We start from the raw sequence: 115,133 nt of genomic DNA on the forward strand, positions 1-115,133 counted from the left end.
AAGATCTAATCCATGGGCATCTAAAGTACTTACTACTTATGGCTATTACAAGACCTGGACTTCACCATGTTTAGAAATACTTAAATTCATTGGATTGAATGCAGAGATCAACGGAAGAGGTGAATGCAAAGACATATGATGCAATACCCCTTAATGATAATGCTAAAAGCTCCCGTAGATCACTTGTTATCTGTAAAGTGCCATTAACTATCTTTCGCAGTAGTGGGTGAAGCATACTTCAGCACTGGCACTTAAAGCTGTTCTCAGCTTAGATTTAAAAGTTACCTTGACAGTTAGAAGAGAGATGAACTGGCTCGTGAAAAAAAGTAAAAGACCATTAATCACAGAGCAAACACTCTGTGTCTAAGACAATGAAAATGTAGGCTACTACTCTCACAGAAGTATTTCATTTGACAAAAAGGCACCATAAAAGTTTGTTTAGCACACAAGTTGTAATGCCTCTATATTGCCCAAGTTGCATCGACTACGTTTATAGTGCTTTTTTGGAACTTGACACTGCTGGACGAGATATACACTGCAAAGTGGTGCTGCTCACAGTGAATCCCATAAAAAATTTGAAATGATACATTATAAATTGCTTTAAAGCGGTTAATATTATGCAATATTTATATATTTGTATTTAAAAAGACTTCTAAGCAATATTTTAAGTCTTTAAAATGGCTCCGGTACAACAAATAATGGCTGACTAGGAAACAGTGATTCTGGCAAATGTTGCACAAGAAAGCTGATCATTTTTATCTACTGTATCACAGGACAGACTCTTCTGTAGACATGCTCTGTAGCGATTTACTCCAAGGATTGCATGGGCTTGCAGAGGCTTTTGGCAGCGCTACGTCTACACTGTCAGAAAGTGCAATGTGCTCTTTGGGAGCTGAGGGATACCTTGCTGGATTCGCTTCTCTGCTGCTGGCCACTCAGTCTCTTCCACTCAGATCGATTTACTGTTGAAGCACAGGCCTTAAATCACAGTGCCATGGCTGTGCTGACTCCACTGCACTTCGCTCCTTGACCTGGGGCGGAAAAAACTCAGCAAGAAACGAATGGCTGTCACAACATCATCTATCACCACTGCCCCCTCCATCTCAGGACACAGTCTACCCATGCAACCCCCCCAGGACTTGGGCACTGTGCTTCAGCTGCATTATATCCAAGTGCTCTCCACAGGCTTCAATAGAGCATTACATCATGAAGAGACCATGCAAGCACAAAGAAATGATTTGCAACATGTTATTAGAGCTGACATGGAGTAATGCAGTGGTGTGGAAGTCTTATCTGAAAGACAAGAGTAAGAGGTAGGCTGTTGTTGTTTGATTCATCTAAAAGGCCACAATCTTTTTCTCACTATGTTATTCAGCCTTACATGGATTGAGGGTGAGTAAATGTTAACATTATTTTTGGGGCAAATTATACTTTTAAGGCATTTTCACTCCTGTAGATCATTTGCTTTGTTCTGAAACGGGACTTGAAATGTTACAATTTAGCATTTTCTCCTTAGTTCGATTTGCTTTCACAAGGCAACATTTCAGAGTGTACCAAAATGTGTTTATGCAAATCAAATGTGAATAAAATGGTCATCTGTGCATTTGTTTATGTTCCGGGATTCATGGCATCACGGGAATCATCCATTAAGATGGACTGACAAGTAACCCACACATATATACTGTAAACGAATGCATCAAAGTCTTGATTTCCTAACTTATATATACAATTTATCAATTAGAGCGAGAATCAAGGATAGCATTCTTGCAATGCACCTGTTTCAGAGAAAAGCAATGACTTGATGAAGAGGTGCTCTTTTATTTTAAACTGCAATCCTACAACTCAACTGCTGTTAAGGTGAAGCAACAGTTTGAAATTGCTGATCAAATTAGTTAGTCAATATGCTTATAGCAAGTTACCTAAATAATAACATATCCGGTTTAAGTCAGAGTGTAGAGGAAGTTTCAGCCGACTTGATTTCAGTAAATTGTGACATATTTCCGAGTGAAACAGAATATCAAATTAGAAATCAGTGGGCAGGGCTGAATTTTAGCATATGTCCTTGTCATATTCAATATAATATGCATAATATGCAAGTCTGGTCAATGTCTAAAAACTTTTTATTGAGTTCAATGTTAGAATTGAGTATGATTAGAGGACAACGTCATGTGGCTTATCATCAATAGTGTTTTCAAGCACACTTTTGAATGACTTAATTCCTCAGTCATAAAAATATATGTAGTATTTCCACATGAGTGACCGATTCAATTTAGAAATGAAGATAATTGCAAATGCGCTTATTATGAATGACATGCAAGATGGTCCTCATTTTAATTACTTTTCAGAAAATGGATGAAGCCACATTATTTCTTAAAACTTAACATGAACATTTTGTCCTCGACAACAAATCTGTCAAATCTGGCTGTCCCAAACGGATAAAAAATTATTAGTTTATTGACTGAGAGACATTGTACTCAAAAGCAATATCTGGCTACATTAAAAATAGTAAAAGCACTAATTAGACTAACTCAAATTAATTGCATTGAGCCATAGATTATCTTATCGTGACAGCATATTCATTAATGAATATTTGTCAGAAACATTAGCAGATAAATGATTTAACATGGCAAAACAACCAGTTTATGCAGTGAGTGACCAAAATACTAATTTCAGATTGTTCTCTCAGGATCAATGAAATTTAAATATATCAGATCAACACAGATATAATTGTCTCTTGTGGTGCCTTTTGTCTTCATGCAGTCAAGGTACCAAAAATAGGCTGAAGACTGAGTGAGTGCTTAAGTATTTTGTTTATGATCATTTTAGATTGTGTTATGCTATCATCTTTCTTGAGTACACCTATAAAATTTCCTAAATACAAATTCCCAGAGGTCTTTTTGATCTTTTTTATAACAACACCATTGACGCATTGTCTACTGAGAGCACTCTGATGGCCTGCAAAACTACTTTATTGCCATGACGCTGGTGCCAACTTGAGACAGAACCATGGGGTTGTTAAGGTCCAAGGTTCCCTCAAACCATATTGAATCTGCCAAGTGAATACCCACTACAGCCAGTTTGATTCACAATTCAATTTAATCTTCAGCAGAAAAAAGCCCAGAATAGACTGAGGGTTTCTTTAGGTGAGGAAGAACAAAACAAGAATTCAAGACCGGGAGATAAGGGACAGAAATCGAAAAGACAGAGAGGAAGGAAAATAATCAGCGTGAGCTGATCTTGATTGAACACAGGGCTAATGGCCTGTACTCAATTGAATGAAAAATCGGACAGATCTATCTCAATGTACAAAGAGCCATCAATCTCTTTTTTAACTAGATTACAGCACCTTTTAGGGTTGTCAGCAGGCAGCGGAGAGGGCCGCTGCAGACCAAGCAGGACTTCCTGGCATCAAGCTGTGGGATCAGCTATTGTCTGAATACATCCCTCCCTGTTCTGCGACCCCTATTCCTACTAATCTACTCTTCAGGAGGCCATGTCTCAACTAATGAAATGGCATTAACTTGGACTAGAGCCTATCACTAAAACCAAGCACTCACATTGATTCCTATCGACTACGTTTGTCCAGTACTTAGGAGAGCGCATATGGTGCCTGCATTTCTAATAGCATCGCACTGGTTTTCTGATTCTTTTATGAGAAGTATACCCAGGCAGGAAGATTTTTAAATGAAATATAGACTAAATAATACTGTAAATTACTGTAATTACTTTCAGATCATTAGTTAAAGGTGGGTTTAAACTGCACTAAATAATCCTGGTGGTGTTTACCAAGTGAATAAATCGAAATATCAGCCAGTTCATTTTTAAGAGCCAATGAATGATCGCTGTGATTAAACAGAAGCAACACATTGGAGACACGGTGTCTGAGGTGCTGGCAGACTCTGACTCAGTCCATAAAACAAGACCTATAAATTAAGATTCAATTTATTCTGGGTAGAATTTATTGCTTTGGTGATTTACTGGAGCAACCTCATTTAGGATGATCACATCAGAGGGCTCCTCAGTCTAATTAAATCCGATGAAGGAGGGGTTTAGTGCAAAAGTGTAAGCTGTCACCACACACTGCAGTTTGGTAGAAGAAGAGGTGGGAGAATTAATTAATTAACAAAAAAGATCCTCCCAATAATTTGTCAATAACTACAAAGATATATAAACAAAATTATTGGTCATTTTTTCTTTATGTTTTTTCAATTCAATTTACGGTAAATCCTTATTAGGCATATAGACAGGTAGACAATATACTGTTATATAGTCAAACCAAAATGTATTCAGATACCAGATATCATTTTTGATATTTTTAACAAGTGGGTGCAGGACACTTTAGTTCATTTATGTAAGTGAGGATAGCAAAATAAAGTAAACTGTGACATATCATACACAAAACTTCTTCATACAGTGGACTACCAGTAAGATTTATTAAAATTTGGGACCTAAAATTATTCATACACTATGACCTGACCATGTTTTTTAAAAAAATTCTTTAATTGTTTATGCGACCTTTTTACACCACAGACTGAACTAAATTTTGAATTGCTTGGTGCTTGACCTAAATTGGTATTATCTAATTGTGTACTTAAATTTAACAGCTGACATCTTTTCAACCTAATTCATTTGTCAGACAGTCTAACAGAAGGATGGCCAAAACCAGTGAAATATCAACTGATTTGATTACTCTGAGTTCTTGTCATATTTTATTACCATTTTCTAAACTATAGCGAATAAACTGTGATAATGTGAGAAATGTTGAAGTTGTCTGAATAAATTTTGGTTTGACTGTATGTATATATATATATATATATATATATATATATATATATATATAATATACTGTTATGTATAGCTTATACAAACATCTTTGAATTTTTTTTAAAGATTGTATTGTATTGGAAAGATTGAAAGTATTATTGATGTTGTGCAAGCTAAATGATTGACATCCAGATACAAAACAGTACAGCCACTAAACAGACTGTATGCTGTACCTCTGTACATTTATATTTAAGGTTGCCATTTCTGGTACAAAGTTATACATTAACAGAAAATATACATAAATGAAAATGTTCATATAAATGAACAGAATGTAATATCAATGTTCAAATAGTATGCTGTGTTGCCTCCATGACCAAATAACCCAAAGATATAAACTTATGTAATATCACAAAGCACACATGTTTTGCACTGGTCTAACTAGTTTTAGCACCAATGCATTATGTAAATTAGATTGTATCATACAGTAGCCTAATTAGAAAGGACCAATGCGTTTGTTCCATCAACCAAAAATCATGATTCAGACACAAGCCTAATTGAACTAGAAGTGTTTATTTAGACTACTAAAACCTGCACCTCCTGTTCGTGACTTTACTACTTTGCTCCAATACTTTGCCACTTTTACTGCCATTTACGATTTATTTATTTTGGCTTTCATGTCATTTTTAATTTATTGAAGTCTTTTAATTAGAACTTTGTTTCTGCTGTTAATCAAATCCCATTTGGATGGTAGCCTAATACATAGTATGGACACACACACACACACACACACACACACACACACTAGCTACGTCATTTAATTTACCACGCAAGCCAAGCTAAAATTAAAATTCTGCCACCTAAACAAAAGCTTTGGATGGCAAACTGCCCCCCTCCCCCTCGGCTTTCTCCCTTACTGCCTCATGTGCTCTGTGTCTGTCTACTCTGCAGAGAGTACATTCAACTCGCCCCGAATACATGCTCACTGTCTAACGCCGTGACCTAACCAAACGTAACCCTTAGGGTCCTCGTTAAATAAATCTCTTTCGCTCAATCCAGAAGCGATAGAAAACGTGTGATTTCGTCGCTAATGTAAATGGCTATCACATTAACAATAGTGCGTTATCTTGGCGCGCGTCTCTCACTGGACGCCTTCACGTCAGCTGGTGCTATAGAAGTAATGAAGAGGTGAATCCACAGTCTAGGGACCTATTTGAGCACCGGCGTCCGCGCGATTCACCGAGTCAACGTGTGTTCTCCGTGCTGTTTTGAGTGTCCTTAACTTCTGTGCCGTGTACTGACATCATTTCATCATGCCTGGCAAGAAATGAATCCTGATTCAACGCTCGACTCACATAGAATCGCGCGCGGAGAGAACTTTGCTTCGCAACTCTTGTGTGGATACGGCACGCGCCACGGCAGCGCGCGGAGGATCAACAACTTTCCTCAGAAACAGCGCTAGCGTCCTTCCTATGTCGCTTCAAACCCTTCCATGTCACCAATTATTGTCGCTCTAATTGGACGAGCATGTTTCAGACACCATATCTGCTCAAACTCGGGGAAAATATCGTTGGTAAGCCTTGAGAAGCGGATAATAAATGACTTTTATGCGCCTCAGACTCGCGTCCTCACCAGGTGGACTGTGAAGAGACAGAAGAGGAATGTTTATCCGAAATTCATTGCCGCTTAGTTTGGGTTTTTTGCCGCTTTTGTCCAGTCACTGTTTTCTCTCAGTATTTCTTCCGTTATTGCAGGTAAGTTGGAATTAGCAGTTCAATCGTTGATGATAATTCATAGTGAACCGTCGCGAAAATGCACGTGCATAACGGTCACAGTTTTGGATTATCTTACGTTACTGCGCTGAGATTGATCAGATTTATGAGTATATGTATATAGCTATTATAAATTTACATTTAAATATATATATATATTACATTTATATTATATAGCCTAGTTAAAGTCATTAGCCTACGACAGTATGCTAAGGTTTGGGGAATAGTGTTTGAAGATTTCACTTGAATGCTCTTGTAATATTTTGATTTTACTCATCTAATAGTTGTGTTTACTACTAGAATACTTTTTATTCTACTCTCCTCTCAGTTCCAGCACTGGTTAAAGCCATTGAAATTGAACTGTTTTCTGGAGACTTGGCTTTTGGTCCTTTACTACTGTCCCCTGTGACAACAGTGCTCACAAGACTAGCAAAAGTGTTTCCAGGATGGCCTATTAGGGGGAGGCAGTGTCAGGGTTCACCCCTCAATACTCCCACTCCTCTGGGGGTCCGAGGCTCTGCGGTGTGGGTGGGTGCTCTCTTTGAGAGACCTCAGCCTCCACACACCCTTCATTCTCCACTTTAGTGGGAGGGAGCTCCCATACGCCAGCGTGCCGAGAGAAAAAAGAGAGTGCTTGTGGTGTTCTCTTCATTGTAAATTCTAAGTACTATTGCGAAAAATCTCTTTTTACTATGCAAGTTTTTGCTGCACTATACATGGCATGGTGAGGAAAGTGACAAAAACACTAATCTAATTTGTGCTGTTTTCTTCACCCTAGTTTGCAAGAGGGGAGCTCCAGAAGTCATGCTCTCGAACCACAGTGGCACTGCTGGAAGGAAGCTGCCAGTTGCCATGCCAGTGTAGGCCCTACCCACCGTTACCGCCTCCACCCCCTCCTCCACCACCCCCAAGGCTCCTGGCACCAACTGGTGAGTAGCTCTGCCCTGTAATTATGTCTCTGCAGTCCTGATTCATAGTTTTCAGTCACGTGAGACCTGGAGGGCTAAACATCCATAGAACTGCTGCTCAGGCCGGTTAATTCTACATATGTTTCAAGCCATGAATATTTAGATAACCTCTCTAAAGAAGGAAAATAAAGATATGTGAACAAACTGCAAGTTTTGTCCACATACAGTACCTGCCGCAGTATTTCAATCACTAAAAACAGCGCAAAGTTCTTAAACGCTTAACGTGGCTTAATTTACTAAAGGTGCAGTCACATTTACCTTTGCCTGGTGAAATTTCACTGGTGAAATCCAGCGGGAGAGGGAATTTTGTGAACATTCATGTTCAAGTTGGTCATGAGATTTTGCTGCATGACAAATAGAAAGCTGCTTGGTTTGAAAGTGACTTCATACATCGCTATGCTATAGACAACGGACAATAGATATTTTTTGCCTGTAAAATTTTGCCTAGATAAATGGATTTAATAGGGTCCTAGTTAACCTAGGTAAATGTGCGCTATTATTTGACGCATATCCAAGTGTTTGGGGGGAGTGTTGAAGCTGAAGTATTAGCGTGCTTGCATGACATGGAGGCGCCGTGCAATCATTTGTGTACTTTTATTTGTGTAAACTCTCATCAACAACAAAACTTTGTGCTTTTTTAAAATAAAGAAAACAAACAAGATGCGCTTTCTGACGTCTCAGTCTCCGTCAACTGGAGCTCGTCACAAAAAGGAACCGCAATTCAGCGTATAGGGTACTTGCCTCACACACATGAAAATACACTTGATATCTATAGAAAGCTTGAAATGTCTACTTTTAAACGAACCAATTCGAATCAAAAACATATACTCTCTGGTTATGGAATCTGTATGAAAGTTGCATTTCCTCTATACTGAGTGTCCATTATATTGCGGAGTTGGTGAGTCAGCATTGTCAACTTTATCTTTGCAGTCGACACTGACTAAGAAAACACTAGTTTATTAATAAATAATTCAAATGTCTCCTTGCTATTTTTTTTTCAGACACATTCATAGTCATTACTTTTGGCCGTGCTTTGCGGCAACCTTTATGCGTGTGCTTGAGCGCAGAATAGGCTATTATATTACGCCTATATATAGCCTATTAAAGGCTCATGGTTTAGTATCCCAACCTCTCAGCATATGTTTAAGTTATTTAATTAATGTAAACATGCGATTAGTCGACCAATGGCTTGAATTAATGACTACTAGTCTTTGGCCAGGGGCAGCCCTAGAACACAGTTTGTAAGCTCAAACACATTTCTCTGCATCACCTCTGAAAGGTAGCTTTCTGTGTCTTTCAAATAAATCTTGCAATCTAGGATTTCCTCTAACAAGTGTGATTTTTATCTCAGTTGTCATGTTGTCAGAATCTGCAGCGAGTTCAATCCCCAAAATGAATGAATTGGCTGTGGCTGCACGCTTTGCCAGAAAGACGGGCGAGTTCATTTAATCATATTTTTTCGCCTTCCTTTTGAAGGTAGCTTATAAGCAGTTTAATAGATTGCTCTTCTTGCTGAAACAATTTTCATTTCCTGACATTTCCCGTTTTGAGAAATGGACATGGCCGGAAAGTACGTTGCTGGTCGCAATTGACACAAAGCTCAATCCGCTTTATTACAGGGGGAGGAAATTTTAGATTTGTCATCAGGGTTCCCTGTCAGGCGCTCAGGAAAGCCAGATCAATGAGGCCTTAGCATTGAAAGGGTTGTGAAATCAATCTGCCTCTAGAGTTTTAGCCTTCTTGTTTAAGCCTGAGTAATGTACTCACAACAACGGCAAGCTCTTTGGGAAAGAGAATTTTCATAAGAATTTCTGAAAAATAAATTAGTATGTGCCTTGCATCGATACCTGCCTCATGCATACATGCTTGATACATCTTCAGATCTGAAGGGAACAAAATCAATGTTTACCATGAGCAGCCTGAAAGACTTTTATGTTTTCAGTCTGTGACATGAAATGTTTGAGGGCAAATGCAACATAGCTATTAACAACCGTGCAAGGGCTGAGGATTTAACTGTAAAAGGCGGTTTTGATAAGTAACCAGTTGAAGGCTGGTGACAGGCTTTGCCTTTAGGGGCGAAATGACTTTAACATTAGCTTATTAAAATTATTCATGAGGAAGTTGCATTTAATGAGGACTCCCACACCTGTCGTTATTGAAGCAGTGATAAAAGGTTTAAACTGAGCAATGTATTATATTTGTGCAAAAGGAAAGGCAGCTTCAGAGGGCCCGATTGCAATAAGAAGTGTTACCGCCCTAAACCTAATAGTAGGATTAAATGTCAATTTGACTTTGAATGAATATTGGTGGCAATAAAATAGCAAGATGGTTTCTTTAACTCGCCATTTATCACACACCGTCTTAACCAGTTAGTCCAATAATTGTCCACAATGGATAATGCAACGCTGTATTGCTCTATATTGTATTGTCTTCATAATAATCCTTTTGGAGCAGACACATAGTACTAATTGAACCCAGAATATTGCCAAATTGTACACATTTTTATCTCAAGATTAGTCTGAATCTATTTTTAACAGAACTGCTGAGGATGTAGATGAGGGGAAGTAGATTAGATGGAATTGCTTCTGGGCTCTTGGAAAAGAACACACTCTTTTAAGCCCAAAAAAGGGCATGTGTGGCAGTCAGAAACGCATGGCAAACTCAGCTAACCTTACAGAGGTGCTCAGAGACACTAGGATTGTCGTTGTGACAAATTATAGTAGCCTAAAAGCCCGAAGAACCCGTCTTCACAGGCTTTTACCTTAAGCTGTGAAGAATTTGATATTATTTTTATGGTGCTGCTAACCTTTGTGCCAATCAAGATGTGGTTTGTAGTAGCAGTAGTGGTCGCAAAAAAGGAAGTAGTATTTCCTCTTTTTGACCTTTTCCATCATCTAACATGCACTAACTTAAGGTTAATCTTAAAAAACTTTTAATAATATAATAATAACACTTTTAAATGTTAATCTTTAGCAAATCTCAAATTGTACATTACAATGTTGTGATGTCTAAATTCACTTATAGCATTTAAAACAAGTGATTTTAGATTTTGTGTTTTTTTGTTTATTTATTAATTTCTTACAAAAAGTTGCTGCCTAAAAACAACAGGATAACACAGAGAGCTTTGAAATGGCAAGTACTTCTTTGCTCTTGTCAGCCGCTCTCCCTCCGGGCCTGTCGGCTTGACTCCCCCTCCTGACAATCAAAGTAAGGGAGAGAAAAAGCAAAGCCTATGTCTCCCTGTCCGGAGGGCTGTTTTGTCTTGCAAGTGTATCTGCCTGTTTATGCTAATTCAAAGCATGTCAACATTAGTTAAGCGTTTCAGTATCTTTGGAATTAATTAAGTGTAGCCAAATCAAAAACACATTGTGACACAAAACACAAATAAAGCGAAACAAATTCATCTGTCTATATCTTCTCATCAGGTGAAATCATGGCAGGTGACAGCACATTTCTGAGATAACCAGGCAATGTTTTTGCTTGTACAGCATGACGGATTGCAGAAAATTCTCCCGCGTATCACAATTCTGAATTATTCAAATGTGTGGAAGTAGGATAGCTTGCTATAGGGAAAATTGCTGTGTCAGAAATGTAAAATTGTTCTACACGGTGAGAAGGCAGTCAGTGGCTCTGCTTCTGTGAAGTGCTACAATACATAGCAATGTAAAAGAATAGGTGTACAGTTAAAGATTGGCATACTTAAATGGGCCTTATTATGCTTTTCGACTTTTTCAACTTAAGTTAGTTTGTATAAAAAATATCTGCAAGGTTGCAAAGCTCAAAGTCCAGTCAAAAGGGAGATATTTTATTAACAGAATCCCCTTTTCAAAAACTATGACTTGTTTGGACTACAACATTTTCCGGCTCTTATGAAGTCACAATATTCCTAATTTAAATAATCTGCCCCCACGGAATACTCAAAAAAAGGCTGTTAGGTCTGGTTGAGCTGCATTAGAGAAGACACTATTTTTTTCCACAATGTTTCCAAAACTTTTTGTTTGTCCTTTGTTTTTTTGTCCTTTCTAAGGCTAACGAACTTAGGGCCCTGTTTTTACTTTCTAAGGCTGATAAACTTAGGACCCTATTTTAACGATCTAAGCACATGGTCTAAAGCGCATGGCACAAGTGCACTTAGGGCGTGTCCAAATCCACTTATGCTAGTTTAATGACAGGAAAAATGGTCGGCCTAACCGGCACATGGTTGTCCCTATTTTCTAAATGAGTTATGGGTGTGTTTTGTGCAAAAAAACAATCAGAGTCTCATTTCCCATTCCCTTTAAAAGCCAGTTGCACTCGCGCCATGGCAGATTCGCTATTTACATGGTGGAGTTTGCAAGCGGAAAGACTGAACGCTTCTCCAGAGAGGAAACAGACCTGCTTGTGCGAGAGGAACAAGCCGAACAATCTACGGGACAAGCCAGGTTCCACCATATCTTTATGGACACAATATTAATCTTTTACATTGTAATCCTTTTATTTTTAATATTTGGCTAGTTTGTGTGCTGCTGCGTGTCCCTGTGTGTAATAAGTGGAGTGTACGCGCGTTGTGGACCCGCCTATAGGCACATATTACAAATGCGCCCTTTAAATAACAAACAAAAATGCGCCATTGATTTTAGACCAGGATTTTGTTGGTCAATGGCGCAGTCTATTTCAGTTGCCTCAAAACAGCAACGCGCCAACAATGCGCCTGAACACACCGCGTTCTCAGACCAGCACGCCCATGGGCGCAAATGCATTTTGCCATTTAAACAACGTGGCGCAGGACGTGAAAATGATAACTGCGTCAGACTGAAACTAGCAAAAAAACACTTTACAACACACTGCATTGTGCCGAGTTTATGATAGGGCCCTTAGAGTGGTTAAAATATTTTTTTAAACACTGTTCAGGAACATTTATTACCCCAACGTTTATCTGTGCACTGCAGATTTTATGGAGTGTTTTCTGTTGCTTTTGTAAGCTATCGCTTTTGTAAGATGGTTTACTGTGTTTTTAACACCACAATTAATCATGAAAACATATTCTAGTACACCCCAAAAACAAAATCAAGACTTTGTAAAAGGGCATAATAGGACCCCTTCACTCTCAGTAAACTATTTTAGTGCCATTTTTATTTCTCAGTGAATGTGTAGTACTTGCAGCTGAAAGAGTATGTGTGTGTGTGTGTGTGTGTGTGTATTTACAGTGTTTTCCAAGATGTAGAAATGGTCATGTATGTTGCCTTCATTTTACATCACTACATTTTGGCTAGCTCTGATTCCTGTTGCTGTTCTTAGTTCATAGATTAACCTTCTGTTTTTGACCAGTATACTTTCAAATAAAGCCACTTATTGTATATGTTTTACTATGTCAAAGTGTGGACTGCAATGCAGATGCTGGTAAGCCAGGCTTATTTTACACTTTTTGATTTAATTTCAATTTTGGGTTTCAGATGTTTCATTCTAGGGTTGTTCATAAATCTTTTCTAACAGAGGAAATTTCAAAGCTACCTTTCTTCATAGACACAAGATCTTGTCCGCTGTATGAGTACTGAACCATAGTGCAGGAGGATGAGGGGTGTTACTCCTACTGATTTTTTTCTCTGACTGTAAAATTGAGAAATTCACCTGGCATAGAGTAGAGTATCTGATGATTAAGGAGCCATTCACCTCTACTCACATACTCGTACATTCACCTTCCCTTCTGTCCAATGTGTTGTCAAGCTTATCTGCTAATGTTACATTGGACATTGGTAATTTGAGGAGCATTAGTAGATTGACAATCATTGGCTGAAAGCCATGCAGTTGTTGTATGCACAAGATGGAATGCTAAGCTGCAAATAAGTTCAAGACCCTCGAATAGTCTTAGCTTCGAGGCCATAAAGCTTTTTTATGTACTGCTGATGAATGCTTTCCAGTTTAGGTTAATTACATAGTAGAGAAGCTAATCACGATTCTCATGATGCAGCAGTTTGCATTTAGTTTGAGTGTTTTATTTGTAGTGTGCCTTTACCTGTACTTAAAAATGCTATTTGAGAATGTAGTATAAATCATAGTAAGGTGTTTCATCAACTTTCAGATTTTTTTCTGCAATGAAGAATCAATTTTAAGTGTCATATTTAGGGCTGCGTGTTGCCAACTATACTTCACGATACAATACAATTTATGATATAGGTGTGCAGATCCTTATAGTGTAGAGCAGGTAAAGCCCTAGGAGAAACATAATTGGATTTTAAAACCGTTGCTTTCAACAGTGCTATCTGGGATAGGCACATATCTTTGCAGATAAAACGAATTGCTCCCCTTTTTAGAATCAAGATTTAATGTTGTGAACTTTGTACATTGTGTCATGTCTTGGCTGAGTTGTTTTGCCACCTGTGTGAATCATTTAGTCTGCTTAATCTCCACCCTTTCTTACTATCGACCTTAAGCTTGCATTCAGATCTGCCTCTATGTTCCCAAAATCCAATCAACACCCGATGGATAGAAGTCCTCGCTCAACTTTTTTTTTCCGATAAGTCGTTTCACTTGGATGTACACCACAATAAAAGAAATGGAATCTATCCCCAGATAGTTTATCCGATTCATGATTTCGATTTCATGACATTTTAAATCCTTATTAATAGAAAAAGTCTGAAAAATCGCCCAGCCCTTGTGCACACACACACACACACACACACACACACACACACACACACACACACACACACACACACACACACACACACACACACACACACACACACACACACACACTGCAAACTGTGGACACCCACAGGCATTCAAAAAAGAATTCCCAAAAGAATATCAATAATCAAACCTAAAATAATAAATAAATAAAATTTGTTAGAGAACTAGAAGCATGTTGCAGCCATAATCACTAATTTTTTTAATTATGTTAAAATTATAAAAAGAGGATGTCTGATGTCTTCAGTTGGGAGTGGGATCTCTGTAGCTACTACCATAAGGCTGATTGGTCTGTTGTTTGGATGTGGGTGTTACATTTATTTATAATGTTAGTATATAATTAAGAGAAGGACTCAATTTAGACGAGAATCGTTACCTTCTACTAAAGTGGCTATTCTGAGCTGTTTCCGGGATCGGGCTTTCCTTATTGATTTAATTAGCTTTTTATGTTGGAAAGGATGCCAGCAGGCAGTTGAACGACCAACTGTTATTTCACTCAGAAACTTGGCAAAAGGTCTAAATCAATAATGAAAATGCACCAGGCAGCACAACGAGAAAATTAGCTTACGGTATTCACCAGAGGTCAAAATAAATTAGAAAAAAAATCCAGTCACAGACATTTCTATCTGGGTGGGATTAGATTTCAGTACTGTAGTCTGAGATGTTTGAAACATTTAGCAAGCAAATTATGTAAAATAATATTTAACTCAAAACTTGACAATAATTAAGTTACTGTGAGAAACATTATTTTCATTGTTTTGAAAATATTTAAAAAAAACAACCTGTAAAATTCTAGTATGTACACGTGTAAATACATGAACAGGAAACATTAAAGTCACGCAATATCTCTTTTTCGCTCTTGTTCTTCCTCTTGCACATCTAGCCCAATGCCACTGAAAATGTCAGGAGTTGTGGTGGAATGTCAGGAGTCACGGTCTGGCTCAATCACATCCCCTCAAATGAACGGACGGGACGTGCTCGCCGGTCTGGCCTTGCACCAGGCTCCTAGCTTTAATTAAAGAGTGCTTTAGGATGTGTGCCAAAGACTTTGGAGTGTCGCCTTCATCGATCACCCTCACCGTCTCATCTAGCTTTCCACACCCCCACAGCTTTTGAATCATCTTTGTACATCTTTTTTATTTTTTCATTTCTCCACTCATCGTCATTGGATGATGGAGTGATGTTTTCCCGTTGATGACTAACTAGGTAGGATGGGGGAAGCAGCAGTTGCCTGCAGGCTCTGCACTGACCTTTGCTCGGATGCACTTTGTCATGAGTGTGGATGAGCCACCCACAGGGATGGAGGCCCACGATTGCTCCTTCCCTCCGCCTGCAGACTTTCCCATTGTACAAGTAGAGCAGAGGCCCTCTCTACCTGCGCTTGTGATCAAATGCAAGAGGTCTGTGGCTCGGGTGACAGAGGATAAACGTGGGCACACTGGGGGCTCTAGTTCTGCAGAACAAAGGTCTCGGCATCTGAATATACGCCAAATCAAAGCTAGTGATATCCACTTCTTGCTTGTGGAATATCTGAGACCATTCAAGTACAAGCAGATGGTACAGCAACCAAAGAGAGAGTGAGAGTAAAAAAATGTGAGCCCATACTCTAACTGAGCGTTAAGAATTCGTCTGGAGTTGAAAATTCTTGTAAATTACTTAAAAGTCCCTGACACTGCTCCTTGTTTGGCAGTCTAACAGAAAAATGTGCAGAGCTCAACTCAGATGGAGTTATTGTTTGTTTTTATATCTGGAAGCCTGTCAGTCCTCTTATTTTAAAATCAGTTTTGCCCAGGCAATCCAGAGCCATGTAACTCCATTAAACAGGAGAGCAGGTACAAAAATAGCCTAATCTAATAGGCCTGGTTCTCTCTGTCTTCATAAGACCAACCCTCTGATATGTCTGCTGCTCCTTTATCATCGACAGGAGATGCTACTATTCACAGTGTGCACGTTGCATCAAAATTTCACATGCTTTAACATTGAATTACAAAAAAATTTTCATTGGTGGTTTTGCTTATAAGGCATTAACTTTAAGCTTTAGTGTAGCTGTTGAAACATGGATTGATCAAATAAATGCAGAATAAGAAACTTATTTCCAAAACATAAAAAAAATGTCTACCTACCTCAGACTTTTAAACGGTAGTGCATGTTTACACATATTAGTAAATATTACATTTTATGCAGTGTGAAGTACATGGAAACGGATGTCAATTGAACATGCAATCTAATTTTATAGACAATGATGCATTTGCTGGCATTTTATCGAAGTTTAAAGGGGTAGTTCACCCAAAAATGAAAACTTATCCTCATGTTGAACCAAACCAGTATGGTTTACTATAAAAAGAAGATATTTTGAGGAATATTTTTCCTTTTGTCCATATAATGGAACTGAATTGACTTTCATTGTATGAACACAGAGATATTTGGATCTTTTGGTTTGACATGAGGGCGAGTAAATGATGACAGAATATTCATTTTTGGGTGATCTGTTTAAGAGTCTAAAAGGCTCCTATTGGATCACAGTGTCCCTTTTCCCATGCGTGTCCACTACATTCCCTACAAATGCACAAGGATCCAATTACTGAGTTCATCCAAGCTAGACAGTCATTTCCACTGGAGGTCATATCTTTCGGGCAGCCATCTTTTCTCGGTAAGAACATAGTGTGTGTTGGGCCATTTGAGATTAAGGAGTCTTCGGAAGACAGGCCTTGTCTTCCAGGCAGCCACTCATTACCGAATATTAGTAATTTCACTCTTTGCTGTAAGTTTATGAGAGCATGTGCAGAAAGACACTGAGGGCCTAAAAGCAGACATCTTTCATTGAAATAAGAGGAAATAAAATCACTGCTGGAAAATGTGCTTGATCTTTGGAGTCTTAATGTATTGGCATTAAAGTTGTGTAATCAACCAGTATACATTCTTATGTAGATGTTTTAAGGTCCCCCTGTGGTGAAAATCAAGTTTTTAAAGTTGTTTATATGTCTATGTGGTGTTTTTAATATGCTTTAAGACAAACCATGTGCAAATTCATAAGTCAACACCATTGCTGAGTATTTTCTCTTTAAAACTGCAATGAACTACAGACAGTCTCAAAAACGGTTTGAAATCGCTGGTGTTTCTGACATCACAAACTACCTTGGAACCATCATGTCAACGTGCCGGCGGGCTTTAGCATGTCATCATTATGCTGAGAAGCAGTGGAGTCTCAAGAGAAGCCAGGTTATCCTGATATATTTTTCTGTTAATATGAAAAATTTTAGTTTTAGCAATATAGCGGGTGTATGATGTATATTATGATGTTATAATCAACTATATGCCTTTCTCCACTGACGTTCTGAGTTGTTCAAAGGGTTTCTGATGATTGTTGGAACGCAGCTGCCTGACTCTTGAGATATGGAATAGGAACATGGTTTGTGTAACATTAGCAACACATTATTAGCTGTTTGATAACATAGTCAAGCAAAAGGCTAATCATATTAATTGCCGTTATGTGTCCGACGTTGTAAAAGACCAACACCATTGTGCAGTGTTTACCTCAGTAAGTTGGCCAAGTGAATCTCTGAGCCGGTGTGAGTGAGTGGAGGTGGTGGGGCAAATTTTCATATTCATAGATCTGCGTATACTAAATGTAGCAAGGGTGTAGAGTTACATCCAAGCTATTTTAAGGCATGAATAATTTTTTTTCACTGGAAAAAGCATTTAAAAATGTAATTTTGGTGATCAAAGATGAGTTTTAAGGAATCCACTTTGATATTTAAATGAGGTCACTGAGGCCTTTCTTTCTGCCTTCTTTATAATGTATTTTGATTTCCGGCTGTGTCGTGGTTCATCAGTAAAGAATCTGACTTGGTGATCAATATAAGTGTTACTTTCTGCTCTGTTATTTTCACAGTTATATGTTTGCATTTTTCTGTCCGCTTGGGGTCATCGATCAGGATGATAAACCGCAAGAGAGAAGCCAATCTGAAGTTGCTGATGCATTGGTCTCGACCCAAGGGAGAATTATTCAGTGATTTATACTCCAAAGCTGCTGGCTAATACCTCACAGCCTTTTATTTAATGGGAGGTTTGAGAGAATGAGGAATAACAAAGCGATGTTTCTAGTATTTCTCCTGTGTAACAGTGTCACAGTGTACCAGTGCTCTTTTCCATTGAAATAATGCTGATTCCTGTGCTAAAGACTGTGCTCAGCTGGTAAGAACTCTAAACTAGAGATGCACCGCTACTTCTTAATCAGGAAGTTAATGAATGTCGAATTCTTCCCTCAGATATCAGACCGATTATTAATCGATACATATTAAATAATTGGCAAGAAGAGTGGAATATGTGCTAGAATAATAAGCTATATGAAACTCATCCGGAAATTACAAACAGACTTTTTATCACTCTTAAAATTAGACTTGATCAAGTGGTCTACACCAGATGTCGTATGCTTTTTTGTCTAAAGGTGAAGATCCAACTTTATGCATGTTTGTAAGATTCCCCTATCTGTTAAACATATTTTATTAGATTGTCCTGGACTTTATACAAGTAGAATGCTCTTTATGAAGTTACCTCACTTAAGGACTTAATTATTAAGATTAGGCTATGCCTGAAATGGTTTTGGATTTTTTATCATGTTCATTTAAAAAATCTTGTATAATATGACTTGCTGTTTTTGTTAGTTTGGTTTTTATTGTTTATGATATTTGTATTTTTGTAATTAAATTTTTGCCATGAAAATAGCTTTGAATGCTGACATGGCACTAAATAAATTAATCTGAATCTGCACCGATACTAACTGAAATGATTAGTCAACATTATCAACAACATTGACTTTTGATATGACCTATTTGAAGGGCCATTGACACGGATTGACCAGTGGGGCTCTGTTGCGCAAAACTGTAATGCTGCCCTCCCGGATCCAATCCAATAGAAGGCGGCGCGGTGCTTCGTAGTGAAAACGAAGTCTAACCCGTAAAATGTGGGAAAGTTTAACATAACTACAAAAAAACGCTGTCATATGCAGGGCCACCAACTCTCACTCTTTGTTCCAAACTCACTCACTGTTCTCACGCCACATGTCCCATTTTCTCACGCAGTGCAAGATGCATCGTAGAGCAAAGAGAACAGACAACTCGTTGACAGATAAGACTGAGCAGGTTACTTTTGATATAAAACAAAGTCTCAGCTTTTAAATTGTCAGTTTTACCCAAATTTAACCCCTTAAACCCTGAGCCATTTTTGGAGTTTTTTTGTCTGAGTGACACACAAAAAAGTAAAGACTCATAACTTCAAAACTATAACAAGGAGAGTCAAAAGGTAGGTATCGTTTGATAGAACTCTTTTTAAATTTTTAGAAAATATAAATTACATTACATTTGGATATTCTCCTGCCGAGAAACTGCTGATAAATACAAAAAAAAAAACATAATTTTTTTATGATTTTGCATATCTCTCTTGTTTGACATGCAATAACTCGGGGAGGAAATATGGTAGCACAAATTTTCTTTTTTGGGGAAGTACCCCTAAATGTGAGCTGCATCTGAATCAAATTTTGTGGTGATCGCATAAAGTACTCAAAAGATACAGCATTTGGAACAAAGGTAGCCTTTTTGTTTAGTCCTCACACATTTGGAAAGCAATAAAAAAAAAGAGTTTTCTGAGTGACATACACAAAACTAAAGACTCATAACTTCAAAACTATAGCAAGGAGAGTCCAAAGGTAGGTATCGTTTGAAAGAACACTTTTCACATTTTTTGAAAATATAAATTAAATTACATTTAGACATTCTTCTGCCGAGAAACTGCTGATAAAAGACAAAAAATAAATATAATTTTTATAATGATAATGCATATCTTTCTTATTTGACATGGAATAACTCAGGAAGGAAATAAGGTAGGAGGAAAATTCTTTTTTGGGGAAGTCCCTCTACATATGAGCTGCATCTGGATAAAATTTTGTGGTGATTGGATAAAGTAATCAAACGTTACAGCCTTTGGAACCAAGATAGCATTTTTGTTGAGACCTTGACGCCCCCTCATGGGCATTTTTTATAGTGTTTCACCATGAAGAATATCTTGTCATAAAAGCAATAGATAAAGTTAATTTTGGGCTCATTTTAATTGTATGAATATGCTGTAAAAAATGAAGTGCCATTTTCAACGATTTTTGAATGTTTCGTGAGATGTATGATGTTTTTGACACATTGCAGTACATAGTACAAAAAAGTATTTTATAGATTATTAATTTTTTTTTATATCTTTATCAGCAAATAACTCAGCAATACTTTGGAGTTTTTCAAATAGGCTACATTCACTGTAAAGTTCAGACTCTAAGGTTTCAAATGACACCAATTTTGTTTGAATCAAGGCAATATTTTTGAAAAATATGATAATGAATATTTTCGCAGCTAGGGGGCGCCATGGGTGGCGCACACGGGCGGTACACTCCGGTTTAGAGAGACTAGTCAGCACTCGTTCAGAGTTGATCGAAGTGGTTAGATTCTTTAAAAAGCTGAGATTCTAAGCTTTAAAATGATACATATTTTGTGTTATTCCACGTTTGAAAACGAGCGCGGACGGTTCCGGGAAAATTGGAAAACACTTTGCTCCCCAGAAGGATGAGAGACTTGTTTTTTAGCCAAGTATGCATTACTTCGTGAGGAATATCTCGTGATCAAAGCAATGGATTCTGTTGTGTGTGGGCTCTTTGTAATCGTGAGAATCTGTTGTCAATAAAGATGTTCGATTTTTCACAATCTATGCATGTTTCATTGAGTTATGAGCTGAAACGTCACATCAAAACAACATAGCATCACTGCTATTGCTACTTCATAGGTGCGCCTCTGGTATTTTTTTGTGTCAGAACGCTATAAGGAATATCTTTAGACCTGAGTGATGGATTATGGTGTGTTTGGGCTCTTTTTAATCGTAACATTCTGCTGTAAATAATGATGTGCCATTTTCCACAATTGATGCATGCTTCATTGAGTTATGAGTTAGAACGCGACATAAGTGCTACATCTATAATAAAGATCTATGTGCGCATTTGTGTTACAACTCCACGAGGCATAACTTTAGATATGAGTGATGGATTATGCTGAGTTTGGGCTCTTTTTAATCGTGAGAGTCTGCTGAAAATAATGATGTGCATTTTTCTACGATATGTGCATGCTTCGTGAAGTTATAAGTAAAGACCAAACGCGAGTGCTTCATGAGTATATATTTGGTTAGGTACGTCTTTCGTATTTTCTGTGTTAGAACGCCATGAAGAATATCTTTAGATCTGACTGATGAGTTTGGGCTCGTCTTAATCATGAGCTCCTGCTGTAAATAACGATGTGTCATTTTTCATGATCGATGTATGTTTCATGAAGATACGAGTAAAAAGGCCAAGTCTAAGCTACCTCGCTTGGCTACGTGCGTTTGTGTATTTTTTGTGAATTAGAACTCCATGAGGAATATCTTTAGTTCTGAGTGATGGATTACGTTGAATTTGGACTCATTTTAATTGTAAGCATCTGCTGTAAATAATGATGTGTCATTTTCCACAATCGGAGCATGTTTCATGAAGTTACAAGCGGAAATGTGTCTAAAATTCAGCATCCATATATGGTTTACCCATGGGTCTCTTGAGGGGCTTATTTTACAAAAACCTTGCTCAAGTTTAGTAAAAGCCTGAAACAATTATGCTTGTTGTATTCTACTCATTGAGACCTTTCAAATGACATATGACACAAGACTATCTGAGCAGTATGATGTTTTTGACACATTGCAGTACATAATAATTTCCTCTTCCTCATAAATTATGTATTAAAAAAAAATCATTTTATCAGCAAATAACTCAGCACTACTTTGGAGATAATCATAATGGCTACATTCATTGTAAAGTTTAGACTCTAAGCTTTCAAATGATGCCTATTTTGTGTTGATCAATGCAGTAGTTTTGAAAAATATGACAATTATTTTTTTCCATAGCTAGGGGGCGCCCTCCGGCGGTATAATCCGTTCTAAAGGAATAACTCAGCACCTTTTAGGAGTTGAATAAAATGTATAGGTGCATTGAAAAGCTGAGATTCTAAGCTTTAAAATGATACCTATTTTGTATCATATCATTCAGTGGTTGCTTAGTAATTTGATTATGAATTTTTTTCATGGGGTGCCGTCCCGCCGGCGGGACGCTTAGGGTTTAAGGGGTTAAACAATACATGTGGTTTTGGCGCTCTTTAATGCAGTGTGACAGATTGCTGTAGCGCCCCATGTCAAGCGGCACATGAACCTATCATCTCTTCCTCTTTTCTACTATTACATCACAAAATAAACATGAATGAACATCATTAAGTATGTTGAAAGATACAGTACAACTTACTGAAATGAATCATCTCTAATGTAATCAATTAATCAGTTTCAACCGCAGAAAGAGCTTGCAAACAATGTCACAAAACGTTACATTTACCCCAGGTATACCAATAGTTTGGTTTTCTTAAGGAAAACAAAATCTCTCCTACCTAATGCGGTAAACTATACAGGGAACCCTCTCATTTGGTAGATTACAGTAATATTATAGGTTCAATTTAACAATTTTACGTAATCAGAGAGTATATGTTTTCAATTCGAATTGGTTTGTTTAAAAGTAGACATTTCAAGTTTTTGTGACGCGCTCCAGTTCACGGAGACCGAGACAGCAGAAAACGTGTCCTGTTTGTTTTCTTTATTTTACAAAAGCACAAAAGTTTTGTTGTTATTGTGAGTTTACACAAATAAAAGTTTACAGTTTAAAATTATCTTATCTGTATGACCAAAAATGACAGAGTATTTTAAATTGTTTCCACTGTTATCAGGAAGAAATGCAAGTGATTGCGCCACGAATCCACGTCATGAGGTAAGCGCGCTAATACTTTAGCTTCCACACTCCGCACAAACACTTGGATATACGCCTTCTAATAGCACACATTTATCTAGGCTAACTTTAGAGTGAGCGGCCATTTAAAGTGGCTACTACTTTCATGTTTCAAATGATAAGCCATATTTGAGATCGATGGATGATAGACACATTTTTGGATTTCCTGGCCAACATACTGTAATTACTATATTTAAACGACTAAAAATGACTATAAATAATGACTAATAAAATTTTGGTCAACTAAGCCTCTTCTCGTCAATGTTTAGTCGACTATTAGGGGGCAGTCCTAGTTTGTAGTTACAAGCTGGTTTTGATGCAACAGGTTAAAATTTATAATACTGTATAGCATCAGTTCACATATAGCCTACACTACCATTTAAAAGTTTCAACCGGTTTCAAAGTTTATATTCATCAAAGAATCCTGAAAAAAAAAATGTGTCACAGATTCCCCAAAATCATTAACTAGCACAACTTTTTGCTGCTGAAAATTCAGCTTTGCCACCAGGAATAAATTACATTTTTAAATTATATTAAGATGTAAAACAGATATTTTAAATATTATTGTTTTTACAGTATTTTTGATCAAATAAATGGGGCCTTGGTAAGCATAATGTAATAATGCCAATGCAAAAGGGGTAAAAAGATTGGTGTTTTCATTCCAGTCGCTATCATACAGACAGTATTTGAGCTACTGAAAGCTATTGTATGAACTTACTAGTAAATTTGGTTGTCAATGCCAAACACTTTCAAAAACCTTGGTTTAAGAACAAATACATCTGAATCTGAGGCTTAATTCTCAAAAGTATTTAGACAGAAAGGCAAAGAGAGGCAGAGAGGGAGGTATACAGTGGTGGAAAGTGAAAGACGAAGAGGTAGAGGAAGGAAGAGTGCGAGAGAAGAGGCAGAAGCCCTGTGTGCTCATGAGGGCAATGAACTTGTTAATTAGCATTCTCCTGTGGATTTTTATAAGTACCATTTAAACTGCTCAGTAAAGCAGGGTGCCACTATCAGTTCTCAACCAGAGAAAACTCATCTGAACTTTAAAGTGGTGGGGAAGGTAGAGCAGCCTGAAGCACTAATATGTTTCTGGATGAAACGGCTGCGTAATGGTCCAAATAAAGCGCCTCTCGGATATGGAATGATAAATGGAGTAGAGCAGAATGCTGCAGCCTTGTGATTGGGCCATCAAGCTGTATTGGTGTGAGAGACCAGTTTGAGAGTGATAATAGTAAAAGTACTGTTCTCTACAGGGATGGGTGGGATGATCGAAAATAGCTGTGTAGGGCTGTGCACATTGACTTACTTGACAGTTGTTTAAACAAAAGTTTTATAACCCAATAAGTCTAAAAGTAAGAACCCCTCTAATAGGGCTGGGCGGTATATCGAGTTTGTACGATATATCGATTTATTTATAAGTGCTTTCCTCAGTGCTTAACTTACATTTCACAGGTATATTCTCCATCTGTAAATGTTAGAGAGTCAAACAAATATGTCCATTTCACTGTCAGGAGAGGATGAACCTTCTGCAAGTGAATTTCCGCTAAAATTAAAGCATGCGAGCCAAACAGACGGAGCACAATTGAATAGTAGCGCAATAATTCTGACTAAAATATACATATTGCTAAAATATTTGTTGTTGGGCAGAATGTGAAATAATTCTTTTTTAAATAAATACAGATTTTCTTTATCCAAATAGAAAAACGTAGAAAGTACCGAGATGTATATCGCCATTTAACCAAAAAATATAGAGATATGATTTTTTGGCCATATCGCCCAGCCCTACCCTCTAAAGACTTGTGTGTATATATGATCCATTTGAAACATTTAATCTATGAATCAATATAATATGCCACCAAAGGCAGCACACTTGGCGAATAAAGCTCATTCTGATTGAGATTCTGAAGTTCAGTTATTTTTTCTGAGTTGAAGTGAATAAGGGATGGGCATTTGCTTGCTTCGGCCTTCACATCTACGTGCATGTGCTGAATATGGTTATGCAAGACTCTAGTTGAATTATACCAGTTTGAAATGGCACAGCTTACATACATTTTTTCTGTTTTATTTCTAATTCAAAATACTCCCGCACCTTGTTTGTCTTTTGAGCGGTCATTTCTGTGCCCTCTGTGACTGACACAAAAAAAAAGGAGGGATCTGAGGTAAAATGATTAGGCCCTACATCTTAAGGTATTATTTTTCCAAGTGTTATATTTTTATGTGCTATTTAAAATGCTTTTAAATATAAATGTAACACAGTTCAAGGTGCAGGGGAGAATGGGGAACCGGTGAACTGTAAACGGAAGTTTTAAAATAAATAAAACAAAAGTAAATGGCGTGTGCTTCATAGCCGACTGCCGCCCATAGACAAAACTTAATTTAAATGTCCCAGGCCTTGTCTTCTCTCGTCTTCCACTGTCGTTACTCCTCCTCTTATCCTTCGGAGCTCCTGGGACTCCAGACTGGTGCAGTGTGCAGTGACGTTCATTAACACTCATGCCACCGGCTTCGGCTTCAATTCTTTTCTACGGTACGCACCCGGAAGTAATTTGAACGATAAAATATTGTGTATTTTTTTCTGTGTAATCACCTATTGTTTTCAGTTTTGACTAGTAGCAGCTGTACCATTTAGTTGACTAGTCAACTAATCGTGCATATCCCTAATCCAAAGCCTGAAATCTGGAACCCATGGACATCACCAAAGACTTGGTTTCCTCCTTTGCATTTGCAGCGTGTTTTGGGTCATTGTCCATCTGTACTGTGAAGCACCGTTCTTGAATCAACTTTGCTGCATTTGGCTCTGGGCAGAAAGTATACCCCTATACACTTAGGATTCATCCGGCTGCTTCTTTCTTCTGTCACAACATCAAAAAACACCAGTGGCCTCAGTGCAATTGGAATTGCCATGGTGTCACAATGCCTCCACCGTATTTACGGATGATGTTGTATGCTTTGGGTCATGAGCTGTTCCAAGCCTTCTCCATACTTTTTTCCCTTCTCCATACTCCATACCTGTCATTCTGGCACAGGTTGATCTTAGTTTCATAGTCCAAAGAATTATTTTCCAGAACTGGTCTGGCTTTTTTTAGATGTGTTTTTTACTATTCTTGAGGCTTATTAATGGTTTGCACCTTGTGGTGCACCCTCTGTATTTGCTCTTGTGAAGTCTTTTCTTGATTGTAGACTTTGACAATAACACATCGACCTCCTGGAGAGTGTTATTCACTTGTCTGGATGTTGTGAAGGTGTTTTTTTTGTTCGTTTTGTTTGGGGTTTTTTTAACCATGGAAAGGATCCTGCAATCATCTACCACACAAACTGTTGGTTTGGCCACTCTTAATGTTCCTGCTATATCTATATATTGCGATATTTATTTATTTATTTATTTATTTATTTATTTTGTTTTTGAAGCTTAATAATGGCTTGCTTGACTTGCATGGAGAGCTCTTGACAGCATGATGTACGTTCACAGCAACAGCTTTCCAATGCAAATTTTAAATGGGGCTGGGCATTGACACAAATTTCACAATTCAATTTAATTTTAATTCACAAGCTTGCAATTCGATAAGATTCAATTTAATTCAATATCGATTAGGGATGGAACGATTACCGGTTTCACGATAAACCACGATAAAATGTCCTGACGATTAGTATTATCGTTCAAAATGTAATTATCACGAAAACCGTGTTCGGTTATCGCGATTTTGAAAACAAGGTAAGTTATCAGGTAAATCCTGTCCAGGCAGCATCAGTCTGACGCAGCCACAGTGCAACATTGTTGTTTTTTTGTACGAGAAGACATGGCTGAAAGCAGTGACAGCGCTCGGGAGATTTATCACCCAAAAATCTTCCCCGCCGCGGCTGCAGCTTCTCAGTGACGTCTAACAATAACAGCGAATAGTACGTACTATTCGCTGTTATTGTTAAGCCCCACTAAAGATATCAAAAATATTGTAAAGCACCATAAAGTTTTCGTGCACTATATTCCAAGACTTCTGAAGCCGTTCAATAGCTTAATGTGAGGTACAAATGGATATTTAAGTTGCTAAAATTTAAAACTGTTGAAAGAAAAGACTTGATAAACTGTTGAATAGATATGATGCACTAAGCATTAACATCTATTCTCTTCCCCTTGTTTTCCGAACTTTTCAATGCGAACTGACTCAATGTTGCTTCAAGCGCATCATTCTGTGCACGGGATGTGCTCTGGCACTCTATTGAAGCCTTTCATATTAGGCCTATAATACTTTTGCCCAATAAAATATTAATATTATTAATGGTCTTTCTTGTTCTGTCCTATCTATCAAATGTTGTCGCCTCTTGAAAAAGCTGCGCTATACATTTAAAATACATTTCTTTTCATTTATATATAAATACATTTGTTTTTCATCAATGTATTTTATAACAATACAAAGAGCAATGTGGAACATTTTACCTTTTATTTGTTCCAAACTAAATGTTTTTTTTTCTTCTTTTTTCACTATAATAACATTTGCTGTTTAATTATCCACTAACCTCATTTATAATGGCATTTTAATGAAACGAGAGAGCACGTCTGCGGTGATAGAAGAGATGTCCACTGTTATAATGCGTTGCTATTGACGACGGTCATATAATTTAATGGGTATGCTTAAAAAAAGAGATGCATAGAGATGCTGATTTTAATTGTTGTTTGTTGATTTCCAAATATAAAACTTGTTAAAATGTTTTCATTGTGCGTATCAGTTCTTTTTGAACATTTTCATCTCATTTTAACAAAACCGTGGTGATATTGATAATCATGATAATTTTGGTCACTATAATCGTGATATGAAATTTTCATACCATTACATCCCTAATATCGATTAATTGGTGTAAATCAGGTTCAGTAGATGGCAAATTTTCTCAAGGAAAAAAAAATCTTTTAACTAAATGGTGTAAACAGGGAACCCTAGTTGGTACATCACTATAATATTAAAGGTTAAAATTAACTGATTTGTTGGCTACTTGTATTTAAATTGCACATAAGGGAGTTTTTATAATAACATTATAAAATACATTTTCTTAGTTTCTGTTTTTCTTTTTCTTTTTTTAAAATAAATATTTAAATGGTGCTGTCATAAAATCATGACGAATTTATTCAAAAATAAATATTGAAGAACAGGTTAAGTAAAAGTACAATTAATATGCAAAGTAGTGCAAATATTTAGCAAAATGCTCTAGATCATTTTACTAGCTGGCTAATGAGTTTTGAATGACTTACGTGACATTGTTTTCATGCTGTTTTATTGACGTCTTTCAACATATCTTCTGATTTTCATTCATGTTTATTTATTTTATAATTTGCTTGAACTGAGGCGTGATCTGTTATGCCATGAATTTAAAATCTGATCCTTTGTTTCATATCAGAATTGACAAAGCACAAAGCTTATTGCGATTTATTGGATGGGAGGGGAGGTACGATACAAATCTTTAATTCATCAGCTGAAAACAGCAGAGACTGAAATATTCTTGGGATTTAAGAATCAATATCGGTTCTTCAAAATGAGAATTGATTATAATCGAGAAATCAATTTTTTTTAACCCAGACCTATTTTTTAACACTTTGTCTCTCTTCTAGTGGCTCCCTCCACTGTATCCCCCATTATACCCTGGAGGAGAGAGATGGAGATCTTAGTACTGGGGACAGTAAGCTGTGCATCTGTGGTCTTTCTCCTCCTGACTGTCATTATTTGCTACAAGGCCATCAAGAGGTAAGACTCAATAGTTTTAGATATTTTATGACAAATGTGTTAATTTAGTTGATTTTACTTGTCATTGTTCTCAGAAACATGTAAAAAAATTAGTCAAATGTGATAATTGGGTCAATATAAAACATTGACTTTCATAGTGTGGACAATTACGTTTTTAAAGCCTACAGGTAAACAAAGAAGATTCCATTAACGTTTTATCTGTGTCAGCTTCATGCTTCCTTAATGTAACAAGATAACAAGGCTGAGAAGATGATATCTTCTTATCTGAAACATGAATTGTGAATGTTGTTTTAGTTGAACTGACCTGAAGCTGTCGTCTTCCTACATTAGGAAAAACAATGACAATGATTTATTCACCTCTGTCATGGTGAAGGAATTTCCCTTGCTGTGATTTTGATTTGCTCAATATTGCAATATGCGATATTATCAACATTTAAAAATATATAAAAATGTTTACTATATCAATAAGTGTTACAATGTGATCAGCATGCAGGAGGACGAATGAGATTCAAAAACAAAACAGGCTTTATTAATAATCCAAACACTCTGAATGAACCCGCAGGAGAATAACGCAAACCACACAATGCATAAACGAGAACTGACCAAGAACATCTGAAACACAGGACTATGTAAACAGGGGTTGTACAAAAGAAAGTAAACTAGACCTATAACTATAGAAACAAACGAGGATATAATCAGTAACCAATGACACTGAAACTAAACAGAGCGGCGAAACAGGAACTAATGGAAACCGAACAGAATGTCTAAATTAGGGTCCACATAACAGAACATAAACCTGACAATAAGCTTGTTGGGCTATATGTATAACAGTTCCAATCATCAACTCTGATTTCACCAGAATCAGCACTGCTTGTCTCTATGCTTTCTAGGCTGTCAGTCAGTGCAGGTTACATACTAGGTGAGTGAGTCCATTAAACCATTCATTCAACTAATACGTTCAAAAATGCTAATTCATTAATGAAACTATGTGTTGAAATTATTTTAAGGCTCAACCGACCAGCAATGCATCGCCAGATTAACGCTGAAGCTGATGCTTCAATTATTGACCAGCACTGACGCAATTCATGGGAATTGCCCAAAACTTTGACATGATGCTATGACAAAGATTTTGCTTTTTTTCACAAATATATGACTTGACCTGAAGAAGGACAGACGCAGGTAATCGCACTTGCTCAGTTGAGCTTTCTCTCTCATTCGCTGTCCGTTTAGGTTTGGTTAATGCAAATCTACGGAGCCTCTGTACAAATCACAATTATACACGTAGTGTTAAGTAAAAATGAGCCAGTTGGCAGAAAAAATACCTTCTTCACTATTGTAATCATTATTTGCTTATTTAACATTAGATACACATGCATGAAGGGTAAATCAAGAAGGGCATAGCCTTATGAAAAAAGAAAACACATGAACATTGCAGTTGCTGCAGTTGCTTGCACTCCTCTGTGGTTGGTTTCTCAGTATGGCGGTATTGCGATATTGCGGTTATCGCGACAACCCTAATGTGTTTTGCACTGATGGCGCGGTAGAAAGCATTGCGTGGTGTGTCAGACTTAAGCTGCTCTTTTGGTCTGGTACCAGTGACATGCTGTCAAGGGAAACCTGAGAGGCCTGTCAAATCAGCTGCAGACAGGGAAATGGCCTCAGACAGCCCAAATCACTCACACAGCAAAAAAGGAAAGAGGCTCCCAGACTCTCTTTGAAACACCCAGGGCAATACTACAATAAAACATAGATTTCACAGATTTATTGTTATTTTGCATTATGTATCATATCTCTTTTTCTTTTAGGCAATCATAAAAGCTGTCAGGTTGGTGTCTCAGCATTTTTTATGGGAAAAAATGGACTTTTAATATATACCACTATATCACTTTCTGCAGTAGCTTCAACACTTTTTTGTCTATTTTTTTATGAGCTGTAGTGTTAACTCAAAACAATTTTGGCTACATCAAATTGTGAAAACCTGTCAATGTAATAAAATCTCATAAGATGTCAAGCCTGGCCATAATGAGAAGTTAGACACAAGAGAGCCACTGAGCTATATCATGGAGTTTTATTTGCAGTAGTACAGCATGTCATTGGAACTTTTGACCATTTATTATTAGGATGTATCGCTACAGGTGTTACAGCAATTAGAGCTGCACGATTCTGGCTAAAATGAGAATCCCAATTTTTTTGCTTGGAATAAAGATCACGATTCTCTCACGATTCTGAAAAGCTTTATTATTTTAAAGATCTACAAATCTTGAACATTACCATCACCAAACAAGATAGAAACAAAATAAGACATAATACTCTTGCATCAGTCAAATTTAAATAAATGCAGTAAACAAAAAGAATGTAATATTTAAATAAATAAAAAATGACAATTAAACATTGACAACATTCAAAGGTATTATGCCAGGCTAGACCTATTAAAGATTCTTAGCAAGAAACACTATCAACATTTTTGGGTATGGTGTTGCGTTGAATAGCGTTGCTTTTATAGACGTTTGTTTCGTCTGGCAGCTGGTACTTTGTGATTGAGCAGTTTTGTTTTTAACCATCTCATATTGTAGTTTAAGATAAGTTTTTAGTTAAGATAAATTTATAATAACTTTGCTTTTCATTTATTACTTAAAGCTCACTTGAAGTTTTTCGATAGCTACTACATTAAAAACTACTAGCCTAAGTGATAAAGTTCACACATTATTTAAAACAAGTGAACAGTCAGTAATAAAATAAGAACAAATACACAAATTACAAGCAGAGATGAATACTAAATAACAAAGTTTACAAAGTCTATATTAAGTGTGTCACTTTAAGGCCGACTGCACGAACTGAAAAAAACTGACAAATATCCGTTTCTTTCTCAGCTGTTCACATATGACATAAACAAGAGAATACTTGTCGAGACGGTCATTTAGACTGGTATTTTGACAATTTTGTGTTTATGTATTCAAGGGCAAGGAAACGCGAAAGAGGAATCAATTCTGCATTCGAGCGCTTTCTGACACGTGCCTTGTGTAATGATGGTTAAATTTAGCAGTTAATCCGCGAATCACATGTGTGCCGAACCGAATCTAGTGCGATCCGTTCCACCCCTAGCCCGTTATCTCGTTTAATATCATTGGCAGAATCGTAGAAATGCAGGATTAGGATCGAGATAGCGATCTTTTAACGATTATTCGTGCAGCTCTAACAGCAAACAAACATTCCTCCTCCTTATATTTGTTTTAACCGTTCTAGTTTGTGGGTGCTGATTGTAAAATATACTAAGGATTAACAGCAATTTGCAAAAGTGAGTTGGCTCAGGTTTATAATAAATCGTTAGATGTTTCATCCTTGCTGACTGTTGGAGTTGATATCATCAGCATTGCTCAATGCTGCAAAAACACGTTGTAAATACAATAGAAACCTTTGACGTTCTCAAGAGCACAAACCCCAAATCTCTTTTGCCAATATGCTATTATTATGGAGAAAACTGATCTTAGACCAGTAGTTATGGAGAGATTTTGCCTCTAAATACAATCAGAAGCAGCAACAGTCAGCGGTCTGAGTGAGAAAATTCCATGCTAGCCTCAAGTCCGTGGCCAGGGGAAGGATAAAACCTTGCCCAGCCTTACACACGCTCCACCTATGGGCACACTGCTGACACAGATAACTGACCTAACACAAAATAGATTTCTTTATGTACATAATTACTGTATGCAGGAAATATTAAGCATGAACGTATATCTGGGATTATTAGCATAAATTGATTTGAATATACAATAAATATTACAATACATAAAAGGCTGATTGTTATATTTCACAAATTGCATTCAAATCCAAGGTTTACCATGCATCATCTTGATCGGAGTGACAGTGTAAATGCTTGGAAATAAAGCTTCATATCTTTAAATCCATATTCAGTTTTGTTTCTCTGAATAAGTTGTGAAGTGTGTATATTATTTCCTATTTTGTTGTTGTCCAACATCCACTTCAGACTCTTGGAGATTTTGGAATCTGTTAAAGAGCCACAGGTCAGCTCAAATCCTATGGCTTTTTATTAGCATGGCAGTTTGAATTAAGTGTATATGTGACCCTGGACCACAAAACCAGTCACAAGTAGCATGGGTATATTTGTGGCAATAGCCAACAATACATTATATGGGTCAAAATTATCGATTTTTCTTTTATGACAAAAATCATTAGGATATTAAAGCTGCCGTCGGCGACATTTTTTTGATCATATTCAGTGAAATCGACACTATAATCCGACAGAACAACATAAATAAGGTGGGGGGGGGGGCATGAGAGTTGTAAACATTCAAAATTTTGGCTAAGTCGACCCAATCTGCCAGACTTGCCGACTGCAGCTTAAAGTAAAGATCATGTTCCATGAAGATATTTTGTAAATTTCCAACGGTAAATATACACTCTAAAAAATAATTCTGTGGCTTAGTAAATATCACAGTAATATTTAACTTTATTAACTTAAAATCTCTTGATTATCATTTACTTGATTGAGTTAAACATACCAAAATAATTGACTAAAAATCCAACAGTTAATTTTATCTAAAATTTACCGTTATATTTAAAAAATGTTCACTAAAAGAGTTTAGTATTTGAATAACCAATTATTTATTTACTATACACTTAATATATTTGTGAAATTTCTATAAAAATATTTGAGAATGGAAAATTAAACTGATCTGTTTCAAGAACCACAAATATTATGTAATTCAAATCAATATTATTAATATATTTAACACACTCTTAAGAAATTGAGTAACTTTACTCAATTAAAACAATGCACCTCTCCCCTACCCTCTGACGTGACGACAACTCATTGGTTGAGTGAGCGCGGGGCCATGGGCTGTTTGAACTCTCTCCAGTCTCCAGAACAGTTCTCTCTTCTCTTCTCAGCGTTGCAGAACTGATGCATTTCCTCTGTGAAATTCAGGTGTGTGTATGTTTTATTATATTAAATTATTACTGATTTTATTTAATGCAAAACAACATACTTCGATGCAATGTGAGTCACCTAAAGTGTCTGTCTTTTCGCTGATTGAAATGCCTGATGGCTTGCATAAAACACAACTTTATTCCTAAAGATAATGAATATAACTAATTTGAATGATAAAATGTTCTCAGAACTGTGCACTGTTTCTTTATTGGCAGAATATGGAGTCGCAGCATCGTTCGGATATGAGTGAAACGCAGGACAGCGGTCTGAAGTTCGAAGTTCACCTGTAGAGCGCAAGTCCATCTCCGGCACGAGAACCAGCGCTGATCCGGTGGAAATTGGATAACAGAGCGGTTGATTACACATGAATTAGGCTACCTGAATGTTTAAATGCTTCATTTTTACTTCTAAAATGTTTGCTGCATGAGTTTAAATGTAGGCAATATTGTATATATGTTAAAACAGTGTAAAACATGCTGTATTGATGTAACGTTACTCATCGACAATAAAGGCCAGTGTCATGTATACCGGTGGTTGTAAGGAATAGTAATTTACAAAGGTTTAGAGAAAATAAAAAAGTTAATATTACTCATAAATAAAAACAGTTAATGTTACTCATAAATATATATATTTTTCTGTTTTTCCCCAATTATTTCTTCTCAGTTTTATTTGTTAATGTACCAGATGCTGTTACTCAGATTTACTTAATTTTTTTGCTTACATTTACTCAGTTCATACAGTGTATTGTAATTGATTTCACTGCTTTAAAATTTAATCAATATTTTTAATTGTAAAAATGTTTCACCAAACAAATTTAGTAAATCATTGTAAAACTTTAAAGTGTATAAAACATTTATTTTTGTGAGTGAATGCAGCATAATCGCAAACATAAATGGACAACTTTAAAGGCGATTTTGTCAATGTCTCGATTTTTTAGATAAATAGTTGTATCTCCGCCAAATATTGTCCTATCCTAACAAATCATACATCAATTGAAAGCTTATTTATTCAACTCTCAGGAGATATATAAATCTCAATTTCAAATAATTGACCCATGTGACTGGTTTTGTGGTCCAGGGTCACATATATTGATAATTTATTGACTTTTTATAATTTAACTAACGTTTAAGTCGTTATCTTTACTTTAACATTTGTTAACAAATGAGGTATCTCATCCGTCAGCTGATCTGATATCCGCTGCTATAATGAAGATTCAACTTTTAATAAGTAGGGGAAATTCCTGATTTGTAAGAATGTACAGGGAGACGTCAGATATAAAAACGCTGACTTGCTAGGTAATGTTTTCATTCAATTCAGATGGTTTCCTATTAATTACTAGGATAGAATGTGAGGAAATACTCTGGAATACCAATATGGTGCAGTGGCTTCACTTTTTATGATGTCATGAGCAATCCAGCCATTTATAAGTTTAGAGATTTTGACCCTTAACCACAACACTCTTTATTTGGTGGGTCAACACAGGAGGCAACCAACAGATATCATATATAAAACATCACAACTCATGTGAGTCTCATGCACGTGATAAACAGGTTATTCTCATGACCAAAAGGGAGAGAAATTACTGCATTAATTATTGACCATTTGGCATTCAAGGCCAGACCTGATTAGCCTGACTACGTCAGACTTCGTACTTCCGCTCAATTTCATTTCGCTTCTGTACTCAGTCTGAGACCACGTCATAGCTTTCCGTTTTCCTCCGGCCTGAAAACAGTCGGCCAATCAACGAACAGAGGGCTGGCTGAGAGCCATGACGTAGACGCTGATTGTACCGTGGATGCGTAGATTTACTTCACATAATCTGCAAAAGTCGTTCACAGCCATGTTCACTCCGGTATTTCGCTCGATGGTTTTGTTTTCGCATCATACATGTGTTTACAGTGGAAGTTAGATGCGGCTGAGCATGCGCATAACACACGCCATAACCAAACGTTATGTGATTGGCTTACGGGTAACCAATGATTTTAAGCTTCAGACTAGCGCCCCCAGGCGGTAAAGAAAACGTTTTTCTATTACGGAACTCCAGACTCTCTCTACGAAGCAAAGCGAAGTAGCAGAGTCTGGTATTACCAGGCTAAGAACTGATTGCTTCACCCCAAAAAACAACAACAACCAGAATCCATGTGGTAACTATCGCTGGACTATATTTGGCCTGGTTCATGTCATCCTGAAGCTACTCTCATTAAATTGATACTATTCAGATTTTCAAGTGAAACTAAGTGGAGGTGGAATCCAAGCTGTTAATGTTAAAACATTCCAGTCTTCTGGAAATTAATCTTTTATTTATGAAAGCTGTGGAACATCCCCTCCTGGCTATTAAATGGGGACTTGTTATGAGCTCTCTGTTTTGGAATCATTTCACTTGGTAAATTCGTTTGTTATACATTGCCTCTTTTTTGCCTGAGAACTTGGTATAAGGAAGCCAACTCCCAAAGGAAAACCCAGCTGGCAGCTATTTCTCCGCTAATGAGCTTGCCCAGTCTGCCAAAATGAGGAGAGAGAGACATGTTTAATGCCTTCCTTTATATGCATGCGAACACATCATTTAGCTATGCCCAATGACCGATGCACCGCGACTGGTGCTTCTTCAAACACTCGGTAAAATGTCCCAGTGAAGGCTCGGATTATTACCCCAATCATTGCTTTATGGCTTCTGCATGCTGAAGACCGGTGCGGCTCACTTATTGTAATGAGTTTAATGGAATTAGAGGCACTGGAGGGGAAAGCTAAAGCAGTTTTGTTGAACAGTTGCTCAGTGCATATAGTGAAGAATAGATCTTAGAGGAGAGAAATGGGGTGCTGCTTGAATTTTTGACCGCTTTAAATGAATGATAAAGCATCCCGGTCATTGGACGTTAGTGCAATTATGATAACGAAGACTCTAAACAAATGGACTTTCAGAACCCTCAGTCTGGATAGGATGTGTAAACACAACTTCAAGCTGTCTTTTTTCTTCTCTTAGCTCTGCTGAACATGCAGCACTGTTAAATGCTGTCATGCATAGTTACAGTCAATACATCCTAAAATAACTTTTTGGGTGAACTTAAGTCACATTTGAAATGCTAATTAGACTCAGGCTTGGATTTAAAGTGCTCTAAGAGACACTAGGGCTAAGAAGGCTAAAATTGCCTTTGTAATATTAACGCTCATAACAATAGTGCTGTGATAATGTGTAAAATGTATTTGCAAAATGATGTACTATCAGCCTTTGTTTTTATCTCCAGGGTAAAAATGTGCACATACACCATGGATGACTTTTCTTATTAATATTTAATATTTGAGTGTATTAGTTTAGAATGATAAACGTTTCTAGGCATTTCTAAATGTTGTACTATTGGGCAACTTCTGTTATGCAGTACCTTTTGAACTCTCTAACTTATGAAAAAAAAACTTGTGTTGTAATTTCTATAAAAGAGTGTACAAGACTTTCATAAAAATGCTTTGGTTAAGCTCAGGCACTTACATTTTACAAGAAATTACAAGAAACTTAACCAGATTCCTAACAGGATGGATATAAAGACCTAAAATAATCGCTCTGTGAGGGATTGACAGTTATTTTACATGAGGGTACCAGCTTGATGTTAATTTTGATGTATTTTTTTAACCATCTTGTGAAATTTTGATTTCTGTAATTTTATTAAAAAGTATGGAACCTTTTTAAAGATAGAGATTCCAACTAATACCACAAAACATTACAGATATTATGATCACCAATTAACAATACTGGTGAAAACATGCTTAAATGTTTAAAACATAAACAAAATATTACCACGGTTCTAATTTTTTTTAATACATTTGCCTGATTGTCATGTTAGAAGAGAAAAATGGTAACATCAGTTCAATCCAATGTTTTGTGTTTTTTTATTATTAACTTCTACATTTGCTTAACCCATGTGAGACCCACCCACCACCCCCCTTTAAGCCACAATCATGACATACCTTAACTCAAACTCAAATCTTCTCTGCTCTCTTTGGAGTATGTGCACAGTTGTTGTATGTTTTGGAGGAATTACTATATTACTGTTGCATAAGCATGTCTATCATAAAACAGAGAACGTGTACTGAAGCTAAACCCCTAGACATTTCAAAATATGTCAAATTTGTCAACATTCGTAGGTAGCATTTGTGGACAGTTGTCTAGATAGTGATTGTAAACAAAAGGTAAAGAAAATTACGTTGGGTTTATGAATGAGGATCAGTCGTGCCAACATATGAATTGTGATATTGTGATAAATTACTGATTAATATGATTAATGACATCTTGAAATAAATGGTTACATATTATGTCCACTTTATTAAGATATGATGAGGACATTACCATGTACTGCATAACAGATCATTTACAGTACATTATTCATTGAACCTACGGTCATGTGGCAACAATCTCAGCCCACTCTGTTTATTTTCAGAGGAAATGAATACATTCTGATGCATATTCCAAAGAGCAAGGTTATAAAATATTTACCTCTACCTGTAATGTTTTGTGTAGCTCTTCGCCATGTGTATACTACACGTCATGTATTATTGAGGGCCCAGTTCCACATTTGGAGGTGAGGATGTGGCTGCTTTTGGTACTGCAGCGATATTTTTGGGCATATTTTCAACAAGAAAGGACAAATTTGCACCACCGAGCATCCAACCATGTGTTCACTAATCAGGAAACCTTTGAGTGTATAATAATTTTCTTTGTATTCAAAGAAATGTTTTGATTTTTTTTGCCTACCTTGCATCCAAACCTAAAAAAAAGGAAGTTGCACAGATTTCTTCTCATTTTTATTTCACATTATAGAAATATTTACAACATCATTTGTTGACATTTTACATTTAATTTTCATCTCATCACAGCATGTCTCTAACCAAACTTTAAATTCTTCCAAATCAAATAGGAAAGGCTGAATCAATAATTACTTAATCTCTGTCACTGCAGTATAAATAATCTACAGCATCTACTGTACACAGGAAGAGAATGGCTTTATAAGATATCACTTGTTTTTCTAACTTCCACCCAGATCAGCATTTATTTCAGTCCGAGAGACATTTTCGGCCCACGTTTTCCCACAGGATTTATTTGTCGACCTCAGAGGAGAGGTCACGTAAGATCCAGGCAACCGAACAGTGTACTGAAATGTCTGGGGAATGGCCACGAGGACTTCTCAGGTGCTGCTGTTCATCAGTGAGAAAAGGTGGTAAAGAGAGCAGAAACAGAGCGAGAGAGGGTGTGCGAGTGAGTACGCTCAGTGCTGATTCAGGGGAAAGATAAAAGAGTTTCAGCTTCCCGTCCTGGCACGTTACATAAGTGGTCCACAGAGAAACTGGGCGACTGTCAGGGCATCTGCACATGGTGCAGTAGAGCAACACGACTCGAGGGACATCCACACGACTGCTGGAGTTGCCATGAGCCGTTAGCAGGTTGGAGGGGGGACAGAAACAAGCTCTCAGTGGAAAATTACTGTTGAGCTGAAAAGGCATCAACAGTAATTGTATGCAGTAGACTTCCAGACAGAGTGTATGTGAATTAAGAAGACTTGCATGATGTGATCAATCCAAAGAGTCTTTTTTACCTGTCATATGCCTTTTTGCCTGGAGATTCTTAACTGTTCATTATCGAGTCTACATTTTCCATTTACATCGAATTGTTCATCAATTGTCTAGCGGTCAAGCACCAAACAGACGAAGACCAGTCCTTAAGTGACCTCGATATGCACCCAAGGATTATGTGACTGTTTTATTTCTCCCCAAGTGTTTATCTCTGAAAGACAGAGGGAAGCAAGATCTTGTTTTCTTCCCATCTCCCTCTTCCCCACTCCACCCCTCAAAAATCAGATGAGGCAGAGTTTTTCCCATGTGTAAATCATGCAAAGCGAGAGGATGTCTTTATAGGAAAGCCCTGCAGCCTGGGGCATCTTGTGACAGATGGCCCCTGCAGAGCTACGGGATTGTCTCATCAGTCCTGCCCAAGAGACAGAGACTGTGTTTATCACAACAGATGAGCGCAAGCTACCTCTAAACATTTAATCAATCTTGGAAAGACTTGGTGGAATTCATTTGAAGGTATAGCTGTATTTGTTGCTCAAGGTTTGAAATACTACAGGGCTCCAGACTAATTTAATGATAAGGCATTTTTAATCATAAAGGTAATTTAATCATAAAATGACTATTATTTTGCACTAATAAGTGCAGTAACTAATAATATTACATGTTTATTTTTTGGAAATGCACATTTGAAAGTAAAGCACTGAGCATGAGTTGAGATGTTTATAATAGAGAATTCTCTGCCGCAATTTGAATACTTTTCACTAGATCTTGCAGCAATGTTATTAATAATTCACCTAATTCGAACACTTTTCACTGGATCTCCCAGCCAGCGCTGTGTAGTAACTGTGTCATGTGATCGAGATCCACTGGCGAGTAAACCTGTTCTGAGCTCGCGTTACGCTGTCTAATATTGGTCCGAGCTGATAAACTGTCCATGCTGCGCAGCTCAAATGAGAAGTGTGGTTTCATTCCGCTTTCGTTTTGTTTGGCGTTTGATGTTTTCATATGCAACAGAAATAGCAGCTCTGGGCAATGTGGTGGTCGCAACAGCGTAACATTTTTAAAAAATTCAGTCGCACTGGCAAGAAAAAAGGTGGTTGCAGTCTGGAGCCCTTTACTAGATCTTTGAAGAAGCTGAAGAGGATGAAACTAGGTCTATGTTCAGTCCATCAACATAGCAAATAGCCTAATTATTATTTAAAGGGATTGTTCTCACAAAAATGTATATTCTGTCATTTACTCACCCTCTTGTTGTTCCAGAGTGCATGGCTTTTTCTTCTTCTGCAGAACATAAAAGAAGATATTTTAAAAAATGTTTCAACTTTTTACCATGGGCCCTCTGGACTAGAAATGACAATTTTGGTGTTTTTGAACTATCCCTTTCAAATTTTTATACTATACATTGCCATTCAAAGGTTTTTTTATGTTTTGGAAAAGTCTATTTTGCTCACCAAGGCTACATTTATTTAATCAAAAACACAGTAATATCGTTAATTTAAAATATCTGTTTCCATATTGTAGTATGTTGAAAATTCAGCTTTACTGTCAAATTCACACGATCCCTCAAATAATTTTAATATGCTGATTTTGTGCTCGAGAAACATTTCTTATCAATGTTGAAACCAGTTGTGCCTCTTAAATGTTTTTTTTTGCAGGGTTATTTGATGCATGTTGATAAGTTTGAAAGAACAGCATTTATTTGAAACAGAAATTATAAAAGTCTTTACCGTCACTTCTGATCCATGTAATGCCCCCCTTTGCTGAATAAAATAATTTATTTCTGACCCCAAACTTTTGAACAGTAGTGCACATCCAGGGGTCCATCGGTGGATGTGGTTGCATCATTGCTTTTTTGCGTAAATCAAGTTGTCAAAATTGTCAACTCCTAATGAAAATGAACACCCCTTAGATCATAATTAATAGGTTTACAGTCATTCTGTCTCTTTGATTTAAATTTCACAGAGACAGTTCACTATGTATGTACAATATAGCTCAGGCATGGCCTTGTCATATCGATAGAACACACAATTTATCACATTCAAGGGATGGGTGTTGAAGCCGTAGCTCAGCTCCACACTCAAATGACATTTAATATGAGTCAGATGAAAAAAATGCTCTTTATCTTATTCTGTCTGCAAAAGCAGCCTGCCTTCAACAAGTTGCTATCTCATATGTGTATTTCTCTGGAAGAAACAGGTCAATTTTAATGAGCTCAAGCTCTGTTTATGAAATTAGACTTGTCCTCTAGACAGACCCCAGAGATCTGCAGACACTAGAGATGGGCTTTGTAAAGGTCAGGTTGTTTTCTTTCTCATGATCATTTTCATTTTTTCCTGACCTAATCGTTGATTTGATGTGGAATCTCTCGTATTGGTATTTCGAATTTTTGTTCATTATTGTTCAAGTTTTTGGCGAGTTTACTGTTGAACTTACTAGCCGCACACTTTTTATGGGTTTTGGCATTGTTGAGTGTAATGCATTACCAAGTCATTATTTACTGTCATTTAATTACTTTTCCTTTGAAAAAGTAAAGTAAGGGATTACTCTTAAATTTACTGTAATTTAATTACAGTATACTTCTGATGAAATTGCATTAAATACTTTATACTGAACAATTCTATATAAAACAATAGTGAATTTAACATCAATATTTAACATCTAACATTAAAATGTACTGTATGTTTTTAATTTAACCTTCTCTCTTTAAATATTTTGGTCAGTTCAAGAATAATTTATGCCATTTTATATTATTTATTTGAAAGAATTAACAGAGCAGTTTCATGTCTATCATTGTATTGTTAAACTGGTCAAGGTTGATATGGGATAGTATATAGAAAGTAATAATTAATGTAATATTTTTTAGAGAGATTTATTAGTACAGTAATCGAATTACACAGTTGAAGATGTAATTAGTAGCTAGTAATTTATTAGTTTTAGTAACTTAGTAACTTGGCCGACACTGGGTTTTGGAAGAGTTTTTATCTAATTCACATTTATTTTCTCCACAAAGTTCTAAGCCTTGAAACCCAGCCATCTCTGGTGGAAAATAAAAATTAAATTACATTTGTTTAACAACACTTTAATAAATGGGAGGATCTTTGAATACCATATGTACCGTATGTTAATAATTGTGACTTCAGATGCAATCATGCATGTCTTCCCATAGAACATTAAAAAATAATGTTTTATGTAAATACTTAGTATTTTGTCATTTACATTTCGTTCAATTTTTTTTTTTTTTTTAAGAAAGAAATTAATAAAATTTTGATTAAATTGATCAAAAGTAACAGTAAAGACAATATGTGACCCTGGACCACAAAACCAGTCACATGGGTCACAATTTTGAAATTGAGATTTATGCATCATATGAAAGCTGAATAAATAAGCTTTCCATTGATGTATGGTTTGTTAGGATAGGACAATATTTGGCATGCAAATACAACTATTTGAAAATCTGGAATCTGAGGGTGCCAAAAAATCAAAACATTCAGAAAATTGCCTTTAAAGTTGTCCATTTATGTTCGCGATTGTGCTGCATTCACTCACAAAAATAAATGTTTTATATATTTTTTTCGGGTGGAAATTTACTAAATATCTTCATGGAACATGATCTTTACTTAATTACAAATTTACAAAAAATTTGACCCATACAATGTATTGTTGGCTATTGCCACAAATATACCCATGCTACTTGTGACTGGTTCTGTGGTCCAGGGTTACATATTACAGAAGATTTCTGTTTCAAATAAATGCTGTTCTTTTGAACTTGCTAATTATACAGTTTCCACATATTAAGCAATACACAGTAGTGTATATCGTAGTATTTATTGCATTGTTGTGCTGTGTTATTTCCTAGTTAGAAGTTTGATAGAAATTTCAATAGTTTGTGAATTTAGTGAGATTCACATTGTCACTGCATTGTCAACTTTAGTGTCGTTTCCATGGTAAAAGGCTTTTTTGTGGATTTCACTTAAACTAATTCGGATTTTCTAAAAAAAGGAATCGGACTAATGGCTTCTATATAGGCACACGCTAGCACTTAACCTCTGAGTTATATTAGGGGTGTCTTGAAATATTTATTAGCTATTGTTGAAAATCATTTTCACAATGGAGATTCTGACTGGCATCTTCACTTCTAGAAGCCAGCCGTTGAGCCCTATTGTACGGACGTGTCTTTCTAGAGGTGACGTGGTTGCTTGGCATCAGTGTACTCCATTAGCTTATTGAACATTGTTGATTGCTGCATTCATGTCTGCTTTTCGTACATCTGTTCCATCAATGCATCCTGACTTTGTGAATGCTGAAGCATATGCCCGAAAAATATGTATCCCTAGCATCCATCTCTCGACATAACCAGCTTTTATCTCAGGCCCTCTCTACCAATAAGTCAATATGTAACATGATTTAACAAAATCTCAACAGATTGGATCTGCATGCTCTGCTGTTTGGGCAGCTCTGGGTTTTAATGCAGTTATGAAGGCAATTGGCTGCAGGCAGGTTGTATATTTCAAATTGTAATAAAGAATGGACAGCCCGGGTGCATACCACAGCTTTTTAAGTCTAGCAGCCATTACGGCTTGCGGGAAGTCATTTAAACTGCAGAATAACTCACTTTGATAACCTGTGCTGCTGTTTATCAACCCAGACTTTGTTAGTGTCTCAAGGAGGGTCCAAAAGTGCCACATGCACTTAGGCTTGCAGAAAAATAGAACAAATATAGTACACAGAAAACATTGTGATTCAAATTTAACCTGCTTTAGGTCAGGTAAAAATGGGGCATGATGAACCTTAATTTATTCCCTTGATCATAGATGGCACAAAATCTCATCTCAACACTTTTAAAATATAATAGTTAATGTAATTCATGGGGTTATTATTCAGTAATGGTGTATATTTCAGACATCTTTGCTTTAAAAACTATAGGCTAATTGTTCAATTTGAATTGTTGCTATCATGACAAATCTTTGTTTAAAATTGGCAATTAAATATGTAAATATTCACATGCAAATGTTGAATAAGTTTAATAATTGTATAAGTTTCATGATTTCAATTAATTAGGCATGCTTTTTAATTACTAAAATATTTATGGTGTAAAACAGGTCTGGCAGAGAGCTTTATTACTCAGCTTCTGAAGACTATGACAACACCACGTATCTGTAACACGCCAGCTCTGCGACACGAGTAGTTTCGGAGGTCCCTGAAAAAAATTGTTGGGGAAACACTGCATGCCTGTATACAGTGGGGAGAACAAGTATTTGATACACTGCCGATTTTGCAGGTTTTTCCACTTACAAAGCATGTAAAAGTCTGTGATTTTTATCATAAGTCCTCTTCAACTGTGAGTGACGGAATCTAAAACAAAAATCCAGAAAATCACATTGTATGATTTTTAAGTAATTAATTTGCATTTTATTGCATGACATAAGTATTTGATACATCAGAAAAGCAAAACTTAATATTTGGCACAGAAACCTTTGTTTGCAATTACAGAGATCATATGTTTCCTGTAGTTCTTGACCAGGTTTGCATACACTGCAGCAGGGATTTTGGCCCACTCCTCCATACAGACCTTCTCCAGATCCTTTAGGTTTCGGGGCTGTCGCTGGGCAATACAGACTTTCAGCTCCCTCCAAAGATTTTCTATTGGTTTCAGGTCTGGAGACTGGCTAGGCCACTCCAGGACCTTGAAATGCTTCTTACGGAGCCACTCCTTAGTGCTCTTACTGAGGGAAGGAGGATGTTGGTCAAGATCTCGTGATACATGGCCCCATCCATCCTCCCCTCAATACGGTGCAGTCGTCCTGTCCCCTTTGCAGAAAAGCATCCCCAAAGAATGATGTTTCCACCTCCATGCTTCACGGTTAGGATGGTGTTCTTGGGGTTGTACTCATCCTTCTTCTTCCTCTAAACACGGCGAGTGGAGTTTACACCAAAAAGCTCTATTTTTGTCTCATCAGACCACATGACCTTCTCCCATTCCTCCTCTGGATCATCCAGATGGCCATTGGCAAACTTCAGACGGGCCTGGACATGCGCTGGCTTGAGCGGGGGGACCTTGCGTGCGCTGCAGGATTTTAATCCGTGACTGCGTAGTGTGTTACTAATGGTTTTCTTTGAGACTGTGGTCCCAGCTCTCTTCAGGTCATTGACCAGGTCCTGTCGTGTAGTTCTGGGCTGATCCCTCACCTTCCTCATGATCATTGATGCCCCACGAGGTGAGATCTTGCATGGTGCCCCAGACCGAGGGAGATTGAACGTCATCTTGAACTTCTTCCATTTTCGAATAATTGCGCCAACAGTTGTTGCCTTCTCACCAATCTGCTTGCCTATTGTCCTGTAGCCCATCCCAGCCTTGTGCAGGTCTACAATTTTATCCCTGATGTCCTTACACAGCTCTCTGGTCTTGGCCATTGTGGAGAGGTTGGAGTCTGTTTGATTGAGTGTGTGGACATGTCTTATATACAGTTAACGAGTTCAAACAGGTGCAGTTAATACAGGTAATGAGTGGAGAACAGGAGGGCTTCTTAAAGAAAAACTAACAGGTCTATGAGAGCCGGAATTATTACTGGTTGGTAGGTGATCAAATACTTGTGTCATGCAATAAAATGCAAATTAATTATTTAAAAATCATACAATTTGATTTTCTGGATTTTTGTTTTAGATTCCTTCACTCACAGTTGAAGTGTACCTATGATAAAAATTACAGACCTCCACATGCTTTGTAAGTAGGAAAACCTGCAAAATCGGCAGTGTATAAAATACTTGTTCTCCCCACTGTATAAGTCAGAATACATTTTCCATTTCAGATTAACCTCTTTTATTGGGATTTTGTTTTGTTTGACATCGGTTATTCAATTATTTAACTAAATTGTCAAAACAATTTTAAATAGAATAGTTGATTTAGTATATAACATGTTCAATTACACTTTAAAATATAACGTGTATATATAAAATATAATATAAAATATAACATGTATATAACAATATAACATGTTCAATTACACTTTAAAATACATGTTAGTAAAAACAAATGCTTAATATAATTCACATTTTGTACTGTGACTACTTAGCAAATGCTTCCATTAATTTTCCTTAACTCACTGGCTGATGCATCAACCTCCTGCACTTGTAAACTTAGGTCTAAATATGAAAGTAAATGCACATTGATCTTTAGGGGGCCATCTTAACCCTACTATTTGCATTTTCTATTCCTAGTTTTCCGTTTTGCCTGTTTGCCTATGAGACATTGTATGTCATTTGACTTAGCTCAGGCCTCTACAACCGATCAATAGCATCCTCACTCTGAGCAAAAATAGTTGTTTGAAGTGTCCTCTTTTTGTTCTCTTTTCCAGGAAACCCCTCCGAAAAGAAGAGAATGGCACAAGCCGAGGGGAGTATGCCATGAGCTCACGCTGTAAACAGCAGGTAGTGGAAACCAATAACACTGGAGTATAGTGGCCATGTTACAGCAAGGCATGTACAGCTGAACATTCTGTTCGCTACAGCACCACCGTCTCTCTGTTTGGGTTTATGAGAAGGACACAAGGTATATTATGAATTTAAGAACTGTAAACCGCATGGCTGCCCTTCTTGGGACATAGAACAATGTTTAAAGAAAAGACTGTATAGGCAAGTATAAGCAGGCTTTGAGGAGACTTGGAAACTCCTAGCAATGTTGGCAGCTGCACGAGTATCACGAGACTCAACCTGATGACAATATACAACACCAACAAATAAAATAAACGCATGCACTTTCTGTTGAATGCAATGATGTTTTTAAATTCTTGTCTTCTTTTGTCTTTAACTCTGTCTCTGCAGTGTCCCTCATTGAACATTAAGGGTTCTCTCACCTCATGTAGATTGTGTAAATGTGTTGAATGGATAAATTACGCATTGGCCCCATTGTTTTAATAGAGTCTGTTAGAGCGTCCAAATGGATTGGTTCATCCTGCACTTGTGTACCAAATATACAATAGAGAACAAGAAAACATCCAGAAATGTGTTGCGGTTTGTGTTACTATGCAATTGGAAAGGATAGAGTTTTCGAGGTGCATGCTGATAATACAAAAACACAATGCTAGCGTTAGCATTGCTATTAGTTAGCTGATTGAAGTTTGATCATTCTATAGATATGTATACATTTTAAACAAGCTAAATATGGCTGATGTAGCCTACATGTGAAAAATATCAATCATGTTTCATGTTATGGCTGATAAATAGCTGATATTAAAATCTATACTTTTTTTGTCTAATTATAAAGATAAAAGACACCAAAAACTGAAATGTATAGTTTTTGTGAATGTCCAAGCAATGTCTGGCTGCTTAGACAACATTATGTACAGTATGAAATATGGATTAACTATTCATTTCGAGATGAATAATTGTTTGAGTAGTTGAGATTTTAAAGGTCACAACATAGGTGACCTCTCTAACTTTTTTAATAATATAGAAGTTTGGCTTTCTGTGTTATATATTTATGTAATGGACACAATATGTCCAGAATCAGTTTACCTTTCAGTAGCCACACATTCCCGTTCTCAAATATTTAACATTTGTATATGAAAGTGGTCCATAATTTTGCACCAATTAGATGGGAAATGGGAAGCAAGAAATAAAATGATAAAATGAAATTAAACACTTTTTAATAAATGTTCAATTTCAACTTTAAATTATTTGTTTTTTCTAGAACTTAAAGCAACGAGGAATATATACATTTTTACATTAGTCATTTCCTCTAACAGAAATCAGTGAGGTTAATATAACAGAAAACAGTGCTCTAGTGTAACTGGATTTGATAATCATGTCATCATTTGTGGCCTGTTGTCCATCTCGAGTCTTGGGAATGCTTGCAAATCATTCTAGATTCACATCAAGTCCCTTCTTGACCCCTCTGGCAACTCTTAAAATCTAGGATGGTACTTATCATACTTTTACTAAGATGGTTTATAGCTATTTTTGAAGTGGTTAATACTGTGATTTCATGTGGGTTAGTGGTTGCTTCAAAGGTGTATCAAGGTGATTCATCAAACAAGCTTAACCCTAAATTTAGCTTGTAATGTCACTCTCAATCAGACCCTCTCTATTGTTTAGTTTATTTTTATTAGAACTGTGTATCCAGTGTATCTAAATATCTGTTTTATAGACAGGAGCTTGTTGTATTTAGAAAACAGTGATACAATGTTCATGCATACAGTAACACTGAACTATGAATCATAATATAAAACCATATACAACTGAGCAATGATGTTTACATAAAATACAAGCTCATGTAAACAAACATCCCTCTTCATATCCTGTAAAACATTCTCACACTCTACTGTACAGTCATTCACCCGTTCAACAAGATATACGTACTGAAGATATATGTGTATTATACTGTACAAAGATACTCAGAATTGTATTGCATGAATGTACATATCAATATTTGCCTTCTTGACAGTCTATCGTGTGTACAGAGTAAGAGAAAATGTTTATAGGGATAAGTATAAATCGATGTGTCGTCAGAACAGAATAAGTGTTATTGTTTGTCTGGAACAAGCCATTAATGTATATTTGAGTAATCAGAGGTTGTTGCACAATGTATGCATCACATACCAAAATGTAAAACAATTATATATTGTGCATTGAACTAATTTAATTGCAACTTGCTGACTTTTTTTAGTTTTAAATAAAATTGTACTACTGAATTGCATCTTGTGCTTATTTGTCTGCAAAAATAATTTGGTCTCTAAATTGGTCTGTCTGGAAGAATAATTCCATAATTCTGTACATGTGCATCTTTCCAGTCTGAAAATAGCAGATAGGCTATAATATGTAAACAGTGTATGCTTATAAATATCTGATTTCATTACACTGTTGATGCCTGATATCTGTCAACCTTGGAACGCTTTGTGGTTTTATGTAGTGGATAATTATATTCCATTAATTGCTATCTGAGATATAATTATCTCTATATAATTATTGTCCTAAAAATATCCAATACCTAGCAACAACAAGGCCTTGTTGGACTCTTTATATAAAAGAGATTTCTCTCACGCGCATATAAAACGTTGTCTTTTATTCTTTTTCTATTTTAGTTCTTTTACGAAAATTTTCGATATACTATTTGGAAAAATTTTAATATACTATTTGGGTGTATAATATTTTTTTTTCTTCATTTTATTCAAGTTAAAGTTCAGCCAAGACAGTTAGTAAAACCAGATTGTCAGGCAAGGGTGAATCCGTTGGAGTTAAATGAGAGAAACTGTGGGGAGAAAATGTTATCGGCTCACCTCTGTCTGCCGACACACCTTGCTTGACAGGTAGTTTAGAAAAGTGGAATATCAAGATGTCTTTCCAATAAGAACCACAGTGTAAAGATATTTTCTCTGTGCTGCCAGATAAATTACCCCAGTGTGGATAAGGATGATAAATTGCTTGGAGAACCTGAAGGCCGAGTCTGCTGTCTGTCAGTCAGTTTCACGTGAAAAAGCTGATGCTTTACAATGTTTACACTGTCAATTAGTCAGGCACCAGTGCGGCTTCTCGTCAGTCAAAGTTATTTGTCCGCGGCTTCATATTATTCAGACCCAATGCTCTCATTGTACATCACAGGTCTCTGAAATGTATGTAAAACACTGAAACTTAGAAATAAACAGTTAAGATATTGTTCAGGTTATAAGCCATTTCCATATATACTACTACTGTATTCACTACTGTTCAAAAGTTGAGTAACTAAATTGATCAAAAGTGACAGTAAAAACATTTAAAATGTTAGAGAATATATATATATATATTTTTTTACTTTCTATGAATCTTGAAAAAGTAGCATGATTTTTAATTAAAATAGAAAACTGTTATTTTAAATTTTAATTATTCAAATATCTTAATTTTAATAATATTTCACAATATTACTATAATAATTTACGCTTTTTTGATCAAATACATCCAGCCTTGGTGAGCATAAAAGACTTGCATTAAAAAAAAAAATCTTACATTCTGTATACATATAAATGACTAACAATAAATAGCCTAAATAACTAAATAACAAATATTTATGAAAGTGCCTTAACAACGATACCTTATATTATTATATTATTATACATATATTATAATATATACATTATATATTATAATGTTTCAATGCAGGCATTCATGAATTCATCAACAAGTTTTCATGTGCATAGCTCCTTTTCCTCCAGGCAATCATGCATTTGCCGCTGGCAGAATGAGGAGTTGATTCTCTCACCTTTCAAAGCTTCCTCATAATCGCCCTTTATAATAGGTGACCCAGTATTAATGCAGTGCTGATCTCAAGCTGTTCCTTGAGATTGAGAGGACATATAACATAGCACAAACCCATGAGTAACCACAAATACCAAAATCTTGTCACACGAACATATACACAACTATCTAGGTGCAGTACATGTTAATAAGGGAGGCATCTCTAAATGAGAGAAGCTAGGAGAGCTGTTCTCTAACTTCTCCATCAGACGTGCCATTTGAAGATAATGCAATGAGACGGCTGGGGCCATTTGGAGCACTGATGCGTCTCTTCTCCACCGAGACTTGACTTACACGGGAACAAAGCCAACCCGACAGCCTGTAAATCGCTCTACTCAGCTCCTGCTCATGGGAAGAGAGAGAGATAGAGAGAAAGGGGTCCACTTTTAGACGATGACACAAATCTATAGATATATGACTTCATCATGACAGCCCTGTAATCGATGATTCCACCGAGAAATCATATGAAAATGATAGATTGAATTAAACTTTGCTCAGTGTGCATGCACAACATTTGTAACAAGTAAACAGAACACTAAAGAAGCTTTGCTTTTCTGTCCGTGTCATTGTAGAGAGAGCACTGACTGCGCATATTATATTGTCAGGATTTGTAGCACTGCATTCAGCCTGAGTTGGGACAATAACAAACTCAACCGTGCCTCCAAAGCTGTGGCACAGCTGAAGCTAAGGCCTTTAGGGCCATATGGATCAAATGAAATGGACTGGAGGGGATAATCCTTCTGCTGTCCCCATAAACAAAACCAATGCACCACTGCTAATGTGGCTGCACCCATTTGCATCTCATTGGTCCAAGCCTCAGAATCAACAACAACATCTGTGAAAAATGCACCTCTCTGTTGTACAGGCTGTTCTTTGAAGAGATGTTTTCAGACTTGGTTCAATGGTGAGAAACCTCAACAAGGTTACCATCAGTTATTGGTTTCAGTTCAGTCTTAATCCACCCAGATCCGGGATGTAACTATATTGTGCGTTACAGCATACATTACAGTTAGTTCTATTACACAAATTTGATTGTATAAGCTGATATAACAAGGGGACATTGTCCATTGTTTTTCTTTAGGTGTGTCCCAAATGACACACTACACTATGCACTTATACACTATATGAAGACTTCAGAAGCAAAAGCCTCTAAGTCCGTCTAAAATTTTTCTTTTATATTAACATTTTTATCAGGCTCCTAGGTTTCTACCCAAGTACCGGCATTTCTGAATGGGCTGAGGCTGGGATTTAGTAGTGAAAGTATTTGATGAACATATACGCAATATTATTATCTCAGAGGTGGCTTTTAGAGGCTTTTGCATTGGAGTTCTTCATATTCAGTACTTAACCATGTATTGTATGACTTTTATAAGGTTATTATTTTGTCATTCAACAGAGTCTGACAGCCCCTCCCTCTCCGCTACATAAATTAAAGCTGCGACAGTGCATGAAGTGTCCAACATTCCACACTTTTTTTTTTTTTTTCCTGGTTAATTAATCATCTGCGTATTTAAAGCGCTCTATTTCTTTTGGGAATTTTTAGTGTGAACACATTACTCACACTATACTACAAAACAACATAGAATAGTGCACAAGTACGCAAATTGGGACGCACCTCATGTAAACATGCACTAGGCAGACGTGTTTGAGCATTGCACTTGCGTATTGCGTTTTTTAAGTGTCGCGAGTGACACGCCTTTCAAAAATCACAACATTAAAAGACATTCGACATTTAAAAAACACATTTTTTTATTCCACTACCAGTTAAGTGGTTAAGTCAAGGAATCATCCACTTGACTGATTTGTTCAAAACGATTAATTTAAAGTCAGTGGTGAAAATCAAGCTTTTAATGTTGTTTATATGTCTATGTGGTGTTTTTAATATGCTTTAAGACAAACCATGTGCAAATTCATAAGTCAACACCATTGCTGAGTATGTCTGAGTATGACTGAGACAGTTAAAAAAAAAACGGTTTGAAATCGCTGGTGTTTCTGACATCACAAACTACCTTGGAACCAATAGAGTCAATGTGTGATCGTCAACGAGTGGATTTCTGAGCTATCGTGAGTGAGTGGAGCCGGGGCTAATTTGCATATTCATAGAACCGCTTATACTAAATGAGGCAAGGGTGTAGAGTACATTCAAGCTATTTCAGGGCATTAAAAAAATCAGGAAAAAAATTAATTGTGTCATTTTGGTGATCAAAGATGAGTGGATAGACTACAGGGGGACTTGCGAAACAAGTGAACTGTGTTTATGAGCTAATCATTAAATCATTCATTCAAACTATTCGTTCAAAATTACTGATTGAGAGGAATGAAACAACCTGAGTGAGTCAAGGAGTCCTCTTAACTGATTTTTTCAATACCACTGATTCATTTAAGAATGAAACAATTGGACTGTCTTTATAAGCAAGTCTTTGAATCATGCACTTAAACGATTCATTCAGGAATGAAAACACCTCTTGTGTTGCTCAGGAACGCATTTTGCTTCGGCTTAGCTATTTTCATTAGCGGAGCAAAAATAGAGTGGGCAAAATTTGCTACAATGTAAAATACTAAATATATCCTCTTGTTTATTGAACTGTTGAATAAAGGCAATAGCCTATCAGTCTCAATTTGGATAGACAGTTAAAATGTTCAATGAGACACTAAAAAATGACGAGAGCAGCCCTGGAAAAATGTACACTGCAAAAAATGATTGTAATTTTAACTTTAAAAGGCTGTAAAAATGCTACAGGAAAAACATGTTAATTGGTTAACAGTAAGTTCCCTTACAGATCTAACTTTACGTAATTTTACAGTAAAGCACTGTTAAATGTGTCATTTTTGGAAATAAAAAAGAACACAATCAAATAATTGTCATTCCCAGAATTCCCTGTAAGATAGCTCATATTTGATGCTTTTTAATTTGAATAATTATTAAGTATTTCTTTTTGTAAATTACAGTTTTATATTGTAAAATGTACAGGTTGTTCTGTAAATGTTTACATTTTACTGTATTTTTACAGAATTATTCTGGCAACCACAGCTCCCCTTTTTTTGGGGGGGGGGGGGGGACAACAACAAAAAACAACAGGTTTTTTTCTACAGTGTATGCTTTGAGGTAGGTTTAGCTTTCATTTCATTACCATTTGACTGCATGAAATAAAACCGCAGTCACACTCTGCAGTTTTGGATGCCTAGGGAAAAGTCAGCCCTTAAACAGCTCTAGTGTCAACCGGTGCCAGAGTGTGATGGAGAGCCCTACAACGCTCCTGCCTCTTCTGCCAGCACTTTTTGAAGATTTCTGGCCATTTAAAAGAGTTTGCACAAAACAAATGGCCACTTACCCCTCTCCCCCATGCCCCTCTGACAGCGAGGTGTGTAATCAATGTTCAGCATTGACCTTTCTAAGGCCATTCATCCACATAAATGCCGCAATGGAAAATTGATGAACAAAAACAAAGCTCAAGACCGAGTGTTGTGGTTTGGCCCATCTCACAAATTTGAATGATAGTGGGCAGTTGTGGGATAGAGTGATGACAGGTTCCTGGGCTCTGAAAGGGAGAAAAAAAGAGAGAAAATACCTATAAATCAGTGATGAAATCATATGTGCTTTGTGTTCGTTTCATATTTCTTCTAGGTTAAACTGACATATGCATTTCTATTAATATATACAAAGAAATATTACACTATGTTCAATATCTAATATATTCAAATACTACTACAAAATTATAAGCATACACAACAAATGTCTTTACTCACGCATCAGTGTCAGCAACACCAATTGTCTTATCTGGACCCTCTAGTTTTCTCAATTTATTAGCTATGGAGTTACATTGCCACCCTGTGGTTATTTTATAAAGACATTAAATAATTACTAAAAACAAAACCTGTGAATAGTGTTCACTTTGGCTTAAATATATTTCTAAAATAGACTTTTTTTTTTAATAGTCATTGAGCCTGGTCCAACATATGTGATTTAAACTAAATTATTAAGGCACAATTTCTGTCGCACATATCTTTTAATTGCAATCAAATATAATAGAACCAGTTTGTTAACAGCTGAAAACTATATTAAAAATTTTATCTAGCAATGTCAATTAAATTTTTTGTTTTGTTTTATATAATATATCTGAATTTTATGTAATATTTAATTTAATACGTAAAATTAGATTAGAAAATTAGAACCGTATATAGAAAATTAGAACCTTATATTTAAAAACCTCATACAGTATATACACAAACACAATAATAATAAATAAATAAATGAATACAAAGTAATACAATAGATAAATAAATAAATATGATACATTTAAACAATCCGAAAAGTCAGGACAGAATGTTGATGTACATTAGATACTTCAGGAGGAACTTCAAGCAGAGCATAGCATTGGCTGGAAAAGGAGTAGACATACTGGGAATCTGGGCAATGCCATCAGTTCTGCTCTCAACAAGCAGTCTGGCCATCTGGAAAGAGCCTTTTCTGGCTGACATCAAAACTGACCTGAAAAAGTTCAGGTCGGGGTAGCACCCACCTTCAAGGGCATACAGACAGCTTTTGTGTTACTATTACTGACAACATTATGTAAATTAGTAAAAAAAAAAAAAAGTATTAGTACTATTTACTATTTATCTCATATCATAGCACCCACCGGAAAAACAGTCTCAAATAATTTTAACCAATCAAAAATATTGATTGAGATTAAGGAGGCTCTGATTGGTGGATCATCTCACATCAGGTTCCGGCAGTAAATACATAAATAAATAGCAGTTTGGATGCTGGATTTCTGAAGTCACATGAAGCAATGAATGAATGAATGAATGGATGGATGAATGAATGAAAATACTGAATAATTTCCCATACGGGACGTTATATACTACTCTGAATCGTTTGAGTTTTTAACGAACAAGTTTTTTTAACGTTTTTAACTAACACGGTATCTTTTCGTCGCCATATATTAATTAACACAAATTAGTTATAAAAAAAAAAGTTACTCTATATTTAATTTATTATTAATTATATTTCGAAAAAGGTATGTAAAATGCAGGGGTATTCAATTAAGTTAAGTAGTTTGAGTAAAAGAACTGGAAGAAAAAGCTGTAGCCTTTTCTCAATTTGATGAGTAAAGGATAATATTTCTGTTCAGGTGATATCTCCCAGAAATGAAAATTTTATCATTCATTTACATGAGAACCTGTGATTTTGTGTCAATAATGTGAAAGCAGTTATGCAAACAGTAGCCTATGCTTTAACTTGTAGTTAAAGGTACACCATGTAGGCTAACTTTTTTTCTTACCCTGATTCTCTGTTGTAAGCCTATTATAAGTGTTTATAATTCAGACCTAGTGGGATGGTGTACCGTCAGATCCGTAAATAAAGAAAAGTTGCTCCGGGCCACTTGGATGTGTGTATGGTGTGGGAGTGGCATTGAAAATATGTAGCAGTATATCAACATTAAGTGGCATAGCATCTTACGCACAGAAGCCATTGGCAGATGCTGCTGTGCTTTGTGGCACGTCTGGATTTTATTGGCTTGTGCCAGTGGAACGTCAAAAGATGCGATTGTGCCACTAAATCATGTGACGTGCCAGTGGATTGCATCATGTGATACTTGTACATGTGCCAGTGGATTGTGGCATGTGCCACTAAAGCTTGTGACGTGCTGATGGATTGTGTCCTCCTCCAGTAGTGACTGACAGAAGAGTTAAGCGTCCTAAATAGCCAAATTTAGTGATTTTAAAAAAATAAAAATAAATGTACTATGTAAATATATAAACAAGCAACATATTATTAATTAAATGTCGTACTGCCGTTAAGTGCGTATGTTACACAATCTACATAATGCTCCGGCAAACAGCGGCATTATTGGGAGGTGCCATAACATATGGCGACATGCTCCGTAACGATGTCAGTGGCACGACGCAATCCATCGGCACGTCACAAGTTTTATCCACTGGCACATGCCAATGACAACCGGATGTGCCACTGGTTTCTGTGTGTAAGATGCCACTTAATTGTTAATACAGTTTCTTTGTCACATTCACAATGACAGAGAATAGCACGCTAAATATCGAACCTTCGGGGAATCACACGTTGTTGTTGTTTTTTTCAAACGCCTAATAGAGGAGAGTCTACTGGCAAAAAAAGAACGCAACAGTCACAGAGCTCGTAATAAAACAAGAATCAGCATTGGCTTGGCTTTTCGGAGATAGCGAGAACTGAGGGATTTGAAAAGGGTCACAGAGATTGGTGTTTTTTTACTCAACGGGTGAGTAAGGAATTTCATTGAACAGATAAACTGTCATAGCTCTCCATTGTTTATCCTTGATAATTTTTTCGATTATTAATAAAGCTCCACAGCTTTGAGATTATAGAAGAACCAACTTGTTTTCTCTTTGGATCTTTTAGTTGTAAAGGAATAGTTAGATATCAAATTTCTGTAATCTTTTTTTGTAAAAAGTGTTCATTGTAAAGTATTATATATTCTATTCTTGTGAAGGGTTATTTCATTATGGGTTGTGCCAGTAGTGCTGTCCTGTAATTCAGTGGTTCTCTCAACTCCAGTCCTCGGGACCCGCTGCTCTGCACATTTTGTATGTCTCTCTTATCTGACACACTCAAATCAGTTCATGGAGTCTCTCCTAAGGAGCTGATGATCTGGTTCAGGTGTGTTAAATAAGGGAGACATACAAAATGTGCAGAGCAGTGGGTCCCGAGGACTGGAGTTGAGAACCACTGCTGTAATTTATTTTCAAGGAAGTATACTGTGCCTATTAATGGGTATAGCTCAGTGGTTCTCAAACTTTTTGGCCACGCTGGTGCTCCCCACCCCACCTCTGACTACCAAATATTTTCACAAAAAATTATAAAACACCTGCAATTTCACTTTGCAATGCCATTTAAACTGTCACGACCCCTGTGTCATGGTTCCTTGTTGTGGACTCTTATTTTGAAATGCATTTTCTGCTCTACTTATATCATTACTTCCCCTTTCCTGTTTACTTCCTGTTTACCTTTGTCTTGTTTGTTACCATAGTGATTCATTCCATTGATTCAATTCCACAGTTTTAAGTGTGCCTTGTTAACCTGTTGTTATCCTGTGTATATATTCCCCAGTGTTTCAGTCTTGGTTTGTCGGTTGTTGTCTTTGCATGTTGTGTGAAGCTGTTTTCAATAAATACTGCTACAGCTGTATTCTCACCTCTCTTTGTCCCTGCTGCCTACACGTAACAGAAACATTGAAAAATATAACAGCAAGAGAAAATAATAGATCAGAACATAACTTTTAATTTAAATAAACAAAAAAAATCAATACTGCAGTGATGCTATGTATGAACAATATAATCAGTGGCTGCAATGAGATGTTTTGACGAGCTCAGCTTCTTGTACGTTCTCGCCGGAACACAATAGAAGCTAGTGAAGACCAAGAAATACTATATGTAATTTTTATACTTTGCCCAAAAAGGTAGAGAAAAATGAAACTCTATGCTATCATGAATCATATGGTTGGAAGTTGTTCAAACATATGCATTGTCACAACTAATAAAGCACTGACTGAATCAGGGAAATTTATCCCATTTAAAATGTAGGCCTTCTGTCCATAGAATTTAAAGTTTGAAGAGTGTGATGCATTACTGAGTATTGGTTCGTTTTGCAAGCAAACAAAACCTTAAAATACTAGAAAAAAATGCACACCCAACTAAGAAAACTAGTCAAAAGTAAAAATACAAAACTATACACAAACATCAAGTATATTTCTTAATACAAAGAAAATATCTCAACCAGGGGTGCATCTGGTAAACTATGGGGGCTCCAGAGGGGGAACAAAATATCAAAAAATGGTAGATGGATCCTGTTGTAAAAAAAAGAAGAAAATCCACGTCCAGGCACTCACATAGTTAGAAAGGCCTTTATTGTAAGATAGGGCTACATCTTAAAATACACCAACGCGCATCAGAGTAAGAAGTAGCTAAATACACCTGTGATCAGGGTTTGAAATTAACACCCGTGGCAAAACGAGTTGCCCAAAAATCAACTGTGGCGAGTAACGCTGTCAAATCACCAGCCAATTTTGCGTGTTACTTATTATGTTTACTTACTTTGCTGGGGAAGTTTGTGTAAGTCAAATCTGCACAGATTTAGGACAAACTTGTGAGTCATCATGATAAATACAGCGTATTACACAGGATCTGTGCATATGGCTCACTTGAACATGCATGTCACTACGCAATAACTACCGGTGCACTTGTTCATTTGCATTGAAGAAATAGCGAAGATTAAAAAGCATTTGGTTAACAGAAAAGACACTGTTATTTTCCAAAGTCCTACATTATTTGATGTTCTTTGGGATGTTCTCAAAACTCATTTTTGGTGAAAAGGATGAGGATGAAAGAGGAAGGGAGGAGATTGCTGGATGACAGGATTTTGTTTGAATAAGAAATGAATGTATGAAATCCTATTATATATGTATGAAAATATATATATATATATATACATTGCTAGAAGTTCTGAATGGCTGGTAACCTAAACAATAGCCAAATTGGCCGGTGAGTGAAAAAGTGAATTTCAAACACTGCCTGTGACTATAGATGTTCAGGATCTGACAGTTTTAACTCTCAAGAGACATCTAGTGGTCAGGTCCTGAAATGTATAGTCACAGGTGTATCTAGTGCCTGGACGTGGATTTTCTTGTTTTACAACAGGATCCACCTACCATTTTTGATATTTCTTAATACGTTCAATACATTTCTACTACATTGCAAATCTGTCATTTTTGGCACCAATAACACCCCATATAATTGTTTTTTCTAAGCATACATGTATAGACAAAGTACTATGTAACCACTACATTTATTTAATAAATGTTCCGTAAAATTCTCTTTATGTCTGATAAAAACATTTATGGCCTTTTTCCACTATTAAGCAGCACATTTGTTTGTTATAACCTACTTGTGCAAAAATGTACTCAGAATGTAAATGGCATTTATTCTATAAATTTAGCTCAGTGCAAGTTCTGTAAACAGAAGTTTATGATTTTCTAATGTCATTGTTCTCTCTGTACTCTGTGTAAGAGATAACACTCAAAAGCAGGCTTAAAATTCTCGCTCTCGTTCTTGATGATTTATGAATTTGATCAACCTTGGAGGAAGTGGAAGCTTGCAAATTTTCTTCAGTCTATTGATACCAAGCAGTTTGCGGATTTTCAGTCTGCAGAGCTGCATGAGTGGGCGTGGAGGCACTGCAATCAGAACCAGCAAATGAATACACAGGTGACTAAAATAATTTGCATATATGAATAATTTAAGCAAAAGATATGGGTGCGCATACTTGATTTCTCTTTGATGCCTTGCCACTCGTGATAACTGTCCAGATGTTCAGTGAGTCGTGCACAGAGTTTCACATGCCCAACATAGTCAAGCAGCACATCTATAATCGGTCCTGCCCAGCGGGAGTAGGTTTCGGTGGAGATCACCTCACAGAACTAGTAAAAAGTGTATAACATGTGGTACTATACACAATTCAGAATAAAGATTATACTGTATGTATTGGCTTCAGGCCACTCACCTGAACACAGGTATTTTCCGTAGTTTCATCTACATCATATCTTACGTTACGCCTAGTCTTTATAGGAGGATGAGGATTGCTGCCATAAACACAATTGAAACATGACAACGCATCACAGCCATTATCCATCAGATACTTCAGTAAGGTCAGATACTTCAAACAGAACATAACAGCAGCTGGAAAGGTAGTTGGGTGAGTTGGGATGTAGGCATTGACATTAGCACCATGTTGCACCAGCAAAGTCACTGTCTGTATGCAACCTTGCCTCAGGGCCACCAGGAGTGGGTTGAACGTGTCCAGGTTTGGGTTAGCACCAGCCTCCAGAAGCATGGTGGTAGCATCAATGTTGTTGTTCATGACGGAGAAGTAGAGAGCTGAGCTGCGTCGATCTTCATACATCATAGAATGATCCTCAGACAATGTGGCATTGACATCAAAGCCGGCCTCGATCAGTAACTCGAGGATATCATTTCTGTTGCGCTCCGCTGCTAAATGGAGAGGGCTGATACCTGTACGTCTCACTCTGGCCTTACTTGTGGCAGGGATCAGCATCGCTACAATGCTAAAAACGAGACGTTTTGTGTTCTTGAGTGTTGCCTTGCTAGTGTGCACCAAAATACAATTGAATGTCATGTTACAATTTGACAACATTAGGGTGAAATGACCATTATAAAATTGAAAAATTATTTCATAAGAAGACTATAAATACATGTAAACCTTTTTAAAAAGCTTGTATGTATAGTGATTAGCAATAATGAAAGTTTAGAGAACCAGTTCTAGGGTTGGGAACCGAGAATTTGTGTAAAAAAAAAAAATGCAGAAGTGTTTTCAAACAGTTTTTAATTCCACTGCGCTGCATTTCCATTGTTTTTTAATGTAAACATTCATGCACAAGATGGACGTGTCTGACTGTTGCGCTCCCATCTTGCATCTTTTGCAGTGTCTCGTGCGTTCTAAAAACAGTGTTCGAGTTCAAGTTTAGAAATTCAGCTTAAAGTCCCCATGAAATCAAAATGGACAATTTCTATTTATTATAAATGATTTATTCGTGCATATCTTTAATCAAAATAACTTCTGCTCCCTCTTGCAACGATGTCTCTTGTGCTTTCTGATGACGTGTCAACTGGCACGAGGATGGGACAACTCAATCAGATCATCCAAGGTAGATGCTATTTCCAGAGCATAGCTTTCATTCTGTTTACGGTCAGCCAACCCATTCAGGAACGTCCCACGGTGCCTCCTCGTTCCAGTTGCATTGAGTAGCCAGCTTGCGAAACACAGATCACAGATTGATTACCTTGTTGCAGCTCTGCCAACACCCGTACCGCTTCCAGAGACAGCACGGTCAAACACCTTCTTCAGCTCATCAAGGAACAGGTCATCCCCATTGAGCTGCTCGGCCAGTCATCAGCGTGTTCACCAAAGCCACTCTAGAGCCCTCTGATAGGAAGGCAGACGGCTGGAGAGCAAAAAACAGAGAGCACTTAGCCAGGAATGAACGACACGATTTTGGATCACCATAATAAGCAGATGATGGCGGTAGTCGAGGTTCGCTGTGACAAGCAGTAAGATCTCCGATGGGGGGAACTGACATTAGGTTAGGCGCAGTGAACGGGTTAGCTGCCTCTGTCTTCAGTTGCTGGAACTGGGCAGACAACTCTGCAACCTGTGATACCAAAGCCTGAACCGTTCAACCCGTCGCCATGATCTGATCCTCTTGGCGCTCCATACGAGCGTTGTTGCTGTCCAAAATGTCTCTCAGCTCAAAGCACTCGCTGGATCCATCTTGGTCAGATCGTTACTTCAAGGGAAATAACAACTGATTCCAGTAGCAAATGCAGTCAGTTAGGGTGTTTATTAAACATAAAATAAATACAGAAAACAGAACATAGATGGTCAGGTGTTGTAGAGCCACGATGATGAAGTAACAGGCTTTGGCAGTGCAAATCAAACTGCAATGGGATGGAGAAGCAAACTGCTGACCAGTAGAGCCAAAGAGAAATCCACGAACAGTGACGACAACAGGTAATCCAAACAAGAAACAAGAACACAAGAACAGGGAACACTAGACGGCAAAAGAAACGGCAGGACATAAGAAACAAAGATCTGACAAAGAATGACTGCAAACACAAGGGTAGATATAGGGGAGAAATGAAATGAGTAGCAGGTGTGGTTGGCCTGTCAGCTCAATGACTTGCCGGCAACGCTGTCAGCCAACCAGGCCAGAGACAGAAACACAAAAAACATGCCAAAAATTAACACACAGAAACAAGAACCGTGACAGTGAGATCACAGCAATAGCAAACCACAACGATCCAACAATTCAATCAATTCCTGATGGACAAGACCAAGTTCGAGAAGCTGTTTAACTCAGATATACATTACAATAGGGAAGAATAGATTATCGCAACTTCCGTTTCATGGCGACTTTAAAAACGCATGTCTCACACTAGACTCTGCAAAAGACACAAGACGGTCAGAGATGTCAGTCTAGCGCATGTTTACATAAAAAAACAACAGAAAAGCAGTGCAGTGGAAATGCAAGTGTAGTCCAATTTCTACACAAATGACTCTTATTGGGCAGTCTTGGCCTAATGGTTAGAGAATCAGACTGGTAACCCGAAGGTTGTGGGTTCGATTCTGAATAGTGGCAGGAAATGACTGAGGTGCCATTGAGCAACACACCTGACCCTCAATCACTCCCCGGGTGCCACAGCAAAATGACTGCCCACTGCTCAAGGTGTGTGTCCTTGGTTTACAGTGTGTGTGTTAACTACTCTCTGACTGCTCCTGATTTATGTGCCCTAACTTGGATGGGTTAAATGTAGAGGACAAAATCCAAGTATGGGTTACCATACTTGGCCTTCAGATGTCACTTTCACTTTTTTCACTTTCACTCGCAAGAATTGTTTAACATGTATTTATTGTGAAAATCATATAATCATTTGACAGTAAAATGCATTTCTTTTTTTCAAATATATATTCCTTAAAAATACTAAAATATTTGTTAATGGAGTTGTTATGGAATTTAAATTGTTAAGAGGAACCAGAACCTGTGATCATTCAATTCTTTACGATTCCCATCCCTAAACATCTCATGCTATCAGGAATTATGCTATGGGATGATTAGTTTAACTGTTAGGCGAGAAAAATACCCTACACACAATAAACTAGAAGAGTTAACAAGACATGAAGAAATTATCTTAAATGGTATTTTGCAAATAAAACCATTTACTACTTGAGTTAGCTTGAGTTTTCAGGTGATAGGTTACAGGATTAGCACCCTCTTGCCACAGCATTGCTGTAAAGAACCCTTTGAGACTTACTTAGTTTCCCTGGCATTTTTGTAGGTACACCCGACGACTTTGCTGAAAATTAATGCAAGATCATGAGATATGCTAAACCTAAACTCTTAAGAACCAATGGCCTTCGCATACAAATAAGTAGTTTAGATAAACTATGACCTGAGAACATTTCTCCCAAAGCAAATTCATTCATTCATACAAATTCCTTATTAAGTGAAATCTTAATTCATACCCATCATTGCCACGCTGGGCAGCAATATGGATTGGCATCAGTCCTGTTTTGCCCGGCTTGTTGGCGTCTGCATTTTGAGATAGAAGGAACTCTACAACGTCCTCATGACCATTCTTACAGGCCTCATACAGCGCTGTGGCTCCATCTGTGGCCTGGCTGTTGAGGTCTGCACCTGATTGAGTTGAGATGCATTACATTTGAGATGCATTACATCACAAAGCAACAATGAAATAGAAAGGAAAATGACAGTGAAGTGAAAGATGTTACCATTTTTTAAAAGCATGCGAAGTGCATCCACTTTTCCACTTTGGGCAGCAACAAAGATAGGAGTAATTCCGTACATGTTGGGCATGTTGACTTTGGCTCCAGCTTTCACTAGCATCTCACAGATTTCCACATTGTTTCTGCAAACACTCTCATGGAGAGCGGTCCAGCCTTGAATACAGTTCTTATTCACAGAGGCGCCGTAATTCAGTAACATGGCAACCATTGCTGGGTTCTCCTTCTCACAAGCTACGGACATGTATAGAAATGATACAATTTCCATCACACCACTGAAGGTCTTATTCAATGCAAAACAAAATATATTTTTGTGGATCTGGGCTGGTATGCCAGGCTTTTAAACCTAAAAAAAAATAATCAATGTAAGGACCTAGAATTAACAAGAATTCAAATAACTATTTTTAACAAAAAAGCAACATCAAGATTTAACTAAATGTTTTGGGGAGGAAAAAAAACTTGAACTTTGAAGGGTCAAAGGCCATGGATGGATGGATGGATAGATGGATTGGATACCTTTGTAAAGGGGAGTCTCCCTCTCCACATTGGCAATATCAGGATCAGCCCCATTCTCCAGAAGACTCTCCACACATGCAAGGTGGTCCATGGTCACAGCTAACATTAAAGCAGTCTTCCATTTCAAAGTGCGCTGGTTAACCATGCCAGGTTGAGCTGTGAGAATAGTGTTCATGATAAAAGCCAGAACTATCAGTTAGAGCATGACTAAAAAAAGTTAAACTGAGTAATTTTTAATGAGCACACTACCTCTCAGGAGAATTTTAATGCATTGATCTTGTCCACAATATGCCGCCTCGTGTAAAGGAATCCATCCATCTTTATTTGCTGAAAGAAGGTTGCAACTAGGTTGCTTAACCAATAGCCTCACTGTTCCTACATCACCGTCCAAAATGGCCTTAACAATAGGCTCAAGCTCCCTAGAGAAGACACCGCTTTTATTTTGATGCATGAAGTGCTGCAGGTGAGATGATATTTGTTGTGGCTCTTGCATATGTAAATATTAAAATGTATATAACATATCGACTGTTCCATGTGCAGCCTGATGTCATTAGTTATACCGTTAACAAGTTTGGAGTCAGTAAAAAAACAAACATTTTTATTCAGGAAGGATGTATTAAAATGATCACAAGTGAAAGTAATGTTTTTTAATGCTTAAAACAAAAGTTCTCTATTTCAAATAAATAATGTTCTATAGAACTTTCAATTCATTAATTTAGGTTTCCACAAAAATATTAAGCAGCACAACTGTTTTCAACTCCGATAATAATAAGAAATGTTATATGATATTAGAATGATTTCTGAAGGATGTGACTCTGAAGACTGGAGTAAAGTCTGCTGAAAATTCAGCTATGCCATCAGAGGAATAAATCACTTTTAAAATATATTAAATTTTAAATTGTAATAATATTTCACAATATTAGGGTGAATTCAGGTTGATTAGGACACTTTTTCCAAATCAACTCAATGGCAAAAAGTGTCCCACTCACCCTGAATTCGTTACTGTTTTTACTGTACGTTTGATCAAATAAATGCAGCCTCAGTGAGCATAAGAGACTTCTTTCAAAAACATTAAAAAAAATTATACTGACCAAACTTTTGAACGGTAGTGTACATTTTTGTACATTTGGATATACCATACACTGAAACATACAATTAGGACATTCTGACCACAAACGCTAAAATGTAAAACTATTAGCTCTAGAAACGTAAAATCTTTCATGAATCCTTTATATTTAATATCATAAATATTATATATAATATGTCTTCTGCTGTTGTAGCCTATCTGCTTCAAGGTACAACATATTCTGCATACCTCAGTTGTAACGAATGATTGTTTTAAAAAAATGTACTGTTGCCTTTCTATCAGGTCGAACCAGTCTGGCCATTCTCCTCTGACCTCTGGCACCAACAAGGCATTTTCGCCCACAGAACTGCCGCTCACTGGATATTTTCTCTTTTTTTCGGACCATTCTCTGTAAACCCTAGAGTAAAAATCCCAGTAGATCAGCAGTTTCTGAAATACTCAAACCAGCCCATCTGGCACCAACAACCATTCCACTTTCAAAATCACCTTTCCCAGCAAGCAATAGCCGTCTTTTCAACGTCTGGGTTAAATATAGACCCGATATAGTCCGGCTATGTGTAACCCACTTTTAGCCCAAATAACATTTAATCTGGATAAATGTATTTTTTTCCAAAATAACTTGTGAGATGTATGATATTCCATCATGTAAGCAAAGTCTACTGTGATTACAAGTTGTTTGGTTTGCTTTATTTTACATGTTATATGTGTAGGCTGTGCGTAGCCACGATTTAGCTCGTATTCAGACCCGGCTATGCGTAACCCACTTTTAGCCCAAATAACATTTAATCTGGATAAATGTATTTTTTTTCCCAAAATAACTTGATAGATGTATGATCCATCATGTAAGCAAAGTCTACCGTGATTACAAGTTGTTTGGCTTACTTTATTTTAGGCTACATGTTATAGGCTGTGCGTAGCCACGATTTAGCTCGTATTCAGACCCGGCTATGCGTAACCCACTTTTAGCCCAAATAACATTTAATCTGGATAAATGTATTTTTTTCCAAAATAACTTGTGAGATGTATGATATTCCATCATGTAAGCAAAGTCTTCTGTGATTACAAGTTGTTTGGTTTGCTTTATTTTACATGTTATATGTGTAGGCTATGCGTAGCCACGATTTAGCTCATATTCAGACCCGGCTATTGTAGCCCACTTTTAGTCAAAACTGATTAATTGTAGTTTTTTGCCAGGCAGTGCATGAAATGGTTGATATTGCATCATGTTCGCATTGGTAATGATATCTACAAGGTTCAATGTGTCATTTCAAGACATGGTCGATCTGTAATCACGATTTAGCTCTGAATTGGACGGGCTGCGGTCTGCTTTAGCCCACCTGGCGAAATGAAGGCAATCTGGTCTACGTACGGCTTGGCTATAGCCCTGATTCAGACCAGCGATATAGTATAAGAATATTAGTCTTAAAAATGTTTTCGCTCACACAGCTTAATGTTTGCTGTCACACATAAACATAACATTCATACATAATCTACGATATGGCTGTCTATCATTTCAAATTAAATCAAATGCAATTGCATTTCTCAACCGCTAGATGGCACAATCGAAACACTACTGAGACATGACTACTGGGACTACTGGCATTGCGCGACTAGATCACTTTAGCCAGATCTCGCGATACACATTTCCTCCATTTTCAATTTTATTTTACACGAGGCAGCTGTCGGAGAGCAACGGGCGAGCGACACTCTGAAAACCTTCAAATTTCTACTTCGATCTTGTAAGTATGCGTGTTATTTTTGTTATGTTTATTGTTTAAAGTAGTTAGTTTTTATAATGTGTAGACCGTGACATTTTAACATTACCAATGCAGAGTAAGCCTACTATTTTTCTCCAACAAGTTAACGTTACCTGCACGTGTTATTGCAACTGTGCCCTTAATCTAAAATGTATCTAAATTCAAGGTGGTAAGCATGAAACTATGAAACTTATTTTATTTTTAAAATGAGAAGTTTCATGAAACTGAAACTTATCATTTTATTATTAAAGATACTAATATATTTTTGTTTTTATATTAGATTAGAGTAAGTAATAATAGTTTTTGATTTAATGCAAATTTTCAAAGTACTTTACATAAAACTTAACAGCAACATATGCAACATGAAAAGAAATTATAAAAAAAATATTTGTTCCTTTCCAATTAATAAAAGGTAGTGGCAAACAGTAAAGTCTTTAAACTTGATTTAAAAGAATTCAAATATGCAGCATACATTCAGTTTTCAGTGAATTTGTTTCAGATATATGGTGCATAAAAACTGAATGCTGCTTCTCCATGTTTTCTTTTGACTTTGGGGATATAAAAGTAGCTGGCTAGTGGCTACTGTCCCAGATGACCTGAGAGGTCTGCTCTGGATGGTTCATAATGCATCAGAAGATTAGAAATTTACTTTGGCCTTAAAATGTTAATTTAATAACTAACTGTAGTATTTTGATATTAATTCTTTGACAGACAGATAGCCAGTGTAAAAACATCAGAACTGGAGTGATGTAATCCACTTTAAAGACACTATCGCAAATTATCCAGCAATCAGTCAACAAACTACAGCAATTGAATATACAGAACACTTGTCACTGACTACCATTAAATGTCTTGTTACCAACATTATTCATAATATATATTTTTTGTGTGTGTTCAACAGAAGAAAGCCATCCAGGTTTGGAACCAAGTGAAAGTGAGTAAATGATTACATGATTTTTTTTTTCTTTTTAAGTGAACTACCCCTATAAGTATCCTTTTATGTTTATTAGAGTTATATGAATAAGTGATAAAGAATGATTTATAGGGATAGTTTGCTTTGAAATTAAATTTTGGTATGTTTTAGCTTACCTTAAGGGCATCCAATATGTAGGTGTCTTTGTTTCCGCAGTAGTTTTAATTTTGATATTTTAGGGTCAAACCGTTCTTGTCAGTCAGTCATATAATGCAGGTCTATATGGTCACTACCTGAAAGAGCATGATTGTTGTCACGATTTGTTATGATTTCTCTTACATTAAGAGCAGGCTTTTTGACGTGCCTACATTTGTAATTAAAAAATTTTGGTTAGAAGGAAAAATTGTCTAATGAACAGTTCTGTTTAAAAATCCATACTGAAATCGAACCAAAAGCCTCGTACAGAATCGTTCAATACGTGTATCGTTACACCCCTAATATATATATATATATATATATATATATATATAATTAGTGCATCACCATTATGCAGGCAAAAAATTTCAATTATTGATATTAATTTATTAATAATATTGATATAAATTATATAGTCTCAATCTATATTCCGTTAACTCTATATTGGCCAGCTCTAGTGTGCAACCTAGCAAAAGTGAATGACTGTAATTAGTTAAAAATGATTGTCAACAATGCTTTTCTTGAGCAATAATATTTTTCTTTTTCTTATTTGACAGACGCAGTGATGACCAACTTTCCTTCGGCGACTGAATGGGAAATAAAAAATTAAATTTCTGGTCTTTTTAAACAAGCATCAGGGAGAGCAGGGAGTGGTGGTTATGAATATAAAGCTAACAATTAATTTGTAAAAATTTTAGTATCTTAAGTCGTTTTACAAATTTTCCACTATTTTATGTTCATTTTTATGTTTGAATGTTGTCTAAGTTGTTAATATAATTGTTCTAAATAAATCCTTTATATTCAATTAGTTTGGATGGATTTTCCTTTATGAGAACCTGTTATATTTGAGTGAAAATCCTTATGCCTCATTTTGTTGTCTATTACATGTATATGTAGTGTAATTGATGTCTATTCTTGGGCTATGGTTAGACGTCTATTAGATTTTCACTGACAGCCCAAATTCAGCCTTGGTTTAGCCTAGACCCATATTGCCTGTCTATTAGACGTATATATGTAGTCGTTTAATAGCCGTATAATTAATGACTAGTTCTTGGGCTATGGTTAGGCGTCTATTCTTGGGCTATGGTTAGACGTCTATTAGATTTTCACTGACAGCCCAAATTCAGCCTTGTTTTAGCCTAGACCCATATTGACTGTCTATTAGACGTATATATGTAGTCGTTTAATAGCCGTCTAATTAATGATTAGTTCTTGGGCTATGGTTAGACGTCTATTCTTGGGCTATGGTTAGACGTCTATTCTTGGGCTATGGTTAGACGTCTATTCTTGGGCTATGGTTAGACGTCTATTCTTGGGCTATGGTTAGACGTCTATTAGATTTTCACTGACAGCCCAAAATTAGCCTGATTTTAGCCTAGATGTCTAGGCTATGTTTAGACGTCTATTAGACGTCTATTAGACGCAAAATTGCTTGCTGGGTTCTTTCTCATTCTGATGCTCACTTTGAACTTCAGCGGATCTTCTTCTTCTCTTGATTAATGGCGGAAACTTTAAGGTGCATACCGCCACCTACTGTACAAGAGTGTGTAACATCATGCTATTTTAAGTGTTCTCATATTCTACCCATCAACCCTGTGTCTTTAAGAAATTTAACAAGTGCCATTTTGGTGATTCTTATCCCTTGTCCCTCTCCTTCTGTTCCCAGTATCCCCATCAGATTCAACTCCCGCCCTGCTTCCTGAACCTCATCTTGAAACTTTCCATCTCATATAATATACAGTGCAATTTGACATGTTCAGCATTTTCTTTAACCCCACAGTTTTCACAGTATTCACTATTCCTTTTCCCCATTAAAAACAAGGTGTCATTCAATCATGTGTGATCCACTCTCAGTCTTGTCATTATAATCTCCTCCCGCCTAGTCCTTTCCTTATAATTTTTAATACTGACAGATTTTTGTATTTTATGATATCCCATTCCTTTCGTGTCTTCTTCCCACCATTATGGAAGTAAAATAATGATTTGATGTTTTTGAAACAAAAAAAGCTTGTTGAATTGCACTAATTGAAAAAAAAAAAAATAGGCATTGCATTAACCGTGCTTGCATTTTAATGCATTGTATTTTTAGGGCTTGCATTTTTATGGGCTGAAATTCAACATGGTTGAATATTTAAGCTGTGAATATTTCAATTCAAAACATTTCACACATATTTTCATTATTAAAATTTCAATAATTTATATTCACCTTCAGATTTCACTTCCAAAACGTTCATTCTTTTTAAAATACAACCTATAATATTCGACAGGCAATTTTCAGTCCATTTTATTTCGCCTTACAAATTCGCTTCCACAAATTCAGTGGTTCAAATTCAACAGCAAATTCGACATTTGACATCTGGGAACGGCAGGAATAGCAGTAGATTACCGACTAATAATCTCCACAGTGATATAAAAGACCAAACTTGCACCTTATTGGGGATATCTACAGGCAAGCAGACTCGTACGTATGAACGTAATGTTCCCAGATGTCAAATGTCGAATTTGCTGTCGAATTTGAACCACTGAATTTGTGGAAGCGAATTTGTAAGGCGAAATAAAATGGACTGAAAATTGCCTGTCGAATATTATAGGTTGTATTTTAAACAGAATGAACGTTTTGGAAGTGAAATCTGAAAGGTGAATATGGATTATTGAATTTTTAAAAATGAAAATGTGTGAAATGTTTTGAATTGAAATATTCACAGCTTAAATATTCAACCATGTTGAATTTCAGCCCATAAAAATGCAAGCCCTAAAAATACAATGCAATAAAATGCAAGCACGGTTAATGCAATGCCTATTTTTTTTAAATTAGTGCAATTCAACAAGTTTTTTTGTTTCAAAAACATTTGCCATTATTTTACTTCCATACACCATTTATGCCATATTCTCATACCTTTCTTTCTAATCACTGCTTTTCCAGCAAATCGCCTTGACCATGTCTACATGCCTAAATGCACTGAGTTGCTGCCATGTGATTTGCTGATTAGATAGTGGCGTTAATGAGCAGTTGAACAGGTGTACCTAATAAGGTGGCCATATAGGCTATAATATATTTATCAGCTTCTATGAAAACGTACAAATAATCACTTTTCTTTACAAACGTTATAATGAGATCATACTGTCATGTGGGTAATTAGGTTATCACTCACTCTTCAGGCTCAGGTGCGACCTGCATAGTTCCATCATATCTTCGATACGCCACCATTCGCTTGCCAGAACCAGTCACAAAGTGACTCACCGAACACACACCCTGTGGTTTTATTGTTTCGCTTTTGGAGAAAAAAGAATTGCATTCAGATGGGTAAGGTTAATTTAATTAAATCTCCTTAAATCTCTACCTGTTGCACAATCACATTTTCATAATAATGTTCATCATTTCAAATTAAATTACCTTTACATGTTATCTTTGAAATTAAATCAAAATGCACAACTGGAAGCCTAGAAGTGGATCCAAACAAGTAGATTGGGGCACAGCAAAGGATAGTGTCTATTTTTATGCATGGTGGCATGTGAACTTGAACTATGCTTGCACTTTATAAAGTTTGCCTTTAAATGAAGAGGAACAGGTGTGAAGCAGTTGTGTCAGCCATTGAAGAAGCTGCAGTAGGCATCTGTAAGTGATCTTGTTACTCTCCCCATGAGCTGCATCATCAAAACATGACTAGAAATTTCATGAAGCAACATGTGTCTCTCTCTCTTTTACATTTAAATGTAGTCTAGTTGTTAAGTTAATGTATTGCATAAATCACATACTGAAATATCTAATCTACACTATATTGCCAAAAGAATTGGGACACTCTTCCAAATCATTGAATTCAGTTGTTCCAATCACTTTGATGGCCACAGTTGTATAAAATCAAGCACCTAGGCATGCAGACTGCTTCTACAAACATTTGTGAAAGAATGGGTCGTGGTACCATGATAGGTTGTCACCTGTGCAATAAGTCCATTCATGAAATTTCCTCACTACTAAATATTCCACAGTCAAATGTTAGTGGTATTATAACAAAGTGGAAGCAATTGGGAACAACAGCAACTCAGCCACGAACTGGTAGGCCATGTAAAATAACAGAGCAGTCTCAGCGCATGCTGAGGCACACAGTGCGTAGAAGTCGCCAACTTTCTGCAGAGTCAATTGCTACAGACCTCCAAACTTAGTGTGGCCTTCAGATTAGCTCAAGAACAGTGTGTAGAGAGCTTCATGGAATGGGTTTCCATGGCCGAGCAGCTGCATCCAAGCCTTACATCAAGTGCAGTGCAAAGCATCGGATGCAGCGCCGCCACTGGACTGTGAGTGACGAATCACACTTCTCTGTCTCGCAATCCGATGGATGAGTCTGGGTTAGGCGGTTGCCAGGAGAACGGTACTTGCCTGACTGCATTGTGCCAAGTGCAAAGTTTGGTGGAGGGGTGATTATGGTGTGGGGTTGTTTTTTAGGGGTTGGGCTTGACCCCTTAGTTCTGGTGAAAGGAAATCTTAATTCTTCAGCATACCAAGACATTTTGGACAATTTCATGCTGCCAACTTTGTGGGAACAGTTTGGGGATGGCCCCTTCCTGTTCCAACATGACTGCGAATCTGCACAAAGCAAGGTCCATAAAGACATGGATGAGCAAGTCTGGTGTGGAGGAACTTGACTGGCCTACACAGAGTCCTGACCTCAACCCGACAGAACACCTTTGGGATGAATTAGAGCGGAGACTGCGAGCCAGGCCTTCTCATCCAACATCAGTGCCTGACCTCACAAATGCACTTCTAGAAGAATGGTCAAAAATTCCCATAAACACACTCCTAAACCTTGTGGAAAGCCTTCCCAGAAGAGCTGAAGCTGTTATTGCTGCAAAGGGTGGGCCAACCATTTTTAACCCTACGGATCAGGGATGGGATGTCACTAAAGTTCATGTGCATGCAAAGGCAGACGCCCTAAAACATTTGGCAATATAGTGTAATATATTTATCTGATATCTAATATCTAAAGAATTTTAGCTTGAAGCCAATTTTAAAATATAGGCCACAAACTAAAGGTCAGTGTGAGTAAGATGTTCTAAGCGCTGGTTATTTTTATACTGGCAGTGAGAGTTGATTTATGATGGTACCTCATTTCAACTTGAAGCACATCACACTGTACCTGGGTGGATTGGCAGGACACGCAGTTGGTTCTAGTTGCTGCTGGGGACGACGATATGATGGTGGAGCTTGGCATGGTAATGCTGGCATGTTCAGAGCAGCAGGGTTATTATAGTTTTCTGACCCCGGCCCAGAGCTCTGGGCATCAGAAAGGCTCCGCTCGATTGCCAGCTGCATGAGCTCATTATCGGACAGGTTGCTATAGAGACTGTAGTCAGCAAATTCCAGGTTGGTTCCTGTGGTACTTGGCATAGACACATGGGCGACTGCCATGATGGACCCTAAGACAACCAAAACATTCATTATGTAATGAAACTGGACTAATGTGTATTATTGCAAATTTCATTTGCTTGATTAGGAGATACAACTAAAGGATTTAAAGCTACAATATGTAAGATTTTTGTAATAAATTATCAAAAAATCACTTGGACAGTGTGATACATTTCCTGCAGTTGTGTACTTACAACATCCCAAAAGTTCCCAAAGATTTTTAATTTCAGAGAAATTCCAATTTTAAATAATGGCTCGTCCCTGTCGCCCTGTCCCACTTGTTGCGTATTACGTATTATCTGCGTTATCCCTGGTTTCCGCTCGTACTGCCACAGTAACCATGGTGACAGACATGGAAAACTGCGTTACATCTAGCAGCACGCTCACGCTGTTGTTGTTTCGTTCAAACATTATGGACCATGGCAAGCAGACTTTGGGACAAAAGGAGAACTAAAACGAGGATCAATATCAGTGTGGCGTTTTCGAGATGCCGAGAGCTCCACGTCTGCGACAAACTTCGACTTGACAGAGACGCGCAAAGTACATAAAACTTATCTGTGTTATATAGCTCAACATGATGAAATGTACAGGGTGGGCCATTTATATGGATACACCGTAATGACATGGGAATGGTTGGTGATATTAAAGTCCTGTTTGTGGCACATTAGTATATGTGAGGGGGCAAACTCCTCAAGATGCGTGGTGACCATGACATATACTAATGTGCCACAAACAGGACTTTAATATCACCAACCATTCCCATGTTATTACGGTGTATCCATATAAATGGCCCACTTTGTATATTATTCTAATGTTGATCTAGCTTACTGCTAGTCTCATACAGATAAACTAACACATAACATTATGACTTTCAACACACTCAAATGCAGTTTAGTGTGATAGTGTAGACCAAGTGAAACAGCGCTGCGTTACCTCACAAGTTTAATTTGTCAAATAAACTGACCTGTGTGAGTAGGAATTCAGCACTTGCGGGTAGTTCGGTAGAATGAAATGTCCTTATTCCTTTATATCCGCGGGACTCACGTGTGGCGCTGATATCTGTCTCTTACTAGCAATCGTGCTATGCTTCATACCACAGTCATGTTAAAAACCATGAATGTTTTCACTCATCCATAAACATTATTAGATCCATCAGCATGATAGCAAGTCCCATCATTCCGCTTATCACTGCATCATCAACCTACGCCTTTGTTATTGTAAGAGGTTAGTGACCCCTAGCGGTGGAAAAATGACATATTGTAGCTTTAAATCTGTCAGATTTAATTCTTTTAAGTAACACTTTACAATAAGGTTTCACTTGTTAACATTACCTAACAATGAACAATACTTCTACAGCATTTATTAATTTCAGTCAATGGTAATTTCAACATTTATTAACACGTTTTTAAAATCTAAAGTTTTATTTGTTTACATTTGTTAATGCACTGTGAAATAATGAACAAAAAATGAACAAATACACAGTTCTGTAGATGGTGCAGGCTGATAGGTTCTAAAGGCCCCGATATACTTCAAGCGAAATCGAAGTACGAACTGCTATGAAGTCATTTCAAACAAAATCATGCCAAAACAAACTTTGTGTGGAGTTTGAAAAGTTTGCTATGGCTGGTAAACGCTTTGTAGTACCATTGGTCCGTGCCGTGTGCACTGATGCTCCGCCTTCTTTCACGTGTCTTTTCCATATTTTTCAGTCTTTTCCAGTTCATTTCTCCTCACGAGTCAGTTGAGATTAGATGTGACCCATGATTGAAAACATGAACACACTGGAGAGCTGCTTTATAGTAGAAAATTAAGTTGTACTTCTGTTTTCTCAATTTTGTTTGAGATTGTGTTTATTTTGTTATTGTGAGGAAAGCGTGCAGCACATATTTACATATTCATCTAACCATCGCTCTCAGCAGTGTGGGTGGCGTCAGATGTTAGATAACAGTATATTGCTGCTCATGTATTTCGAAACTACGTTTTACCCCTAAATGAAGAACGAAAAATAACTTTGCCTTGAGTATATCAGGGCCTTTAGCAATCACATCATTCTCTCTAGGGCACAGCTGATTGGTTCTTGCTGTATCAGTTGCAAATGAGCTCGCTACTCAACCTTCAAATACTTGGTTAGCATTTGCTGTAGCAGTGCAGCGCAGTGCACTTTCAAAATTCCTCTGAAATTCAACATCTAAGATAAGTGAACGGTCATTCTCATGCTATATCACTATGCAGTATTGCGTGGTCTGCCTTATTAATTCTTCATGAAGTTCAAACACAAGGTTTAAAATCATGTGTCATGTTAACAGTCCTGTTTTAATGCTTTGAGTAAATTGCTAAGCATATTAGCAGCTAGTATTTGCTATAAGGAAATCATTGCTATGAATATTTTTTTCGTTTGATCAGCAGCAGCATGTAGCCTATAGCAAATTCAGATTGCAAGCAAATATTATCAACAGCAATAGCACGCTAGCAGATGTTGTGGTGAAGTATAAAAACACTGCTGTGTCTTGCTTAATTGAGTGAGATGAGTCATGTTGGCTAACATGTTGATCATGCAATGTTAACATTTATCATTTCAATATGTGAACAAATATTCACTTTAATTACAATATGGAAGTATGCAATCAGCTGCATTTCCATCAGAATTAGATTTTGGCCATATATACAGTCTCACAACTACAGGACAAACTTGTTGAATACTTCCATCGTCAACATATTAGTAGGCTAAAGGTAAGTAGATCATCCACCCACATAGCAAACAGTCTTGGCTTGAATGCGGCCTCATGCTGGCACTGCTCCTGTTGGCAGCGGCATGTGTCCTGTCAGCCAAAGCTGGTCCAAGTATGGCAATGATGGCACAGCATGGATAACAACAAACAACATGAGGGCCGATTGTTGGTGGGAGGCAACAAAGTAGCCCAATGGCCAGTCAAAAGTATCCCAAAAATAGTCTCAGACTCAGACATCACGCCCACAGACCATTGTCTGAATGTCTGATGCATATGGCACACTTTTCTGGAAACACTTCAGGAGTTTCGAAGTCTCAATCTGATTGGTTCAATTCTACAGGATGTCCGGGAGACGTGTGTGTCGGGTTTTTTATCGGTCCGCCCGGAAACAAATGCTGTGACGCCAAAACCCCTCGTGGGAGAAGAAAGCCATTGTGTTTACAACTGTGACAATGAGCGCTTACCAGGCTCAACTAAACGCTGGATTTTCAAAGTTTGTAAAGTTTGCGGCTCCATTGTTGCAGTAAACTTGCATAACATTCTTGAATGAATAATTTATTAGATGCACATTGGTCTGTTATTGTAGGGACATCAACATTATATTGTCACACCCCTAAACATGACACGGAACAAAACAAACTGTGATTGGTTGCATGTCAGTCAAACGTCCTCTTGGGTGGTCCTTGGCCAAGAAAGCTGCGATAGAGTCCAGACCTTCTGCCGTCAGTCTGAAAGTCTGGCTACGCGAGACTACCCCAAAAATAGCCCATTGCTAATATATTTTTTTTCTCCATTGGGTGCCCGAATTCTCCATTGAATTTGTAAGTCTGGGGGGGTGTTTTGGGGGTGTTGGATTGGCGAAATCGTACCTACGGAGGTGGAAATGAACTCTTAATTAAGATTTTTATTTTTTACCCGCAGCAACAACTTAAAAGTAACCTGATACCGTGGGAAAACCGTGGACTTGGTTGAAGATGCATGTGTCACTGGTTGATTTCTTATGAGAAAGAGACAAACATACTGAGAATAATTCATAATTAAATGCATAATTGAAAAACAGAATGAATAATTGCAGTTTAAGGCAGATTACTGATTTACTTAATTTGAAATTATATAATTTCATTCAAATAACTCAGACTACACTTTAAAATCTTAAAATGAATACAATTTATGTAATCATTTAATCATTAAATGTTATACAATATTTATTTTGTGTGACATATAAGGAATTTTATGAATATGCTGTGGCCCAAAAATGACCTTAAAATACACTGCAAAATTGTATTTGTGCGCTGTAATCCAAATCTTCGGAATCAATGTAATTGCTTTGTGTGAGAAATGGACCCAAATTTATTCAACTATCTTTGTCTTCATGTTCATCTTCATTAGCGATAACAGTCAAATCCAGCACTCATTAAAAGTAAAAAATTTGTTACCTCAGGGAGCGTTTTGACAAATTAAATGCGTGCCTTCACGGGCTGTGTCTGAAATCGCCCCATATACTCTCATTCCCTATTCCCTACATTAGTCCACTAATGTAGTACACTTGAGGGAGTGAATGAAAACTAGTGAGCGGTCTATTCAGCGTAGTGAAGCCTCTCCTGTCATAAGTCACCTCAGTTTGGACTTTCCCTGCGTCTCAATGTCCATACTATCCATCCTAAACAGTATGTGAGATTAAAAGTGTGTCCCAAAGCATAGTGTGTTGAAAAGAGTATGCCAGAAGTCCCCGGATGGTCTACTATTTCCGGTGGATTTTCGTAGTGTGGATCCGTGCACACACTAAAGGCTAATACTGCCCACAACTCATAGTGCTTTGGAGGAGGAGCTACAAACGCAAATGAAAAGTGTTAAAAAACTACAAAACATGGGGGATATGCGCGACCAACGGTGAGAGGTTTAGACGAAGGTTTGGGTAACTAATCAAAGTTTAACCTGATAGAAAAATATTTATTTATTGTTATCCGTGTTACATTTCATTTGCAATAACAATGTGGACTTTTATAAAGATCCGTTTGGCCATTAACTTTTAAATGCATCATTCTGCATTAATATGAGGAGAGTATACTGCATGAAAGACTCGCGACTGCAGATCAAAGTGCTTCTGCATTTCTCTCTGATATGGAAGGAAATGAAATGTGAAGGATTTAATCTTTGACAAGATGATTGACAGGTCAGTTTGCGTGACGGGATGCATGTAATGATGTGATAGTATGTCCTAAAGCTTGTCTACTCTTCTGCTACATGCTCAAAAGTATGCACTTTTTCTTCACAAGAAGAGTACATAGGCCTACTTTTAGGGCGTAGTATAAGTAGGCGAATTGAGATGCAGCATGCGTTTTTGTTTGCACCATTTCTCCCTGCCTTGTTTGTTGTCATAGTTACAGATTTGATTTCGTCACTCAGTTCAGGTGTGCGTGTTTAATCATTATTGTTTTCAGTTGTATAAGTTCTTGTGTGTTCTCCTTTGGATTTAGTTGTGGATGTTATTAAACACTGTTTTGAACTTGAACCTTCATATGCTTGCTACTACACAACTGTGATATAAGACACGACCTAGAATTTACGTGGTTTACGTGGTGATATCTGTTTAAATAATATTTTACCCTCATCTTGTGTGTTTTTGTGATTTTTTTTTTTTTTCTCTCATCGTGGATTCTCCCTCATTTCAGTTATTGTGCCTTGAGCATGGAGATCCCTCCCTCGAGGCACATATGGAAGACTTCCTCGACCTTGCTCATCAGTTGAACTTCCCTGACAACTGCCTTTGTTCTTTCCTTTTCGTGGGACTCAACATTGTGATAAAGGCTCAGTTGTCTGGGGAGGGTCCTCGAGGGAGCTTCACTGAGAATGTGGAGTTGGTGCTGGTATCCTGTGGATTATCACTGACCATCAGACCAGCTCACGACGACGCCAGCCCCATTCCAGATCCAGTGCCCAGTCAGATACCGTCCCACTGCGAGGAGCAGCAGCACGAGCCCACCACAGACAACGAGTCCGCCTCAGCCATGATGTGTGAGCCAGCGCCAACGGAAGCGACCGAGCAGAACATCACCTTAGCTGTGTGTGTCTGACCAGGTCAGGTGTGTGACCCGACTGCACCATCCATTGCCGTGGGAGTCCTTTTGGAATACGAGTGTATGGAAGTGAGCACCCCCAACCCTTCCGCCACTGAGAGTGAGCATCTACTGGACTTAATGAACATTTGTTTAGCGTTTAAAAAAAGAGGATTCCCTACCTCCTTTGATTCTGCCTGAATCCGAATCATCTTCATCAGACCTGTTGGCCCCCCCAGCCTCCCTCTTCCACCTCCTCTCCAAACTGCTACAATGGATTTGATGTGTTCTGTCAATCCCTGTTGTCACAGTGAGGATCTGTGACTAGAGACTCTTATTTTGGAAAAGACTCTTAGTATGACACTGAACTGAGAAAATGCATACATACAGACACTTTCACACTAACATCTTAACACACTATCTGTTTTGCGCAGTTTTACACCAGTTAACGCAGATATATGTGTGTCACTGATTGTGTATTGTTTCGTGTTGTACCTGTCTTCACCATGCCTTTTTTTTTTTCATTTACTGAGTTATTAATTTCTCGTTGTTGATTTATATATTGTAAAGAACTCAAACAAGACCGGTAACCATGTTATATGTTTATTGATTTCAATTAACCTCTTACATAATAATAAATTGTCATACTTACGTATAGGAACATTTTACTTTACCAAACAGACGAAACCCGGTCACAGGAACTGCCACCATTTTGAATGTCTCTTTCCCGCCAATAGGCACAGTTAATTGTTGTCATGTGTGAGGGGGAGATTGGAGTTCTGTTTGATTCTTTGATAAACGTTGTTCAACATTAATAATTAATTGAGTTGTTTTGTTTTCAATGTTTATATATTTTTATATTATTCAAACTGTTTATCTCTTTGTTACTGTTAAATCTATTTTGATTTGTCTTCTTTAAATGTCATTTATTATCTTTAATTAACAAATGGTTTGGTCCAAGTAGAAGGGGCTTAGCCTTTTTAAGAAGGCGCCTCAGTGTGATTAGGAGGCTCGTAGAGTGAGTGTTTGGGAGTTATTGCTCTGTTTTTGGGCCGATTTACTGGTATAGCCAAATTTTGTGTGCAGATAACTTTAAACAGTTTATTTTATTTATTTTTGTTTGATTAGTTTTTTTTTTTTCTCTTCTTTGGATTTTCACTGTAAATACCAGTTGCACCTATTGGATTAAACACTGAACTTTTGACCTCATCATCACGTCACTTCATTTTTTCGCCTCCATCTGCCGGTACATACAGAGCAGTGGTGCTGCTGCTGTTGGGGCCTCTTTGTGGCACCCCTGTCTCTGTTACAGTTGGTGTCAGAAGTTTTTTGTACCGCTGAGGTGACGTGGACAATCTTGTTTTTATGCAATGCCACCAAAGACAAGGAATCAGCCTGATGAGAGCACAAGGCCGGATGTGGAACAGAGTGAAGTGGAGGAGGATCCAGATGAAGGAGTGAAGTCTACAATGGTTTCTGGGGCTGGAGCTGATACTGCTGTTACTGCTCTCGCGCAGATGTTCAAGTCCTTTATGGAATATCAAAAGGATCGAGACGATCGACAAGAAAGAGAGACAGTCCGACGAGAACAAAATTTTAAAGTGCTCAGTCACCATGTCACACAGATGCAACTTGACATGGAACGTATCAGTCATGGAGCAGTTTCCGACAAACCAGCACCAAGGGTGATAGACCAGGAGCCACGGCTTGCGAGACTGGAGGACTCCGATGATATTGAGCACTATTTGCTGACATTTGAGAGACTGGCAGAGGTGTACCAGTGGCCTAAAGAAGACTGGGCCATTCACCTTATACCGTTGCTAACTGGTAAGGCCAGAGCTGCGTTTGTTGCAATGGACCCTTCACATACACAAGACTATGATGTTGTAAAGACAGCAATACTGAAAAAGTATGAAATCAATGCTGAAACTTATAGACTGAGGTTCCGTAGCCTAAATACCCCGGTCGACGAGTCGCCACAGGAGCTTTACATCAGACTGAAGGACCTTTTTTGCAAGTGGGTGCACTATTCCAGCAGCAATAAAGAGGATATTATGGAGGCCCTTGTTCTGGAACAGTTCTTACGGGTCTTGTACCCAGACGTGAGGACTTGGGTCAAGGAGCGTGATCCAACGACTGCTGCTGAGGCTGCAAGACTAGCAGAGGCATATATCACAGCCCGTAAAGGAGCAGGAAACTTCCGCTATGCAGGGATCCTCCCTTCGGCCAGGGGTAAGTCTGAGGGGTTGGGGAGCTGTTCAAACTCTCAAGATAGAATCCTAAGACTCACACAAAGTAAAGCCACTACTCCGCATGTAACTTCACAAAGTGTAGTTAAGGAGGATGTTGTCTGTTATCATTGTGGACAGCCAGGCCATACTAGACCTCTTTGCCCCCTGAAGAAACCGAAAACGGCAAGCCTTTGTTATGTTCCTCATTCAGTTCAGTCATCCCCCATGAAATGCAACTCACAGCCAATTAGATCTGTCTTGTTAAATGGTAGACCAGTTTTAGCCTTGGTAGATACTGGTTGTACATATACGCTAGTGCAGAGCAGATTTGTGCCCAGACAAGACTGGAATGACACAGAAACAGTTACTGTTTGTTGTGTACATGGTGACAACACTCCATTGCCTACTGCAGAAGTGTATATTGAAGTCTTGAATCAGTCTTATCTGATGAAGGTTGGAATTGCTAAGACTCTGCCCTATCCCATCCTCCTTGGCACAGATATGCCAGTGTTGGCTGAATTACTGCAGGACACAGAATGGTGTGGGGTAGTGACAAGGGCTCAGTCAAAGCAGGCAGTGCAGACAACACACAACCCAGACCTAGACGATCCCTTACAAACCTTGCCTTTTTGTTCAGCTGATATTGAGACTGAGTCAGGAACAACAGAAGACAACAGGTTGCAACAGCGTAGAGATTGGGTAACAGACTTGATGGGCACCTCAGAACAGGCTAACGAGGATATTGCTGAACCTGAGTTATGTGAGTCAGACATTGTGATTCCGAATGGTCTAGCCCAGCTGCAGAGGGAAGACCCAACCCTAGCCACATGTTTTGATCAGGTTAAGAAGAAGAAAGACTCTGATGTATTACTTGAGGATGCTTTTGTGTTGAAACATGAACTCCTGTATAAGCAGACAATAAGCTGTTAGCGAAGTGGCAAGGCCCATACCAGATAAAGAAGAAGGTAGGTCCGGTGACCTATCAGATCGAAATCCCCTCAAGAAACCAGCCTCTGCAATAATTTCATGTGAACATGCTGAAAAAATGGCATACGCATCGAACTCCAGGCCAAGCAGAGGAGAGCAATGACATTACTATGCTGGTGAGAGCCATAGAGGGTGAAGAGGAAGTAGAAGAACAGTATTTACCGACCTGTCGCAGTGACAGCAAATTGAATTTGCAGCACCTGAGTGAAGAGCAAAGACATCAACTATGGGAATGTATACCTGAACATCTGTTCATGGATACCCCTGGCAGAACAGGCTTGGTCGAACATTCTATCATCCTCACGGACCCTAAACCTGTCCGTCAGTCGGTGTATCGTGTCCCAGAGAAATTACTATCTGTTAAGAAAGAGGAATTACAAACCATGAAACAACTGGGTGTTACTGAGCCATCGTCAAGTGAATGGAGCAGTCCCATAGTGCTGGTGCCGAAGAAAGATGGTACCCTGCGGTTCTGCTTAGACTTCAGGAAGCTGAACAGCGTAAGTAAATTTGATCCTTATCCAATGCCACGGGTGGATGAACTGGTGGAGAGGCTGGGAAGGGCGAAGTACCTGAGTACGCTGGATCTCTGCAAGGGATATTGGCAGGTACCGCTGAAACCAGCATGTAAGGAGCTTACTGCCTTCAGAACTCCCTTTGGCCACTTTCAGTTCCGAGTCCTTCCTTTCGGGCTCCACGGGGCCGCGGCAACATTTCAAAGGATGATGGATAAAATCCTCCATGGTACAGAGGACTATGCTGCAGCTTACCTTGACGACATCATAATCTTCAGCCAAAGCTGGGAAGAGCATCTGGAGCAACTTAGGGAGGTGTTGAATTGCATCAAAGCTGCAGGACTAACCATCCGTCCTGATAAATGTGCCCTCGCCAAACCAGAAACCCAATATCTTGGATTCGTACTGGGACACGGTGTGATCCGACCTCAGGTGGGGAAGGTGGAGGCCGTTAAAGGAGCAGGAAGGCCTGTGACAAAGAAGCAGGTTAGAGCGTTTCTTGGACTTGTTGGCTGGTATAGGAAATTTATTCCAAATTTCTCAGCCAGGGCAATAACCCTAACAAATTTGACAAAAAAGAGCCAGCCCAACAATGTAGTGTGGACGGAGGACTGTGAAAAGGCCTTTAAAGACTTAAAGGATGCATTATGTCAGGAACCAGTTCTGCAGAGTCCTGATTTTGGGAAACTCTTCACAGTGCAGACTGATGCCTCACAACGTGGCATTGGTGCTGTACTCCTTCAAGAGGAAGAAGGTCAACTCAAGCCAGTTGTGTACATTAGTAGGAAACTCCTGCCCAGAGAGGTAAACTATTCCACTGTGGAAAAGGAGTGCCTTGCTGTTAAGTGGGCCCTGGACTCTTTAAGGTACTATTTGCTTGGACGAAAATTCCGGTTGGAAACTGACCACCGAGCATTGGCCTGGTTAGGCCGCATGAGAGACACAAATGCTCGCATTACTAGGTGGTTTCTGGCCATGCAGCCATTTGACTTTGAGGTGCTGTACAGATCAGGGTCACAAAATTACACTGCAGACTTTCTCTCGAGGACACCATAGGCGGTGTCTGGAGAGGGAGGGGGAAATGTCACAGTGAGGATCTGTGACTAGAGACTCTTATTTTGGAAAAGACTCTTAGTATGACACTGAACTGAGAAAATGCATACATACAGACACTTTCACACTAACATCTTAACACACTATCTGTTTTGCGCAGTTTTACACCAGTTAACGCAGATATATGTGTGTCACTGATTGTGTATTGTTTCGTGTTGTACCTGTCTTCACCATGCCTTTTTTTTTTCATTTACTGAGTTATTAATTTCTCGTTGTTGATTTATATATTGTAAAGAACTCAAACAAGACCGGTAACCATGTTATATGTTTATTGATTTCAATTAACCTCTTACATAATAATAAATTGTCATACTTATGTATAGGAACATTTTACTTTACCAAACAGACGAAACCCGGTCACAGGAACTGCCACCATTTTGAATGTCTCTTTCCCGCCAATAGGCACAGTTAATTGTTGTCATGTGTGAGGGGGAGATTGGAGTTCTGTTTGATTCTTTGATAAACGTTGTTCAACATTAATAATTAATTGAGTTGTTTTGTTTTCAATGTTTATATATTTTTATATTATTCAAACTGTTTATCTCTTTGTTACTGTTAAATCTATTTTGATTTGTCTTCTTTAAATGTCATTTATTATCTTTAATTACCAAATGGTTTGGTCCAAGTAGAAGGGGCTTAGCCTTTTTAAGAAGGCGCCTCAGTGTGATTAGGAGGCTCGTAGAGTGAGTGTTTGGGAGTTATTGCTCTGTTTTTGGGCCGATTTACTGGTATAGCCAAATTTTGTGTGCAGATAACTTTAAACAGTTTATTTTATTTATTTTTGTTTGATTAGTTTTTTTTTTTCTCTTCTTTGGATTTTCACTGTAAATACCAGTTGCACCTATTGGATTAAACACTGAACTTTTGACCTCATCATCACGTCACTTCATTTTTAGTAATCACAAAGTGGTAGTAATCACTGTGGCTCCGTCACTGGCGCCAAGGTCTTTGGGCATCTTCGTCTGCATGGTGGACTTCTTCTCCAATGTCACAGTCACCACTGCTCGTTCCTAAGGTGGCGTCAGAACTCTCTCCACTACGGCTCCTCCCTCCAGCGACACCGCCATGGATCACAGTTCTGGCTGTGGCCTGGCTCGCCTCCCATCTGTCCCTGCTCAAGGCCATTCCCTGGATCACACCACCTGCACCACCCTGGACTTTCTGTTTGATCCTTCTCCCGGACTCTCGTCCTCCACCTGAGCCTCCTCATCCAGGCTTGATTTTATATATAAAAATAAATGTTTTTAGATTCTGTGTTTTATTGGGCTAGATAAGGCAGAGGTGTGGCTCAGTTTTGGGGTTTCTGGTTAAAGACTGTGAATCGGTACCAATATTAAAACTTGTTCTGGCCCAGTCCAGGGCTAGTTAATGCATGGCTCTTGTCTTGTATTGAGATCTGGGCCACCCAAGGACCATAATTCATTGCTGTATGTGGGCCGAGCAAAAGCTGGTTGTGTGGACAGGAGTTGGGCCAGAGAAAAATTGCTATGTGGGCACTATATCAAGAGCGGTAATTAATACTGTCAAGGCAGTTTGCCAGGTTTCCTCAAACGAAAGCAAGAGCACACTCAGTTAATACTGTAATAATATCATATTGTTGAAAAAGATTTGTAGAAAATGGTGCGTATTTGTGTTTGCACTCCAGAGAATGTCAGATTTTTCTATTTGCGGCGTGTTTTGCGAATATTTGCTAAGAAACTAAATTTATGAGACCTTTCAAATATTTAAATAGCTTAAAAAAAAAAAAAAAAAAAAAAAAAGCTTTTTGAACAGCTTTGGAGAACAGCTTTGGTTTCCCCATTCAAAGAGATAGGAGTTGTCCTTGCATAACTTCTGCCTGAGAGGCATTTCAAAGTTGGCTGTCGAGTGAAATGACTTGTCTTAAAGGGTCTTTGCTGCGCATGAGTTCAGAGTCATGCATGCATGCCCCCTGCTCCAATGGCACATTCATTACCGCTAATGTCGTAAACTAATTAGCAGAGTGTTTTTATAGCATTGAAATGAATGTAACTGTATAAAACAAGTATTAAAACCAAGCGTCGTGTTTTACAGTTTTGCATTCCATGCAGAAATAAATTATAAAGCATTTAGGCTAAACAGAAGCAGCAAGCATTTAGTTGCTGTGAGAATACAGCAACAAAGCATTGTGGACATGAAAAAACGTTTAATTTGTACACACATTCAAACTTAATAGATTTCTCAAAATATCTTTTATAGAAGAAAGAAAGTTTCATTTTTGGGTGAACTAACCATGTTAAGTCTATATATCTTAACACAATAAGATATATAACAATCCAAAGCAAACAACAAATAAAAAAGCTTACCCCCTAAAAAACGTTTTTCCCCTTCCTTAACTCGGTCAGATTTCCAAACAGAGAAGTTTTTTTGTCGTTGTTCCCCAGTGTCGCACTCGACGCTTGCACTGGGACTTGTTTAGTTCTCTGCAGAGAGGGATTTGACTGTCACCCCACACCAGACTGTTTAGAGAATGTTATGGAGAGGACACGTGACATGTATGCTAAGATTATCAACCTCTTAGCTAATACTGTTCTTGAGGAGTAGCAGACCTGCAGTAGATTACAAAAAAAAAGTTTGTGGGCTCTGCTCTGAATACAGCAGAAATGTGCTTCCAGAAATATATTATCTGAAAATACCCAGTATAATATTTCTTGATGGATTTATAAAGATAATAAAACAAATTTCTCTTAGTCATTTAAGACTGTATGATGTAGCTGTAAATAATGTTAGAACTTACCTTCATACAATGGCTTTGTCTAATGAAGCCTTTAGTGCCTGGGTTAAATTGTAAGGCTGTTTTTGCTGTGTTAGGTTACAAGTGCGTCAAGGCTACGAGACAAAAGGGACATGGGATTGCATTGTGTGAATACCTTATTCCTTATTTATAGGTAAAGCGGTTATGTTAATGTCAAGCACACATAATCAAGGTTATAATCTCACATCATACTTTTGTTTGGGCTGATGTAAAAATTTAACCCTTTTTAAGTTGCCATTTTGGATAATGGATGAATAATTTGACAAACATTATAAAAAAGCAAGACGTTTGAGTAACATCCACTACATCCACGGAAACATCCATGGTCAGTCTGCAGATTTGCACTTTTGCATTTGTGTCCCCTTGTTTTATTACAAGGCCTTTAATGGGCCAGAAATGTCTTGGTTACTATTGCAATCTCCGTTCCCTGACGGAGGGAACGAGACGTGTTGTCGAATGCTGACAATAGCGGTCACACTAAAATGAGCAGGCATCCACTCATTCAGGTTTGTGCTGAGGAGTCGAGAGTGTGTCCCGGTCCCTGTGGAAAATGGCACAATTGCTGAATTGATTTATGAGGTAACCAGATGGAAGAAAGAACAATACAGAAATCATTAAAAACTAGACTTTTATGCATAGGCTGGGAAAGGGGTTGCCAAGGCTACTTTAGGGCGTGAAAGAATATTATGTGTAATAATTACTTATTTTCATTGTTTAGACCCATGTAACATATTCTAATAAATAAGCTGCCAAAGTTTTAGATAACAGTAAAATTTCACAATTTCACAATTCTTGGTTCCAACCACAGCAAAAACTACAAGCCTAACTAATATCAATTTAAAACATTACTGTAGAAAAGTGACCCGGCAGTAATAAAATAATAAAATAATAAACAGTGCTAAGAATTAAGTGCTTGAAGTTTTTCAGGTGAAACAGTAATTCAGGTACAGAAATTGAATAATCACACATAAAATAGCATTGCATAATCTTCACTGTATAAATTAAATATAGATTAATCCTTGTTAAAGCAACAAAAGTTATTCACTCAAGATCAGTGAGTGATTTTTTTTTTCTTTTGTTCTTTGATTAACTTCAATGACACAGACAGCAGCAGGTAGGCTATATTAGGCTGCTATCACATTAAGACCAAATGCAATATATTGCATCCAATATATTGATGCAGTGACTGCGACAAATCAGACACATTATTATTTGTTACATGTAACAAATAAGCTTTAAAGCCTATTAGTAATGGACCATCACCCGAAAAGTCACCAGGGCTTCCATCAGATAAGACTGTTATTATTGCTTGAAAAAAATGTGAAAAGCAAGGAAAGACACATAGCCCTTAAACAGACTTTCCTGCATTAATTTATAGACAATTTTTCCTATAAATGAACATGCATATCCCAAGGACAGGTATCTATTATTACTGTATATTGTCTCTTGTATTGTATTTTGTTCTATGCCTGCCTTATGATAGAATTATTAAATAATATACCCTTTTCCTACTCAGTCGAAAAATCACTTGAGACATGTACATTCATGTATATGATTTCACTATATGATCATTATTTTATAGTGTTTTGCCGATGTATTAATCCCTGAATGCATAAAAGTGTCACTTGATTATTCAAGATTACATGTTTGGTATTTACGAATTTGTATTTTAAAGACCTACGTGATCGTGCATATTATATGTTGAAACCTATGCAACATTTTAGTATTCCAAGAATCTTTAATAGTTTCTTCATCTGCACCCAATCCAGTTACATATGCAAACAATCTGCTTAAGGCAAAGGACCGTAAAACGTTTCCTTCTAAAAGCTTAGGCTAACATTGGCTCACTGATCCATGGAAGTAGGACCTCCACCCAGAGTAAAAAAGCTCTGTCAGAGTGACCGCCCGCTCTCTTCCCTCTTCTCTGCATCTTCTGTGTGCTGTTCTGCGTGGCCTCTCCAGCATGCCGGCAGGCCTCAATCTACAACCAACCATGTGCATACACGGGAGAGAGAGAACGTCTCGGTTACATATGTAACCCTCGTTCCCTGAGAGAGGGAACGGAGACGTCTCGACGTGACCGACGATTTTGGGATCTCGCTCAGAGGACCAATCTACTTCGAGTGTAACTAAACGAGCCAATTTCACATTGGCATGCAATAATTGCATTCTGCCTCGTCAGCGCGGGTATAAATGAGCAGCTGGTGCATGATGCAATCAGTTTTTCACTGAGGAGTTGAGCCGAGTTGGTGACCCAGGCCCCAGCGATGGTACAGCGCCCGTGGTCGACGGGACGAGACGTCTCCGTTCCCTCTCTCAGGGAACGAGGGTTACATATGTAACCGAGAAGTTACCTATTGTTCGGTCACTCTCGACGTCTTGTCGTGACCGACGATTTTGGGATCCCTACCAAAGCGCCACGGGCGCTGCCCGCTTCTAGCGCCCTGGGCAAGCCTCCTAAACCCTCTTACCCTTCTTGGCGATGAGACAGGGCTTACCCAGAGAGTGTCCATCACTACTGTTCCGAATAACCCCTTTATAGTGACAAATATTGGATAATGCTGGGAAAGCGTGCCCCCCTTCTTTTACAAAGGAGGGAACGCTGAGGAATCCACATCCTACTAGAGGTCTAGTGGAAGATACCGTATGGACTAACCTTGTGAGGGATGTGCAATACGGAGTCCCTGAGTGGCTCTCACCATCCAGAGGATAACAACACTGGCAGGGATGGCAGGGCGGACTCTGCAAGGGGAGACACGGGTTTCATTAAGAGCTTGCCGTGGAACACGCATATGGAAACCTGCTGAAGGTCGCACATATGGCACATATACATCAGTTGTAGGCCTGGCACCGGACGCTCCGCAACGTCCGGAAGCCATAAGGATGATCGGAGGACTCACAGGGTCTACTAAGAGGACTCTCTGGAGAATTCTAGCGCACTTGTGGGCGCAGCAAGCCGACACTAACCCGGGGCCCCCTCGTGTCTCTGACCATTTGAGGTGAGAACACGGGAGGCGACCGGCTCCACACGAAGCCTATAAAACCTAGTGAACGTGTTGGGTGTCACCCAGCCCGCAGCTCTACAAGCTCTACAGCATCCACTATCCAGTGGGCCATCCTCTGCTTGGAGACAGCCTTCCCCTTCTGCTGGCCTACGAAACAGACAAAGAGCTGGTCTGAGGTCCTGAAGCTTTGTGTCCGGTCTATGTACACTCTGAGTGCTCGGACGGGACAAAGCAAAGCTTGGGCTGGGTCTGCCTCCTCCGGGGGCAGCGCTTGCAGGTTCACCACCTGGTCCCTGGAAGGAGTGGTGGGAACCTTGGGCACATATCCATATCCAGGCACGATTCGTTGACCGAAAATGCTTGCAGGTCCCCTACCCTCTTGATGGAGGCCAATGACAGCAGAAGCAAAGTCTTCATAGCTAGAAGCTTTAAGTCAACTGACTGCAAAGGCTCAAATGGAACGAGCTGAAGTGCTCTTAGTACCAGCGTAAGTTCCCAAGAGGGTATGGAGGGAGGTCGAGGAGGATTTAACCTTCTCGCCCCCCAAGGAACCTGACGACCAGGTCATGCTTCCCAACCGATTTACCCAGTATGGGGTCATGGTATGCAGATATTGCAGCAACATAAACTTTGAGGGTGGAGGGGGACAGCCTCCGCTCCAACCCTTGCTGCAGGAAGGAAAGCAAGGCTCTGATCGAACATTTCCAAGTCAAGTCAAGTCATCTTTATTTATATAGCGCTTTTAACAATGTAGATTGTTTCAAAGCAGCTTTACAGAGATAAACGTATAATTTAATGTAACAGAGATTGTTTTGGCTTTATAGCGGTTCTTTAATATAGTTATTTTCCAGCTAAAGTTAGTTTTGATTGATTCGCTTCCGTCGCAATGATCATTTGTTATTAAATTTGGGGCCGCTAAGACGACACCATTCTCTCTACACAGACTTTAAACGCGAACCTGTGAGAAACGCTGATGGCGGTCACATGCGCATTAAGAATTGGTTCTATAGTTATGTGCGTTTGAATATATGTGCGCTGGTTTGGAATTCCCGACAAACCAAGCCTAAACAAAGTACTGGCGTTTCCTTTTTTTTTATACAGAATTTTATTTTATTTTATCAATTCGGGGTAGGTACGTTAATTGAGTTTCCCGACAACTCTTTATCTGTAGAGTGGTAAAGGGATCCTCCATAGGGAGAGACTAGTTGGCACTTCAGCACTGCGTTGGATCGGGTCCAGGCGAAGGTCCTTCATCAGATCTGGATACGGCCTGGATCCGGCAGGCTGCGGGAAAACCTCAGGATAAACAAAGACACTAAAATTAGCATATATGCCATTCTTCTTATGATGTAACGAGTACATCAGGATTTATGGGAAGTGTTCCCGGTTCCAGCTGACCTAATCTATGCAGCCTAACATTGAATTATAGAAGTCTATAATGTATTATGTGAATGCTAGGTCAAAGAGATGTGCCTTTAATCTTGCTTTGAACTGACAGAGTGTGTCTGCTTCCCGGACAATGGTAGGAAGACTGTTCCAAAGTTTTGGTGCTAAATAGGAGAAGGATCTACCGCCAGCAGTCGATTTTGATATTCTAGGTATTATCAACTGGCCGGAATTTTGAGATCGCAATAGACGTGAAGGACTATAATGCGTTAAGAGCTTGCTCAAGTACTGCAGAGCTAAACCATTTAGTGCTTTGTAAGTGATCAGCAATATTTTAAAATTGATGCGATGTTTAATAGGCAGCCAGTGCAGTTTTTCCAGGGGGTCTTCTTGGTGAGAAGAACACCACTCGACGAACAGGTTCCACTTCAGTGCATAAGCTCGTCTCGTAGACGGTGCTCGGGCCGAACTGATGGTGTTAAGTACCTCTTGGGGTAAGTCACCTAGAACCTCCGTGTCCCATCCAGGGTCTGGGCGCGGGTGCCAGAGGGTGCCCCGTCTCTGAGAAAGCAGATCCTTCCTCAGAGGAATCGGCCAAGGAGGGACTGTCGCGAGGAGCATTAGTTCTGGGAACCAGGTCCTGCTGGGCCAGTATGGAGCTACTAGCAAGACCTGCTCCTCGTCCTCCCTGACCTTGCACAATGTCTGTGTGAGAAGGCTCACTGGGGGAAACACATATTTGTGCAGGCCCCGGGGCCAGCTGTGTGCCAGAGCGTCCGTGCCAAGAGTTGCCTCGGTCAGGGAACAGAACCACTGGCAGTGGGTGGTCTCTGGGGAGGCAAATAGGTCTATCTGTGCCTCTTCGAAACGACGCCAAATCACCTGAACCGCTTGGGGTTGGAGTCTCCATCCTTTTGGAAGTGCTGCACGTGATAGCTTGTCGGCTATGGTGTTGAGTGCACCAGGAATGTGAATGGCATGAAGCGACCTCAGTTGCTTCTGACTCTAGAGGAGGAGGTGGCGGGTGAGTTGCAACATGTACGCAACAGTCACAATGTTGTCTGTGCGGACCAGCACGTCTTTCCCCTGTAGGCACCGTTTGAGGCGGCTCAGAGCAAGACGTACTGTTAGCAACTCTAGGCAGTTGACATGCCAATGCAGATGGGGTCCCGTCCAAACCCCTGAGACTGCATTCCCGTTGTACTTGGCACCCCAGCCGATGGCAGAGGCATCTGTGAAAAACATTGCATGTCGGGACACTTGTTTCAGGGGGACTCCTGCCCGCAGAAACAACGGGTCCGACCACGGGCTGAAGTGTTTGCGACACTCTGGAGTAACTTGGACCCGGTAGGTGCCGCGTTGCCACGCCCACCTCGAAACTCGGCCATGGTGCCAGTGCTGAAGCGGTCTCATATGGAGAAGACCGAGCGGTACTTCTGCCGCCGTCATATGCCCCATGAGCCTATGAAAATGTGTCAGTGGAACCGCGATTCTGCCCTTGAAAGTGTTCAGGCAGTTCAGCACCGACTGGACACGCTCGTCTGTGAGACGTGCTGTCTGTTCGACCGAGTTCAACTCCATACCAAGAAAAGAGATCCTCTGCACTGGCAAAAGTTTGCTCTTTTCCCGGTTGACCTGAAGACCCAGCTGGCTGAGGTGACTGAGCACCAGGTCCCTGTGTTCGCACAACTGAGCTCGGGACTGTGCTAGTATGAGCCAGTCGTCGAGGTAGTTGAGGATGCGAATGCCCTGCTCTCTCAGAGGAACAAGGGCTGCCTCCGTGACCTTGGTGAAGACACGAGGCGACAGGGGCAGCCCGAAGGGTAGGACCTTGTACTGGTATGCACGACCCTCGAACGCGAAATGCTGAAATATTCTGTGTCGCAGGATGGAGACATGGAAGTATGCATCCTTCAGGTCTATCGCTGCAAACCAATCTTGGGGATGGATGCATTCGAAAATGCGTTTCTGCGTCAGCATTTTGAACGGTAGCTTGTGTAAGGCCCGATTCAAAACTCGCAGGTCCAAGATCGGCCGTAACCCACCGCCTTTCTTGGGTACATTGAAGTAAGGGTTGTAGAACCCTGTCTTCATATCGGCTGGAGGAACCGGCTCTATTGCATCCTTCGCCAGTAGGACCGTGATTTCCGTTATCAGGACAAGGGCATTTTCTGAGGTTACTGATGTGAACCGAATACCCCTGAACCTGGGAGGACGCCGGGTGAATTGAATCGCATAGCCGAGCCTGATGGTCCGAATGAGCCAGCGAGACGGCCTGGGGAGCGCAAGCCAGGCTTGCAGAGACCGTACAAGTGGAACCAAAGGAACCACAGGCATACCCGGGGTGGGGCAGCGGCAGAACAAAAGAAAACTGGAACAAAAGATTCTCCCGCCAGTCCTCCTCCGGGGGAGGGAGTGGTCCTGTTGCCATCTCCCAAGGAGTAATCCTCTCCACCTCTGGGTCGCCAGTCTCAGGGCCTCTTACCCTTTTTCTTCCCTCCTGGTTTGGCAGAGGCCTGGACGGGCGGGGCGCCACGGCCGCGTCCGCGTCCGGCTCCTCTGCACTGCTTTGCTGGTGGTTGCTGCGGAGGAGCGGAGGCGGACGTGGGAGGGCGCCCTCGGCGAGGAGCAGACGAGGTCGCTGGCTCCGACGGCCTCTTACTTGGGGCCAACCGCCAGGGCAGGATTTTAATGGCCTCCGTCTGCTTCTGTGCCACCGAGAACTGTTGGGCGCAGGTCTCGACAGCCTCGCTGAAGAGACCGGTCTGGCAGACAGGGGAGTTAAGGAATCTGACCTTCTCAGTCTCCCGCATATCCGGCAGGCACAGCCAGAGGTGTCGCTCCTGGACCACCAGGGTGGACATCGCTCGACCCAGTGACCGCGCGGTGACCTTTGTCGCACGTAGCGCGAGGTCTGTTGCGCCACGAAGTTCCTGGAGAACCCCTGGGTCACGACTACCCTTGTGCAGGTCCCTCAGGGCTTCAAAGGTGGCCCAGCCCGTTCCTCCAACGGCCCAGCTGGTTGCGGAACAGGGGAGTGAGGGGGTCCCGGGGGTGGTGGCCCCCCGGAACCGGTCCTCACTGTCACCCTCAGATCTCCCAAGCTACTGAAAATAGTCCCCCGAGGAGGGTTAGATCGAGGCAGAGGCGAGGGGGCTCCCATACCTTTTAGGAGTGAGAGTCGCAATCGGCGCTCCGAGATGGTCATGTTCCCGCAGTGAGAACATGACTCATCCAGGAACGCTGACATTGCATGCCTAATGCCCGAGCATACAATGCAGCGTCCGTGACCATCACCTGTCGTCAGGAAACGGCCGCATCCAGAGACGCACGGTGTGTTTGCCATTTTTGTACAAACGCGCACACACTGTGAAGCTCTTTTAGAGAACTGCTCTCTTGTCTGTGCTGAAGCATGCAGGGAAAACGCCCACTCGCAACACCAAAGGGTAAGGGGAATCCTGCGGTATGCTACCGTTACCAGCTGTTAAAACAGCTATTGTTTCATAATGTGCTGGATCGGTTGAGGGTAGTCGCTGCCATGCCGTGTCGCCAACACTCCAAAAGAGCAGGTAAAAAACTCCTTTTTACAGTTCTTTCTGTAGATCAGGGTTCACCAATCTCGGTCCTGGAGGGCCGCTGTCCTGCAGAGTTTAGCTCCAACCCCAATTAAACACACCTGAACCAGCTAATCAAGGTCTCACTAGGCATACTAGAAACTTTCAAACAGGTGTGTTGGAGCTGGTTGGAGCTAAACTCTGCAGGACAGCGGCCCTCCAGGACTGAGATTGGTGAACCCTGCTGTAGATCTTCTTTGTTGGCAGAAGCTCAACTCCAAAGCGAAAAGCTGATTGCATCATGCACCAGCTGCTCATTTATACCCGCGCTGACGAGGCAGAGCAGCTGAATGCAATGACTGCATGCCAATGTGAAATTGAATTGGCTCGTTTAGTTACACTCGAAGTAGATCAGTCCTCTGAGTGAGATCATAAAATCGTCGGTCACGTCAAACCGATAGGGAACTCTCTCCCAAATATAACAGAATCAAACAAACCACGCAAGTTATTCTGTAACAACAACAGACTGTTTCAACTGCAAAGGAAATTCAAGTATTGAATATTTTAACTAAACAGAGGTTTAGGATAAGCAGTAAAATCCTCTTAACAAGGTGTTATGAACTCAGAGGCTGTTGGTTCTTTTCATATGGTTAAATTACTCTTGTCCATAACTTCATTCCCTGTTTCTGTTTCCGGTTTCATTCTGTCACTTTCCATTTTACCCATGTGTGATTGTGTGTATGTGTTTGTTTAAATTAGTTGTTTTGGTTATTTAGTTTAAAAAAACTTGTGCACAATACATATTGGGTTCAGATTCTCTGCTTGCAGCAAAGTCAATTTAACGATTCCTGATCTTGCTACACGCTCTAAGTGCTGTACGTGCTAAGAAAGAATAATTTTTCTGTGGCCATGAAATACCCTTTTCTTAAAATTAATAATAATCAATACTGAGTGTTCGCTGGATTAACTGATTAATTGATTGTAACATTAATTTAGCTACATCAAGTTAATCTGATTAACTGAATCAAATATTCATAATTAATCATAACAAGTTGGGGGCGTGCACCTGAGACCCGCAGTGACGGATTAATTGACAGCTGTCAGACTCTAAAATGGAGAGTGACTCACAGGGTCGCAAGACGACGTAAAGTACATGCATCTGATGAGTTTTATCAATAGTTGATGTCAATAGCGCGTGCTCTCTGTAGGCATATTCATATTTTGCCACTACTGTATGAGGAAAAAATCCAGCAAAATGCGCTGCCGCGTTTGTCGACCCCAGAGGATTAACTTTAGCCTAACCATAAATTGTGATTATATATATATATATATATATATATATATATATATATGATCACTCACATCAAGATGCCGCTGCGGTGGTGGAGTCCATGCAGGAGGAGCAGCGTTTGGCACTGCGTCGCTTTTCAGCGCGAGCTGTGTGGAGAAGCCCATTTCCACCTCTATTGCGTTGGAGAAGCAATCCCGCGTAATATTCAGGTTGAACACTTGAGCTCCACTGGCGCCTAATTTCCAAGTCTGCTGGAAAGCTATGCAGTCCAGCAGTGCTGTTGCAACCAGCAACACTACACCTACGTACCCTCCTGACCACTGTACTAAATACAGATAAATCTACGCTAACTTGAAGCTATCCTAACTTATGCAATACTATGCGTGGTAGCTCGTACCAAGGGAGGGCGTGGTGAGCTGGAACCTGCTTACGTCACGCAGCACTGCAAACATCCAATAGGAAAATTCAACTGCAGTAGCCACCGTTCAACCTGAAGAGGGCAGCACTCAGACGTTTTTACACCATATATTGTAGAATTAAAACACTTTATACCCAAATGTCAAAAATGTTACTTGAATCAATGAACAGCACTAATAAAGCCCCATTCTTAGAGATTATTAACTAAAAAAAGACCCTTTAAGACATAATGACTATGATACTGGTACTTTTATGTGTATTTGTCCATTTAAGCACAAGAAGGGTATTTGTGCGCTCTCTGTGTGTGCGCTATGGATGAAGCGCCTTATGCCTCACACCAGAGGCATTGCATTCCCAAGTTCAAGGTGGCAATGTAAAACAATGAATCAGTCACCATAGAGGCAAAAAGTTCACTTTAAGAATGAAAAAAGTGGCGTTGATGTGTTTTGCTGTAAAAGCTGTGCGAACGGAAACAGAAGGACAATCTATATTATATCTCTCCAAAAGCACAGACTTTATTAATACACAGAAAGAAAAATATTGAAAAATGCCTGTACACACTCTTTCAGCCTAGGGTGAATTCATTATGCCCTCTGCAATGAGCAGACAACGAGTGTGACCTCACAGCGGTCATTGTGCAGAGGCAAGATGTGTTTAATCGCCTTGGCCTGCTTCTTTACTGCCGAGAACTGCTGGGCAAAGTCCTTGACAGTGTTGCTGAAGAGGCCACCCTGTAAGATGGGGCTGTCAAGAAAGTACACTTTGTCGACCTCCCTCATCTCAGCAAGATATGACGTTCCCAATTGCCACCTGCATTCTCTGCAGCCTGCGACTCCACCTGCTCTGCAGCTCATGTCTGAATTTCAAGAATCATTGCCATATGTATAATATTTTTTGTCAGTATATAATTACATGCTGTTTTTAGACTTTTAGTCACTGATATGCTATATTTAAAAGTAATATTGATTAACAAACTGTTACTCTTTTTGATTAGACACTATTTATTATGGTTGTGGTATCTAGCCAACTATGATACCCGTTGAATACATAAACTATTTGAAAGAATGGTATTTAAATTGTATTAGGTTTATTAGATCTCTTACATGCTGCAACCACTGTAGGATAGTTTATAGTCCCTGTTTACTTTCTCACACTGAAACCTGCACCCTGCAACGACCACAACAGCCCTGAATGTCAACCTATAGAAATAGGTTTTAAATAAATATAGCTAAGCAGTGATTATCAGGGTCCAAGCACCACCGGTATAGACCAAAACCACTTTTTGCACCAGGCTGTAAACATTTTTTTCTGGAAAGTTGGATATTTTAACATATGGGATTGACTCGCTTTTGCAGCCTGTCTCTAGCGGCCAGTCGATTAATTGCAGTTAAAGTCTCTTCCGTTGGTTTCAAGAGAGAAACAGGAAGGTTGCCGCTTGGTTCTAACTTTATAGCGGTTTGCCTGAGCATACAATCAAATGTCTTTCCCTACAAATTTTTGCATCTGTCTATGTGCGCAATTTTAGTTTTTTTGAGCGGCTGTGTACGCGCAGTGCTTTATCATGAAAACATTATGAATGACGGCAATGCCGACATATATAGCAGATAGCACAAGCAGCACAATACCCTCTCATGAGAACAGCGGCACAGCTGGTGAATATCATAGCAAGGCAATGAACGGCGGCAACACTGACCTATACAGTAATTAGTGTAAACAACACCATACACCTTATAAAAGCAGCAGTACAGCCAGGGATTGATCATAAAAAGCAACTGAATGGCAGCAGCATCAGCATTCATAATGGGAATGTAAGCAACACTACACGTCCTAATCAATACAACGGCACAGTCGATGTATACCATATGAAGTCATTGAGTGGTGGGAGTGCTGGCCGGTTAGTATAGACAGCAATACAATACATTACTGAAAACAGTGGCTTAGTGTTTATACAGTAATGCGTCATGATCCCATGGAGGCTGAGGCTGCAAGCTCGGCTGTTTGTATATGACAGCTCTTGTCGGCCCGGGAGCTCGATGGATCCCACACAGGCGTTGCAAATCTTTTTGAGTTCTTGCTGAAACGCTGAATAGGGAAAGGTGAAGAAGCATCATCCATTTTAATCAATGTCTTGACGGCGAAAAAGAAAGGCTTCTGACTTGTGTTGTGTGGAGGAGAATGATTCTAAGGAGATGTCATTCTGCACCATCTTATATAGGGAGTGATCCCACCCCTGATTCGTGCTCTTGAACGCCATTGGCCATTGCAATGCAACAGCGTTGTTCCAATCTGGCTTCAGTATTTCTTGGAGAAATGTGTTTCCCCATAGCGTCAATTCTGACGCAATGTTGAGAGACCAATATTGAAAGGGAACACCAGAAACTTACAGGAATACTGCCGAGTTACACAAAGCTCTATAATATGACAGGTTACATCAATGTTAACTAATTTACAAATCAAATGTACAATAGGCTACCTACACTGTGTACAGTACATCTTCATGATATTAAAGCAGAATAAGAAAACATCACATAATATTTCATTGTGTTTACAGCAGATTAAAGGTCAGAAATATCCACTTATAGTCACATTATAAAAAGCCTTAAAGTGCAAGTAAATTTGGTTATGCAAATAAAATTACATATTGAAGAAAGCCAGCCCTTCATATACTGCCTTTGCTTGTGTGCTAGTTCTGACTTTTAATACTGTATTTGTCCTATTTACATTTTAATATTATTCTATTTTCATGTACAAACATGTATTGAGAATTCCGTACAAATAAAGTAATTATGCTAAATGGTTTCTATTTTCAGATCTCAAGTTTTTAAATCTGTGATTACCCTGTAACAAAAGAATTCAAATCAGCAAGTTCTGTAAACAATTCAGATTGGTATGACGTTCATCACAGGATATCCTCAAATGATTCTCATTCATAACTCAAAAACTTGATTAGTCTCCCTGGTAGAGGAAGAGAATTGATTCGCCTCAGTCTGGTGATTCCCATTCGCTGACGAATCTTGAGTCTGCACAGATGCATCAGTGTGCAAGGAAGAACTGAAATAGAGAGGTTTCAGTTTTTCATTTTTAGTTCCAATTATTTAAAAAAAAAAAAAAAGATTTAATTGCACATCAATAATTTTAGATTCTGCAAATGAAGAAATTAGAAAGACTTTCTTACCTGATTTTTCTTTAATATGGGCCCATTCTTCGTAGCTGTCTAGGTACTCAGTTATTCTAGAGCAGAGTTTAACATGACCCACATAGTCAAGAAACATGTTTATGATGGGTCCCGCCAATTCGCTGACTGAGGGAGGAGAAATTATCTCACAAAACTGTAAAAAAAATTAAATAAAATTAATTTGATTTTACAGAAAATAGTAAAATTATACAATTGAATATAGAGTGTAATAAATATAATAATAAGATTAAATTCCATATTTTATTTTATAAAATATAATGAAACAATTATATAAACTTACAGATGGTTTTATTCTAAAAGTGTTTTTTTTTTAAATACAGTGAAATTATCTCATAAAAAATCTGCACCTGCACACAGTATTCTGATGGTTCGTCATTCAAACAATATATTCTTTCATGTCCATTCCGTCTTAGTTTTATGGGGGGATGAGGATTACTGCCATATTTACAGTTAAAACATGATAGTGCATCGCAGCCATTGTCCAGTAGATACTTCATCATCAACATATGCCTTATACAGAAACCCAAAACCACTGGGAAGTTGGTGGGATGAGTTGGCAGTAGGGCATTGACATTAGCACCATGCTGTACCAGTAAGGCCACCATTTCCATACTTCCCTTCCTCACAGCCACTAGCAGGGTGTTGAAAATGTCCAGGTTGGGGTTAGCACCTGCTTCTAACAGCATAGTAGCTGCCTCAATGTTCCTGTTTGCCACAGCCGAGTACAGAGCCGTGCTGCGACGATCTTCATGCATTTTTGACCAGTCATCTGACAGCGTGGCATTGACGTCATATCCACCCTCAATCAACGTTTCTAGAACATCATCTCTGTTACTTTCTGCAGCAAGATGAAGAGGACTGATGCCGGAGTATTTCACTTTGGCCATGTTAGTTCTTGGGATTAGTATGGCAACAATGCTGAGGAAGATGAGAAATAGAGGTATTTATTTCTTCATGAATAAAATTCTTCAAGATCATTTTCAATATAATCACTAACTGAGATGCCAGTTGCGTTTGTATGAAATGAGCATGAGTCTGTGGCTTGATAGAAGAGACACGGCAGTAGAACCAGTTACTGATGAGTGGACTTTTATATTGCTGCGGACAATGGTGAGTATACTATAGAGTGCAGTTGGGTTCCAGAAGTAAAAATCCCATTTATTTTCTCCATATAGGGGACTTTAGATTTTTAATGAAGAATTACACATTTTGAAAGACAGACCTACTATGAGCTCCAAGGCTGTTATTCAATGGTATATGCTTTTGTTAAAGTCATCAGTTCACATTATTTCAACTTATTTTTGTCAAACAGCCATGTTCAGAAGTGGAATTCCTGGTGAAAAACTACATTGATTGAACATTGAACATTGATCATAGCATGATTCTGCAAAGAAAGCTCCACCAATCAGATTTCAATCAGATTTGGAGCTTTCAATCAGAACCAATCAAATTTACGTAATCTCAAGAGCTATGTGTAATAAAGATAAATATGGGATGTACTTATATAGTGTAGGCTTACTAACCTCTCATGACCATTCTTTGCTGCAATATGAATAGGAAGTAATCCAGCTTTGTTGGCTTTGTTAACATCAGCTCTTTTCTTCAAGAGGATCTCAACAACTTCATCATGACCATTCTTAGAAGCCTCAAACAATGCAGTTGCATCATCATTTGCCTGGGTATTAATATTACCTCCTAAAGAATAGGTAACTTGGTCAATGCTACTTAGATTAAAGTAAGTAATAGATTTTTTCTCTTGTCTTACCTTACAAAAATCCTTACCTTTACAAATTAGGAAGTTAAGCACGTCGACTGCATCACACTGAGCAGCTGTAAACAGGCTGTCAATGCCATAAACATTTTTGGCCCACAGCTTTGCCCCTGCTTGTATCAATATCTTACAAATCTCTAACTTTTTGTTCCTCACTGCTTCATGTAGTGGAGTACCACCTTGAATACAGGTTTTGGTTGGTGAAGCTCCAAATCTCAAAAGAAGCTCCACAATCTCTTCATTAGGTCTCTCACATGCTGTAAAAAATCAACAGTGATGGTTCAGACCTCTTTCTGGTCATTTGTGCAGTTGTTGAGAGATATCATGCTAAACATATGTTTACCTTTGTGCAGTGGTGTCTCCCACTGGTTATCTGCAATGTTAGGATCAGCACCTTGCTCTAAGAGGTGCAATACACAAGAAACATGTTTGCGAACCACTGCCAGAATGAGCGGTGTCTGTCTTGTGTTTGTTTGTTTGTTGATTGTATCTGGTCTGGCTGTGGGAGAGATGGGATACAACTGTGATTTTTTAGAATGCGATTCTGGACTGGACATGAATCTGAATTGATTCATTCATCACCTTTGAGCAAAATCTTGAGGCACTCGATATGGCCATAGTATGCAGACTCATGAAGCGGTATCCAGCCGTCTAGATTGGGTTCATTGATATTTTTAGATTTGGAATTAATGATTTCTTGTACAGCCATTGCATCTCCTCTCCAAATGGCTGAGAGAAAAGGATCTATATCACTGAAAGAACAAATAAGAGAATCTTAAGAATAGGACTGTTATCTCAATGGATGAGATTAATCCATGAGCATGATATTGCTATTATCTCTATTGACCTATATTTGTACGTTACAACGTTGCGCCAGTAGGTGGCAACAAGTGAGTCACTCATTAAAAAAATTAGTTCAAAAACAATGATTAATTCATGAAGGAAACAATACAGTGTGCCATTCATTTATGCATTTTAGAAAAGCAATGATGAACAAATTAATGGGAAATATTGTGTCTGAAATGTAAGTTACTCAATATTAACCTGCTAATTGAACTGTTATACAAAAGCAGTATTGCACTCGCAATTGTGCTGTTGGTCTTAATATCAGTAATAGGTTGCTGCTAATCAGAACAACAGCACACACACAAATTGAATGAGATCTTTCCTGCCACTCACTTCACATTCTCCACAGTGACCTTCAGGTGTCCATTGTGCCTTGTCCAGGCAATCACCTTGTCTTTGTCCTTACTGAAGAAACGATCTTGTGTACACATACTCTCACTGAAAGGAGGGCAGCAATAAAGTTTCATTATATAGAGACGTAAAAGTATTTTTTTTTTTGTATGTGATTGTTTACTTGAAGCATAGTTGTGCATAACAAGATGAAAAATAAAATAAAAAATCACCTGGGTGGGTTTGCTGAGTTAGGGTGAAATTGTGGTTGTTGTGTAGGGACAGCTGGCTCTGTGTGAGCATGCAGTTGTCGATTCTGCCGTGGAGTTAAATTTATATCAGCTAGACTTCGTTCAATAGCTAACTGTAGCAGCTGTTCTTCAGACAAGTGTGCATACGCACTGTAGTCCTCTAGGTCTTCATTTATTGCCCTTGGAACAGCCATGGCTGCTGCCATTTTGCACCTGTGATAGTAAAATGCTCAGAAATTTTAACCCCGAAAAATGTTCAAATATTGTAGGCCTAGTTCTAATCAATCAAACTGTCAAGACAAATTAGCTTCAAAATACCAGGTTAATAAAAATAAATAAATAAATAAATAAACATAAAAAATAATAATAAACATAAAAAAAATGCACACAAGGTCCCTTACATCTTTGGTTTCATAAGTCCTAACATCAACATTATAATTCATTACTATAATCATTAAGATGTCCACCTACCTTTCTGCAGAATATCAACAATTATTAATGTGTGCATGGGGTTCTCCTCCTTCTTCTGTACGGCAGTTGCTGCTGCTTGCTTTATGAAGAGTCTGATTTTACGTCATGATGTAAACAAAACTGAAAATCTTATAAATATATCTGCCTGGCTTGCATGTGATTCATTATATCATATCTGGCCTAGATGTGACATGATCTTCTTTGCTTATGGGCCAAGAAACGGGAAGAGCAGAAGAACTATCGGATTGGTTTACTTTGATTTGAAACTGGTAAAATCACCTTTTCCCTGAACTAGAAAATAACATTTAACCACAAATTGAATAAATTTGCTATAAATCAAACTTTGCAGCACTGGACTTCATTCAGTAGCCTAGTTAAATGTGCAAAAACAGGAATATAATAAGACTGATTATATATAAATGTGTTTCCTGCTTATGTGAAATAATGGCTGTTTTTATTTGTACACTGTATTTGAAAATATAATAAACTGTGCTGTAAAGATTTACATTGTGTCCTATGACGACCACTATACAGCTTTCTACATGCATTAATTACAAATTTACTGTCACATTTCTTCATGCGTATAGATATCAGTATGTGCTCTATGCTTGAGTGACCCTATTTTCAGAGACAGCTGTCTCTGAATGCTTGAATGTGCAGGAAACCTCTCTGTGACTCTGTAAACAGCTCAGATGGACACTCACCTCCTGTTCTATTACATGACTCATGCGTTTTAATCTGTAGTGGTGTGGCAATGAAGGTATCAGCTTCAAAACAGTGCAAGTAATGAAATCCCAAGGTAGATATAATGTTTATAAACCATATTTCTGATCATCTTTTGACCCAAACATGCAGTTCTGTCTGTATATTGGTGGAATTCAAAATTATTGATGTTAAGCCATTACTTAAGGCAGCAAGATTAGTCTGCATGTTTGCAAGTGCTTTTCAATGTATTATGTCTCAAAGTTTTATCCTTTAACTCACTAGACCTATGAGGTTAACACATTCAGTATTTGTTTACTGTGTAACCTTGTACTCCAGTTATATCAGATCAAATGCACATGATTATCTTTGCTTAATGTTATGAACAGCAGCTATGCTAATTATTTTACATTTGTTTTTCTTTTTTATCTCAGGATGCCCATCCCGAGGTAACTAGAGTGTACGTCAGCTCCAGTTTGGATCCAGCCTCTTACGAAAACTTCAGATGACCCAACACCCGTGAAAAGACGGCGCCAACTCTTGCGAGGACTTTAGATGACGCAAACTCTGAATCAACATGCACCAATGCTAAATTTTCCTTATTTGTAATCATAATGTCCACAACTCGTAATAATTCCTTCAAAGAGCTCATTGTTTCTGCCTTAAATTATACATTGTTAGCTAACTGTGTGATTTGTATATGTAGGCCTATACATTTCTGAAATTACATATCGTAACATATTGTAACATATCACTCTAAATTGTAATGTAGACACATGCATTTTCTTTAAAGCTGCTTTGAAACGATATGTATTGTGAAAAGTGCATTATTATTAATTCAATAATTAATTTATTAGTTCAAAATAAGTTTATAAATTATTGAAATAAACTTATTCACTCTAAAAAATGCTGGGTTGTTTCAACCCATGGTTTGGTCAAATATGGACAAACCCAATCGTTTGGTTTAAAAATGTAATTTAAAAATGTAAACCAAAGTTTGGATTTGTCCATATTTGACCCAAACATGGGTTGAAACAACCCAGCATTTTAGCATCAGCTTGTTGTTGTTGTTTGATTTGCAGGTTGAAATGATAGTAAACATGTTACACAATTTAAGCTTCAAGGCATGAAATTAATTGTACAGATTCCTGCTGGTTTCTAATGAATAAAATCAGCACATTGGCACCACCATGTGGTTAAAATATGTCAAACATCTTTACCTGTAAGATAAAGTGATAGTTCACCCAAAATGCTGTCATCATTTACACACCCTCATGTTGTTCAAAACCTGTATGCGTTTCTTTCTTCTGTTGAACACAAAAGAAGCTATTCTGAAAAATGTTGGTAACCAGACAGTTGACGGTAGCCATATTAATTTTTTCCTACTTCCTCAATGGCTACCGTCAAATGTCTGGTTACCAATACCAACATTCTTCAAAATACATTTAAAGAAACTCAATACAGGTGTGGAACAACATGAGGGTGAGTAAATGATGACAGAATTTTCATTTTTTGGGTGAACTATACCTTTAAGATATTTTATTTTTTATTCACCCCCATTATTCTGATTATAAAAAAAAATAACTAGCAGTACAAATCATTACAGAACTCCTCGTATAATAAGCAAGCTTTTTCATATATAACTAAACTAAACTAAATATTGGATTTATTGAAGTCAAAAATATATTTAAAAAGACAAAATCAACCTGAGAGACTCAACCGACTAAAGTACTTCAGGTAGAAATAACGTTAGCTCCTTAACAACAACTCCACATTTACACTATTTACAATATAGGTTATGCAGTAAAATAATGTTTGCCATAATTTTTTCATTTACAATAACATTTACAATAATGTAAAATTTACGAGGACCTTCCTTTGCTAGACGTAAGAGAAGCCCAGACATATCGTGAAGTCATGACTGGACATTTAATTTGATATATTCAGAGAGACATTCAGATATCTGAGACAGCACATGTTGAGAGGATTATGTACAGTTGACTTGTCAGTCTAGCAGTGATATGAGAAACTTAGGTCAAGGGGAGGATGCCTGGATTCTTTGGGATCCCAGAGGTAGGGAGACTTACCCTTTCCAGCTGGCCTGATATGACCTGTTATCCAAGAGGGATATTAATGATAGTGAAGATCACTGGAGGTCAAGGTAACATTTATTTCCTTCACATTTGCTTGTAGCAACATGTGCTTATAAATAGGTCTGTTAAAGGCCCCCTGTGGTGAAAATCAAGTTTTTAAAGTACTTTACAATGCTATAGTGTTTTATATACTTTAAGACAAACCATGTGCAAATTCATAAGTCAATGCCATTGCAGAGTATCTAAAACTGCAATGAACTACAGACAGTCTCAAAAACACGGTTTGAAATCATGGTGTTTCTGATGTCACAAACTACCTTGGAACCAGCGGGCTTTAGAATATCATTAACTTCGAAGCAGGGGAAGACCCCATGGTTATATATTTTTGTTTGTATGAAAAATCGGGTACAGTTAGCAACTGAATTTGTATATGATATATATTATGACGTTATGAGGAACTCTATGCCCCTCTCCACTGATGTTCTGAGTTGTTCAAATCTATAGTTTCTAAGATGTAGATTTTTAGAAGGCAGCTGTCTGACTATGAGATGACGAATAGGAACATTGTAACACATTATTAGCTGTTTGATAATGTAGCTAAGCAAAAGGCTAATTATATTAATTATTAGAAATACCAATGTGTTTCCACCACCAATTGTTGACGAGTGGATCTCTGAGCTGGAGTGAATGAGTGGAGACGGGGCTAATTTGCATATTAATAAATCTGCATTTACAAAAGGAAGCAAGTAGAGTTACATTAAAGCTAATTTAAGGCATGAATAATTCTTTTTTTTTTCACAGAAAAAAAAAGTTTAAATATGTAATTTTGGTGATCAAAGATAAGGATAAAATTATTGACTATAGGGAGACTTTAAATAACCAGACTAATGCATGAGTTCTACAATGATAATTTCCGTAGACATTTTACAGACTCAATTTTGAGCCTAACAGCAAACTTTCCAACCTTTGTAACAACGAATTGCAATGATATTGCATTATTTTAATCCATACGGTTAAATGTGTAGTTCCCTTTCATTCAGTCACTACGAGTTACATCAATGAATGACAAAATGGAGGTTTCGCTTAGAAGCCTTTCACCTTCGAGTTTTAGAAAACGAGCATGCCGCGACTCCGCCACATCGAGTGGGTATAGAAGGAGGATCGGTGGCAATCTCACATTATGTTTTTGCTTCGGAGCCAAGAGTTCTCTTCACTCCTACAAGCCATTCTGAGTTCTTCACTCTTCAAGACGAGCAACTCTCCAGGTGTTGGTGTGATGGCGAATTCCAGCGAGTTCACACTGCCGGCTGATCTGTGCAGTGATCTGCCAGTCGTGTGTTTCTCCCTGGGCGCTTCAGCACTCTGCAGAGTTTTCCCTCTGCCTTCGCCATCCTGCAGGTTTATCAGGCACAGATGCTCAGGGACATGCAGGAAGGCGCCCCGGGCCACGCCATGGAGGTGGCCGCAGGAAGGCGGCCGCAGGAAGGCAGCCACAGGAAGCCCACTCCAGCCCTGCAGCCTGCCAAACGCCAGGCCAAACGACGCTCCTGAGACGGGCTGCTCAGAGATGACAATCATTTCTTTTCAGGAGATGCTAGCAGGACCACTCCTTCCCCCGGTGGAGGGCTGGGGGAGAATCTTTTGTTAACCTTATTGTGGTTAAAGAAAGAACTGACACACCCATCTCTGAGCCCCCAGAGGTTTCAGATGACAGTGCGCGCTGCTCACAAGCCTCGCCACTCTCGTCTCCCTCTGACGCCAGACCCCTGGCAGAGCAGGCCCCCATGGAACGCTGGTCCTTCCCTGGCCTCCTCTGTCAGGACGCGGCAAATGACCACGCCCCCACACCGAGAGGCTATGCCTCCCACGTCTGGCCGGTCATTCCGCTTCGCTGCCCCATCGAGGGTACGTCTGTGGTTTGCATGACCCCGCTGGTTCAGTTCTTGGGAGCTTGGTTAGAGCTTCCCAACCTGTCCCACTGGGTCGCGAGAACCATCAGGATCGGCTATGTGATGCAATACGCACGGTCTCCTCCCTGCTTCTGGGGAGTCCGTTACACCATGGTCGGTAGCAATGCCCCTGTCATGCGTGTGGAGGTCGCCAACCTACTGGCGAAGGGTGCGATCGAGACTGTCCCTCCAGCTGAAATGAAGTCCGGCTTCTACAGCCCCTGCTTCATTGTACCCAAGAAGACCAGTGGGTTACGACCAATCCTGGATCTGCACGTCTTGAACCGATCCCTTCACAGGCTTCCGTTCAAGATGTTGACAGCGAAAGGTTTTACGAATGCGTTCGTCCGTTGGATTGGTTTGCAGCGATCGACCTGAAGGACACGTACTTTCATGTCTCCATTCTTCTTCGACACAGACCGTTTCTACGGTTTGCTTTCGAGGGGCAGGCATACCAGTACACGATTCTCCCATTTGGGTTAGCCCTGTCTCCTCTCGTCTTCACAAAACTCGTCAAGGCAGCCACTCTGGCAACACGGGGTTTACATCCTGAACTATCTCGACGACTAGCTGATTCTGGCTCTCTCTCGAGACCAGGTTTGCGAACACAGGGACCTGATGCTCCAGCACCTTGCCCGTCTGGGCCTTCGGGTCAACTGGGAAAAGAGCAAACTTTCCCCAGTGCAGAGAATCTCTTTTCTCGGTATGGAAATCAACTCGGACGCCATGTGTGCGCAGCTTACGAGCGAACTCGCACAGTCTCTGCTGACTCGCCTGAGACAGTACGAGGGCAAGAGTGCGATTCCACTGAAGTTATTTCAGAGGCTCTTGGGGCATATGGCATCCGCAGCTGCAGCCACGCCGCTCAGATTGCTTCATATGAGACCGCTTCAGCACTGGCTTCGCAAATGAGTCCTGAGGTGGGCATGGCAACCGGGCACGCTCTGAGTACCAGTTACTCCGGCCTGCCGTCAAACCTTAACCCCGTGGACGAATCTCAGCTTTTTACGGGCTGGTGTGCCCTTAGAACAAGTTTCCAGGCATGTTGTTGTGTCAACAGATGCCTCCACCATTGGTTGGGGTGCCATGTGCAATGGACCTGCTGCTGTGGGCTCCTGAACAGGACCCCAGCGCCTTTGGCATGTCAATTGCCTCGAGTTGCTGGCGGTACGTTTGGCTCTGCACCACTTCCGTGCGTTGCTCAAGGACCAACACATACTAGTCCGCTCAGAAAATACCCCGACAGTAGCATACATCAACCGACATGGTGGTCTACGCTCTCGCCGTATGTCGCAACTTGCCCGCCACCTCCTCCTATGGAGTCAGAAGCATCTGAGGTCACTTCGAGCCATTTACATTCCAGGAGAGTTGAACTGTGCAGCCGACGAGCTCTCACAGTTTCAGCCACTACCTGGGGAATGGAAACTCCATCCCTAGTCGGTTCAGCTGATTTGGGAACAGTTCGGCGATGCACAGGTAGATCTGTTTGCCTCCCATGACTCTTCCCATTGCAGCCTGTTTTCTCCACAAGTATGCGTTTCCCCCAGTGAGCCTTCTTGCATGAACTCTGTGCAAGATCAGGGAGGACGAGGAGCAGGTCATATTGGTTGCGCCTCATTGGCCCACCCGGACCTGGTTTTTCCAAACTAGTACTCCTCGCGACAGCACCTCCCTGGCCAATTTCTCTGAGGAAGGACCTCCTTTCCCAGAGACGGGGCACCTTATGGCACCCTCGTCCCGATCTATGGAACCTACATGTGTGGCTTCTGAATGGGACGAGGCAGGTTTGAGTACCCTACCACCTCCAGTGGTGTCTACCATCACTTCCACTAGAGCCTTGTCCATGAGACATGCCTATGCGTTGAAGTGAAACCTCTTCGTCACCTGGTGCTCTTCTCGCCGGGAAGACCCCAGAAAATGCCCGATCAGTGTGGTGCTTTCCTTCCTGCAAGAGGGGTTGGAGCGAAGGCTGTCCACCCTCCACCCTCCGCCCTCAAAGTTTATGTTGCCTCTATCGCCGCACATCACGATGCAGTTGAAGGTAATTCCTTGGGGGAGCATGACCTGGTCATCAGGTTCCTTAGAGGAGTGAGGAGACTAAATCCTCCTCACTCTCCTCTTGTACCCTCTTGGGACCTCGCAGTGGTCTTATCTGCCCTGCAGAGAGCTCCCTTTGAGCCTTTGCAGTCAGTGGAGCTTAAGTTCCTGTCCATGAAGACAGCGCTCATGACCGCTTTGGCCTCGATCAAGAGGGTAGGGGACCTGCAGGCATTTTCGGTTGATGAAGTGTGCCTGGAATTCGGGCCGGCCAACTCTCATGTGATCCTGAGACCCCGGCCTGGATACGTGCCCAAGGTTCCTACCACTCCGTTCAGAGATCAGGTGGTGAACCTGCAAGCGCTGCCCTTGGACTAGGCAGACCCAGCCTTGGCACTGCTCCCTCCGTGCTTACATAGACAGAATGCAGTGTTTCAGGACCTCAGACCAGCTCTTTGTCTGTTATGGTGGGAAGCTGAAGGGAAAGACTCTCTCCACTACATGTGTATTTCCACGGTAAGTCTCCTTCGAGCTTGTGTTTTCCCTTTCTCTCGAGGTTGAAACATTCCACCCTGCGGGCTGGATACCTCTGAGTCTTCCATATGCATCCCGTACACGGGTCATATGTGTTTTCTAAGTCCTTCCTACGGGTGGGCATTGTGTTACATGTTCCTCTCGGATATGTTACCCAGTGTACCTTGGTATTCTTGCATTAAGCCTAGCCCTTCGTCCGTGCTAGTCTCACGACAGGGAGCTCAGTCTTGTGCAGGGCACTGGAAGACAGCCGATGTGGCGTGATTGAATTGGGACCCCATTTCGTCATTCACTGATGTAACTCATAGTGACTGAACGAAAGGGAACGTCTCGATTACGTCCCTCTGCCACAACCGCCGTACCCTGGTTGCCTGGAGTTCAGTCTCGGCTCCAGAGTGAGGAAACATAATGCGAGATTGCCACCGCTTCTCCTTTTATAACCACGCGGTGGGGCGGAGTCGCGGCATGCAAATTCCGCAGACCCAAGGCATTTTCATGCCATTGGCTCATTTTCTAAAACTCGAAGGTGATAGGCTTCTAAGCGTAACCCCAATTTTGTCATTCACTGACGTAACGTCTCTGTTCCCTCCTCAGGGAACGAGGGTTACATACGTAACCGAGACGTTTTGTGTCATAATATGTATGGTGGCCCAGTAGCAAAGCAAACATAAGTTCACAACATAACGAAAACAAGCCACAACACAACAAAATCAAGTCACAACACAACGGAAATAAGCCACAACACAATGAAATCAAGCCACAACACAACACAACACAACACAACACAACACATAAATGCTCCCGACCACTAGGGCCCTCTCGGAGAGCAGTAAAGTTAGTTTCTGTGCCACTGTTCTACAGTATAGAGTCGGCAGTCTTACAAAGATAGCAATACCACGACAATTGTATATCGACATGAAATATGAATTCAAAATCACCTAGGTGCATTATAGTTGCACATTTATACTCAAGAATGCTTTGACGTGCTTCCAAGGTGCATGATGGCTAAGGGAACGTCTGCAAATTCCACCAAGTGGTTAAAGGTATAATTTGTATTCATTAAAGGACAAGTTCGGTATTTTACACTTAAAGCCCTGTTTACAGATCGTTTCTGATTAAATAGAACGGTTAAGATTAAAATTTGGACACATGCTGCTGTCCCGAGAATTTTAGGTTTATTTCGCTTTCCCCCCCACCTACACAATGGCAGCCTATGGGCACTGGAACAATCCTTCATAAAACGCATTAAACTTTCGTTTAAAAAGACGTGAAACTCACCGAGGGGTCAGGGGTGTTCACTGATATGCTCACACAAAAATCGCTGCAAAAGATGCTTTCCAACATGTTTTATCGTAGTTTTTGTCCAACTTCATTGACTTGTATTGGGTGAGCTGTGAGGTACGGTATAGAGCTGGTAAGTACCGCCCCTTCCGCTAATCCCCCTGGACCTCTATGTTGAAAAATCGTCAATGCAAGTGAATGGGAGAAAATAATTATTTTCTGGTCCCGTTTGAATTTTGCCATGAATGTGAACATATGTTGTCTGTGAATTTTTTATATAACTTTTTGTGTAAAGAATGATACAATTTAGCGGGTAGAAGTTTGATACGGTTAGACTTTGTGTGAGAGCACTTTGTGGACTACAACTCTTCGCTGCTTTCGACGCGTTTGAAACGTCAACACCACTGGCACACGGAAACTAGCTCATGGATCCCGCTAAACATGGCTGTGTCTTTGGTGCACTTCACCACCTTCTTTCAGGGAGAGGACAAAATCGTTGAGGTTGGTGAAAACCACGGGTAAGTCAACTGAAAAAAAATTCACAGACAACATATGTTCACATTCATGGCACAATTCAAACGGGACCAGAAAATAATTATTTTCTCCCATTCACTTGCATTGACGATTTTTCAACCTAGAGGTCCACTTGGGGTTTTAGGGATGGGCGGGACTTACCAGCTCTATTACTCCGCCACTTCTTCTTCTGCTTCTTCTGTGTATTCAATTAAATGCCAGTGGTTTGCTTGCAATTGGCAAAGGTGCATTATCACCACCAACTGGGCTGGAGTGTCTATTATTCAAGCTCTCAACGGAAGAATCTACGGGTGTTAGACATTTGGAAAAATAGATCCACAGTTTTACAACGAATGGTAAAACACCTGTTGGAAAGTATCTTTTGCAGCGATTTTTTTTGTGAGCATATCAGTGAACACCCCTTACCACTCTGTGAGTTTCGCGTTTTTTTAAACGAAAGTTTAATGCGTTTTATGAAGGATTGTTCCAGTGCCCATAGGCTGCCATTGTGTAGGTGGGGGGAAAGCGAAATAAACCTAAAATTCTCGGGACAGCAGCATGTGTCTAAATTTTAATCTTGACCGTTCTATTTCATCAGAAACGATCTGTAAACAGGGCTTTAAGTGTAAAATACCGAACTTGTCCTAAAATAAAATGACTTTTAAAATTTTAAAATGGACATGTTCTAATTCCAAAGCTTGATTGTATTGGTAAGAATGACTTACTGGTGACATTTTGGAAATACCTCCCTTCATGTATTTAAACAACTATTTTCAGGAAAAAAATACTATAATACATGCTTTTTTTTTTCATGTTCCAAAGGTTGTAATACTGACCAAAATGACTTACTACAGTTGAAATTGTGCCAATACCACCCTTAATGTTTGTACAATAAACAGTTATTTTACTGTAAGGGAAGCTATGTGCAACTAAAAAGCTACTTTTTTGGGTTAAAAATCATCCAAAATAAATTTTTGAGCAAATACATAACCAGCCAGTGTTCAAAACTATCTGCTTGCCTTAGCTCGATTCAAAACGGTAAGCTTGTAATAATGTTTTTAATTCCAGTGGTACTGGTGGATTTCCGTGGGAAATTCGAGCATGTCTTTACGTCACATCTGTACACATAAGGTGTCCCGGCTAGTAGGCTTGTTGCCAACTTAGCGCCTTTGTCGCTATTTTTAGCGACTTTTCAGACCCCGTTAGCGTCATTTTTTCAAAAAAGCGACTAGCGACAAATCTAGCTACTTTTTTGACAAACCTCAGTAACCTCCAAATGTTGCCAGCACAGTCCTGCGAGCGCGAGGTTTGCTTTCTCCTTGCCGTCACACACCTCTCTCTGCGTCTACCCTGTTCAGTGAATGGCTGAGAGGAGCAGCAGCACGAAACAGATGTGAATGAGCAGTGTTGTTTCCACGGACTTATCACTTATCTTTTGTTTTATATTTAAAGAATTTAGTTTGACCATTTTATTTTATTACTTGTGCTTATCACTTGTAATACTCACTACCACAGTGCTTTAGTTCACCCAGTTCCCGAACTCTCTCAATTCAGATAATTTTTCACATATAAAAAATAGTCATTCAAGCTCTACTCGTTCTATTGTCTGACAAAAAAATATATAGTAAATGAGAACAGCTTTATTGGACATTCGGTTATATTATATTATATTATATTATATTATATTATATTATATTATATTAAAATACAGTATGTGAGAATGATTTTAATGAGAAAAAACATTAGGCAGGCAGAACGCAAGTACGCCGCGATGACGTCATGAATATGCTAATTAACGTATGACGTCATCTAGCGACATTTAGCGACTTTTAGGGGAGGCGTTAGCTACTTTCCTTAGAAAATAGTTGGCAACACGTTGGAGGTGGAGATAGCTTTTCTCACAGCACTTGATATAACTCATCAATTTGATGGCGGATCTAGAAAGGTTCAAACGACAATCACCTGTGACAACTGGAGATTCACCCGTTGTAAAATGCAAAAGACTTCGTTCAGACTTCGGAGTGGCTACAGAAAAAAAGAGACTGCAACCGGGCCCATGCGAAAACAAGGATAAATATCGGAATGGCTTTTGAAAGTTGGCGTGAACTCCGTGTTTTGAAGGGGTTCAAAACGGACGCAGAAACTGCTTTTTTTCTGCTGGACAAGAACCAGTTCTAAGGAACATTAGTTTGTTGGTATGACAATTAGAAAATAGACTGCATAGAAATGGAAACTGAACTACAGGTAGCCCTAATACACATTAAATGTAGTCACGCAATGCTGATGTTGGCAAGGTTAGACGTGATGATAAGCGATCGTTAGATTTAATG

The 115,133-nt window shown here is 38.9% G+C and overlaps 3 protein-coding genes across 10 annotated transcripts; 1 reads left to right on the forward strand and 2 right to left on the reverse strand.

The window, feature by feature from the left end:
* Window positions 1-5,674: 5,674 nt before the first annotated feature.
* Window positions 5,675-48,959, forward strand: prima1 (proline rich membrane anchor 1). Of its 2 annotated transcripts, none has more exons than XM_081378566.1 (4): window positions 5,675-6,515; window positions 7,312-7,462; window positions 28,645-28,777; window positions 46,628-48,959. In XM_081378566.1, exons 1-4 carry the CDS (start codon window positions 6,423-6,425, stop codon window positions 46,728-46,730), a joined length of 480 nt encoding a protein of 159 aa, XP_081234692.1. In that variant the 5' UTR covers window positions 5,675-6,422; the 3' UTR covers window positions 46,731-48,959. The 2 variants fall into 2 exon arrangements, with proteins under 2 accessions (XP_081234692.1, XP_081234693.1); XM_081378567.1 differs by having other exon boundaries at window positions 5,675-6,334; window positions 46,628-48,957.
* Window positions 48,960-57,787: 8,828 nt separating this feature from the next.
* asb2a.1 (ankyrin repeat and SOCS box containing 2a, tandem duplicate 1) lies at window positions 57,788-86,866 on the reverse strand. Of its 7 annotated transcripts, none has more exons than XM_081377836.1 (12): window positions 86,728-86,866; window positions 73,504-73,783; window positions 71,524-71,643; window positions 65,778-65,903; window positions 64,669-64,838; window positions 64,420-64,575; window positions 63,892-64,137; window positions 63,625-63,796; window positions 63,414-63,455; window positions 60,088-60,688; window positions 59,851-60,004; window positions 57,788-59,761 (listed from the first exon to the last, which is right to left on the reverse strand). In XM_081377836.1, the coding sequence occupies exons 2-12, from the start codon at window positions 73,773-73,775 to the stop codon at window positions 59,616-59,618; spliced, it is 2,205 nt and encodes a 734-aa protein (XP_081233962.1). In that variant the 5' UTR covers window positions 73,776-73,783; window positions 86,728-86,866; the 3' UTR covers window positions 57,788-59,615. The 7 variants fall into 7 exon arrangements, with proteins under 7 accessions (XP_081233962.1, XP_081233960.1, XP_081233961.1 ...); XM_081377834.1 differs by having other exon boundaries at window positions 65,772-65,903; XM_081377835.1 differs by lacking the exon at window positions 86,728-86,866 and adding an exon at window positions 79,740-79,847 and having other exon boundaries at window positions 65,772-65,903.
* Window positions 86,867-97,904: 11,038 nt separating this feature from the next.
* On the reverse strand, window positions 97,905-103,760 carry asb2a.2 (ankyrin repeat and SOCS box containing 2a, tandem duplicate 2). Its single transcript, XM_081377841.1, has 10 exons — window positions 103,695-103,760; window positions 103,206-103,436; window positions 102,976-103,080; window positions 102,379-102,548; window positions 102,140-102,295; window positions 101,808-102,053; window positions 101,549-101,720; window positions 100,373-100,943; window positions 100,005-100,158; window positions 97,905-99,880 (listed from the first exon to the last, which is right to left on the reverse strand). The coding sequence occupies exons 2-10, from the start codon at window positions 103,427-103,429 to the stop codon at window positions 99,753-99,755; spliced, it is 1,926 nt and encodes a 641-aa protein (XP_081233967.1). The 5' UTR covers window positions 103,430-103,436; window positions 103,695-103,760; the 3' UTR covers window positions 97,905-99,752.
* Between the last annotated feature and the right edge of the window lie 11,373 nt (window positions 103,761-115,133).

The sequence above is a fragment of the Scardinius erythrophthalmus genome (genome assembly GCF_964197995.2).
Source record: "Scardinius erythrophthalmus genome assembly, chromosome: 11".
In the NCBI taxonomy this organism is placed as follows: Eukaryota; Metazoa; Chordata; class Actinopteri; order Cypriniformes; family Leuciscidae; genus Scardinius; species Scardinius erythrophthalmus.

Excerpts from the sequence above, each read along its gene's own strand:
- prima1 (XM_081378566.1), top strand. The coding sequence starts at position 6,423 with ATGTTTATCCGAAATTCATTGCCGCTTAGTTTGGGTTTTTTGCCGCTT. Across the intron at positions 6,516-7,311 it reads TATTTCTTCCGTTATTGCAG|TTTGCAAGAGGGGAGCTCCA; the intron begins GTAAGTTGGAAT and ends TCTTCACCCTAG. Across the intron at positions 7,463-28,644 it reads AAGGCTCCTGGCACCAACTG|TGGCTCCCTCCACTGTATCC; the intron begins GTGAGTAGCTCT and ends TCTCTCTTCTAG.
- asb2a.1 (XM_081377834.1), bottom strand. The coding sequence starts at position 73,775 with ATGGCAGTCGCCCATGTGTCTATGCCAAGTACCACAGGAACCAACCTG. Across the intron at positions 64,576-64,668 it reads CATTAAAATTCTCCTGAGAG|CTCAACCTGGCATGGTTAAC; the intron begins GTAGTGTGCTCA and ends CTATTCTCACAG. Across the intron at positions 60,689-63,413 it reads AAAAATGCCAGGGAAACTAA|CAAGGCAACACTCAAGAACA; the intron begins GTAAGTCTCAAA and ends GGTGCACACTAG.
- asb2a.2 (XM_081377841.1), bottom strand. The coding sequence starts at position 103,429 with ATGGCAGCAGCCATGGCTGTTCCAAGGGCAATAAATGAAGACCTAGAG. Across the intron at positions 102,549-102,975 it reads GTCACTGTGGAGAATGTGAA|TGATATAGATCCTTTTCTCT; the intron begins GTGAGTGGCAGG and ends TTGTTCTTTCAG. Across the intron at positions 99,881-100,004 it reads CCATATTAAAGAAAAATCAG|TTCTTCCTTGCACACTGATG; the intron begins GTAAGAAAGTCT and ends TCTCTATTTCAG.